Source organism: Phyllobates terribilis, unplaced genomic scaffold (assembly GCF_046119375.1).
Source record: "Phyllobates terribilis strain yellow unplaced genomic scaffold, ASM4611937v1 Scaffold_3__8_contigs__length_932513732, whole genome shotgun sequence".
Classification (NCBI taxonomy): domain Eukaryota; kingdom Metazoa; phylum Chordata; class Amphibia; order Anura; family Dendrobatidae; genus Phyllobates; species Phyllobates terribilis.
In genome coordinates, this window is record NW_027362763.1 from 46,973,795 (window position 1) to 47,117,973 (window position 144,179).

Sequence of the window (144,179 nt, forward strand, 5' to 3'; positions counted from 1 at the left end):
CAATGTAAATTCTGGATGGGATGTTCTCCTCTGGTCCTGTGTATTTTATCCTGACTGCGTTTCTCCTCTGAGGCGGGGGGTTCACTGGTCTGGTGACATTAGAGAACAGTCTCCTGAAGTGATGGTCAGCAGATGGGTCAGTGCCGGAGCTTTCACCAGCCGCAGATGGGTCAGTGCCGGAGCTTTCACCAGCCGCAGGTGGATCAGTGCTGGAGATCTCCACCGCTGCTGGAGGATTAGTGCTGGAGCTCTCCCTAGCTCCATGATTACTGACACCTGACTGTGCTGCAACAACACCCAGATCTACTACTGATGGTTGCACAGTATTGTCTCCATTCACTGACATGGAGGGTTGAGAGTCCATTACCACTGCAGTGTGGTCTCCATCCGCTGACATACATGACATAGAGTCCATTACCACTGATTGCTGCACAGTATTATCTCCAGTCACTGACATGGAGGGTTCAGAGTCCATTACCACTGCAGTGTGGTCTCCATCCGCTGACACACATGACATAGAGTCCATCACCACTGATTGCTGCACAGTATTGTCTCCATTCACTGACATGGATGGTTCAGAGTCCATTATAATATTTGTATTATCTGTTGCAGACAGACATTCACTAGCACCAGTGAGCGGGGTCTCACTCACAGCGCTGAGGGGGGTCTCAATCACAGTATCAGTACAGGGTGCACTTTCTTTCTCACTCTCAGCAGCTGAGCTCACTTCATTGCTGCATACAGAGGTCACTGCAGTTAACCCCTCGTTTGCTGGCACACTTTCCTCTGCAGCACTTTCTGGTGTCTCGGACCCCTCACATTGTGCCCCTGATATCAGCGCTGCACTTCTCACTGGGCTTCCTTGCTCCACAATGCTGTACACAGTTTTATATTTAATGTCCTCATTCCCAATAAAGCGTTTTCTGCTCACAGTCTGGGCTCTGGATTCTTTTTTTTTCTCTTTAGCCCAAGTCTCCTTTCTGGGCACAGAGATTAAACCTTTCTCCAGTTTTTCTTTCCTGATCAGCAGCTCTCGGCTGCCATCATCCAGACACTCGCACTTCATCAGCTTTACCTTACGATCAGTCTCTTTCTTAATTTCTTCTTTTAGTTTGCTGATTTGCAATTCCAGCTTAAATATACTTTGCCTTGTAACTTTAGCATTTAATCCTCCAACATAACAAGCAGGTTTAGAAGACTCACCAGCCACCATCTCCAGCTTTCCATTACCATCAGGTGCATGCTGCAGGCCGGACTCCAGACCAGGGGCTTTCCCTGGATCATCAGCCCAGCTCCCCTCCCCTCCACCTGGGTCAGTAACGATGCCTCCGCCCTGCTGAGAGCTCACAAGCTCACGTCTATCCTCTCCTATGGACAAGAATAGAACTACTATAATACTGCCCCTATGTACAAGACTATAACTACTATAATACTGCTCCTATGTACAAGAATATAAATACTATAATACTGCCTCCTACGTACAAGAATATAACTACTATAATACTGCCCCCTATGTACAAGAATATAACTACTATAATACTGCTCCTATGTACAAGAATATAACTACTATAATACTGCCCCCTATGTACAAGAATATAACTACTATAATACTGCCCCCTATATACAAGAATATAACTACTATAATACTGCCCCCTATATACAAGAATATAACTACTATAATACTGCTCCTATGTACAGGAATATAACTACTATAATACTGCCCCCTATGTACAAGAATATAACTACTATAATACTGCCCCCTATATACAAGAATATAACTACTATAATACTGCCCCCTATATACAAGAATATAACTACTATAATACTGCTCCTATGTACAAGAATATAACTACTATAATACTGCCCCCTATGTACAAGAATATAACTACTATAATACTGCCCCCTATGTACAAGATTATAACTACTATAATACTGCTCCTATGTACAAGAATATAACTACTATAATACTGCTCCCTATATACAAGAATATAACTACTATAATACTGCCCCCTATATACAAGAATATAACTACTATAATACTGCCCCCTATATACAAGAATATAACTACTATAATACTGCTCCTATGTACAGGAATATAACTACTATAATACTGCCCCCTATGTACAAGAATATAACTACTATAATACTGCCCCCTATATACAAGAATATAACTACTATAATACTGCCCCCTATATACAAGAATATAACTACTATAATACTGCTCCTATGTACAAGAATATAACTACTATAATACTGCCCCCTATGTACAAGAATATAACCACTATAATACTGCCCCCTATATACAAGAATATAACTACTATAATACTGCTCCTATGTACAGGAATATAACTACTATAATACTGCTCCCTATGGACAAGAATATAACTACTATAATACTGCTCCTATGTACAAGAATATAACTACTATAATACTGCCCCTATGTACAAGAATATAACTACTATAATACTGCCCCCTATGTATAAGAATATAACTACTATAATACTGCCCCCTATGTATAAGAATATAACTACTATAATACTGCTCCTATGTACAGGAATATAACTACTATAATACTGCTCCCTATGTACAAGAATATAACTACTATAATACTGCTCCTATGTACAAGAATATAACTACTATAATACTGCCTCTATGTACAAGAATATAACTACTATAATACTGCTCCTATGTACAAGAATATAACTACTATAATACTGCCCCTATGTACAAGAATATAACTACTATACTGAGATGTGCTCTGACCTCCTATCTACAGTATGTGGTATAAAATCATAAATTGGCACTGCAGGGCTGACCCCCATCCTTTATACTCACTGTGATAGTGCCCTTGATTGGCTGTCCTAGATCATGTGGTGTTATAGGGCATTATACTGACGCGGCTGACGCCATTAGCTTTTTCTGTGACTGTTCAGCGTTGTGTCAAATGGTGCTGGGAATTCTTTTTTGGCTGACCATAGACTATCAAATCGCAAGCTGTTCAAATTTACAGGGTGTAGCAATTATCCGGAAATTCAGGAAAAAGGCAACACCTCCTGAACGTCATCAAAGTCACTTTATTGCATGAAAACAAAATTAATGGGGTTTTCTGAGAGTTTCTTCAGCCTATCGGCTGCAGCGGTGATGTCCAAACTGAAACACACACACACAAGTGCACACTGAGATCACTGATTGCCTGCAGCGTAGATGTCAAAACTAAAACACACATATGAGCAAACACTGAGCTCAGTAATTGTCTGCAGTGGTCACAGTCACATTATTTGTGACGTCACCGCTGCAGCTTGTCAACAAAGTTTGGAGCAACCGTAGAGAGGTGAAACTGGAACAGCGAAGGGTGAGTAACAATTCTTTATTATTTGATAGGTTGTAGAAACTTATTGTCATGACACTGTTGTTTGATATCCTGAAGCTAAGAGCTCCTTCCCTATCCCTAAAGCTAGGGGCACCCTAGCCATACCTGATCCCTGGAGTACATCTAATAATGAAGACGCCGGGGCCACATAGCTTGATGAGCTCCTAAATCAGCCCTTATCTGTTCCCTCCCCCACCCAAGGAAGTGGGAAGTAGTTGTGTATAAGAATACACAAACCAGACTAACAAGGGAAGACGTACAGGGATAAATACCAATCATACAAATATGCTCTCACAAACAACAGAGTGGAACATCGGGAAGTAAAGGGAAGGAAAAACCAAATAGAAGAGGATGAGGATATGCACACAGATAAATCACCAAGCAACAGTCTTTAGAACAACACGCCAAATGCCTCCTCAAACAACAAACACCTCCAACTCCAGAACCAGGCAGTACAAAACTAACACTGGCAATCCCTGATTGCCAGAGATGAGTATATAAAACAGAGGGGAATGACCAACACTGAACAGCTGAGACCATCAAAGCAGGAAAGCTTAGAAGCTCTTAACTGAACAGATTAGTCCCTAGAGTGCTAGCAGAAACCTGCACCTGTTTAATATAAGGGTGAAGTGCTTCTAATCAGTGCAGGAGTGCGGGAAATCAGACACTGCGGTCTTCTGACCCCTCTCTCTCGCGGTAAACCTGTGACAGTACCCCGCCTTCTGAGAGGGACCTCCGGAACCTCAGGGCCACGTTTATCAGGGTGTGCCTTGTGAAAAGACCGGATCAACCTGACCGCATGGACATCAGATGCTGGTACCCACATTCTCTCTTCAGGACCGTAACCCTTCCAGTGTATCAGATACTGAAGAGACCGATGAACCAAGAGAGAATCAACAATTTTAGCTATCTGAAATTCCAAGTTCCCATCAACAATGACCGGAAATGGAGGTGGTGATGGTTCAGAGGATGCAATGTATTTTTTGAGTAGAGATCGGTGAAACACATTATAAATCCTAAAAGTAGGTGGCAAAGCAAGATGGAATGCTACAGGATTGATGACGGCCACAATCTTATAAAAAATGATGAACCTGGGACCCAGTTTCCAAGAGGGAACCTTCAACTTAATGTTCCTTGAGGACAACCACACCAAATCACCAACACACAGGTCCGGATCAACCAAACGTCTTCGATCAGCCACACTCTTATATTTGGAGCTCATCTTCTTCAAATTATTAAGAACCCCTTGCCACACAGATGTAATAGATGATGAAAAACGTTCCTCTCTAGTTACTTCTGAAGAACGATTCCTATTAAAAGAGCAGAACTAAGGATGAAACCCAAATTCTCCGTGAATTTAGCTAGAGGTAAGTAACCCAATCCTCCTGATTCTCAGACACAAAACACATAAGATAAGACTCAAGATTCTGGTTAACACGTTCAGTTTGCTCATTAGTCTGTGGATGAAAGGCTGAGGAAAGCAACAGATGGATCCCCAAACGAGTGCAAAACGCTTTCCAAAAATTGCAAACAAATTGCACCCCCTTTCAGAAACAATATTGGTAGGAATCCCATGTAATTTCACGATTTCTTGGATGAAAATTTGCGCCAAGGTATTGGAGTTGGGTAAAGCGGATTGCGCAATAAAATGAGACATCTTGCTCAACCTGTCCACCACCACCACCAAAATAACTGTATTACCTGCTGAACTTGGTAAATCAGTAATGAAATCTACTGATAAATGAGTCCAAGGTCTACTGGGAATCGCCAGTGGTTGGATAGACCCAGACGGACAAGTATGAGGGGTCTTAGAACGCACACAGACACTACAGACAGCTACATACTCTCAAACATCCTGATGCACCCCAGACCACAAAAAATGCCAGGTAAGGAGATCTGTGGTGGCTTTACTACCAGGGTGTCCGGCCGAGACCGAATCATGATGTTCACTTATAACTTTAAGACGGACATTCAGAGGTACGAACAGTTTACCCAATGGACAGGCAGCAGGGGCGTCCCCCTGAGCTTAAACAACCTCCTTCTCAAGATCAGAACCTATAGAATCAATAACTACCCCTTTCTGTGATATAGGAACCGGTTCACAATTATCTCCACCCCCAGGAAAACAACGAGATAAGGCACCCGCTTTAATGTCCTTATTCCCCAGCCTATACGTCACAAAAAAGTTGAATCTGGTGAAGAGCAATGACCATCTCGCCTGTCTAGGTGTCAGACACTTAGCAGATTCTAAATATAAAAGATTTTTATGATCAGTGATTACCATGACTGGATGAACTGTCCCCTCCAGAAAATGCCGCCACTCTTTAAAAAAACACTTAATTGCCAACAGTTCCATGTTACCATGTTTGTTAGAAAAAATATGCACACTGACGTCATTTACTAGGAGATGCACCCTGTGACAATACAGTCCCCACCCCTACTTAAGACACGTCAACTTCTACAATAAACGCCTGAGTTACGCCAGGCTGTATGAGAATTGGCACAGATGCAAAACACTTCTTCAAGGACTGGACCATTTTGAAAAGTCTGTCCCTTTCCTGGTAATTTCAGGCAGAGGTGTGGCCACTACCAAAAAGTTTTTGATGAACTTACGGTAGTAGTTGGCAAAACCCAAAAAACTTTGTAACTACTTTAAGTCCTTAGGTCCATCCGAATCCAGTACCACCGGAACTTTTGCCGAATTCATATGAAAACTGGTGGACGATAAGAAATAACCCAGGTCTCCTGAATCGAGAACATATATTTTTTCTGGTAGAACAAATAATTTACTTTCTCTGAGTATCTCTAAGACCTCTCTGACATATACCCGATGTGACTCGAGGTCAGGTGAATAAATCAATATGTCTTCAAGATAGATCAAAACAAATCTACCTGCCAGGTGACTAAAAATGTCATTGAGAAAGTGCTGAAAGACGGCGGGAGCATTAGTCAACCCAAATGGCATCATAAGGTTTTTATAGTGTCCCTCAGGTGTATTGAAGGCTGTCTTCCACTCATCCCTCAGCTTAACGCAAATGAGATTATATGCCCCTCTGAGATCCAGTTTAGAAAACCATTTGGCTCCTACAATCTGATTAAAGAGGTCCGGGATGAGATCACACAAACCAGACCAACAAGGGAAGACATAGAGGGATAAATGAAAATACCAATCACACTCACAGACAACAGAGTGGAACACCGGGAAATAAAAGGAAGGAAAAAGCAAATAGGGGAGGATGAGGATATTCACACAGACAAATCACCAAGCAACAGTCTTTATAACAACACTCCAACTGCCTCCTCAAACAACAAACACATCCAACTCCAGAACCAGGCAGTATAAAACTAACACTGGCAATCCAAGATTGCCAAAGGTGATAGTATATAGCAGAGGGGAATGACCAATGCTGAAAAGCTGAGACTATGAAAGCAAGGAAGCTCCAGAGACTCTCAACTGAACAGAGTAACCCCTGCGCTGCTAGCAGAAACCCCTCTCTGTTGCGATAAACCCGTGACAATTATATTCAGAAAACCCATGTATTGTAAAAATGCAAAATAAATGTGAAAGCGATAATTAAGAAAACATAAACTTTTAGCTCAGAACCTATGTGGATAAAAGAACGCTCGTTACTTATGTATGAAAAGTTCCTCTAACACCATGTGGGAGCCGCAAGTTTCACCGCTGTGTCGGCTTCATCAGGGGAACAAATGCGAAGGTTAGTAACCAGTTTCTACAAAATCCCTCACCCCTGGGAAAAAAATCACAAAATCAAAAGTTTCCAAAAACAAATCCGAAAACTTGTACAATCTGCAGAGCAGAACTACAAGAGATTGCTGAAGATTCACGGTGATGTATTGAGGTGAAACGATCCAGGCCGGATCATCATGGAGACTTTCTTTAGTGAGTAGTAGTCTGTGTTCTTCCAGCTGTACCACACGATGCCATCTGGTCCCATCATCTCACGACCTTTGACGTACTTTCCTCCCTTATACAGGACAATTTTGTACAAAAACAAACATGAAAAAACATATTATGTGTGAATGACTTTACTTCAATTTTCAGTTACGCTCATTTGGCCAACACTTATCCCCCCAGCCCTTTTCCCCAAAACCAACCCCATACACAAAATGCTGAGCTTGGCTGAACTTGCATGTGTGACACCCCAGGGGTCTGGTTGCCACAGTGATAGAGATATTACGTCTGAGAGCAGGTGGGAGGTCCTTTGGTCAGGGATCCTGTGCATGCCACACCTCCTGCCCAGTCTTGGGAGGGGAAGAACTTCCCCTATATAAACCCGGGGCTGAAGCAGGGTTAAGAGTCAAGGAGAGTAGAGACAAGAGACAGTCATAGGAAGAAACAGCTGGAGCTCAGTGGGAGCAATACTACTACGAGTCAGGGGCTGGCAGCTGCAGAGCTCGCCCTGACTGAGAAGCTTTCTTACCGGACCCGGCGTCCGAGGCTGTGGGGACTAACTCTTACCCAGCAGCAGAAGCCGACCGGCAGGGGATTTCAGGTCCTCAGGCCCAGAAACCCGAAGGCATGGTCACACGTGTGGGACCAGCACCGCCATCGTGGAGCGGAAGCCAATAGAAGGCCCCGAGTCACGGGCCATACGGGTGAGCACCACACAGTACACTCAGGGACGTGGGCTACTTATATCCGCTTCTAGCAAGGTAGCCAGAAGAGTACAGTCAGTTTGGGAGGCCTACAACTCCGCCTGGCCAGGGGAGATCCCATCTGCTCAAGGACTGACCAGGCCCCGTTCGCTAGCAAGTACTCCGGGAGGGTCTATCGTTGTTACCAGTAAAGACCCTGAATTACACCGCACCGTCTCTGAGTGGTTCCTGCTACCCCCATCTTCCACGTCGGCTGCCCTGAGGCCATACCCCTCCCGTTGGGGGTTATACTATCACGCTGCACAATTCTACACCGGCCTCAGCGGTCTGCCCTGCAGCGGCAGCTCCATAGCTGCAAATCAACGGGTGGCGTAGTCGACACTCAAATAACATCTATCAAGACTGCCACACACTGAGTCTGACTCCCTGGGCACGGACCGGGTCCCCGCCACTCGGAGACTACAACCCTCATCTGATCCGGTTCCGGGTAAGCCCCGTGCGCGAGACGCTGCGCGACACAGCAGGCCCAGGGGCGCGTCAACTTTGGCGTAGTCGGCAGGATTTCGTGCCCTCAACCACCGGGTACTGCGTGCCTGAAAAGCAAAGACTGTTCAAACTTACCAGTGGTGAGGTTTCCCGCCATCCGGCGCCATCTTCTGCCTTCTTCCCGCCATCCGCGAAGTTTTCCCGCCATCCGACGCCATCTTCGGCCTTCTTCCCGCCATCCGTGGAGTTTTCCCGCCATTGGACGCCATCTTGAGGACGCCGCGCGGGAAGAAGAGGGGCGTGGACTTCGAAAGCGCGCGAGAACTGAAGCCCCGCCTCACGTCCGGACGTTGCGTAAGGTCCTGGAAGGAGCCCAGCAGACGCCGACGTCACCGGAGCGCGACGGAAGGTCCTCAACCCTGACGATCTACTGCGGAGCCGCGGCCTACGGAACAGGATCATCGCAAGGTAGGCCACGGTCCACTAGGGGGGAGGAAGATGTCGGATACGGAGGAGAGCTTCACTGCCTCAACCCCCGCCAGCGCCACCGCTGCTGCAGTTATGCCCTTCACCATGCCCTATATCCCGGGAGCCGCTTGGCTACCCCAGTACTCAGGGGAGTCACATACCCTGCATGACTTTAGAGAAAAGCTGGATAGCCTCTTCCAGGTGTACCCCCTCACAGAAGAGCAAAAAGTGAGCATCCTGGTGGCCCAACTAACCGGGGCAGCCAAAAGGGAAGTAAAATCCTGGCCACCTGGGAGGAAGACTGTCGCAGGGATACTAACCCGGCTGAAGGATACCTTTGATACCCGCACCTCAGCCGAGATTAAGCTTAGATTCTACGGGTGCAAGCAGCGAGCGCATGAGAGTATAAGGGACTATGCACTAAACCTACAAGAGGCCCTGAGGGCCATTAAGCAGACCGACCCTGATGGAGTGGGAAATGAGGACAGGCTGTTGACCGAACAATTTATAGAGGGACTGTATTGTAATGCCCACCGAACTCAGTTGCGGGCGATGGCCTTACAGGATCCCCATCTGGGCTTTGCACAGTTCAAGGACAGAGCCATCCGGGTGCTCCGAGAACCGGCACCGGGTGGCGTTATGACCCACAGGCGCCCAGCTATTACTTACCACCAGGAGGCGGCGCCCTTGTCGGCAGGGCCTGTGGGAGCTGATGCGCAGGCTTTGGACAATGACCCGGCTCCAGACCTACACCATCAGGTCCAAGAGCTAGCTAAGAGCGTTGCTGCGCTAACCCGAACTGTGCAGTCTTTACAGGTTTCCACCCCAGGGAAGATCCAGCTGGCATCCGGACCGGAGGACATCCCGTGGCGTCGACCAAGGAGGACCCCACCGGCCAGAGGAAGACCCAGTGACCAATACAGCGAGGACGGACGACCCATCTGCCGCCGCTGCAATCAACCCGGATATATGGCAAGGTACTGTTCTTTAAACGGGCACAACCTGGGGTAGAGGGCCAACCCCCAGGAAAAAGATCACCAGGCCCATCGAACTGGCGCGACAGATATGTGGGAGGACGTCCAGTCTTGCCTGTGGTACTGGATGGCATCCCTATGAGTGCCCTACTAGACACCGGGTCACAGGTCACCACCATCCCGTACGTGCTCTTTAAGCAGTACTGGAATGACTCGGATATTACCCGCTACCCTGACGACGACTTGAGTATCATCGCCAGCAATGGCCAGCCCGTGCCACAGATCGGATTTAAAGAGGTGACCATCAAAATCGGTAGAGTCGAACTGGCAGCACAGGGACTGATCATTGTAGATATTGACAAACATGAGAGTCACCCAAAAATAACTCTAGGAACTAATGTAATTGAAAATTGTCTTGCAGAGGTGATTTTCCTTTTACAGCAGGTTGCCAAGAACGCCAGCTCCGGCGAGCAGCGGGTGCTCCAGAAAGAGATCCGGGCACTGATGCGACGGCAACAGGTGGAACTCTCCGGCGGTGAGATTGGTAGCGTAAGAATGTGTGACCCTTTTCCTATTGCCATGCCCCCAAAAAGTGAAATGATGATTTGGTGCCGGGCAGCTATTGGTCTGAGAGGTAGGGATTACCAGGCAATGGTAGAACCAGTTTACTCGGACAGTAGGCCCACCATTTTGACAGCACGGGGGGTGGTTGATGTACGCCATGGGAGGGTGCCCGTTCGCATAATAAATATCGGGGAGAGGGAAGTGTATCTGCCCCGGTATGCCACGCTAGCTAAATTATATACCATTAACCAAAATTCTATACAATCTGTGGAACCCTTGCCTCCATCTCACCCGGAGGAAGGTAACGGCTCTAAGAAAAACATGGAGGACTGGTGTCAGCAACTACATCTGGGTACTGACTCCACTCCCGCACACCAGAAACAAGGAGTCTATCGGGTGGTTCAAGAGTACGAGAGAGTGTTCAGTAAACACCCGTTAGACTTCGGGCGAGTCAAGGGGGTAGAACACCACATCCCCACGGGAGACCATCCTCCTATAAAAGAGAGGTATCGACCCGTACCCCCTGCCCACTACCAACACGCCAAGGGGATGCTTAGAGACATGAAGGAGGCTGGGGTGATCAGGGATAGCTGTAGCCCCTGGGCAGCTCCACTGGTCTTAGTCAGAAAAAAAAGACAACACCATGAGGATGTGTGTAGATTACCGGAAAATCAACCGTATCACACACAAGGATGCGTACCCCTTACCAAGGATAGAGGAGTCATTGGCTGCTTTAAGATCTGCTAACTTCTTCTCTACCTTGGATCTCACTAGCGGGTACTGGCAGGTTCCTGTAGCAGAGGCGGACCGGGAGAAGACCGCATTCACCACCCCGATGGGACTTAGCGAGTTCACCTGCATGCCGTTCGGACTCTGCAACGCACCAGGAACCTTCCAACGACTAATGGAGTGTTGTCTGGGCCACAGAAACTTCGAGACGGTCTTGTTGTACCTGGACGATGTCATCGTATATTCCAAGACGTATGAGGACCACCTGAAACACCTGGCGGAAGTGTTCGAAGCTCTGGCGAGTTACGGCCTAAAGGTGAAACCCTCCAAGTGTCACCTCCATTAAACCAAAGGTGCAGTACCTGGGACACGTGGTGAGCGCTGACGGAGTGGCTCCCGACCCTGATAAGATCACCGCAATTAAGGAATGGCCAAGCCCCTCCAGCGTAAAAGAAGTGCGGCAGTTCCTCGGGTTGGTAGGCTACTACCGAAGGTTTATTCCCGGTTTCACCAAAAAGGCAGCACCTATGCAGGACCTCCTGATAGGCCAGTCCCGGAAGGCCAAGAACCAGAAGCCGCCCTTCAAATGGGAGGAGCTGGAAGAAGAGTCCTTCCGCCAGCTGAAGATGGCCCTCACGGGGGACGAAATCCTGGCGTACCCGGATTATAGCCAGCCCTTTATCCTCTACACCGACGCCAGTAACATCGGTCTAGGAGCCGTACTGTCCCAGATCCAGCAGGGGAAGGAACGAGTAATCGCCTACGCCAGCCGAAAACTGCGACCCACCGAAAGGAACCCCGAGAATTACAGCTCATTTAAGCTAGAGTTCCTGGCCGTAGTATGGGCAGTCACCGAGCGCTTTAAGCATTACCTCGCTTCTTCCCGGTTCACCGTGTACACGGATAACAACCCGTTGACACACCTGGACACGGCAAGACTCGGTGCCCTGGAGCAGAGGTGGATGGCCCGTCTGTCCAACTACGAGTTCACAATCAAATACCGGGCCGGACGCTCCAATACCAACGCGGATGCCCTGTCCAGGATGCCCAACCTGCCGGACGAAGGAGAAGATCCGGAGGGACTGGAAGAAGTTGAACTCCCTGCGTTCCACCGTCATGGGACTATCCAGTATTCCCACCGGGTAAGGAGTAAGCAGGCTGCTACGTTGAACCCCTTATCTCACTACAACTGGGCGGAAACGCAAGACAGCGACCCTGCCGTCCGACTGGTGAAGGAGATGCTGACTCGCCCGGAGGCTTGCCTTGAACCAGACGCTCCGGAGGAAGCCAAACAACTATGGGCAGAGAAGAGTCGACTGTTCCTTTACAAGGGGAAGTTGTGCCGCAGAATGGTTAACTCCCGGACGCATGAACTACTCTGGCAAGTAGTGGTGCCACGAAGAGACGCAGCCATGGTGATGGAGGCATACCACGACGGAGCTGGACACTTCGGGTGGAAGAAGCTGGAGTTCCTGCTGCGCGAGCGATTCCACTGGGTAGGCATGAGGGGAACCATTGAGAAGTGGTGCAGAGACTGTGGCCCGTGCAACCTGAGAAGGAAGGACCGTGCCAGCCAGAAGACTCCCCTGCAGTCCATCGTCACCCGGCAACCGTTGGAACTGGTAGCCTTGGATCATGTAAAACTGACCCCAAGCAGAAGTGGCTACGTCTACGCGTTAACCATCGTGGATCATTACTCCCGGTTCTTGGTTGTCGTCCCCGTCAAGGACTTAACGGCTCAAACAGCAGCTAGAGCCTTCCAGCAGCACTTTTGCCGTCCACACGGGTACCCGGACCAAGTGCTGACGGACCAGGGACCTGCCTTTGAAGCGGAGGTCTTCCAGGAATTCTGCAATCTGTATGGCTGCCGGAAGATAAGGACGACACCCTACCATCCGCAAACTAATGGACTTTGTGAGAAAATGAACCAGGTGGTAATGGATCTTTTAAAAACGTTGCCCCTGGAAGAACACAGTCTGTGGCCTGAGAAGTTGCCCGATCTGGTGGACCTATACAACCACATCCCGGTAGGTTCCACCAACTGTACCCCGGCTTACCTAATGAGGGCAAGACCTGGTAAGTTACCTGTTGACCTGGAAATGGGAGTCCTGACACCCGAGGACACTTCACCAGAAACAGACTGGGACACGGAGAGGCAGCAGCAGTACCGGAGAGTACAGGAGAGCGTGGAGCGAAGTCTCTGTCAGGCTAGGGAAAGACAAGAGAAAACTTACAACCAGTATGCTCCCGCTGTTCCGCTGGTACCCGGAGAGCAGGTCTTGAAGAGGAAGAGACGGCTCCACAAGTTGGACGACCAGTGGGAAAAGGACCCGTACACCGTACTGCCCTCAAGCCACGAGAACCCGAAGGTTTGTACCATCAGTAAAGACGGAGGGGAAACCACAGCTATTGTATCCCGGGACCACCTGAAGAAGTGTCCCGAACAACTGAGGAACCCTGAAGAGGAACAAGAAGACCATCGACCCGTAGAGGAAAGGGAAGATATGGTTAGTACTGTGCTCGGGGACTTCCCTCGGTCTTGGACTCAAGTCAATGGTGCAGTTGTGGTACCCGTACTCACCTTCCTCCAACCAGCATCCCAAGCACCTACGGAGCAACAGGTAGAGCTGGAAGAACAGCCGGTCCAGGAGATAGAAGACCCCACACCCGCAGACCAGGAGGATCAACCCTCTGCTTGCAGTGAGCCTGCCATATCCCTAGTGAGCCAAAGAGCCGGTAGACAGCTGCCCAGTTTACCCTTGACAGCTCCTACACCCTGTAGTTCAGGGCTAGGCAGTCAGCTCCGTAGGTCCACTAGGGCCACTAGAGGCCAGTTACCCGCACGGTGGAGGATTTGAAGTGTATAAATTGTTTTATTTATGTTTACCTGTGTATTGTTGCTTGTGTATAATTTTGTGTTTCTAGTTATTTGTAGGAGTCCTTGGTGGATTTACCGGGAATCCTTGTACATAGTTGGAGCGTAACCCAGGACGGACTAAAGACTATTAAGGACTCGGGGTAGGACAAACCCCTACCTGGTTACGTCTCCCTGTTTTGGTGAAATGGACACCTTGCTTTTCTTCAAAGACTGCACCCGGTTGCGGACACGCCGTAACCATCTTATGTGTTTTTCTTATTGTATTGTTATTGTTATACCTTGTTATGTTTTTCTAAAAATATGTTTAGTCCCGGAGTACTAAATTTCACTAGGGGGGAATGTGACACCCCAGGGGTCTGGTTGCCACAGTGATAGAGATATTACGTCTGAGAGCAGGTGGGAGGTCCTTTGGTCAGGGATCCTGTGCATGCCACACCTCCTGCCCAGTCTTGGGAGGGGAAGAACTTCCCCTATATAAACCCGGGGCTGAAGCAGGGTTAAGAGTCAAGGAGAGTAGAGACAAGAGACAGTCATAGGAAGAAACAGCTGGAGCTCAGTGGGAGCAATACTACTACGAGTCAGGGGCTGGCAGCTGCAGAGCTCGCCCTGACTGAGAAGCTTTCTTACCGGACCCGGCGTCCGAGGCTGTGGGGACTAACTCCTACCCAGCAGCAGAAGCCGACCGGCAGGGGATTTCAGGTCCTCAGGCCCAGAAACCCGAAGGCACGGTCACACGTGTGGGACCAGCACCGCCATCGTGGAGCGGAAGCCAATAGAAGGCCCCGAATCACCGGCCATACGGGTGAGCACCACACAGTACACTCAGGGACGTGGGCTACTTATATCCGCTTCTAGCAAGGTAGCCAGAAGAGTACAGTCAGTTTGGGAGGCCTACAACTCCGCCTGGCCAGGGGAGATCCCATCTGCTCAAGGACTGACCAGGCCCCGTTCGCTAGCAAGTACTCTGGGAGGGTCTTTCGTTGTTACCAGTAAAGACCCTGAATTACACCGCACCGTCTCTGAGTGGTTCCTGCTACCCCCATCTTCCACGTCGGCTGCCCTGAGGCCATACCCCTCCCGTTGGGGGTTATACTATCACGCTGCACAATTCTACACCGGCCTCAGCGGTCTGCCCTGCAGCGGCAGCTCCATAGCTGCAAATCAACGGGTGGCGTAGTCGACACTCAAATAACATCTATCAAGACTGCCACACACTGAGTCTGACTCCCTGGGCACGGACCGGGTCCCCGCCACTCGGAGACTACAACCCTCATCTGATCCGGTTCCGGGTAAGCCCCGTGCGCGAGACGCTGCGCGACACAGCAGGCCCAGGGGCGCGTCACATGTATTCTTGATATACAGCTGACAGACACTTCTAGAGGCAGCTTTTTTGCAATGAGAAAAAAAGATTGGGCATGTTGAAATTCAGCATGTTCTACCCTCCTTTTTTCTAACATCAGCCACCAAGAAAATGTTAGACAGTAGTTATAATAAAAACATCTCTCACCCATCCTGTCCTGAATTACACAGACAACCTATCAAGCCACTTACCAGATGGTAAACACCATTGAGGTTGGAGTAGAAGCACTGATAGTACCACCAGCCCCCATGAGAGATGTCCGCACAGAGGTTCCCAGACCCGGGAGAGCTGAAACTTCTTTTATTGTGGTACCAAGCAAACGAGTCCTCGGCTGTCCCACTGAACCCGGCTACGTGGAGTCGGTAATGGTTGGCTTCATTGTCTATGCTGCAAGGAAAGTAAGAAACAGTAATCATGTGCAATATATTGTAATTATATCTATCAGTCTATCTATGTCCTATCTATCTATTATCTATTTATTATCTATTCATCTATGTATCTTATATCTATCTATCTATCTATCTATTTATTATCTATCTATATATTATCTATTATCTACCTATTATCTATTATCTATCTACAGTAGTGGCCAAAAGTATTGGCACCCCTGCAATTCTGTCAGATAATACTCAGTTTCTTCCTGAAAATGATTGTGTTATAGCAGAAGATGGAGTCCCTCAAGTTTAAAGGCCCCATCTATGCTATACAAGTCTGACAGTTATTTTAGGTGAAAACAACAGCTATGAATGTTCCTTCTTGTATCAATAGCGTGTCCTTGGGAGAAGATAAAGTGATTCTCCCTGGCCAGATGTTTCTTCTTGTAGCAATAATGTGTTCTTGCAGAAAGATGAAATGACCTTGCTAACTAGATAAGTCTAATTAAATATTTTAAAGCATACAGAAACTAGCTTTTTTCGCTTGTTCAGCTAAACTGTATAATCGAACCATATATGGCAAATCCGTTTCCTGCCTTTAGGGTGTATATTAGCCCTGTGTTTTGTAATAAAGTTTTTAGAGTATGTTTAGACACAAACATCCTGTCCTGTGTCTTCATTCTCTCCGAGCTCGTAATCCAAAGGATAGAAGACCCAAAATTCAGAGACGACAGCTGGCGCCTCGAACAGGGACCTTGAGTTAATCTACCCAAGGGTGCTCGACCGGTCCGAGACGTGGGACGAGTGAAGCTCTCTGTTGGTGATATATACAGCGCTGAGGTAAGAATAACTGTTATATTCTACCTAATTATATCACTGCATAGAAGAGACTCCCTCACCTCCGAGCGGTCGTCTCCCCAGGTAATTCAACAGATTGTTGTCTGGCTCAGGTCCCTTTGAACCAGTAGAATCCCTCAGATAAATTGACAGTCCTGCCTTCTATCCTTTGGAGAATTTAAGAATGAAAGTATGGATCCGATGATTGTGTTGTGGATGTGTCCCGGGATTGATGTTTTTGGTCTGTTTTTCTGGCTGGCGTATAAGTCCTAGAGAGGCTAGTAGTGGAATGGTTCAGAAACCTTTGTGGCCCATTGTCTAAGTGACCATTGTCTAAGTGACTGAGGAGTCTCTTCTAGGTGAGGAGAACCGAAAAAAATGGGGAACCAAAATGCCAAGAAAGGCATTATAGCCAAAGACTTAGTAGTACGCAGAGAAGGGAAACAGGCACTGATTGGAATTGACAAAATATTGTGTAAAGCGGGAATGAATGAGAATGGAGAGATGAATGGAGAGAAATGGAAATCCTTCTTTAACTGCTATCATGGATGGTTGAAAGATAAGGGTCTGTTAGGGACAGTGGATGTATGGATGAATGCATGCGCTTATTTTGAAGGAAAGATTGAAGAATTAAGAGACGGACGTTACAGACTGACAAAAACCGGAATGACAGATTTTCCTCCCTGTCCGCTCCCGACGTCACCCCCACCCCAGTACCAGAATTCTCAAGAACCTAAATGTTGGGTTTGCCCCAGATGTGGACAGCAGAATCCCTTGACAGTAGACATCTGTGTGGCATGCGGAGGACTGAGACCCCACCCAGCTAGACAATTCCCAATGAGGACGGTAGTTGTGCCAGGAGCACCGGGAGCAGCAGCAGCAGCAGGGGGGGATGCAGTGGTTCCAGGTCAGGAAGCTCGCACAATGTTAATGTATAGACCATGGAGTCCTTCAGAGCAGTTGGCACTGATCTCCCAGCTGCCAGACCCATCCCAGTCCCCTATGGGTTTTGCTAGAATGATCACCACCATACAGGATACGTACCATGCCACTAGAATAGATCTGCAGGGGGTAATTAAGGGAAAATTGGCAGATGAAGCCCGCTATGATAGGTTGATAGATGAGACAAAAAAACAGTATGCCAATAGGACCGGACCCTTAGATGCAGAATCTAATGATGCAGCAGCTGGAGTCCTATTCGCAGCAGCATTGGTAAAAGCATGTCAAGACAGGCAAGCAGAAAAGAAAGTTACACTAGAAGATAGAGTGCAAGGGAAGGAGGAAGATCCTAAGGATTATTTCTATGCACTAAAGAAAACCTGGTCAGAAATGGGGTTCAACCCCGGGAATAAGACTAGTGAGAGGGTATTAGCAAGTGCTTTCATGAATGGACTAAAGAAGGAGATTGCAGAGAAGGTAAAAGCAAGTAGACCAGACTGGAGATCAGTGAAGGCAGAAGATTTAGCTAGAATAGCTCAGGGGGCACAGCATGACATAGCGCAGGCAAAAAGAGCTGCCAGAATACATATAGTAGAGACGACCCCCAGAAAGAACAGAGGCAGAGGACGGACTGAAGGAGGAGGACAGAAACTGTGTTACGGATGTAAAAAGCCAGGACATTTTAGAAAGAACTGTAGGACCAACCCGTATCCAAATGCTCAGAGTACGGGTCCTCCAGCCGACCAAACAACGCCCCCATAGGATGAGGGTAGCTTGCACATGAACCCCCTCATCTCCTTACCCCCAACTCCCAGTTGTATAGTGCAGGTGAACCTACCAGGGGGACATGAAATCAATTTCCAAGTAGATACGGGGGCCGACAATTCAGTAATTACGCGAGGTGATTGGCCATATACTGACACTGATTTTTCACATCATGTCATTGCCACCCCCTTCAATTCCCCGTCTGTCCTGCTCCCTGTCACTAAGAGAATTCCCCTGCAAATTCAAGGAGCTACTGTACATAGCCAGCTCATGGTATCGCCCCAAGGCCAATGTAATCTATTGGGAAATGATGTGTTGTCCCAATTACAAGCACATATTGAGTATCATCCCGATGGCACTGTCACCATGACCCCAGGTTTAAAACCAAGTACCCTTTGCAAAATTATGTCACTAGATATTGCCAGCATAGAAGAGACAAATGAGTTTCCCCCGATATTGGAGCAGGCTGTGCCACATGATTTTTGGGCCTCAGACAAAACAGATGTTGGTAGGTTAAGAGTTCAACCAGTAATGGTGAAATTAAAACCAGGAGCCATCTTGCCTCAACAGAAGCAGTATCCCCTTAGCTCGGCTCAGGAGAATGCCATAGCCCAGCAGGTCCAAAAATTACTACAGAGAGGAGTCCTAGTCAAAACCCAGTCCCCTTGCAACACTCCCCTGTTCCCAGTAAAGAAAAAGAGTGTGCCAGGACAACCAGCCCCATATAGAATGGTCCATGACCTCCGGTTGGTTAACAAAGCCACAGAACTTCTAACACCAGTTGTGCCCAACCCGCATACTCTCCTGTCACAGATACCTTCTAACTCTCTTTGTTTTTCAGTGGTTGATTTGGCAAATGCATTTTTCAGTGTACCATTACATCCTGACTGCCAGTACCTGTTTGCTTTCACATTCCAGGGTAGTCAATATACATGGACAGTGTTGCCACAGGGTGCCCAGAATTCACCCACAATGTACACTGCAAGTCTGCAGGAAATACTGGAGGGATGGTCTGAACCACATATCGTTGTTTTGCAATATGTCGATGACCTGCTCATTTGTGCCCCCTCCAGGAAACAATGTCATAGTGCAACTATATCGCTTATGTTGTTTCTCTATCACGCTGGCTGCAAGGCATCGAAAGATAAGCTTCAGTTTTGTAAATCTTCAGTCACCTTTTTGGGACATTGCATTACACCAGGAGCTCGTCATTTAACAAATGCACGTAAACTAGCAGTACAGGCATTCACCGTCCCCATTAATGTTGCAGCCCTCAGAACTTTTCTTGCACTTGTTTCCTATTGCAGACAGTGGATTCATGCCGTCTCTATTTTGATGCAGCCCCTCTATGACTGTCTTACTCCAACACCTTTTGTACTAACACCAGAGGCAATAGACTGTTTTTATTCTGTCAAGAACCGTATTTTGGCCGCTCCAGCTTTGGGTACCCCTAACTATGAGCTCCCATTTACTCTGTACCTTCATGAACAAGCTGGACATGCAGCAGGAGTTTTAACTCAAACACACGGTGATAATCAGAGACCTGTTGCCTACTTTAGTGGTAGATTAGATGCGGTAGCCAGAGGTGCACCATCCTGTGTACGTGCTCGGCATGCTGTTGGACTATTACTCCATAAATCCACAGACATTGTTCTTGACCACCCGCTCACCGTTCTAACACCTCATGATGTCTACACTATATTGAACCAAGTGCAACCCGCTCACCTCTCAGCAGCACGTCATCTCAGGTTACAATGTGCACTGTTAATGCCTCCCAATGTTTCTTTACAGAGGTGTACTACTCTGAACCCAGCAACTTTGTTACCTCTCTCGGATCTAAAGGAGGAGTCAGGTACTGTGCTTTTTAAGGAAGATCCAAGAGAGGAAGTTCCTCATGACTGTGTACAAATGATGGCACAAGAAACGGCAGGTTTACCTACTGTATTTGAACATGAATTACAAAATGCAGATTTTGAATTTTTTGTAGATGGATCCCATCATCAGGACGATTCAGATACCTTCCATACTGGATATGCAGTTGTCTCCCTCAATGCAGTAATCAAGGCAGAACCAATGCTCCCACACCAGTCGGCTCAAGAAGCTGAACTTAGGGCCCTAACCGAGGCCTGTAAACTAGCGGAAGGTAGTATTGTTAACATTTACACAGATTCTAGGTACGCATTCGGTATACTGCATGATTTTGGTCCAATATGGAAGTCAAGAGGTTTCCTGACGGCAGCAGGACACCCCATTAAGAATGCTGATGCGGTCCAGCAGTTAATTGATGCGCTACAACTACCTAAACAAGTAGCTGTCATAAAGGTAAGAGCACATACCAGACGCACCGACCAGGTAAGCAGAGGAAACGCGATGGCAGATGCAGCAGCAAAAACAGCAGCCTGTAAGCCGCAACAAGGGTCAACAGTACGTCAGTTAAGTGCCCCTAAAAACCCCTTTGTGTCGGAGGACATCTTATCCCAAATGCAGGCTCAGGCTCAAAAGGAGGAGGTTGATAAGTGGTTAAAGGAAGGTGCATGTCTGAATGAAGCAAATGGGGTATGGGGGAAAGGGACACAATGATGCCTTCCAAGGGCACTGTACCCAGCAGCTGCCCAGATACTACATGGGCCGACACACCAATCTAAAACGGGTGTGATGAGTGTGATGCAGAAACATTGGGTGGCACCAGGATTCTCCACCTGTATTGAAAACCTGGTACAAGGGTGCATGATATCTGCTACACATAATCAGGGTAGAGTAGTTAAAACACCACCCAAACACAAACCCCCGGCCCCTCCATCCATTCCAGAGACTGCAAATTGATTATATTCAGCTGCCAAAGTCAGGATCATGGGAATATGTGTTGGTCTGTATTGATTTGTTGTCAGGATGGCCAGAGGCTTTCCAGATTGCCAAAGCCACGGCTGCGGCAACCGCAAAGAAACTGCTTGCGGAGGTGGTCTGCAGGTATGGGGTACCAGAGGTAATTGAGAGTGACAGAGGTACACACTTCACAGGTGAAATAATGAATGAAGTCATGTCACCTCTAGGAATTCAACAAGCATTCCATACCCCATATCACCCACAAAGTAGTGGTAAAGTGGAAAGACTGAATGGGACATTGAAATTAAAAATTCAGAAAGCCATGGCTGAGACAGGAAAACCATGGCCGGACTGTTTACCGCTTGCTCTGTTTTCAGTAAGATACACGCCTAATAGAAAGACTGGACTCTCTCCATATGAGATATTGTTTGGCAACGTACCCAGCCTAGGGTGTTTCTATCCGCAAGCATTAGAAATGAATAACCATGTGCTAAGTTCCTACGTGAGGGCTTTACACAAAAAGATTAAGCAAGTACATGATAATGTCTTCAGTTCTCTTCCAGATCCAGATCAAGACTCTAGCAGCCATACGCTGCAACCTGGAGACTGGGTGGTTATAAAAAGACACGTGAGGAAAAGCCTAGATCCACGGTTTGACGGACCCTTTCAAGTTCTGCTGACCACAAGTACAGCCGTTAAGCTAGAGGGAAAAGAGGCCTGGATCCACGCGTCCCATTGCAAAAAGATACTAGGAGAATCAGCGGACAAAGAATGAAGACATTGTTTATACTTACCTGCATACTTGCGACCACAGGTGCATGGACTAGGTTAGGCACCATGGATGGAGACGACAATAGATTCATTAGACACCATCTTGCTCTAATCGATGGACTAAAGGAGCAAAACCAGACCATTGCTAATTGTTGGATGTGTACACATGCCCCTGTGACGTCCACTAGCATACCCTTTCTCGCTGTCCCGGTCTCATGGGAAGAGATAAACTTTTGAGTGAACTGTTCAGATACTTTGGCCAATAATTCCACACAGAGATTTTCCTTTCTAAATCCCGCAAATTGGTTTAAAGGTATTGGTGGGTGGTTGGCTGGTATAGTACAAGCTATTTTACAGGTTTTGCTAATGTGTCTTGCGGTTTATTTGGTTTTTAATCTTTTTCTAATGTGTATTCAGCGTTGTACTAAAAGAAAACATAGAAATTCGTATTGATAAATGAAGGAACAAAAGGATGGAATATTATAGCAGAAGATGGAGTCCCTCAAGTTTAAAGGCCCCATCTATGCTATATAAGTCTGACAGTTATTTTAGGTGAAAACAACAGCTATGAATGTTCCTTCTTGTATCAATAGCGTGTCCTTGGGAGAAGATAAAGTGATTCTCCCTGGCCAGATGTTTCTTCTTGTAGCAATAATGTGTTCTTGCAGAAAGATGAAATGACCTTGCTAACTAGATAAGTCTAATTAAATATTTTAAAGCATACAGAAACTAGCTTTTTTCGCTTGTTCAGCTAAACTGTATAATCGAACCATATATGGCAAATCCGTTTCCTGCCTTTAGGGTGTATATTAGTCCTGTGTTTTGTAATAAAGTTTTTAGAGTATGTTTAGACACAAACATCATGTCCTGTGTCTTCATTCTCTCCGAGCTCGTAATCCAAAGGATAGAAGACCCAAAATTCAGAGACAACAATTGCAATCACAAATTCTTTGGTCTTATTATCTTCATTTAATTTGTCTTCAATGAAAAAACACAAAAATAATTGTCCTAAAGCCAAATTGGATATAATTCCACACCAAACCTAAAAAAGGGGGTGGACAAAAGTATTGGCACTGTTTGAAAAATCATGTGATGCTTCTCTAATTGGTGTAATTAACAGCACCTGTAACTTACCTGTGGCACCTAACAGGTGTTGGCAATAACTAAATCACACTTGCAGCCTGTTAACATGGTTTAAAGTTGACTCAACCTCTGTCCTGTGTCCTTGTGTGTACCACATTGAGCTTGGAGAAAAGAAAGAAGACCAAAGAACTGTCTGAGGACTTGAGAAACCAAATTGTGAGGAAGCATGAGCAATCTCAAGGCTACAAGTCCATCTCCAAAGACCTGAATGTTCCTGTGTCTTCCGTGCGCAGTGTCATCAAGAAGTGTAAAGCCCATGGCACTGTGGCTAACCTCCCTAGATGTGGACGGAAAAGAAAAATTGACGAGAGATTTCAACGCAAGATTGTGCGGATGGTGGATAAAGAACCTCGACTAACATCCAAACAAGTTCAAGCTGCCCTGCAGTCCGAGGGTACAACAGTGTCAACCCGTACTATCCGTCGGCGTCTGAATGAAAAGGGACTGTATGGTAGGATACCCAGGAAGACCCCACTTCTTACCCCGAGACATAAAAAAGCCAGGCTGGAGTTTGCCAAAACTTACCTGAGAAAGCCTAAAACGTTTTGGAAGAATGTTCTCTGGTCAGATGAGACAAAGGTAGAGCTTTTTGGGAAAAAGCATCAACATAGAGTGTACAGGAAAAAAAAGAGGCATTCAAAGAAAAGAACACGGTCCCTACAGTCAAACATGGCGGAGGTTCCCTGATGTTTTGGGGTAGCTTTGCTGCCTCTGGCACTGGACTGCTTGACCGTGTGCATGGCATTATGAAGTCTGAAGACTACCAACAAATTTTGCAGCATAATGTAGGGCCCAGTGTGAGAAAGCTGGGTCTCCCTCACAGGTCATGGGTCTTCCAGCAGGACAATGACCCAAAACACACTTCCAAAAGCACTATAAAATGGTTTGAGAGAAAGCACTGGAGACTTCTAAGGTGGCCAGCAATGAGTCCAGACCTGAATCCCATAGAACACCTGTGGAGAGATCTCAAAATGGCAGTTTGGAGAAGGCACCCTTCAAATATCAGGGACCTGGAGCAGTTTGCCAAAGAAGAATGGTCTACAATTCCAGCAGAGCATTGTAAGAAACTCATTGATGGTTACCGGAAGCGGTTGTTCGCAGTTATTTTGGCTAAAGGTTGTGCAACCAAGTATTAGGCTGAGGGTGCCAATACTTTTGTCTGGCCAATTTTTGGAATTTTGTGTGAAATGATCAATGATTTGATTTTTGCTTCATTAAATGAAGATAATAAGACCAAAGAATTTGTGATTGCAATCATTTTCAGGAAGAAACTGAGTATTATCTGACAGAATTGCAGGGGTGCCAATACTTTTGGCCACCACTGTATTTATCTATCTATTATCTATATATTATTTATCCATCTCATATCTGTCTATTTTATCTACCAACTTATCTACTATGTCCCGATAATACAAAGAGGATAATTATTTGATTCCTGAAGCTTTGACTTTACTGAAGGCCCGCCAGTGCCCCCTACTGTACAATCACATTCTTACATTCCTCCGCCTCTTACCTGAACTCTCTGTAGTTTGCAGACTTGTGCTCCCGGTCCCAGTCCTCCAGCTCTATCCTCAGTGTATATCCCCCTTTGCTGGTGATTTTATGGATATTTTCATTTCCGAGCCAGAATTCATTGTTCGGGTCACCAAATCCTTCTTTGTATTCTTTCCAGGTGCGGTTGAAACTGATCGACCCGTCTCGACGTCTCTGAATCACTGTCCACCCCCCTCCTTACAGAAAAGAGGAAGAGAATAATGAAGCGGTATATACCTTCTCCTCAGTGGTGATGTATAATATATTTATATTATGGCCGCCCTTCTCATCAGTGGTGATGTAGTAATATACAGTAGATAGTAATATGGCCGCCCTTCTCCTCAGTGGTGATATAGTAATATATATAGTAATATGGCCGCCCTTCTCCTCAGTGTGACATAGTAGTATATATAGTAATATGACCGCCCTTCTAGTCAGTGATGATATAGTAATATATATAGTAATATGGCTGCCCTTCTCCTCAGTGTGATATAGTAATATATATAGTAATATGGCCGCCCTTCTCCTCAGTGTGATATAGTAATATATATAGTAATATGGCCGCCCTTCTCCTCAGTGTGACATAGTAGTATATATAGTAATATGACCGCCCTTTTCCTCAGTGTGATATAGTAATATATATAGTAATATGGCCGCTCTTCTCCTTAGTGTGATATAGTAATATATATAGTAATATGGCCACCCTTCTCCTCAGTGTGATATAGTAATATATATAGTAATATGGCTGCCCTTCTCCTCAGTGTGATATAGTAATATATATAGTAATATGGCCGCTCTTCTCCTTAGTGTGATATAGTAATATATATAGTAATATGGCCACCCTTCTCCTCAGTGTGATATAGTAATATATATAGTAATATGGCCGCCCTTCTCCTCAGTGTGACATAGTAGTATATATAGTAATATGACCGCCCTTTTCCTCAGTGATGATATAATAATATATATAGTAATATAGCCACCCTTCTCCTCAGTGATGATATAGTAATATACATAGTAATATAGCCACCCTTCTCCTCAGTGTGACATAGTAGTATATATAGTAATATGGCCGCCCTTCTTTTCAGTGTGATATAGTAATATATATAGTAATATGGCCTCGCCTTCTCCTCAGTGATGTTATAGTAATATATATAGTAATATGGCCGCCCTTCTCCTCAGCGTGACATCTATAATATAACCGGCCAAGCGTCCCTCTGTCTGAAGCCTCTATAGACTGCGCATGCGCGACGTGCAGTCTGGCTCCAGACAGAAGAACGCTTGTAGCCGTTACATGTAAGAGGAGGTGTATGGCGCTGGAGATCGCGGTATGAGTAGACACTGAACGCATACCACGATCTCTGACGCCATACTTACATACTTACCTGACCAGGAGGAGCATTGCCTTGGCGCCTCTCTTCTGGCTGGAGACCATGGGCGGAGTGAAGCCATCGGAATCGGCGCATGCGCTTAGCAATATCCGGCGCCATTTTACTGAAGACACATTTACAGTGTGTCTTCAGCAAAATGGCGCCACATAGAGCTGTGCTCCAGAGCCGCACTCCTCCCCCGGCCTCCGGCAGAAGAGGACACAGCAGCGCTGGAGCACAGGGAAGAAAGGTGAGTATAAGTTTTTATTTTTTTTGTATGTGTGCAGAGGATACCATGCATACCAGGATTAGGGGGATGAGGGGTACCATGCATACCAGGATTGGGGGATGAGGGGACCATGCATACCAGGATTGGGGGATGAGGGGGCCACGTATACCAGGATTGGGGGATGAGGGGTAACATACATACCAGGATTGGGGGATGAGGGGTACCATACATACCAGGATTGGGGGATGAGGGGGGCCATGCATACCAGGATTGGGGGATGAGGGGACCACTCATACCAGGATTCGGGAATGAGGGGTGCCATGCATAGCTGGATTGGGGATTAGGGGACTATGAATACCAGGATTGGGGGTGAGGGGTACCATGCATACCAGGATTGGGGGATGAGGGGACCATGCATACTAGGATTGGGGGGTGAGGGGACCATGCATACCAGGATTGAGGGATGAGGGGACCATGCATACCAGGAATGGGGGATGAGGGGTACCATGCATACCAGGATTGGGGGGTGAGGGGGCCACACATACCAGGATTGGGGGATGAGGGAGCCACACATACCAGGATTGGGGGATGAGGGAGCCACACATACCAGGATTGGGGGATGAGGGGGCCACACATACCAGGATTGGGGGATGAGGGGTACCATACATACCAGGATTTAGGGATAAGGGGGCCACACATACCAGAATTGGAGGGATGAGGGGACCATGCATACCAGGAATGGGGGATGAGGGGACCATGCATACCAGGATTGGGGGGTGAGGGGACCATGCATACCAGGATTGAGGGATGATGGGACCATGCATACCAGGAATGGGGGATGATGGGACCATGCATACAAGGATTGAGGGATGAGGGGTACCATGCATACCAGGATTGGGGGATGAGTGGACCATGCATACCAGGAATGGGGGATGAGGGGTACCATACATACCAGGATTGGGGGATGAGGGGTACCATGCATACCAGGATTGGGGGATGAGGGGTACCATGCATACCAGGATTGAGGGATGAGGGGTATCATGCATACCAGGATTGGGGGATGAGGAGTGCCATGCATACCAGGATTGGGGATGAGGGGTGCCATGCTTACCAGGATTCGGGGAAGAGGGGTGCCATACATACCAGGATTGAGAGGTGAGGGGTACCATGCATACCAGGATTGAGCGGTGAGGGGTATCATGCATACCAGGATTGAGCGGTGAGGGGTATCATGCATACCAGGATTGGGGGATGAGGGGTACCATGCATACCAGGATTGAGGGATGAGGGGTACCATGCATACCAGGATAGGGATCTGGGGGGCCATGCATACCAGGATTCGGATGAGGGGCCATGCATACCAGGATGATGGAGCGCTGGAGCACAGGGAAGAAAGGTGAGTATAAGTGTTTATTTTTTTTTGTATGCGTGCAGAGGATACCATGCATCCCAGGATTAGGGGGATGAGGGGTACCATGCATACCAGGATTAGGGGATGAGGGGACCATGCATACCAGGATTGGGGGATGAGGGGGGCCATGCATACCAGGATTGGGGGATGAGGGGACCACTCATACCAGGATTCGGGAATGAGGGGTGCCATGCATAGCTGGATTGGGGATTAGGGGACTATGCATACCAGAATAGGGGGTGAGGGGTACCATGCATACCAGGATTGGGGGTGAGGGTACCACACATACCAGGATTGGGTGATGAGGGGACCATGCATACCAGGATTGGGGGGGTGAGGGGACCATGCATACCAGGATTGAGGGATGAGGGGGTGAGGGGACCATGCATACCAGGGTTGAGGGATGAGGGGACCATGCATACCAGGAATGGGGGATGAGGGAGCCATGCATACCAGCATTGGGGGATGAGGGGTACCATGCATACCAGGATTGGGGGGTGAGGGTGCCACACATACCAGGATTGGGGGATGAGGGGGCCACACATATCAGGATTGGGGGATGAGGGGGCCACACATATCAGGATTGAGGGATGAGGGGGCCACACATACCAGGATTGGGGGGTGAGGGGTACCATACATACCAGGATTTAGGGATGAGGGGGCCACACATACCAGAATTGGGGGGATGAGGGGACCATGCATACCAGGAATGGGGGATGAGGGAACCATGCATACCAGGATTGAGGGATGAGGGGACCATGCATACCAGGAATGGGGGATGAGGGGACTATGCATACCAGGATTGAGGGATGAGGGGACCATGCATACCAGGAATGGGGGATGAGGGGACCATGCATACCAGGATTGAGGGATGAGGGGTGCCATGCATACCAGGATTGGGGGATGAGGGGTACCATGCATACCAGGATTGGGGGATGAGGGTACCATGCATACCAGGATTGGGGGATGAGGAGTGCCATGCATACCAGGATTGGGGATGAGGGGTGCCATGCATACCAGGATTGGGGGAAGAGGGGTGCCATACATACCAGGATTGAGAAGTGAGAGAACCATGCATACCAGGATTGAGGGGTATCATGCATACCAGGATTGGGGATGAGAGGTACCATGCATACCAGGATTGGGGAATGAGGGGTACCATGTATACCAGGATAGGGATCTGGGGGGGCCATGCATACCAGGATTCGGATGAGGGGCCATGCATACCTGGATAGGGATGAGGGGTACCATGTATACCAGGATAGGGATGAGGGGAACCATGCATACCAGGATGAGGGGCACCATGCATGCCAGTATTGGGGATGAGAGGTGCCATGCATACCAGGATTGGGGGTGAGGGGTGCCATGCATACAGGATTGGGGGTGAGGGGTGCCATGCATACCAGGATGGGAGGTGAGGGGTGCCATGTATACCAGGATTGGAGGTGAGGGGTGCCATGCGTACCAGGATTAGTGGTGAGAGGTGCCATGCATACCAGGATTGGAGGTGAGGGGTGCCATGCATACCAGGATTGGGGGATGAGGGGGGCCATGCATACCAGGATTGGGGGATGAGGGGACCACTCATACCAGGATTCGGGAATGAGGGGTGCCATGCATAGCTGGATTGGGGATTAGGGGACTATGAATACCAGGATTGGGGGTGAGGGGTACCATGCATACCAGGATTGGGTGATGAGGGGACCATGCATACTAGGATTGGGGGGTGAGAGGACCATGCATACCAGGATTGAGGGATGAGGGGACCATGCATACCAGGAATGGGGGATGAGGGGGCCATGCATACCAGCATTGGGGGATGAGGGGTACCATGCATACCAGGATTGGGGGGTGAGGGGGCCACACATACCAGGATTGGGGGATGAGGGAGCCACACATGCCAGGATTGGGGGATGAGGGGGCCACACATACCAGGAATGGGGGATGAGGGGTACCATACATACCAGGATTTAGGGATAAGGGGGCCACACATACCAGAATTGGAGGGATGAGGGGACCATGCATACCAGGAATGGGGGATGAGGGGACCATGCATACCAGGATTGGGGGGTGAGGGGACCATGCATACCAGGATTGAGGGATGATGGGACCATGCATGCCAGGAATGGGGGATGAGGGGACCATGCATACAAGGATTGAGGGATGAGGGGTACCATGCATACCAGGATTGGGGGATGAGGGGACCATGCATACCAGGAATGGGGGATGAGGGGTACCATACATACCAGGATTGGGGGATGAGGGGTACCATGCATACCAGGATTGGGGGATGAGGGGTACCATGCATACCAGGATTGAGGGATGAGGGGTATCATGCATACCAGGATTGGGGGATGAGGAGTGCCATGTATACCAGGATTGGGGATGAGGGGTGCCATGCTTACCAGGATTCGGGGAAGAGGGGTGCCATACATACCAGGATTGAGAGGTGAGGGGTACCATGCATACCAGGATTGAGCGGTGAGGGGTATCATGCATACCAGGATTGAGGGGTGAGGGGTATCATGCATACTAGGATTAGGGGATGAGGGGTACCATGCATACCAGGATTGGGGGATGAGGGGTACCATGTATATCAGGATTGGGATCTGGGGGGGCCATGCATACCAGGATTCGGATGAGGGGCCATGCATACCTGGATAGGGATGAGGGGTACCATGTATACCAGGATAGGGATGAGGGGAACCATGCATACCAGGATGAGGGAGCCATGCATGCCAGAATGAGGGGCACCATGCATGCCAGTATTGGGGATGAGGGGTGCCATGCATACCAGGATTGGGGGTGAGGGGTGCCATGCATACAGGATTGGGGGTGAGGGGTGCCATGCATACCAGGAAGGGAGGTGAGGGGTGCCATGTATACCAGGAATGGAGGTGAGGGGTGCCATGCGTACCAGGATTAGTGGTGAGAGGTGCCATGCATACCAGGATTGGAGGTGAGGGGTGCCATGCATACCAGGATTGAAGGTGAGGAGTGCCATGCATACCAGGATAGGGATGATGGATGCCATGCATACCAGGATTGGGGGTGAGGGGTGCCATGCATACCAGGATTGGGGGATGAGGGGACCATGCATACCAGGATTGGGGGATGAGGGGGCCACGTATACCAGGATTGGGGGATGAGGGATACCATACATACCAGGATTGGGGGATGAGGGGTACCATACATACCCGGATTGGGGGATGAGGGGGACCATGTATACCAGGATTGGGGGATGAGGGGACCACTCATACCAGGATTGGGTTTGAGGGGTGCAATGCATAGCTGGATTGGGGACTAGGGGACCATGCATACCAGGATTGGGGGTGAGGGGATCATGCATACCAGGATTGAGGGTGAGGGTACCACGCATACCATGATTGGGGGATGAGGGGTACCACGCATACCAGGATTGGGGGATGAGGGGTACCATGCATACCAGGATTGGTGGATGAGGGGTACCATGCATACCAGCATTGGGGGATGAGGGGTACCATGCATACCAGGATTGGGGGATGAGGGGTGCCATGCTTACCAGGATTCGGGGAAGAGGGGTGCCATACATACCAGGATTGAGAGGTGAGGGGTACCATGCATACCAGTATTGAGCGGTGAGGGGTGTCATGCATACCAGGATTGGGGGATGAGGGGTACCATGCATACCAGGATTGAGGGATGAGGGGTACCATGCATACCAGGATAGGGATCTGGGGGGCCATGCATACCAGGATTGGGATGAGGGGCCATGCATACCAGGATGAGGGAGCGCTGGAGCACAGGGAAGAAAGGTGAGTATAAGTGTTTATTTTTTTTTTGTATGTGTGCAGAGGATACCATGCATACCAGGATTAGGGTGATGAGGGGTACCATGCATACGAGGATTGGGGGATGAGGGGACCATGCATACCAGGATTGGGGGATGAGGGGGGCCATGCATACCACGATTCGGGGATGAGGGGACCACTCATACCAGGATTCGGGAATGAGGGGTGCCATGCATAGCTGGATTGGGGATTAGGGGACTATGCATACCAGAATAGGGGGTGAGGGGTACCATGCATAACAGGATTGGGGGTGAGGGTACCACACATACCAGGATTGGGGAATGAGGGGACCATGCATACCAGGATTGGGGGGGTGAGGGGACCATGCATACCAGGATTGAGGGATGAGGGGACCATGCATACCAGGAATGGGGGATGAGGGGGCCATGCATACCAGCATTGGGGGATGAGGGGTACCATGCATACCAGGATTGGGGGGTGAGGGGGCCACACATACCAGGATTGGGGGATGAGGGGGCCACACATACCAGGATTGGGGGATGAGGGGGCCACACATACTAGGATTGGGGGGTGAGGGGTACCATACATACCAGGATTTAGGGATGATGGGGCCACACATACCAGAATTGGGGGGATGAGGGGACCATGCATACCAGGAATGGGGGATGAGGGAACCATGCATACCAGGATTGAGGGATGAGGGGACCATGCATACCAGGAATGGGGGATGAGGGGACTATGCATACCAGGATTGAGGGATGAGGGGACCATGCATACCAGGAATGGGGGATGAGGGGACCATGCATACCAGGATTGAGGGATGAGGGGTGCCATGCATACCAGGATTGGGGGATGAGGGGTACAATGCATACCAGGATTGGGGGATGAGGGGTACCATGCATACCAGGATTGGGGGATGAGGAGTGCCATGCATACCAGGATTGGGGATGAGGGGTGCCATGCATACCAGGATTGGGGGAAGAGGGGTGCCATGCATACCAGGATTGAGAAGTGAGAGAACCATGCATACCAGGATTGAGGGGTGAGGGGTATCATGCATACCAGGATTAGGGGATGAGGGGTACCATGCATACCAGGATTGGGGGATGAGGGGTACCATGTATACCAGGATAGGGATCTGGGGGGGCCATGCATACCAGGATTTGGATGAGGGGCCATGCATACCTGGATAGGGATGAGGGGTACCATGTATACCAGGATAGGGATGAGGGGAACCATGCATACCAGGATGAGGGAGCTATGCATGCCAGAATGAGGGGCACCATGCATGCCAGTATTGGGGATGAGGGGTGCCATGCATACCAGGATTGGGGGTGAGGGGTGCCATGCATACAGGATTGGGGGTGAGGGGTGCCATGCATACCAGGATGGGAGGTGAGGGGTGCCATGTATACCAGGATTGGAGGTGAGGGGTGCCATGCGTACCAGGATTAGTGGTGAGAGGTGCCATGCATACCAGGATTGGAGGTGAGGGGTGCCATGCATACCAGGATTGGGGGATGAGGGGGGCCATGCATACCAGGATTGGGGGATGAGGGGACCACTCATACCAGGATTCGGGAATGAGGGGTGCCATGCACAGCTGGATTGGGGATTAGGGGACTATGAATACCAGGATTGGGGGTGAGGGGTACCATGCATACCAGGATTGGGGGATGAGGGGACCATGCATACTAGGATTGGGGGGTGAGAGGACCATGCATACCAGGATTGAGGGATGAGGGGACCATGCATACCAGGAATGGAGGATGAGGGGGCCATGCATACCAGCATTGGGGGATGAGGGGTACCATGCATACCAGGATTGGGGGGTGAGGGGGCCACACATACCAGGATTGGGGGATGAGGGGGCCACACATACCAGGAATGGGGGATGAGGGGTACCATACATACCAGGATTTAGGGATAAGGGGGCCACACATACCGGAATTGGAGGGATGAGGGGACCATGCATACCAGGAATGGGGGATGAGGGGACCATGCATACCAGGATTGGGGGGTGAGGGGACCATGCATACCAGGATTGAGGGATGATGGGACCATGCATACCAGGAATGGGGGATGAGGGGACCATGCATACAAGGATTGAGGGATGAGGGGTACCATGCATACCAGGATTGGGGGATCAGGGGACCATGCATACCAGGAATGGGGGAAGAGGGGTACCATACATACCAGGATTGGGGGATGAGGGGTACCATGCATACCAGGATTGGGGGATGAGGGGTACCATGCATACCAGGATTGAGGGATGAGGGGTATCATGCATACCAGGATTGGGGGATGAGGAGTGCCATGCATACCAGGATTGAAGGTGAGGAGTGCCATGCATACCAGGATAGGGATGATGGGTACCATGCATACCAGGATTGGGGGTGAGGGGTGCCATGCATACCAGGATTGGGGGATGAGGGGACCATGCATACCAGGATTGGGGGATGAGGGGGCCACGTATACCAGGATTGGGGGATGAGGGATACCATACATACCAGGATTGGGGGATGAGGGGTACCATACATACCCGGATTGGGGGATGAGGGGGACCATGTATACCAGGATTGGGGGATGAGGGGACCACTCATACCAGGATTGGGGTTGAGGGGTGCCATGCATAGCTGGATTGGGGACTAGGGGACCATGCATACCAGGATTGGGGGTGAGGGGATCATGCATACCAGGATTGAGGGTGAGGGTACCACGCATACCAGGATTGGGGGATGAGGGGTATCACGCATACCATGATTGGGGGATGAGGGGTACCACGCATACCAGGATTGGGGGATGAGGGGTACCATGCATACCAGGATTGGTGGATGAGGGGTACCATGCATACCAGCATTGGGGGATGAGGGGTACCATGCATACCAGGATTGGGGGATGAGGGGTACCATGCATACCAGGATTGAGGTATGAGGGGTATCATGCATACCAGGATTGGGGGATGAGGAGTGCCATGCATACCAGGATTGGGGATGAGGGGTGCCATGCTTACCAGGATTCGGGGAAGAGGGGTGCCATACATACCAGGATTGAGAGGTGAGGGGTACCATGCATACCAGGATTGAGCGGTGAGGGGTGTCATGCATACCAGGATTGGGGGATGAGGGGTACCATGCATACCAGGATTGAGGGATGAGGGGTACCATGCATACCAGGATAGGGATCTGGGGGGCCATGCATACCAGGATTCGGATGAGGGGCCATGCATACCAGGATGAGGGAGCGCTGGAGCACAGGGAAGAAAGGTGAGTATAAGTGTTTTTTTTTTTTTGTATGTGTGCAGAGGATACCATGCATACCAGGATTAGGGTGATGAGGGGTACCATGCATACCAGGATTGGGGGATGAGGGGACCATGCATACCAGGATTGGGGGATGAGGGGGGCCATGCATACCAGGATTCAGGGATGAGGGGACCACTCATACCAGGATTCGGGAATGAGGGGTGCCATTCATAGCTGGATTGGGGATTAGGGGACTATGCATACCAGAATAGGGGGTGAGGGGTACCATGCATAACAGGATTGGGGGTGAGGGTACCACACATACCAGGATTGGGGAATGAGGGGACCATGCATACCAGGATTGGGGGGGTGAGGGGACCATGCATACCAGGATTGAGGGATGAGGGGACCATGCATACCAGGAATGGGGGATGAGGGGGCCATGCATATCAGCATTGGGGGATGAGGGGTACCATGCATACCAGGATTAGGGGGTGAGGGGGCCACACATACCAGGATTGGGGGATGAGGGGGCCACACATACCAGGATTGGGGGATGAGGGGGCCACACATACTAGGATTGGGGGGTGAGGGGTACCATACATACCAGGATGTAGGGATGATGGGGCCACACATACCAGAATTGGGGGGATGAGGGGACCATGCATACCAGGAATGGGGGATGAGGGAACCATGCATACCAGGATTGTGGGATGAGGGGACCATGCATACCAGGAATGGGGGATGAGGGGACTATGCATACCAGGATTGAGGGATGAGGGGACCATGCATACCAGGAATGGGGGATGAGGGGACCATGCATACCAGGATTGAGGGATGAGGGGTGCCATGCATACCAGGATTGGGGGATGAGGGGTACCATGCATACCAGGATTGGGGGATGAGGGGTACCATGCATACCAGGATTGGGGGATGAGGAGTGCCATGCATACCAGGATTGGGGATGAGGGGTGCCATGCATACCAGGATTGGGGGAAGAGGGGTGCCATGCATACCAGGATTGAGAAGTGAGAGAACCATGCATACCAGGATTGAGGGGTGAGGGGTATCATGCATACCAGGATTAGGGGATGAGGGGTACCATGCATATCAGGATTGGGGGATGAGGGGTACCATGTATACCAGGATAGGGATCTGGGGGGGCCATGCATACCAGGATTTGGATGAGGGGCCATGCATACCTGGATAGGGATGAGGGGTACCATGTATACCAGGATAGGGATGAGGGGAACCATGCATACCAGGATGAGGGAGCTATGCATGCCAGAATGAGGGGCACCATGCATGCCAGTATTGGGGATGAGGGGTGCCATGCATAACAGGATTGGGGGTGAGGGGTGCCATGCATACAGGATTGGGGGTGAGGGGTGCCATGCATACCAGGATGGGAGGTGAGGGGTGCCATGTATACCAGGATTGGAGGTGAGGGGTGCCATGCGTACCAGGATTAGTGGTGAGAGGTGCCATGCATACCAGGATTGGAGGTGAGGGGTGCCATGCATACCAGGATTGGGGGATGAGGGGGGCCATGCATACCAGGATTGGGGGATGAGGGGACCACTCATACCAGGATTCGGGAATGAGGGGTGCCATGCATAGCTGGATTGGGGATTAGGGGACTATGTATACCAGGATTGGGGGTAAGGGGTACCATGCATACCAGGATTGGGGATGAGGGGACCATGCATACTAGGATTGGGGGGTGAGAGGACCATGCATACCAGGATTGAGGGATGAGGGGACCATGCATACCAGGAATGGGGGATGAGGGGGCCATGCATACCAGCATTGGGGGATGAGGGGTACCATGCATACCAGGATTGGGGGGTGAGGGGGCCACACATACCAGGATTGGGGGATGAGGGAGCCACACATACCAGGATTGGGGGATGAGGGGGCCACACATACCAGGAATGGGGGATGAGGGGTACCATACATACCAGGATTTAGGGATAAGGGGGCCACACATACCGGAATTGGAGGGATGAGGGGACCATGCATACCAGGAATGGGGGATGAGGGGACCATGCATACCAGGATTGGGGGGTGAGGGGACCATGCATACCAGGATTGAGGGATGATGGGACCATGCATACCAGGAATGGGGGATGAGGGGACATGCATACAAGGATTGAGGGATGAGGGGTACCATGCATACCAGGATTGGGGGATGAGGGGACCATGCATACCAGGAATGGGGGATGAGGGGTACCATACATACCAGAATTGGGGGATGAGGGGTACCATGCATACCAGGATTGGGGGATGAGGGGTACCATGCATACCAGGATTGAGGGATGAGGGGTATCATGCATACCAGGATTGGGGGATGAGGAGTGCCATGCATACCAGGATTGAAGGTGAGGAGTGCCATGCATACCAGGATAGGGATGATGGGTGCCATGCATACCAGGATTGGGGGTGAGGGGTGCCATGCATACCAGGATTGGGGGATGAGGGGACCATGCATACCAGGATTGGGGGATGAGGGGGCCACGTATACCAGGATTGGGGGATGAGGGATACCATACATACCAGGATTGGGGGATGAGGGGTACCATACATACCCGGATTGGGGGATGAGGGGGACCATGTATACCAGGATTGGGGGATGAGGGGACCACTCATACCAGGATTGGGGTTGAGGGGTGCCATGCATAGCTGGATTGGGGACTAGGGGACCATGCATACCAGGATTGGGGGTGAGGGGATCATGCATACCAGGATTGAGGGTGAGGGTACCACGCATACCAGGATTGGGGGATGAGGGGTATCACGCATACCATGATTGGGGGATGAGGGGTACCACGCATACCAGGATTGGGGGATGAGGGGTACCATGCATACCAGGATTGGTGGATGAGGGGTACCATGCATACCAGCATTGGGGGATGAGGGGTACCATGCATACCAGGATTGGGGGATGAGGGGTACCATGCATACCAGGATTGAGGGATGAGGGGTATCATGCATACCAGGATTGGGGGATGAGGAGTGCCATGCATACCAGGATTGGGGATGAGGGGTGCCATGCTTACCAGGATTCGGGGAAGAGGGGTGCCATACATACCAGGATTGAGAGGTGAGGGGTACCATGCATACCAGGATTGAGCGGTGAGGGGTGTCATGCATACCAGGATTGGGGGATGAGGGGTACCATGCATACCAGGATTGAGGGATGAGGGGTACCATGCATACCAGGATAGGGATCTGGGGGGCCATGCATACCAGGATTCGGATGAGGGGCCATGCATACCAGGATGAGGGAGCGCTGGAGCACAGGGAAGAAAGGTGAGTATAAGTGTTTATTTTTTTTTGTATGTGTGCAGAGGATACCATGCATACCAGGATTAGGGTGATGAGGGGTACCATGCATACCAGGATTGGGGGATGAGGGGACCATGCATACCAGGATTGGGGGATGAGGGGGGCCATGCATACCAGGATTCGGGGATGAGGGGACCACTCATACCAGGATTCGGGAATGAGGGGTGCCATGCATAGCTGGATTGGGGATTAGGGGACTATGCATACCAGAATAGGGGGTGAGGGGTACCATGCATAACAGGATTGGGGGTGAGGGTACCACACATACCAGGAATGGGGAATGAGGGGACCATGCATACCAGGATTGGGGGGGTGAGGGGACCATGCATACCAGGATTGAGGGATGAGGGGACCATGCATACCAGGAATGGGGGATGAGGGGGCCATGCATACCAGCATTGGGGGATGAGGGGTACCATGCATACCAGGATTGGGGGGTGAGGGGGCCACACATACCAGGATTGGGGGATGAGGGGGCCACACATACCAGGATTGGGGGATGAGGGGGCCACACATACTAGGATTGGGGGATGAGGGGTACCATACATACCCGGATTGGGGGATGAGGGGGACCATGTATACCAGGATTGGGGGATGAGGGGACCACTCATACCAGGATTGGGGTTGAGGGGTGCCATGCATAGCTGGATTGGGGACTAGGGGACCATGCATACCAGGATTGGGGGTGAGGGGATCATGCATACCAGGATTGAGGGTGAGGGTACCACGCATACCAGGATTGGGGGATGAGGGGTATCACGCATACCATGATTGGGGGATGAGGGGTACCACGCATGCCAGGATTGGGGGATGAGGGGTACCATGCATACCAGGATTGGTGGATGAGGGGTACCATGCATACCAGCATTGGGGGATGAGGGGTACCATGCATACCAGGATTGGGGGATGAGGGGTACCATGCATACCAGGATTGAGGGATGAGGGGTATCATGCATACCAGGATTGGGGGATGAGGAGTGCCATGCATACCAGGATTGGGGATGAGGGGTGCCATGCTTACCAGGATTCGGGGAAGAGGGGTGCCATACATACCAGGATTGAGAGGTGAGGGGTACCATGCATACCAGGATTGAGCGGTGAGGGGTGTCATGCATACCAGGATTGGGGGATGAGGGGTACCATGCATACCAGGATTGAGGGATGAGGGGTACCATGCATACCAGGATAGGGATCTGGGGGGCCATGCATACCAGGATTCGGATGAGGGGCCATGCATACCAGGATGAGGGAGCGCTGGAGCACAGGGAAGAAAGGTGAGTATAAGTGTTTATTTTTTTTTTTTGTATGTGTGCAGAGGATACCATGCATACCAGGATTAGGGTGATGAGGGGTACCATGCATATCAGGATTGGGGGATGAGGGGACCATGCATACCAGGATTGGGGGATGAGGGGGCCATGCATACCAGGATTCGGGGATGAGGGGACCACTCATACCAGGATTCGGGAATGAGGGGTGCCATGCATAGCTGGATTGGGGATTAGGGGACTATGCATACCAGAATAGGGGGTGAGGGGTACCATGCATAACAGGATTGGGGGTGAGGGTACCACACATACCAGGATTGGGGAATGAGGGGACCATGCATACCAGGATTGGGGGGGTGAGGGGACCATGCATACCAGGATTGAGGGATGAGGGGACCATGCATACCAGGAATGGGGGATGAGGGGGCCATGCATACCAGCATTGGGGGATGAGGGGTACCATGCATACCAGGATTGGGGGGTGAGGGGGCCACACATACCAGGATTGGGGGATGAGGGGGCCACACATACCAGGATTGGGGATGAGGGGGCCACACATACTAGGATTGGGGGGTGAGGGGTACCATACATACCAGGATTTAGGGATGATGGGGCCACACATACCAGAATTGGGGGGATGAGGGGACCATGCATACCAGGAATGGGGGATGAGGGAACCATGCATACCAGGATTGTGGGATGAGGGGACCATGCATACCAGGAATGGGGGATGAGGGGACTATGCATACCAGGATTGAGGGATGAGGGGACCATGCATACCAGGAATGGGGGATGAAGGGACCATGCATACCAGGATTGAGGGATGAGGGGTGCCATGCATACCAGGATTGGGGGATGAGGGGTACCATGCATACCAGGATTGGGGGATGAGGGGTACCATGCATACCAGGATTGGGGGATGAGGAGTGCCATGCATACCAGGATTGGGGATGAGGGGTGCCATGCATACCAGGATTGGGGGAAGAGGGGTGCCATGCATACCAGGATTGAGAAGTGAGAGAACCATGCATACCAGGATTGAGGGGTGAGGGGTATCATGCATACCAGGATTAGGGGATGAGGGGTACCATGCATATCAGGATTGGGGGATGAGGGGTACCATGTATACCAGGATAGGGATCTGGGGGGGCCATGCATACCAGGATTTGGATGAGGGGCCATGCATACCTGGATAGGGATGAGGGGTACCATGTATACCAGGATAGGGATGAGGGGAACCATGCATACCAGGATGAGGGAGCTATGCATGCCAGAATGAGGGGCACCATGCATGCCAGTATTGGGGATGAGGGGTGCCATGCATACCAGGATTGGGGGTGAGGGGTGCCATGCATACAGGATTGGGGGTGAGGGGTGCCATGCATACCAGGATGGGAGGTGAGGGGTGCCATGTATACCAGGATTGGAGGTGAGGGGTGCCATGCGTACCAGGATTAGTGGTGAGAGGTGCCATGCATACCAGGATTGGAGGTGAGGGGTGCCATGCATACCAGGATTGGGGGATGAGGGGGGCCATGCATACCAGGATTGGGGGATGAGGGGACCACTCATACCAGGATTCGGGAATGAGGGGTGCCATGCATAGCTGGATTGGGGATTAGGGGACTATGAATACCAGGATTGGGGGTGAGGGGTACCATGCATACCAGGATTGGGGGATGAGGGGACCATGCATACTAGGATTGGGGGGTGAGAGGACCATGCATACCAGGATTGAGGGATGAGGGGACCATGCATACCAGGAATGGGGGATGAGGGGGCCATGCATACCAGCATTGGGGGATGAGGGGTACCATGCATACCAGGATTGGGGGGTGAGGGGGCCACACATACCAGGATTGGGGGATGAGGGAGCCACACATACCAGGATTGGGGGATGAGGGGGCCACACATACCAGGAATGGGGGATGAGGGGTACCATACATACCAGGATTTAGGGATAAGGGGGCCACACATACCGGAATTGGAGGGATGAGGGGACCATGCATACCAGGAATGGGGGATGAGGGGACCATGCATACCAGGATTGGGGGGTGAGGGGACCATGCATACCAGGATTGAGGGATGATGGGACCATGCATACCAGGAATGGGGGATGAGGGGACCATGCATACAAGGATTGAGGGATGAGGGGTACCATGCATACCAGGATTGGGGGATGAGGGGACCATGCATACCAGGAATGGGGGATGAGGGGTACCATACATACCAGGATTGGGGGATGAGGGGTACCATGCATACCAGGATTGGGGGATGAGGGGTACCATGCATACCAGGATTGAGGGATGAGGGGTATCATGCATACCAGGATTGGGGGATGAGGAGTGCCATGCATACCAGGATTGAAGGTGAGGAGTGCCATGCATACCAGGATAGGGATGATGGGTGCCATGCATACCAGGATTGGGGGTGAGGGGTGCCATGCATACCAGGATTGGGGGATGAGGGGACCATGCATACCAGGATTGGGGGATGAGGGGGCCACGTATACCAGGATTGGGGGATGAGGGATACCATACATACCAGGATTGGGGGATGAGGGGTACCATACATACCCGGATTGGGGGATGAGGGGGACCATGTATACCAGGATTGGGGGATGAGGGGACCACTCATACCAGTATTGGGGTTAAGGGGTGCCATGCATAGCTGGATTGGGGACTAGGGGACCATGCATACCAGGATTGGGGGTGAGGGGATCATGCATACCAGGATTGAGGGTGAGGGTACCACGCATACCAGGATTGGGGGATGAGGGGTATCACGCATACCATGATTGGGGGATGAGGGGTACCACGCATACCAGGATTGGGGGATGAGGGGTACCATGCATACCAGGATTGGTGGATGAGGGGTACCATGCATACCAGCATTGGGGGATGAGGGGTACCATGCATACCAGGATTGGGGGATGAGGGGTACCATGCATACCAGGATTGAGGGATGAGGGGTATCATGCATACCAGGATTGGGGGATGAGGAGTGCCATGCATACCAGGATTGGGGATGAGGGGTGCCATGCTTACCAGGATTCGGGGAAGAGGGGTGCCATACATACCAGGATTGAGAGGTGAGGGGTACCATGCATACCAGGATTGAGCGGTGAGGGGTGTCATGCATACCAGGATTGGGGGATGAGGGGTACCATGCATACCAGGATTGAGGGATGAGGGGTACCATGCATACCAGGATAGGGATCTGGGGGGCCATGCATACCAGGATTCGGATGAGGGGCCACGCATACCAGGATGAGGGAGCGCTGGAGCACAGGGAAGAAAGGTGAGTATAAGTGTTTATTTTTTTTTGTATGTGTGCAGAGGATACCATGCATACCAGGATTAGGGTGATGAGGGGTACCATGCATACCAGGATTGGGGGATGAGGGGACCATGCATACCAGGATTGGGGGATGAGGGGGGCCATGCATACCAGGATTCGGGGACGAGGGGACCACTCATACCAGGATTCGGGAATGAGGGGTGCCATGCATAGCTGGATTGGGGATTAGGGGACTATGCATACCAGAATAGGGGGTGAGGGGTACCATGCATAACAGGATTGGGAGTGAGGGTACCACACATACCAGGATTGGGGAATGAGGGGACCATGCATACCAGGATTGGGGGGGTGAGGGGACCATGCATACCAGGATTGAGGGATGAGGGGACCATGCATACCAGGAATGGGGGATGAGGGGGCCATGCATACCAGCATTGGGGGATGAGGGGTACCATGCATACCAGGATTGGGGGGTGAGGGGGCCACACATACCAGGATTGGGGGATGAGGGGGCCACACATACCAGGATTGGGGGATGAGGGGGCCACACATACTAGGATTGGGGGGTGAGGGGTACCATACATACCAGGATTTAGGGATGATGGGGCCACACATACCAGAATTGGGGGGATGATGGGACCATGCATACCAGGAATGGGGGATGAGGGAACCATGCATACCAGGATTGTGGGATGAGGGGACCATGCATACCAGGAATGGGGGATGAGGGGACTATGCATACCAGGATTGAGGGATGAGGGGACCATGCATACCAGGAATGGGGGATGAGGGGACCATGCATACCAGGATTGAGGGATGAGGGGTGCCATGCATACCAGGATTGGGGGATGAGGGGTACCATGCATACCAGGATTGGAGGATGAGGGGTACCATGCATACCAGGATTGGGGGATGAGGAGTGCCATGCATACCAGGATTGGGGATGAGGGGTGCCATGCATACCAGGATTGGGGGAAGAGGGGTGCCATGCATACCAGGATTGAGAAGTGAGAGAACCATGCATACCAGGATTGAGGGGTGAGGGGTATCATGCATACCAGGATTAGGGGATGAGGGGTACCATGCATATCAGGATTGGGGGATGAGGGGTACCATGTATACCAGGATAGGGATCTGGGGGGGCCATGCATACCAGGATTTGGATGAGGGGCCATGCATACCTGGATAGGGATGAGGGGTACCATGTATACCAGGATAGGGATGAGGGGAACCATGCATACCAGGATGAGGGAGCTATGCATGCCAGAATGAGGGGCACCATGCATGCCAGTATTGGGGATGAGGGGTGCCATGCATACCAGGATTGGGGGTGAGGGGTGCCATGCATACAGGATTGGGGGTGAGGGGTGCCATGCATACCAGGATGGGAGGTGAGGGGTGCCATGTATACCAGGATTGGAAGTGAGGGGTGCCATGCGTACCAGGATTAGTGGTGAGAGGTGCCATGCATACCAGGATTGGAGGTGAGGGGTGCCATGCATACCAGGATTGAAGGTGAGGATTGCCATGCATACCAGGATAGGGATGATGGGTGCCATGCATACCAGGATTGGGGGTGAGGGGTGTCATGCATACCAGGATTGGGGGATGAGGGGACCATGCATACCAGGATTGGGGGATGAGGGGGCCACGTATACCAGGATTGGGGGATGAGGGATACCATACATACCAGGATTGGGGGATGAGGGGTACCATACATACCCGGATTGGGGGATGAGGGGGGCCATGTATACCAGGATTGGGGGATGAGGGGACCACTCATACCAGGATTGGGGTTGAGGGGTGCCATGCATAGCTCGATTGGGGACTAGGGGACCATGCATACCAGGATTGGGGGTGAGGGGATCATGCATACCAGGATTGAGGGTGAGGGTACCACGCATACCAGGATTGGTGCATGAGGGGTATCACGCATACCATGATTGGGGGATGAGGGGTACCACGCATACCAGGATTGGGGGATGAGGGGTACCATGCATACCAGCATTGGGGGATGAGGGGTACCATGCATACCAGGATTGGGGGGTGAGGGGGCAACACATACCAGGATTGGGGGATGAGGGGGCCACACATGCCAGAATTGGGAGATGAGGGGTACCATACATACCAGGATTTAGGGATGAGGGGGCCACACATACCAGGATTGGGGGGATGAGGGGACCATGCATACCACAAATGGGGGATGAGGGGACCATGCATACCAGGATTGGGGGGGTGAGGGGACCATGCATACCAGGATTGAGGGATGAGGGGACCATGCATACTAGGAATTGTGGATGAGGGGACCATGCATACCAGGATTGGGGGATGAGGGGGGCCATGCATACCAGGATTGGGGGATGAGGGGACCACTCATACCAGGATTCGGGAATGAGGGGTGCCATGCATACCAGGATTGGTGGGATGAGGGGTACCATGCATACCAGCATTGGGGGATGAGGGGTACCATGCATACCAGGATTGGGGGGTGAGGGGGCAACACATACCAGGATTGGGGGATGAGGGGGCCACACATGCCAGGATTGGGAGATGTGGGGTACCATACATACCAGGATTTAGGGATGAGGGGGCCACACATACCAGGATTGGGGGGATGAGGGGACCATGCATACCACGAATGGGGGATGAGGGGACCATGCATACCAGGATTGGGGGGGTGAGGGGACCATGCATACCAGGATTGAGGGATGAGGGGACCATGCATACTAGGAATGGTGGATGAGGGGACCATGCATACCAGGATTGGGGGATGAGGGGGGCCATGCATACCAGGATTGGGGGATGACGGGACCACTCATACCAGGATTCGGGAATGACGGGTGCCATGCATAGCTGGATTGGGGATTAGGGAACTATGCATACCAGAATAGGGGGTGAGGGGTACCATGCATACCAGGATTGGGGGTGAGGGTACCACGCATACCAGGATTGGGGGATGAGGGGACCATGCATACCAGGATTGGGGGGGTGAGGGGACCATGCATACCAGGATTGAGGGATGAGGGGGTGAGGGGACCATGCATACCAGGATTGAGGGATGAGGGGACCATGCATACCAGGAATAAGGGATGAGGGGGCCATGCATACCAGCATTGGGGGATGAGGGGTACCATGCATACCAGGATTGGGGGGTGAGGGGGCCACACATACCAGGATTGGGGGATGAGGGGGCCACACATACCAGGATTGGGGGATGAGGGGGCCACACATATTAGGATTGGGGGGTGAGGGGTACCATACATACCAGGATTTAGGGATGAGGGGGCCACACATACCAGAATTGGGGGGATGAGGGGACCATGCATACCAGGAATGGGGGATGAGGGAACCATGCATACCAGGATTGAGGGATGAGGGGACCATGCATACCAGGAATAGGGGATGAGGGGACTATGCATACCAGGATTGAGGGATGAGGGGACCATGCATACCAGGAATGGGGGATGAGGGGACCATGCATACCAGGATTGAGGGATGAGGTGTGCCATGTATACCAGGATTGGGGGATGAGGGTACCATGTATACCAGGATTGGGGGATGAGGAGTGCCATGCATACCAGGATTGGGGATGAGGGGTGCCATGCATACCAGGATTGGGGGAAGAGGGGTGCCATACATACCAGGATTGAGAAGTGAGAGAACCATGCATACCAGGATTGAGGGGTGAGGGGTATCATGCATACCAGGATTCGGGTATGAGGGGTACCATGCATACCAGGATTGGGGGAGGAGGGGTACCATGTATACCAGGATAGGGATCTGGGGGGGCCATGCATACCAGGATTCGGATGAGGGGCCATGCATACCTGGATAGGGATGAGGGGTACCATGTATACCAGGATAGGGATGAGGGGAACCATGCATACCAGGATGAGGGAGCCATGCATGCCAGAATGAGGGGCACCATGCATGCCAGTATTGGGGATGAGGGGTGCCATGCATACCAGGATTGGGGGTGAGGGGTGCCATGCATACAGGATTGGGGGTGAGGGGTGCCATGCATACCAGGATGGGAGGTGAGGGGTGCCATGTATACCAGGATTGGAGGTGAGGGGTGCCATGCGTACCAGGATTAGTGGTGAGAGGTGCCATGCATACCAGGATTGAAGGTGAGGAGTGCCATGCATACCAGAATAGGGATGATGGGTGCCATGCATACCAGGTTTGGGGGTGAGGGGTGCAAGGCATACCAGGATTGGGGGATGAGGGGACCATGCATACCAGGATTGGGGGATGAGGGGGCCACGTATACCAGGATTGGGGGATGAGGGATACCATACATACCAGGATTGGGGGATGAGGGGTACCATACATACCCGAATTGGGGGATGAGGGGGGCCATGTATACCAGAATTGGGAGATGAGGGGACCACTCATACCAGGATTGGGGTTGAGGGGTGCCATGCATAGCTGGATTGGGGACTAGGGGACCATGCATACCAGGATTGGGGGTGAGGGGTCATGCATGCCAGGATTGAGGGTGAGGGTACCACGCATACCAGGATTGGGGGATGAGGGGTATCACGCATACCATGATTGGGGGATGAGGGGTACCACGCATACCAGGATTGGGGGATGAGGGGTACCATGCATACCAGGATTGGTGGATGAGGGGTACCATGCATACCAGCATTGGGGGATGAGGGGTACCATGCATACCAGGATTGGGGGATGAGGGGTACCATGCATACCAGGATTGAGGGATGAGGGGTATCATGCATACCAGGATTGGGGGATGAGGAGTGCCATGCATACCAGGATTGGGGATGAGGGGTGCCATGCTTACCAGGATTCGGGGAAGAGGGGTGCCATACATACCAGGATTGAGAGGTGAGGGGTACCATGCATACCAGGATTGAGCGGTGAGGGGTATCATGCATACCAGGATTGGGGGATGAGGGGTACCATGCATACCAGGATTGAGGGATCAGGGGTACCATGCATACCAGGATAGGGAGCTGGGGGGCCATGCATACCAGGATTCGGAGGAGGGGCCATGCATACCAGGATGAGGGAGCGCTGGAGCACAGGGAAGAAAGGTGAGTATAAGTATTTATTTTTTTTGTATGCGTGCAGATGATACCATGCATCCCAGGATTAGGGGGATGAGATGTACCATGCATACCAGGATTGGGGGATGAGGGGACCATGCATACCAGGATTGGGGGATGAGGGGGGCCATGCATACCAGGATTGGGGGATGAGGGGACCACTCATACCAGGATTGGGGTTGAGGGGTGCCATGCATAGCTGGATTGGGGACTAGGGGACCATGCATACCAGGATTGGAGGTGAGGGGATCATGCATACCAGGATTGAGGGTGAGGGTACCACGCATACCAGGATTGGGGGATGAGGGGTATCACGCATACCATGATTGGGGGATGAGGGGTACCACGCATACCAGGATTGGGGGATGAGGGGTACCATGCTTACCAGGATTGGTGGATGAGTGGTACCATGCATACCAGCATTGGGGGATGAGGGGTACCATGCATACCAGGATTGGGGGGTGAGGGGGCCACACATACCAGGATTGGGGGATGAGGGGGCCACATATGCCAGGATTGGGATATGAGGGGTACCATACATACCAGGATTTAGGGATGAGGGGACCACACATACCAGGATTGGGGGGATGAGGGGACCATGCATACCACGAATGGGGGATGAGGGGACCATGCATACCAGGATTGGGGGGGTGAGGGGACCATGCATACCAGGATTGAGGGATGAGGGGACCATGCATACTAGGAATGGGGGATGAGGGGACCATGCATACCAGGATTGAGGGATGAGGGGTACCATGCATACCTGGATTGGGGGATGAGGGGGCCACGCATACCAGGATTGGGGGATGAGGAGTACCATGCATACCAGGATTGGGGGATGAGGGGTATCATGCATACCAGGATTGGGGGATGAGGGGTACTATGCATACCAGGATTGGGGGATGAGGGGTACCATGCATACCAGGATTGGGGGATGAGGAGTGCTATGCATACCAGGCTTGGGGATGAGGGGTGCCATGCATACCAGGATTGGGGGAAGAGGGGAGCCATACATACCAGGCTTGAGGGGTGAGGGGTACCATGCATACCAGGATTGACGGGTGAGGGGTATCATGCATACCAGGATTGGGGGATGACGGGTACCATGCATACCTGGATCGGGATGAGGGGTACCGTGCATACCAGGATGAGGGATGAGGGAGCCATGCATACCAGCATGAGGGGCGCCATGCATGCCAGGATTGGGGATGAGGGGTGCCATGCATACCAGGATTGGGGGTGAGGGGTGCCATGCATACAGGATTGGGGGTGAGGGATGCCATGCATACCAGGATTGGAGGTGAGGGGTGCCATGCATACCAGGATAGGGATGAGGGGTGCCATGCATACCAGGATTGTGGGTGAGGGGTGCCAGGCATACCAGGATTGGTGGGTGAGGGGACCATGCATACCAGGATTGGGGGATGAGGGGACCATGCATACCAGGATTGGGGGATGAGGGGGCCACGTATACCAGGATTGGGGGATGAGGGGTACCATACATACCAGGATTGGGGGATGAGGGGTACCTTACATACCAGGACTGGGGGATGAGGGGGGCCATGCATACCCGGATTGGGGGATGAGGGGACCACTCATACCAGGATTCGGGGATGAGGGGTGCCATGCATACCAGGATTAGTGGTGAGAGGTGCCATGCATACCAGGATTGGGGGTGAGGGGTGCCATGCATACCAGGATTGGAGGTGAGGGGTGCCATGCATACCAGGATTGGGGGTGAGGGGTGCCATGTATACCATGATTGGAGGTGAGGGGTGCCATGCATACCAGGATTGAAGGTGAGGGGTGCCATGCATACCAGGATAGGGATGAGGCGTGCCATGGATACCAGGATAGGGATGAGGGGTGCCATGCATACCAGGATGAGGGATGAGGGAGCCATGCATACCAGGATGAGGGGCGCCATGCATGCCAGGATTGGGGATGAGGGGTGCCATGCATGCAAGGATTGAGGATGAGGGGTGCCATGCATACCAGGATTGGGGATGAGGGGTGCCATGCATACCAGGATTGAGGGTGAGGGGTGCCTTGCATACAGGATTGGGGTTGAGGGGTGCCATGCATACCAGGATTGGAGGTGAGGGGTGCCATGTATACCATGATTGGAGGTGAGGGGTGCCATGCATACCAGGATTGAAGGTGAGGGGTGCCATGCATACCAGGATAGGGATGAGGCGTGCCATGGATACCAGGATAGGGATGAGGGGTGCCATGCATACCAGGATTAGTGGTGAGAGGTGCCATGCATACCAGGATTGGGGGTGAGGGGTGCCATGCATACCAGGATTGGAGGTGAGGGGTGCCATGCATACCAGGATAGGGATGAGGGGTGCCATGCATACCAGGATTGGGGGTGAGGGGTGCCATGAATACCAGGATTGGGGGTGAGGAGTGCCATGCGTACCAGGATTGAGGGTGAGGGGTGCCATGCGTACTAGTATTGAGGGTGAGGGGTGCCATGTGTACCAGGATTGAGGGTGAGGGGTGCCATGCGTACCAGGATTGGGGGTGAGGGGTGCCATGCATACCAGGATAGGGATGAGGGCAGCACATAACAGGATGGGGGAACAGGATTGGGAGCACAAATACCAGGATGGGGGCAGCACAAATACCAGGATGGGAGACCATATACCAATAAAAATGCTCGCCACCTGGGCATAGAACGGGCTCAATAGCTAGTAGTAATATATATAGTAATATTGCCACACTTCTCCTCAGTGTGATATAGTAATATATATAATAATATTGCCGCCCTTCTCTTCAGTAACAGCCACAAGCTCCATCCTTGGAGCCTGTCAAGTTCTTCATCTTTTTGGGCAGCACCAACCACAGCCCAAGACACTGATCAGAGAGGCGACTGTTCTCCTACACTGTAAGAAAGTCCATAAGTTCTCATTAGGCTTTAGTTCTGGTGAAGATGGGGCCGGATCATTATTCTCCATCTTTATGACCTTTCCTGTCCCCGAGTAATGGAGACGACGATGCTGCGATGGAACCTTGTCCTGCAAAACAATCCTGGTTTACTGGAGAGACGAAGACTTGTTCCTGCTCCTCTGCTGGAAGAAAGTGTCTTCTAAAATCGGCAGGAAGTTTTGGAGGTGATTTTGAGAAATTTTCAACCCGAAAAGGTCCTACTTGCTCATCTGTAATAAACCCAGCCCATAGCAGTGCCCACCTCTACTCGCTGGCATCTGAGGGAAAGTGGAGGTCTGTGCCCTGTACTGATCCACGGCCCATCCATCTGCTCCATTCAGAGTCGCTCTAATCAGTCCATGAAACCTGTGAACAATCTGTATTAGATATTTTCTGGCCCAGTCTTGACGTTTCCTATCCTGTCTCTTCACTTAGACAGTGTCTTTGTGTCATACTTGTGGATCATAGACCCACTGTGCCACAGACCGGGCAGAGCCTGGAGGGGTGTAACTAAGTGCCCACCTAAGTTTTCACTAGCCACCCTGATAGTGGGGTTAGACTTGGGCCCAGGTGAACGCCAGGTGCTACTCCAGGACAGATCCCGGTATCGCGGCAGCTGACCCCACGGGTGAGGACAGTGGAACGGACTAGGAGTTCAACGCAGGACCGGATACAGAGGATATAGATGTAGCTGCTCATTCATATGGGATGGATACTAGAACTGGTACTGACAGAGTGGGATTCAGGCTGTAGTGGTTTCAAGGTTAGATACCGAGCAGTTTCAGGTTCAGGTTCCGCTGGATCGATTTCTGATTCAGATACTGCCGAAGCGGTTTCAGATTCAGGTACCGCCGGAGTGGTTTCAGGTACCGCACAGACAGGACGGGAACAGGAAAGCAGAACTGGTACTGGAACAGATTAAACTGAACTGGTACAGAGATCTGTAGACTGACTAACTATAATTGTTGCATAGGCACCTCCCAACAGGTGGAGGTGGCGTAAGTACTAAGTGTCTCCCAGTTATAGGCTGGGGGCACAATTGGAATGTGCACACTGTCTCTTTAAAATACAGGAAGTGCATGCGCGCCATAAGCATACTGCCAGTGGACCTGTGAGGCACGTGACGATTCTGATGTACAGGAGCCATGGCAGAAGCAGGAGAGCAGCTTCTTCTCGGGTTCCCACAACCTCTGTTCGGGACCAAACCCCTTCCAATACACAAGAAAATCCACAAGAAAAAAAGTCCTCCTTCTCACCTTTTTCGTGGCCAAAAGGTTCTCAATCTCGAAGACATCTTCAGCGCTAACTGGCGCAGGAGTGGTACCCAGATCCTCAAAGTAGGGACTTAAGACTACAAGCTTGATGACAGATACATTGAAAGAGTTGGGCACGCGTAAAAGCTGGGAGCTTCTATTTGTAAGATACCGTGTTGATCTGCTTCAGAACCTCGAACTGACCAATGAAATGGGGGTCCAACTTGTAAGACTGCATTGTCAGGCAGATAAATTTTGACAAAAGCCACACCTTATCTTCAGGCTGGGAGGTCGGTGGATCCTGACGCCTCTTGTCGGTATAACTTTTCTTAAGTTTGGAAGACCTCTCTAGAATGGCTTTGGTATCCCTCCAGATCCTGGAAAATTCTTCTGTGAGAGCATTGGTTGCAGAATGCCCAAAGCAGTCGACACTGGAAGGGGAATACCAGGCTAGTGACCATAGACGATGAAGAATGATGACTTCGCGGAACACTCGATGACATGATTATTATATGAAATCTCCACCCAAAGTAATAGCTTGACTAAGTCATCGTGATGCACATTTGTGAAATGCCACTGAAAGTTAGACAGGATCTGGTTGACTTGCTCCACCTGACCATTGGAAGGAGGATGATATGCAGAAGAAAAATTCAAGACCACATTCAAAAATTTACAGGTAGCTCTCCAGAAATTGGATGTAATCTGGACACCCCTGTTGAATACAATGTGGAGTGGAAACCCATGAATAAATCTCTTGCCAAGCTCTGCAGCAAATGGGAGACCAGGCAATGGAGTGAAATTTGCCATCTTTGAAAAATGGTCTACCCAGATGACAGAGCAACCGGAGGACAACGTGAGGTCCATAATGAAGTCCATTGCAATGTGCTGCCATGGAGCTGAGGGAACAGGAAGCGGTAGCAGCCACCTGTATGGCAGATGCTTAGGGGTCTTGTTTCGAGCACAGGAGTGACAGGCAGATATATACTCCAGAATATCCTTTCTCATCGTAGGCCACCAATAATGTCGAGAAATGAGTTGAATGTCTTCTTCTGCTCGGCATGACCTGCCAACTTAGATGAGTACCCCCACTGCATCACTCGCTTATTATCAGATTCAGAGACTAAAGTCTTTCCTGGGGGAATCTGAGACAAGTTGACAGGAGCCACTGTGACCTTATGGTCGGTGTATATGATGACAGGATGAACTGCCCCTTCGAGAAGGTAACGCCACTCTCCTAGAGCCATCTTAATTGCTAGTAACTCTCGGTCTGCAATAGAGTAGTTGCGTTCAGGAGCAAAGAAGGTCTTTTCCCCAGTGGAAAACTTCTGCAAGAGAACTGCTCCTGCCCCAGAGGCTGAAGTATCCACTTCTAGGAAGAACTGTTTATTGATTTTAGGCATATGAAGTAGAGGAACAGCAGTGAAAGGCCTTCTTAAGGGTTAGAAAAACGTTCTCAGCCTCTGGAGTCCATACCTTTGGATTGACACCCTTACGAATCAGCACCAAAAAAGAAGCGGTTAGAGAGGAGAAATGAGGAATAATCTGGCAGAAGTAGTTGGAAAATCCCAGGAAGCGCTAAATTGTCTTAACGTCATCAGGACGCGGCCACTTGAGAATGGAAGACACCTCATCCGGATCCATCTTCAGACCCATATTAGAGATGATATACCCTAGGAAGGGCAAGGAGGTCTACTCAAAAACACATTTCTCACACTTAGCGTACAGGCGATTTTCTCGAAGTGTTTGCAAGACTAGATGGACATTTCTCCTATGTGACGGCAGGTCAGGAGAGAAAATTAGGATATTGTCCAGGTACACCACCTCACAGGAGTAAAGGAGATCTCTGAAGACATCGCTCCTGAACTCTTAGAAGTATTAGAATCTATGTTGTTTTACTATCGGCCATCTTGTTGTGGTTTGCTGGCTTCTAGCCTTTTCCTCTGGTGCTGGGTTTCTTGGTCACGTGATCTCTGCACTCTTTATTACCCAGCACCTGGCTCCCATTCCCCACTGGACATCAGTGTTGTTACGCTCGTGCTCTGGCTAAGTTGCCTAGTTTAGTTCTTTGTGCTTTGGACAATTGATATCCTGGGACTTCTTGTTCCAACAGTTTTGTTCCCTTTAATCTTAGTTTCTGCAACTAACTTTTCTGTTAGGAGGTATCCTGTTTTTGCTCCCAGTCCTTAGATCTTTTAGGGACCCCTTTACCCTTCCTACAGGTCTTCATTTGAGTTCAGTGCAGGAGTTTCAGTGGGGCTATTCACAAGGAATAGGGCACCCACCACAGCGTAGGGTTAAGCTGAGTCTCAGTTCAGGGACAGCTTTTCCCTCCTATTCCTTAATTCTAAGATGCAGATCATAACAGTATGTCCAGCCACATTTAAAAAAAAGAAAAAAAAAAGTTTTTTTGTTTTTTCTTTCTTCTCCTCTCCTCTTCCTGGATTTCTTCAGTATGTGTACCATCCAGGAGCTTGCTCAACGCTTGCAAGGGTTGACTCTGGAGGTTGCCGATCTTCAGCAGTACGTGAGTAAATACCCTGCAGAACGCTATGAAGAACCTAAGGTAGGATTACTTGAGTGTTTCTCGGGGAAACGACAGGATTTTTTTTCCATTTAAAAATGCTTGTTTGTTGTATTTTCGGTTCAGACCTAGATCTTCTGGGAGTGAACTACAGCGTGTAGGGATTATTATGTCTCTATTGCGTAAGGAACCTCAAATCTGGGCGTTTTCCTTGTCTCCTGATGATCATTGTTTGAGGTCTGTGGAGGCATCTTTTGATGCCATGGGTTTGCTATATGATGATCCTGATCGGGTTACATCAGCTGAGGCAGAGCTCAGACGTCTCAAACAGGGTTCTCTTGATGCTGAGAGTTATAGCACCCTGTTCAGACGATGGTCTGCAGAGGTCAGGTGGAACGACCCTGCACTCAAGTTTCAGTTTCTGGCAGGCTTGAGTGAAAGGGTTAAAGATTTGCTCATTGCATTCCCTGCACCTGATACTCTGCAAGTTGCCATGCAGTTAGCTATCCGTGTGGATAGAAGGTTGAGGGCTAGACAGAATGAAGAGAAGTTTCCTGTATTGCTGGATTCTGTTACTCACGATATTCCTGCCGACACTGGGGAACCTATGCAGGTCGGGGCAATGTCATCCCGTTCTAAGGAGAGAGACAGGAGGTTCTCTGAGGGACTTTGTTTGTTTTGCGGTAAGGCTGATCATTTTTTAAAGCAATGTGAGGTTCGTTTAAGGAAAGAAAAAAAAAATGGTCAGTAGAAATAACACTCCAGTTCGCATTGCGTTTTTACATTCTGATGGGGTGTTTTTTCCTGGTAATGCCACCTGTCAGGGTCGTTTGATTAAGTTTCAGGTTATGGTGGATTGTGGTTCTGCACTTAATTTGATTGATCAACAATTTCTTGAAAAGTATAAGTTTGATTCTGAACCTTTGTCGTCTCCTTTTCCTGTGGTGGCGATTGATAATACTCCCCTGGAGCATGGGAGCATTCTTTGAAAGGTCACTGGGTTTCCGCTTACTATAAATATGGAACATCAGGAGCAGATTGACTTATTTGTACTTGCTAAGTTGCCTTCCCCGGTCGTCCTGGGGTTGCCCTGGTTAAAAGTGCATAATCCTTTGTTGGACTGGCCGTCTGGTTCCATAAGATCCTGGAGTCAGGGGTGTTATGGTAAGTGTTGTAATGTTCACATTGCGGCTGTTGTGAAGGGGGAGTTACCTGTACCGAGTCAGGATTTTTGGAGGTTTTTTTCAGAGGTGGAGTCGAAAGCTTTACCACCTCATAGAGATTACGATTGCGCTACTGACTTTGTCCCTGATGCTAAGCTCCCTAAGAGTCGATTGTTTAATCTGACAATTCCCGAGAGGGAGGCTTTGAAGGAGTACCTTCAGACTAGTTTAGCTGCAGGTCACATAAGACCCTCTAAGTCTCCTGTGGCGGTTGGGTTCTTTTTTGTCAAAAAGAAGGATAGGGGTCTTAGGCCATGTCTGGATTTTCGGGAGATTAATAAGATCACTGTGCGCAATCCTTACCCGTTACCACTTATTCTGGATTTGTTTAACCAATTGACCGGAGCTAAATGGTTTTCTAAGATTGACCTTCGTGGGGCATATAATTTGCTGCGGGTGAAGGACGGTGATGAATGGAAGACAGCTTTTAACACCCCGGAAGGTCATTTTGAGTGTTTGGCTTTTAGGCTTACTAATGCCCCTGCATTTTTTCAAAATTTCATCAATGACATTCTGAGACCCTTGATCGATAGGAGTGTTATTGTTTATCTGGATGATATTTTGATTTATTCATCGGATCTCATTGGCAGACAGTCCGCGAAGTTCTTCAGATACTGAGGGACAACACACTCTTTGCTAAATTGGAGAAGTGTCAGTTTGCTGTCCAGAAAATTAGTTTTTTGGGTTACTTTGTCTCTTGTGATGGTTTTGAGATGGACCCGGTGAAAGTTCAGGCTGTGCTGGAGTGGCCGAGGCCTGAGGGTTTGAAATCCATACAGAGGTTTTTGGGGTTTGCCAATTATTACAGGAAATTCATAAAGAATTTCTCTGTCATCGCTAAACCCATTACTGATCTCACCAAGAAGGGTGCTAATACAGTCCAATGGTCCACTGAGGCTATTGAAGCTTTTGAGTATCTCAAGGAGAGGTTCAGCTCTGCTCCTGTTCTTATCCAGACGGATGAGACCAAGCCATTTTTGGTTGAGGTGGATGCCTCATCTATAGGCATAGGGGCAGTTCTGTCCCAGGAGTGAAGATGGGGTGCATCCCTGTGCTTTGAGACAGAGCTCAACTATGATGTTGGGAATCGTGAGTTGTTGGCTATTAAACTCGCGTTCGAGCATTGGCAACATTTTTTGGAGGGGGCTCGACATCCTATACAGGTTTTCACTGATCATAAGAATTTGATTTATCTGGATGCAGCTAAACGTTTGAATGCCCGTCAGGCTAGGTGGGCACTGTTTTTTGCCCGGTCCAATTTTTCCGTAACCTTTGTCCCAGGGACAAAGAATGTTAAGGCTGACGCTTTGTCTCGTAGTTTCTCTCCAGCGGTGAATGCTGAGAGGGAGGAGTGTATTTTGCAGAGAGGGGTGGTGGTGGCCGCATTGGATTCTGAGTTGGAGAATAGCATCCTAGGAGCTCAGAGTGCGGCACCAACTAACACTCCATGTGGTAAATGGTTTGTGCCTAGAGCCTTGAGGAGAGCGTTGTTTGTTGAATGTCATGAGTCTCGGTTGGCGGGTCACCCAGGGATTTCGGAAACTAGGAAGTCTATCGGTCGGAGTTTCTGGTGGCCAGGGTGGCAAAGGGAAGTCATCAAGTGGGTGCGTCAGTGTTCTGTGTGCGCTAGTTCGAAGGCCTCTCACGCTCCGGCTGCGGGGTTGCTGTGCCCATTAGAAGTTCCTAGTTCGCCATGGACGCACCTTGCCATGGATTTTATCACCGATCTGCCTTTATCGGAGGGTTTTTCTGTCATCTGGGTTGTTGTGGACCGGTTTAGTAAAATGTGTCTTCTGGTTCCGTTCAACAAGTTACCTTGCGCCAAGACTCTTGCTAAGGCTTTTGTGAAGGAGATTGTCAGGCTCCATGGTGTTCCCCGGACATTGTTTCTGATAGAGGTCCACAGTTTGTGGCTCGTTTTTGTGACAGATTGAAAATTCATTTGTCATTCTCGTCGGGGTATCGTCCAGAGTCCAATGTACAGACGGAAAGGAAGAACCAGGATGTCGAGCAGTTTTTGAGATGTTTTGTGGCAGACAATCAGGAAACGTGGTCAGAATTTCTACCACTTGCGGAGTTTGCCCTTAATAATCATACTTCTTCCTCGGCTGGTTGTTCTCCTTCTTTTTGTTGTATTGGCAGGTATCCATCTTTTGGTCCATTTTCCAAAGTTGGGGCTGCTGTATCGGAGGAGGACAATTTTTCTGGTGATTTGGAGAGGGTTTGGACCAGTGTACGCCTGAACCTTAAAGAGGCTAACAGGAGATCAAAAAGGTATTTTGACAAAAAAAAATGAGTCCTTGTTTGCTGTTGGGATATGGTTTGGTTGTCCTCTAGTAATCTTCGTTTGAAAATTCCTTCTAAAAAACTGGGGCCTAAATTTGTGGGTCCTTTCAAAGTGGTTCAGATTGTCAACTCGGCAGCGGTGAGGTTGGGCATTCCCTCGTCCTGGAGGATTAATTCTGTGTTTCATGTGTCGTTACTTAAGAAGGCGGTCACGCCTGATAAGCAGGTGAAGCCTACTGTTCCTCCTGTTGATGAGGACGGTGAATTTGAGATTTATCGCATTTTGGATTCCAGGTGGCATAGAGGTAGATTACAGTATCTTGTGTCCTGGAGAGGTTTCGGCCCTGAGGATAATTCCTGGGTGAAAGCCGAGGACGTCTCGGCCCCAAGGCTAATTAACGCTTTTCACAGGAGATTTCCTGGTAAGGCTCGGCCTAGAGGATCCGGAGGATCCTCGTAAAAGGGGAGGTACTGTTAGAATCTATGTTGTTTTACTATCGGCCATCTTGTTGTGGTTTGCTGGCTTCTAGTCTTTTCCTCTGGTGCTGTGTTTCTTGGTCACGTGATCTCTGCACTCTTTATTACCCAGCACCTGGCTCCCATTCCCCACTGGACTTCAGTGTTGTTACGCTCGTGCTCTGGCTAAGTTGCCTAGTTTAGTTCTTTGTGCTTTGGACAATTGATATCCTGGGACTTCTTGTTCCAACAGTTTTGTTCCCTTTAATCTTAGTTTCTGCAACTAACTTTTCTGTTAGGAGGTATCCTGTTTTTGCTCCCAGTCCTTAGATCTTTCAGGGACCCCTTTACCCTTCCTACAGGTCTTCATTTGAGTTCAGTGCAGGAGTTTCGGTGGGACTATTCACAAGGAATAGGGCACCCACCACAGCGTAGGGTTAAGCTGAGTCTCAGTTCAGGGATAGCTTTTCCCTCCTATTCCTTAGTTCTAAAGTTGCAGATCATAACAGGAAGACAGCTAGGGCTTGTTGAGTCCAAATAACATAACACAGTATTCGCAGTGACCGTCTCGAGTATTGAAAACTCTATTCCACTCATTTCCATGGAGTATGCGGATCAGATTATAGGTTCCTCTCAGATCCAACTGAGGATATTTGTATTTGATTTAGATCTGGTTGAGACCTCTATAATCGATACACGGTGAAAGAGTACCATCTTTCTTTCTTATGAAAAAGAAGCCAGCTTCAGAGGGAGAAGCAGACTTCCGGATGAATCCCCTAGGGAGATTCTCCTTTACATATTCAGACATGGCTAGGGTCTCCGCTTGCAATAACGGATAGATACGACTTGGAGGTGGTGAGGATCCTGGGAGCAAATCAATGGGACAATCATACGGTTAATGTGGGGGCAACGTCTTCTCTTCTTTTTTGTCGAAGACATCCACGTATGACCAGTAAGCGGCCAACAAACCTGGCAGGTTGGATTTCATAACCAGCGGTTGGACTGGATGCACAGGAATCAAACATTTCTCATGGCAAGATTGTCCCCATCGGAGTACTTCGCCAGATCTCCAGTCTAGGACAGGTTCATGAACAGGTAGCCACGGAAGGCTTAGAAGAAGTGGATGCAACATCCCAGGAAGCACATGGAAGGCAATCTTTTTCGTGTGTATTATTCCTATTCGAAGCTCTACCTCGTCGGTGTCCATATGGATGGCTTCGGATAGGACCCTCACGTCGACTGATGACACCAACAAAGGATTCTGGAGGCGTCGGACAGAAATTTGGTACCGCTCTACAACTTCCTGCTGCATAAAATTTCCAGCTGCACCTGAATCTAGGTAAGCTGTTTCAATGAATTATGAAACCCCATAAGATATAGATACGGTCAGAACCAATGGTGGAGACAAATCGCTGAGGGAGGCCTCTCGTACCGACCCTAAACTTTGGAGTTTCCTGACTTCATGGGACACATATGGATCAGACCTTCCATGCTACTTGTCACGGGGTCCTTCTCCAACATCACACAATCAACAGAGCGAGAGATGAGTGAACAATCACAAGACCTTTATTATATGTAAAACTGAAAGGTTCATAAACAATCCACTACACAGAGGATAAAATATTCCAGAAACATGAATGCTGTTCAGTAACGGGATAAATGCTGCGGGAGATGAGAGTCAAATAATCCAGCAGACAAAGAATAAAATAGTCCATATGCTTCTCCGTATGTATGCCCCCTTTTTCACATGTAAAGCGCCAAGGAAAAAATGGCTCTATAATAATAAATAATAATAATATATTCCTCCAATAGTATATCCAGGGTAATCCAGGTTTCTCCAATTCTCTCAGATGTGCTATCCTTCCCATCATCGTCTTACACAGGATCTAACCACCATGTCTCTCCTGGCTGTGATATTGAAAAGTCCCTCTCCTCATTCACAGGGTAGTTGGGGAAGGTGGCAGGAGCTCAGGTCTCATTGTTTGAGCATTTTATCAATTTCCATTGTTGGTCTTCCATTGCTCTACAAATCAACAGCTAGCCTGGTTCAATATGTAGTTAGCATATTAGCAACCAGCATTACTCACTGACCCTGTGCAAAGATAACAGTATAGTAAACTGTAGGAGCTGATATCAGATGTAAATACCAGCTATTCATCAATTAACAAATATCAACTCTTCCTACAAAATAAGTCAACATTAGAGGGGAAGCACAGAAGGACACAGAGTAGCAAAAGAACACTCTGAAAATCAGTAAAATATAAGTATAGACAAAATGGTACCCACATACCATAACACACTACCGCAATAGCACAGTCACTTGGCAGGACTGTGTTCCTGCCTTTGTTAGGCCAACTTAAGACAGTGGAGCACCATGGGTTCGGGGGTAGTAACCGGCATAGATGGCTGAGTAATAGGCGGCCTTTGAAAAGTGGCCAGATGAAGCAGTTTCTTTTCACGAGCCGACTCTCTAGAAAGTTCCTGAAACCTGAGGTCGATATGGATGGTAAATGACATCAGGTCATTCAATGTGGCAGGAATGTCTTGACCAGCCAGTTCATCTTTAATTCTTCCGGATAATCCCTCTCAGAATGCCGCCACCAGTGCTTCATTATTCCAGCCAAGTTAGGAACTCAGAGTGTGGAACTGGACGGCATATTGGCCTACGGTCAGACTAACCTGACGCAGCTTGAGGAGGGAAGATGCTGCAGAAGTGACACAGCCCAGCTCATTGAAGACCTTGCAGAACACCTCCAGGTGGTCTCAGGGTTACATACCGCTAGAGTGGTTTCAGGTTCAGGCACCACTGGAGCGGTTTCAGGTTCAGGTGCTGCCGGAGCGGTTTCAGGTTCAGGTGCCGCATGAGCGGTTTCGGGTTTAGTTACAACTAGAGTCTTTTCAGGTTCAGGTTCCACACAGACAGGACAGGAACAGGAAAGCAGAACTGGTACTAGAACAGATTAAACTGGACTGGTACAGAGACGTGATCACTAGCTAACAGCTTGCAGAGTGACTAACTACAAATGTTGCTCAAGCACCTCCCAAGAGGTGGAAGTGCCTTAAGTACTAGGTGCCTTCCAGCTATAGGCTGGGGGCACAATAGGAGTGAACGCACTGGAAGTGCACGCGCGCCCTAAACGTTCTGCCAGAGGACCTGTGATGCATAGGAGCCGCAGCAGAAGCAGGATAGCACCCGAGGCGGGGAGTATCACAGCATTTCTGCAAAGACACAAGTGTTACACTCTGAGCACTGAACACCAGGTACTTGTGTGTTTTGCTTAGTGGTGGATGGGCTTTTTCCAAAAAAAGGAAAAAATTCAGTGCCGAGCAGCGAAGCTTCTTATTGACAGTTGTCAGACAGAAAAAGAATATTTTCAACTCTATTCAGAATAAGAACAAAGAAAACAGAACGTCACATGGAGGTAAAATAGTAACTGTGAATCCAATGATCGGTCCTGTAATCTGACATTTATATGGAACTTCTCATATACAGACAGACGATCAGCTCTCAGCAGTTTACCTTGCGTGTCCATGTCACATAACACGTCTGTGGCGCTTCCAGCACTAGAGGGCAGTATGGTATAGACCCCGGAGCTGCTGATCCCGCTGCTATACAGACTGGCGCAATCAGAGTGACATGGCTTCATGTGTTTCATCGCTGCGAAAGGAGCAAAAATACAGAAAATCTCCAAACTACACGAAGTCCGACTGAAGATGAATAGTGATTATTAATTCATCCAATTAATACCATTTCTAATTATTATCTCAAAATATATACATATCGATAGATAGATAGAGATAGATAGATAGATAAATAGATAGATAGATAATAGATAGATGATAGATAGATGATAGATGGATAATAGATAGTATATAGATAGATAATAGATAGATAATACAGTTGTGCTCAAAAGTTTACATACCCCGGCAGAATTTTTCCTTTCTTGGCCTTGTTTCAGAGAAGATGAATGATAACAAAAAAACTTTTTCTCCACTCATGGTTATTGGTTGGGTGAAGCCATTTATTGTCAAACTACTGTGTTTTCTATTTTTAAATCTTGATGACAACCAAAAACATCCAAATGACCCTGATCAAAAGTTCACATACCCTGGTGATTTTGGCCTGATAACATGCACAGAATTTGACACAAATGGATTTGAATGGCTGCTAAAGGTAACATCCTCACCTGTGACCTGTTTGCTTGTAATCAGTGTGTGTGCATAAAAGCTGAGTGAGTTTCTGGGATCCAGACAGACTGTTGCATCTTTCATCCAGCCACTGACGTTTCTGGATTGTGAGCCATGGGGAAAGCAAAAGAATTTTCAAGGATCTATGGGAAAAGGTAGTTGAACTGTATAACACAGGAAAGGTATACAGAAAGATATCCAAGGAATTGATAATGCCAGTCAGCAGCGTTCAAACTGTGATTTACAAATGAAAAATCAGGAGTACTGTAAATCCAAACCATCGTCAGGTAGACCAACAAAAATTTCGGCCGCAACTGCCAGGAAAATTGTTCGGGATGCAAAGAAAAACCCACAAATAACATCAGCTGAATTTCAGGACTCTGAAATCTAGCGGTGTGGCTGTTTCAAGATGCACAATAAGGAGGCACTTGAAGAAAAATGGGCTGCATGGTCGAGTCGCCAGAAGAAAGCCATTACTGCACAAATGCCACAAAGTATCTCTCCTACAATACGCCAAACAGCACAGAGACAAGCCTCAAAACTTCTGGAACAAGGCAATTTGGAGTTATGAGACCAAAATTTAACTTTTTGGCCACAACCATAAACGTTACATTTGGAGAGAGGTCAACAAGGCCTATGATGAAAGGAACACCATTCCTACAGTAAAGCATGGAGGTGGATCGCTGATGTTTTGGGGATGTGTGAGCTACAAAGGCACATGGAACTTGGTAAAAGTTGAAGGAAAGATGAATGCAGCACGTGATCAGAAAATACTGGAGGAAAATTTGCACTCATCAGCCCGGAAGTTGCGCATGGGACGTACTTGGACGTTCCAATATGAAAACGATCCAAAACACAAGGCCAAGTCGACCTGTCATTGGCTACAGCAGAACAAAGTGAAGGTTCTGGAGTGGCCATCTCAGTCTCCTGACCTCAATATCATTGAGCCACTCTGGGGAGATCTCAAGCGCGCAGTTCATGCTAGACAGCCCAGGAATTTACAGGAGCTGGAGGCTTTTTACCAAGAAGAATGGGCAGCTTGACCATCTGAGAAAATAAAGAACCTCATCCACAACTACCACAAAAGACTTCAAGCTGTCATTGATGTTAGAGGGGGCAATACACGGTATTAAGAACTGGGGGATGTGAACTTTTGATCAGGGTCATTTGGATGTTTTTGGTTGTCATTAAGATTTAAAAAGAGAAAACACAGTAGTTTGACAATAAATGGCTTCACCCAACCAATAACCATGAGTGGAGGAAAAGTTTTTTTGTTAGTATTCATATTCTCTGAAACAAGGACAAGAAAGCAAAAATTCTGCCGGGGTATGTAAACTTTTGAGCACAACTGTAGATAGATAATAGATATATGGATAGATAGATAGTAGATAGATAATAGATAGATGATAGATAATAGACAGATAATTAGATAATAGATAGATAATATATAGATAGATGATAGATAATAAATAGATAATAGATAGATGATAGATAGATAATAGATAGATAATAAATAGATAATAGATAGATGATAGATAGATAATATATGGATAGATGATAGATAGTAGATAGATGATAGATAGATAGATAGATATTGGATAATAGAGAGATGATAGATAGATAGATAATAGATAGATGATAGATAGATAATATATGGATAGATGATAGATAGTAGATAGATGATAGATAGATAGATAGATAGATATTGGATAATAGAGAGATGATAGACAGATGGAGGACATTATACCAGGAAGGGGTAGAGATGAGGAAGATTATTACAGGAAGGAGTCAGCACAGGGGACATTATACATACAGTAAGGTCCATATATATTTGGACAGAGACAACATTTTTCTAATTTTGGTTCTAGACATTACCACAATGAATTTTAAACAAAACAATTCAGATGCAGTTGAAGTTCAGACTTTCAGCTTTCATTTGAGGGTATCCACATTAAAATTGGATGAAGGGTTTAGGAGTTTCAGCTCCTTAACATGTGCCACCCTGTTTTTAAAGGGATCAAAAGTAATTGGACAGATTAAATAATTGTAAATAAAATGTTCATTTCTAGTACTTGGTTGAAAACCCTTTGTTGGCAATGACTGCCTGAAGTCTTGACCTCATGGACATCACCAGACGCTGTGTTTCCTCCTTTTTGATGCTCTGCCAGGCCTTCACTGCGGTGGTTTTCAGTTGCTGTTTGTTTGTGGGCCTTTCTGTCTGAAGTTTAGTCTTTAACAAGTGAAATGCATGCTCAGTTGGGTTGAGATCAGGTGACTGACTTGGCCATTCAAGAATATTCCACTTCTTTGCTTTAATAAACTCCTGGGTTGCTTTGGCTTTATGTTTTGGGTCATTGTCCATCTGTAGTATGAAACGACGACCAATCAGTTTGGCTGCATTTGGCTGGATCTGAGCACACAGTATGGCTCTGAATACATCAGAATTCATTCGGCTGCTTCTGTCCTGTGTCACATCATCAATAAACACTAGTGACCCAGTGCCACTGGCAGCCATGCATGCCCAAGCCATCACACTGCCTCCGCCGTGTTTTACAGATGATGTGGTATGCTTGGGATCATGAGCTGTACCACGCCTTCGCCATACTTTTCTCTTTCCATCATTCTGGTAGAGGTTGATCTTGGTTTCATCTGTCCAAAGAATGTTCTTCCAGAACTGTGCTGGCTTTTTTAGATGTTTTTTAGCAAAGTCCAGTCTAGCCTTTTTATTCTTGATGCTTATGAGTGGCTTGCACCGTGCAGTGAACCCTCTGTAGTTACTTTCATGCAGTCTTCTCTTTATGGTAGATTTGGATATTGATACGCCTACCTCCTGGAGAGTGTTGTTCACTTGGTTGGCTGTTGTGAAGGGGTTTCTCTTCACCATGGAGATTATTCTGCGATCATCCACCACTGTTGTCTTCCGTGGGCGCCCAGGTCTTTTTGCATTGATGAGTTCACCAGTGCTTTCTTTCTTTCTCAGGATGTACCAAACTGTAGATTTTGCCTCTCCTAATATTGTAGCAATTTCTCAGATGGGTTTTTTCTGTTTTTGCAGCTTAAGGATGGCTTGTTTCACCTGCATGGAGAGCTCCTTTGACCGCATGTTTACTTCACAGCAAACCTTCCAAATGCAAGCACCACACCTCACATCAACTCCAGGCCTTTTATCTGCTTAATTGAGAATGACATAACGAAGGGATTGCCCACACCTGTCCATGAAATAGCCTTGGAGTCAATTGTCCAATTACTTTTGGTCCCTTTAAAAACAGGGTGGCACATGTTAAGGAGCTGAAACTCCTAAACCCTTCATCCAATGTTAATGTGGATCCCCTCAAATGAAAGCTGAAAGTCTGAACTTCAACTGCATCTGAATTGTTTTGTTTAAAATTCATTGTGGTAATGTCTAGAACCAAAATTAGAAAAATGTTCTCTCTGTCCAAATATATATGGACCTAACTGTACATATATGTCTTTATAGGATCGAGAACACTACAAGGGCCCATACATGTGACCAACATTCAGGTTGGAGCTCAGATCCAAATTTTGCATTGGGGCCCATTGGACTATAGTTACACCACATATAGCGGGGCTCTCTCCTGGCACCATGCTCCATGTCTGCCCCCATTACCTGCTGCATGCGGTGGTCTCTGAGCTCTCAGTGCTGCCGGTAGAGGACACGTTGAGTTCCAGGGGGCTCCATCCAGCATGAGGGACAGGTTACGGACCTGGGCTTGAATGTCATAGATAAAGGTGGCTTGTAGGCGCTGCAGGGTGCTGCTCTCGCTGGCCCATACCTCCAGGCTCTGCACCCTGTGCCCCAGGGAGGAGTTGTAACTTCCAACTTCAGGCTATGGAAACAACAGATGGGTGCACTGACTTAATTTTTAGGTCACTTCTTTCCTTTCTGCTAGGGGGAGCTCAGTGCAGACACCCAACAAGTAACATCAGGTTTATGCGGTGGCAGCCTCCTGCCTCATCTATAGCTATACTTATTACCTGTATATGAGCCTGCTCTGTTACCGGACTCTGCCTGCTGCCCTGCCGCTGACCTCTGTGTACTCTGCCTGCTGCCCTGCCTTGATCCTGACCTCGGTGTACTCTGCGTACTGCCCTGATCCTGATCCTGACCTCTGTGTACTCTGCGTACTGCCCTGCCCCTGACCTCTGTGTACTCTGCCTGCTGCCTGCCCTGATCCTGACCTCGGTGTACTCTGTGTAACGGGTCTGGGAGGCGGAACCTCTGAGCTACTATACAAGGGGGCGGTCCATGTAAGGGAGCGGGTGGCGACCAGGGAAGACGGGCTGGAAGTCTCAGCAGGTGAACGGGACAGTCTCTGAGTGAACGGGGCAGTCTCTGGATGAACGGGCTGGAGGTCACGGCAAGTGACCGGGGCAGTCTCTAGGTATAGGGTTGGTACGACCTGTGGCGGCTGAAGATAGACGTGAGCTCCCAGGTGAGCAGGCGAGAGTCTCTGGATGAACGGGTGGTCACAGCATGTGACGGCGGAGCCTCCAGGAAGACCATCGGACAGGCGACAGATGAGCGCTCCCAGGTGAGCGGGCAGAAGTCTCTGGACAGGCGGGTGGTCACAGCACGTGACGGCAGAGCCTCCAGGTAGGCAAGCAGACTGGTAGCAGATGAGCGCTCCCAGGTGAGCGGGCAGGAGTCACTGGACAGGCAGGTGGTCACAGCACGTGACGGCGGAGCCTCCAGGTAGGCTAGCAGGCAGGTAGCAGATGTGCGCTCCCAGGTGAGCGGGCAAGCTGGTCCATAGACAGACTGACAGAAGTTGGAAGGCAGACCGTCGGACCTCAGGCAAGCAGGCAGGTAGCTGATATGCGCTCCCAGGTGAGCGGGCAAGCTGGTCCTTAGACAGACTGACAGGATTAGTAAGGCAGACCGTCGGACCTCAGACTAGCAGGCAGGTAGCAAGTAATCAGGCAGGAATCTGGCAGGTAACTGGCAGGTAACTGGCAACGGGACCTGAGGGCTGAAGCACAGGTGAGACACAGGTGCAAACAACATTGCTCGGGCACCTCCATTTTGGAGGAGGTGCCTTATATATGGTAAAGTCCTCCGGCCATTGGCCGGGGACTCCTTAGGACGGCGCGCGCGGCCCCTTTAAGAGGGAGGGAGAGCGCGCGCGCGCGCCCTAAGCACAGTGGCCGGGAAGGAGCGCGCGCTGCCAGCAGAGCGGGAGAGGGACGCCGGGCACGGAGCAGAGCGGTGAGGGGAACAGCGTCCCTGCCTAGCAGAGGGCAGGGACGCCGGCACTACAGTACCCCCCCCTTTAGGCCCCCCCTTTTTTAGGCCAGACAGAAATTTAGCAAGGATGAGAGGGGCATGGATGTTCTCCCGTGTCTCCCACGTTCTCTCCTCAGGACCAAACCCCTTCCAATCTACCAGAAAAAAGGTCTTCCCTCTTACCCTTTTGGTAGCAAGAATGTTCTCTACCTCAAACTCGTCCTCAGCAGAAACCAGAGCAGGAGGCGTACCTGTAGACTTGGAAAAAGAGTTAAGCACCACAGGTTTGAGGAGAGATACATGGAAGGAGTTAGGGATCCGTAAGTTGGCCGGGAGTTTCAATTTATAGGCCACCGGGTTGATCTGACTGATGACCTCCAGAGGACCGATGAACCAAGGCCCTAACTTGTAAGAAGGTATCTTGAGTCGAACATATTTAGATGAGAGCCAGACCTTATCTCCTGGACGAAATTGTGGAGGATCCAGGCGTTTTTTGTCAGCGTGTCTTTTCATACGCTCGGATGACAGAAGGAGTGCGGACCGGGTACTCTCCCATATGGAGGAAAATTTGCTAACGAGAGATTCCGCAGAGGTGGAGACAGGAAAAGGAATCCGAGGATGCTGACCGAAAACTACAAAAAACGGGGATTTGGAGGAGGATTCGCTCTCGTGATTATTATAAGAGAACTCGGCCCATGGTAGGAGATCCACCCAGTCAGAATGGTGGGCATTAACGAAGTGCCGGAGGTAACTGGTCAGGTTCTGATTGATCCGCTCCACTTGACCATTGGACTGTGGGTGGTAAGCGGAGGAGAAGTCCAGGGTGACGTCTAGTAGTTTACAAGTGGCTCTCCAGAAACGTGAGGTGAACTGTACCCCACGATCCGACACGATGTGGAGGGGCAGGCCATGAAGACGGAAGATATGGCGGATAAAGTCTTTAGCCAGCTCGGGTGCAGACGGGAGGCCTGGCAGGGGAATAAAGTGAGCCATCTTGGAAAAGCGGTCAGCGACCACCCAAATGACCGTACAACCGACAGAGACGGGGAGATCAGTTATGAAGTCCATAGCAATATGCTGCCAGGGGGCAGCAGGCACAGGAAGCGGAAGGAGGCGTCCGGCTGGCAGATGTCTCGGGACTTTGTTGCGGGCGCAGGACACACAGGCAGAAACAAAGTCTATTACGTCCTTGTGCATGGTAGGCCACCAATAGTGCCGGGCAATAAGCTGGAGGGTCTTTTTCTGACCGGCGTGGCCAGCTAGCTTAGACGAATGGCCCCAGTGTAGGATCTTCTCCCGATCAGGTACTGAAACAAACGTCTTACCGGGAGGGAGACGATTTAGACTCACGGGAGCCACCTGCATTACTCTGGCGGGATCGATGATATGTTTAGGTTCTTCCTCGAGATCGGACACCAGAAAGGATCGGGACAAGGCGTCTGCTTTGACGTTTTTGTCAGCCGGGCGAAAATGAAGAACAAAATCAAAGCGAGCAAAAAACAAGGACCACCGGGCTTGGCGCGGGTTAAGTCTCTGGGCATGCTGGAGGTAAGCCAAGTTCTTGTGGTCAGTGTAAATTATTACCGGATGAAGAGCCCCCTCGAGTAGGTAACGCCACTCCTCCAACGCCAGCTTGATGGCCAATAACTCTCGGTCTCCTATGGAATAGTTGCGCTCAGAAGAGGAGAAGAGTTTGGAGAAGAAGCCACAAGTTACCATTCTCCCGGAAGAAGATTTTTGAGTAAGTACCGCTCCGGCTCCAGAGGAGGAGGCGTCAACTTCCAGGAAGAACTGCTTGTTGCCGTCCGGGCGATGCAGCACCGGGGCGGAAGAGAAGGCCTGTTTTAGGGAAAGAAAGGCCTCCTCTGCTTCGGGCGGCCACTCTTTGGGATTAGTACCGTTACGGGTGAGCGCGGAAATTGGGGCAGTCCGGGAAGAGAAGTGTGGTATGAAGAGGCGGTAGTAGTTGGCGAAGCCCAGGAATCGCTGAATGGCCTTCAACCCCTCCGGTCGGGGCCATTTCTCGATGGCAGACAGTTTCTCAGGATCCATTTGTAGGCCGGTCTGAGAGATAATGTAGCCCAGAAATGGAAGCGAGGTCTGCTCAAAGAGGCACTTCTCAAATTTAGCGTAGAGATGGTTCTGCCTGAGCCTGAGCAGGACCTGACGAACGTCCCTCCGGTGAGTCTGGAGATCCGGAGAGAAGACCAAGATGTCGTCCAGGTACACCACTACGCAGGAGTAGAGAAGGTCCCGGAAGATGTCATTGACCAACTCTTGAAAGACGGCAGGAGCGTTACAGAGGCCAAAGGGCATTACCAGATATTCATAGTGGCCGTCCCGGGTGTTGAATGCCGTCTTCCATTCATCCCCCTGACGGATACGAACCAGGTTGTACGCCCCACGGAGGTCCAGTTTGGTGAAGATTCTAGCCCCCCTCAGACGATCAAATAACTCCGGAATGAGCGGAAGGGGGTACTTATTCTTCACCGTGATCTGGTTAAGGCCTCTATAGTCTATACAGGGACGGAGGGAGCCGTCCTTCTTTTGACGAAAAAGAAGCCTGCTCCCGCCGGGGAGGTAGATTTCCGGATGAATCCCCTGGCCAGATTCTCCTCAATATATTCGGACATCGAGCGGGTCTCAGCAGCGGATAATGGATAAATACACCCACGGGGAGGAGAAGTACCAGGTAACAGGTCGATAGGGCAGTCGTATGGTCTATGAGGGGGTAGTGTCTCTGCTTCCTTTTTATTAAAGACATCAGCATAAGACCAATACGGGATCGGAAGTCCAGGTAGATTAGCTGGGGTAGGAGAAGGACGGACGGGATGAACGGGAACCAGACAGGTCTTATGGCAGCCCTGTCCCCAGCGAAGGACCTCTCCGGTCTGCCAGTCAAGAACGGGTGCATGTCTCTGGAGCCAAGGTAGACCTAGCAAGAGGGCGTGAGAGAGTCCAGGCAGAACATGGAAGGAGATACTTTCAGAATGCAGCATTCCCACCTGCAGAGTAATGGATTCGGTGATGAGTTGGATGGGGCGTGGTAAGAGCCCCCCATCCACGGCAGCAACGGACAAGGGTACAGCCAGAGGTTTGGTGGGGATGCGGTATTTCTCTACCAGGGACTGTGAAATAAGATTCCCGGCTGCTCCAGAGTCAAGTTGGGCTAGTTCGAAATAACGGTTCTCCCCGTAGACGATTGAAACTGACAACAGCAGGGATGGAGAGGATTTATTCTTGTCTAGGTGGACCTCTCTGAGCGAACCTAGACACAGGCGTTTCCCGACCTCTCCGGGCAGGCACGGATCCGGTGCTCCTTACTGCCGCAGTAGAAGCAGGTCCCCTCGGCACGGCGTAAGTCCTGACGGGTCTTGACCATCTTGGTCTGGTCGACCTGCATAGGCTCAGGAGAGTGTACCTGGTAAGAGACAGAAGGAGTGACGGGTTTCTGAAAAGTAGGAGCTAGACGGGGTAATCTCCTCTCACGGGTGACCTCTCTGGCACGCTCCTGGAACCATAGGTCAATCCGGGTGGCAAGAGTTATTAAGTCATCGAGAGTGGTAGGAATGTCCCGGCCGGCAAGCTCATCTTTAATATGGCCGGACAGACCCTCCCAGAAGACGGATACCAGAGCGTCGTTATCCCAGGCCAGCTCCGAGGCAAGGGTACGGAACCGTATGGCATATTGGCCCACGGTGAGACTTTCCTGACGGAGGCGTAGCAGAGATGATGCGGATGAGGTCTTCCGTCCGGGTTCGTCGAAGACTTTCCGGAAAGCCGTGAGAAAAGCAGGCAAGTTGGATACCAGGGGGTCTCCTCTCTCCCATTGAGGATTTAGCCAGGCCAGGGCCTCCCCGGTGAGATGGGACATGATGAATGCAATTTTGGCCCGGTCGGAGTTAAACTGGTGAGATAATAGTGCAAAGTGCAGGGTGCACTGATTTATGAAGCCCCGAGCCTGGGCGGAGTCGCCTCCGAAGCGAGGAGGTGCAGAAAGACGGGGTCCGGGGTAAGGTACCATGGTATTGGTGGGCAGCGGGGCTGCCGGGTTGCGAGTCATGGCACTGGCGGAGGTTGCTGGTGGAGCAGTCAGAGTGTCCAGGCGAGTATTGACATTCCGCAGGTGACCCAGGATGGACTCCTGTTGGGACCTTTGACGGGACAGTTCATGACACAAGTCCGAGAGCGAGGAAGCTTGGGTGCCACCGGGTTACATGGCCCGAGCAAACTGTAACGGGTCTGGGAGGTGGAACCTCAGAGCTACTATACAAGGGGGCGGCCCTTGTAAGGGAGCGGGTGGCGACCAGGAAAGACGGGCTGGAAGTCACAGCAGGAGAACGGGATAGTCTCTGAGTGAACGGGCTGGAGGTCACGGCAAGTGACCGAGGCAGTCTCTGGATGAACGGGCTGGTGGTCACGGCAGGTGAACGGGACAGTCTCTGAGTGAACGGGCTGGAGGTCACGGTAAGTGACCGAGGCAGTCTCTGGATGAACGGGCTGGTGGTCACGGCAAGTGACCGGGACAGTCTCTAGGTAAAGGGTTGGTACGACCTGTGGCGGCTGAAGATAGACGTGAGCTCCCAGGTGAGCAGGCGAGAGTCTCTGGATGAACGGGTGGTCACAGCATGTGACGGCGGAGCCTCCAGGAAGACCAACAGACAGGCGGCAGATGAGCGGTCCCAGGTGAGCGGACAGAAGTCTCTGGACAGGCGGGTGGTCACAGCACGTGACGCCGGAGCCTCCAGGTAGGCTAGCAGACAGGTAGCAGATGAGCACTCCCAGGTGAGCGGGCAGGAGTCACTGGACAGGCAGGTGGTCACAGCACGTGACGGCGGAGCCTCCAGGTAGGCTAGCAGGCAGGTAGCAGATGTGCGCTCCCAGGTGAGCGGGCAAGCTGGTCCATAGACAGACTGACAGGAGTTTGGAAGGCAGACCGTCGGACCTCAGGCAAGCAGGCAGGTAGCTGATGTGCGCTCCCAGGTGAGCGGGCAGGCTGGTCCTTAGACAGACTGACAGGAATGGTAAGGCAGACCGTCGGACCTCAGATTAGCAGGCAGGTAACAAGTAATCAGGCAGGAATCTGGCAGGTAACTGGCAGGTATCTGGCAACGGGACCTGAGGGCTGAAGCACAGGTGAGACACTGGTGCAAACAACAATGCTCGGGCACCTCCAATTTGGAGGAGGTGCCTTATATATGGTGAAGTCCTCCGGCCATTGGCCGGGGACTCCTTAGGACGGCGCGCGCGGCCCCTTTAAGAGGGAGGGAGAGCGCGCGCACCCTAAGCACAGTGGCCGGGAAGGAGCGCGCGCTGCCAGCAGAGCGGGAGAGGGACGCCGGGCACGGAGCAGAGCGGTGAGGGGAACAGCGTCCCTGCCTAGCAGAGGGCAGGGACGCCGGCGCTACACCCACCTGCAGAGTAATGGATTCGGTGATGAGTTGGATGGGGCGTGGTAAGAGCCCCCCATCCACGGCAGCAACAGACAAGGGTACAGCCAGAGGTTTGGTGGGGATGCGGTATTTCTCTACCAGGGACTGTGAGATAAGATTCCCGGCTGCTCCAGAGTCAAGTTGGGCTAGTTCGAAATAACGGTTCTCCCCGTAGACTATTGAAACTGACAACAGCAGGGATGGAGAGGATTTATTCTTGTCTAGGTGGACCTCTCTGAGCGAACCTAGACACAGGCGTTTCCCGACCTCTCCGGGCAGGCACGGATCCGGTGCTCCTTACTGCCGCAGTAGAAGCAGGTCCCCTCGGCACGGCGTAAGTCCTGACGGGTCTTGACCATCTTGGTCTGGTCGACCTGCATAGGCTCAGGAGAGTGTACCTGGTAAGAGACAGAAGGAGTGACGGGTTTCTGAAAAGTAGGAGCTAGACGTGGTAATCTCCTCTCACGGGTGACCTCTCTGGCACGCTCCTGGAACCGTAGGTCAATCCGGGTGGCAAGAGTTATTAAATCATCGAGAGTGGTAGGAATGTCCCGACCGGCAAGCTCATCTTTAATACGGCCGGACAGACCCTCCCAGAAGACGGAAACCAGAGCGTCGTTATCCCAGGCCAGCTCCGAGGCAAGGGTACGGAACCGTATGGCATATTGGCCCACGGTGAGACTTTCCTGACGGAGGCGTAGCAGAGATGATGCGGATGAGGTCTTCCGTCCGGGTTCGTCGAAGACTTTCCGGAAAGCCGTGAGAAAAGCAGGCAAGTTGGATACCAGGGGGTCTCCTCTCTCCCATAGAGGATTTAGCCAGGCCAGGGCCTCCCCGGTGAGATGGGACATGATGAATGCAATTTTGGCCCGGTCGGAGTTAAACTGGTGAGATAATAGTTCAAAGTGCAGGGTGCACTGATTTATGAAGCCCCGAGCCTGGGCGGAGTCGCCTCCGAAGCGAGGAGGTGCAGAAAGCCGGGGTCCGGGGTAAGATACCATGGTATTAGTGGGCAGTGGAGCTGCCGGATTGCGAGACATGGCACTGGCGGAGGTTGCTGGTGGAGCAGTCAGAGTGTCCAGGCGAGTATTGACATTCCGCAGGTGACCCAGAATGGACTCCTGTTGGGACCTTTGACGGGACAGTTCATGACACAGGTCCGAGAGCGAGGGAGCTTGGGTGCCACCGGGTTCCATGGCCCGAGCAAACTGTAACGGGTCTGGGAGGCGGAACCTCTGAGCTACTATACAAGGGGGCGGTCCTTGTAAGGGAGCGGGTGGCGACCAGGGAAGACGGGCTGGAAGTCTCAGCAGGTGAACGGGACAGTCTCTGAGTGAACGGGACAGTCTCTGAGTGAACGGGCTGGAGGTCACGGCAAGTGACCGGGGCAGTCTCTAGGTATAGGGTTGGTACGACCTGTGGCGGCTGAAGATAGACGTGAGCTCCCAGGTGAGCAGGCGAGAGTCTCTGGATGAACGGGTGGTCACAGCATGTGACGGCGGAGCCTCCAGGAAGACCAGCGGACAGGCGACAGATGAGCGCTCCCAGGTGAGCGGGCAGAAGTCTCTGGACAGGCGGGTGGTCACAGCACGTGACGGCAGAGGCTCCGGGTAGGCAAGCAGACTGGTAGCAGATGAGCGCTCCCAGGTGAGCGGGCAGGAGTCACTGGACAGGCAGGTGGTCACAGCACGTGACGGCGGAGCCTCCAGGTAGGCTAGCAGGCAGGTAGCAGATGTGCGCTCCCAGGTGAGCGGGCAAGCTGGTCCATAGACAGACTGACAGGAGTTGGAAGGCAGACCGTCGGACCACAGGCAAGCAGGCAGGTAGCTGATGTGCGCTCCCAGGTGAGCGGGCAGGCTGGTCCTTAGACAGACTGACAGGATTAGTAAGGCAGACCGTCGGACCTCAGGCTAGCAGGCAGGTAGCAAGTAATCAGGCAGGAATCTGGCAGGTAACTGGCAGGTAACTGGCAACGGGACCTGAGGGCTGAAGCACAGGTGAGACACAGGTGCAAACAACATTGCTCGGGCACCTCCATTTTGGAGGAGGTGCCTTATATATGGTAAAGTCCTCCGGCCATTGGCCGGGGACTCCTTAGGACGGCGCGCGCGGCCCCTTTAAGAGGGAGGGAGAGCGCGCGCGCGCGCCCTAAGCACAGTGGCCGGGAAGGAGCGCGCGCTGCCAGCAGAGCGGGAGAGGGACGCCGGGCACGGAGAAGAGCGGTGAGGGGAACAGCGTCCCTGCCTAGCAGAGGGCAGGGACGCCGGCACTACACTCTGCCTTACTGCCCTGCCCCTGATTCTGACCTCTGTGTACTCTTCCTGCTGCCCTGCCCTGATCCTGACCTCGGTGTACTCTGCGTACTGCCTGCCCTGATCCTGACCTCGGTGTACTCTGCCTTACTGCCCTGCCCCTGATTCTGACCTCTGTGTACTCTGCCTGCTGCCTGCCCTGATCCTGACCTCGGTGTACTCTGCCTTACTGCCCTGCCCCTGATTCTGACCTCTGTGTACTCTTCCTGCTGCCCTGCCCTGATCCTGACCTCGGTGTACTCTGCGTACTGCCCTGCCCCTGATCCTGACCTCTGTGTACTCTGCCTGCTGCCTGCCCTGATCCTGATCTCGGTGTACTCTGCCTTACTGCCCTGCCCCTGATTCTGACCTCTGTGTACTCTGCCTGCTGCCCTGCCCTGATCCTGACCTCGGTGTACTCTACGTACTGCCCTGCACCTGATCCTGACCTTGGTGTACTCTGCGTATTGCCCTGCCCCTGATCCTGACCTTGGTGTACTCTGCGTATTGCCCTGCCCCTGATCCTGACCTTGGTGTACTCTGCGTACTGCCCTGCCCCTGATCCTGACCTCTGCGTACTGCCCTGCCCCTGATCCTGACCTCTGCGTACTGCCCTGCCCCTGATCCTGACCTCGGTGTACTCTGCGAACTGCCCTGCCCCTGATCCTGACCTTGGTGTACTCTACGTATTGTCCTGCCCCTGATCCTGACCTTGGTGTACTCTGTTCACTGCCCTGCCCCTGACCTCAGTGTACTCTGCCTTCCTGCCCTGCCTCTGATCCTAACTTCTGCTTACTCTGCCTACTGCCCTGTCCCTGATCCTGACCTCTGTGTACTCCTCATACTGCCCTGCCCCTAATCCTGACCACTCTGTACTATGTGCACTGCCCTGCCCCTGATCCTGACCTCAGTGTACTCCGCCTGCTGCCCTCCCCCTTATCCTGACCTCTGTGTACTCTGCCTGCTCCCAACCCCCTTATCCTGACCTCTGTGTACTCTGTGTACCGCCCTGCCCCTGATCCTGACCTCTGTGCACTCTACGTACTCCCTGCCCCTGATCCTGACCTCTGTGTACTCTGCCTGCTGCCCTCCCCCTTATCCTGACCTCTGTGTACTCTGCCTGCTGCCAACCCCCTTATCCTGCCTCTGTGTACTCTGTGTACCGCCCTGCCCCTGATCCTGACCTCTGTGCACTCTACGTACTCCCTGCCCCTGATCCTGACCTCTGTGTACTCTATGTACTGCCCTGCACCTGATCATGACCTCTGTGCACTCTACGTACTCCCTGCCCATGATCCAGACCTCTGTGCACTCTACGTACTGCCAAGCCCCTTATCCTGACCTCTGTGCACTCTACATACTGCCCTGTCCCTGATTCTGACCTCTGTGCACTTTACGTACTGCCCTGCCCCTGATCCTGACCTCTGTGCACTCTACGTACTCCCTGTCCCTGATCCTGACCTCTGTGTATTCTATGTACTGCCCTGCTCCTGATTCTGACCTCTCTTATGCGTACTGCCCTGCACCTGATCCTGACCTCTGTGCACTCTACGTACTTCCCTGCCCCTGATCCTGACCTCTGTGTACTCTATGTACTGCCCTGCCCCTGATCCTGACCTCTGTGTACTCTATGTACTGCCCTGCCCCTGATCCTTACCTCTGTGTATTCTATGTACTGCCCTGCCCCTGATCCTGACCTCTGTGTACTCTGCGTACTGCCCTGCCCCTGATCCTGACCTATGTGCACTCTACCTACTGCCCTGCCCCTGATCCTGACCTCTGTGTACTCTGCGTACTGCCCTGCCCCTGATCCTGACCTCTGTGTATTCTATGTTCTGCCCTGTCCCTGATTCTGACCTCTGTGTACTCTGCGTACTGCCCTGCCCCTGATCCTGACCTCTGTGCACTCTACGTACTGCCCTGCCCCTGATCCTGACCTCTGTGTACTCTATGTACTGCCCTGCCCCTGATCCTGACCTAAGTGCACTCTACCTACTGCCCTGCCCCTGATCCCGACCTCTGTGTACTCTATGTACTGCCCTGCCCCTGATCCTGACCTCTGTGTATTCTATGTACTGCCATGCCCCTGATCCTGACCTCTGTGTACTCTATGTACTGCCCTGCCCCTGATCCTGACCTCTTTGTATTCTATGTACTGCCCTGCCCCTGATCCTGACCTCTGTGTACTCTATGTACTACCCTGCCCCTGATCCTGACCTCTGTGTATTCTATGTACTGCCTTGCCCCTGACCTCTGTGTATTCTATGTACTGCCCTGCCCCTGATCCTGACCTCTGTGTACTCTATGTACTGCCCTGCCCCTGATCCTGACCTATGTGTATTCTATGTACTGCCCTGCCCCTGATCCTGACCTCTGTGTACTCTATGTACTGCCCTGCCCCTGATCCTGACCTCTGTGTACTCTATGTACAGCCCTGCCCCTGATCCTGACCTCTGTGTACTCTATGTACTGCCCTGCCCCTGATCCTGACCCCTGTGTACTCTATGTACTGCCCTGCCCCTGATCCTGACCTCTGTGTATTCTATGTACTGCCCTGCCCCTGATCCTGACCTCTGTGTACTCTATGTACTGCCCTGCCCCTGATCCTGACCTCTGTGTACTCTATGTACTGCCCTGCCCCTGATCCTGACCTCTGTGTACTCTATGTACTGCCCTGCCCCTGACCTCTGTGTACTCTATGTACTGCCCTGCCCCTGATCCTGACCTCTGTGTACTCTATGTACTGCCCTGCCCCTGTCCTCTTTGTATTCTATGTACTGCCCTGCCCCTGATCCTGACCTCTGTGTATTCTATGTACTGCCCTGCCCCTGATCCTGACCTCTGTGCACCCTATGTACTGCCCTGCCCCTGACCTCTGTGTATTCTATGTACTGCCCTGTCCCTGATCCTGACCTCTGTGTATTCTATGTACTGCCCTGCACCTGATCCTGACCTCTGTGTACTCTATGTACTGCCCTGCCCCTGATCCTGACCTCTGTGTACTCTATGTACTGCCCTGCCCCTGATCCTGACCTCTGTGTAGTCTATGTACTGCCCTGCCCCTGACCTCTGTGTATTCTATGTACTGCCCTGCCCCTGACCTCTGTGCACTCTATGTACTGCCCTGCCCCTGATCCTGACCTCTGTGTACTCTATGTACTGCCCTGCCCCTGATCCTGACCTCTGTGTATTCTATGTACTGCCCTGCCCCTGATCCTGACCTCTGTGTACTCTATGTACTGCCCTGCACCTGATCCTGACCTCTGTGTACTCTATGTACTGCCCTGCCCCTGATCCTGACCTCTGTGTACTCTATGTACTGCCCTGCCCCTGATCCTGACCTCTGTGTAGTCTATGTACTGCCCTGCCCCTGACCTCTGTGTATTCTATGTACTGCCCTGCCCCTGACCTCTGTGCACTCTATGTACTGCCCTGCCCCTGATCCTGACCTCTGTGTACTCTATGTACTGCCCTGCCCCTGATCCTGACCTCTGTGTATTCTATGTACTGCCCTGCCCCTGATCCTGACCTCTGTGTACTCTATGTACTGCCCTGCCCCTGATCCTGACCTCTGTGTATTCTATGTACTGCCCTGCCCCTGATCCTGACCTCTGTGTACTCTATGTACTGCCCTGCCCCTGATCCTGACCTCTGTGTATTCTATGTACTGCCCTGCCCCTGATCCTGACCTCTGTGTATTCTATGTACTGCCCTGCCCCTGATCCTGACCTCTGTGTACTCTATGTACTGCTCTGCCCCTGATCCTGACCTCTGTGTATTCTATGTACTGCCCTGCCCCTGATCCTGACCTCTGTGTACTCTATGTACTGCCCTGCCCCTGATCCTGACCTCTGTGTATTCTATGTACTGCCCTGCCCCTGATCCTGACCTCTGTGTACTCTATGTACTGCCCTGCCCCTGATCCTGACCTCTGTGTATTCTATGTACTGCCCTGCCCCTGATCCTGACCTCTGTGTACTCTATGTACTGCCCTGCCCCTGATCCTGACCTCTGTGTATTCTATGTACTGCCCTGCCCCTGATCCTGACCTCTGTGTACTCTATGTACTGCCCTGCCCCTGATCCTGACCTCTGTGTACTCTATGTACTGCCCTGCCCCTGATCCTGACCTCTGTGTATTCTATGTACTGCCCTGCCCCTGATCCTGACCTCTGTGTACTCTATGTACCGCCCTGCCCCTGATCCTGACCTCTGTGTACTCTATGTACTGCCCTGCCCCTGATCCTGACCTCTGTGTACTCTATGTACTGCCCTGCCTCTGATCCTGACCTCTGTGTACTCTATGTACTGCCCTGCCCCTGATCCTGACCTCTGTGTACTCTATGTACTGCCCTGCCTCTGATCCTGACCTCTGTGTACTCTATGTACTGCCCTGCCCCTGATCCTGACCTCTGTGTACTCTATGTACTGCCCTGCCCCTGATCCTGACCTCTGTGTATTCTATGTACTGCCCTGCCCCTGATCCTGACCTCTGTGTACTCTGCTTTGTACTTTGGGGCCTGGCAGGAAACTATTTTTCTTCTCTGCTGACTCTGACCCTACAGTTAAGGGGATTTAGTAGTCAGATGTTCATGAAGCCGTATCTCAAAACCTCTATCCTGGGCAGAATATTTTTGGTTGTAAAGGTGGCAATATCTAATTACCTTGTCTATGGGGAAGGGGATATGTGCATGGAAGAGCAGGAAGGTTTATTTTGTTTTATTATTTTTTTAAGCCGCCATTTATTGTGCTTTGGGGTCCGATCGTTGTATTTTTTTCAGACTAAACTTAATCTTCTCAAAACAAGTTTGCTCTTCTGCAGTGGAGGACAATCAAGCTCTTTGTTGATGTTGCCCTTGGTTGGACCCCAGCTCTACACAGCAAACCACTGAACCATTGTACTAGTTAGGAACAATCCTGTAAACATTATTTTTATTGCAGTCATGCAGTGCAAAGCTGGAGCCTCCAGGTGTCACTATAGAGTCTAAATCTGTACCTGATGTTCTAACATCCGCAGACGATGTCTATGGTTCCTGAGCTCCTCCTGAAGCTCGGCTATGAGTTCCCGCATCTCTAGAATGTGCTGTTTCCTAACTTCATTCTCATGGAGCCAGTAGGAAACCTCGTCAGTACAACGGAAAATATCCGGGCAGCGGTGTCCATCTTGTTGGGGCAGCGTAGCAATAATCTTACACTTTCCATTCGTCAGGACATGATTGCTGTATTCTTCACAGCCTCTCCGCGCAGAGTCCCCGCGAGATGTCTGATAGGAGTGATAGTCATTCAGAGCCAACGTGCCTGGAATTAGTGGCCATATGAATCCAGACATGAGCAGATGGACCGCCATTTATAAAATGTCTCCAGTCGTCAAAGCCATGGAGGGAGTGTGGAAATTAGGATGGAGCCATGTCCCAGGTAAGGAGGTCCATGAGAAGCTTTTTTGCTTTGGCTCCGGGATCACTGGTCAACATTGGTTATATTCAGTCCCAAAGAGTCACTTCATCATCCTGGAAAGAGAATTATGGGCAAAACTTAGCGTTAAGGTCATAAACACATAGATATCACAGTATGGACGAAGCATAAGGAGGATCGGAGGGACACAAGAAGAGGAAGGAACCGTAATAAGAGTTATTCTTCCTAACCATCTTTTAGAAAAAAAACTTTCTCAATCTGGAAGACTCGGCAGGACTTGGTATACCTTTCATTTCGAAGAGCATCATGCATGCACAACCTCCTGAAGTGGCCGATGTTAGAAAAATGTGCACCTCAAACAGTGATTGTCAGAGGATTTTGGCTCCTAAATCAGACGATCATCAGAGGTTCCTCCTTTACAGAAAAGTATACTCAAATAGGGAAGCCCCCTCAAAGTAAATTTATTGGAGAACTTATTTTTTGGGGCAATTTTTTCTCCTAATTCTCTAAAAACTTCCTTAACTATAGGAGAATTTGTTTTACATGATGGGTGGTCCCTTCTAATAAATTCATATGGAAGACACATATCTGGAAGGGGGGATTCTTTGTGTCAATGATAGCTGATGAGATCATGGACACATTTTGTTCTGTCAGTGCACATGCTCCTCCATCAGTGATCATTTTATGGACATGAGACTAGTGTTGAGCGAGTATGTTCTATTAACCCTTTCGCCGAGTATGCTCGGGCCGAGCTCCGAGTATTTATAGCTGCTCGGTGATATGGTTGAATCGCTCCCGTGTGCATGATTTGCAACTGTTTGACAGCTTTATTGCATGGGAGGAATGTCTATTTCTTACACATTCCTCACATGTAGTAAAACTGTCAAACAGTTGCAAATCATGCACACGGGAGCGATTCAACCATATCACCGAGCAGCTGTAAATACTCGGAGCTCAGCCCGAGCATACTCGGAACAGAACATACTCGCTCCACACTACATGAGACCTGTGCAGTCTGTGAGGAAAGAGGAGAACCTGTAATACCACAAAATCATGTCCTCCAACACATCTGATCAAGTAAAGATACAACCCTTTTAAATTCATGATATTGTGATTCATTGGTTTTCAAGGTAAAAGGACCGGCGGTCATATGACTAGACCTGCAGGTCCCAAAATCACTAGAGGTTGCAGCGTGTGCCGCATAGAGATGATCGAAGCTGCCAAACCTTGAATTAGATAAATTTGCTCAAATTCAGCTGGGAAATTCAATTTACATTGAATTTACGTTTTGCTCTGGGTTCTCTCCTGATCCTAGAGAATAATAAATGTAGTTAAATAAATTGAACACCACTGCCCATACCTCACTGGTCTGCACAGCTCCCTTCTACTCTCCCGGGATTTAGTCATCTCCTGCGCTGACTAGACCTCACAACATTATGATGTAAAGCCTAATTAGTGCTGGGGGTACCAAAGAACTGGAGAAAACTGGATAATTGAGGGTCGGGAAGATGTCAATATTATTTTTTTTTTTACTGCTTTTTGCCCTAAAATGGATCCAGGAAAAATTGTGTCTCCAAACTTTTTTGTGAGATTTGAAGTGACTTTGATTTGCTTCAACTCAATGTGGTCAAGTCTCGTGTCTCACAATCGGTAGAAGGTGGTCTCCTCAGAAGTGTGTCAGTGAGCATCTCAGCTACTTGAGGCTGAAGCCAGTCATGACAGCAAGTAAAGTGCCTAAAGTACACTGTAATGGTTGCAGACCACAGTAGATTCCCCAATAAATGATCTGGAATACAATACTCGGAGAGCTTGCTGTAGGAAACACTTTTAGAGAAATTGCCTGGACCACTGCCTGGCCACTACTTTGTAAGTTGATTACAGTGTAAGAGAAACACCCAGAAAGAAATTGTGACCCTCTTAGAGCTTCCTAGAAGAATAAAGTCTGTTGTTATCACAAAAGCAGCTTCACTCCATGGTTTTCGGATGTCTTTGTGCTGGTCCGATGGCCCCTCCAAAGTCTTTGGACATGGATAAGGCATGCTCGCCAATGAAGGTGGTTCCATTGGTCAGATCCCCTCCAGTCTGGTTGACAGGTCATAAAAAAGCGCTGTTGTGTGGACCACTCCTTACTAGTACGACCCTACTCTTAAAAGCCCCAATGCCTTGAAAAAGCCTATAATCATGACGATATCGCCTCCAACAAAGTCCTATAGCTTCAGGCCCAGGTATTTAGTATTTTTCCGACTTTTCCCAGATTCTAGAGGAAAAATGTATTCTGTTATTCTCCGACAATTACACGAGTCAATTGACCATCTAATGAGTGTCTGAAATAATGGGTCTCTTAAAAAGTATCCAAATTATAATCAGAATCGAGACTGTTAATGAATCGCCTTGAAGTCCATGATGTGACACCACTGAAAATGGCCATAATTGATTTTCCACTAAATTAGGGCACAGTGAGAAGAATGGAGGACCCTTGTAACCAAAGTGACTTTTAAAAAGTATTTTTCCCATTCAATTTTGCGTATATTCAATGGAGAGCATCATTGCGGGTCATTCTGCGGTACAAAAGTCTCGTACACATTAATGTCAATCGGCTTCTAAAAGGAAACTCTTTGAATTTGAAAAGGAAGATAAACTTATGCCCTTTTTTTCTCATTTCAATTAACTTTAAGTGCTCTTTATCTAAGGCTGTTTTTCATGGACATAACAATAGGAAAGTACCATTGACAAGAAGCCATATTTGTCCGACTAGATGGATCTGCCTGGTCATGCACTCTAGATGGCCACTCTATCCATACAAAGGGTCAGTAAAAGTCCTGGAATCAAATCCATTTTCGACAAGATTAGAACGTAAACATGGTCAATGGGCACAAGGCAACAAGTAGAAGTTATATCCTCCATTGATTTCTGGTCTGTACTTTGCCCTTATTGATCGTCAACGTGAATACCATTTGAGACTTGACGTTCTTTAGAAGGTCCATCTGTAGCCATTAGATATTATGGAGGAAAGTGTATGAACGGCCATCAATAAGTCTTAAAGGGAATCTGTCAGTAGTTTTTTTCCAAGTAGTCTGAGAGCAGCATGATATAGGGGAAGAGCAGCTGATTCCAGGGATGTGTCACTTGCTCAGCAGCTTGCTGTAGTTTCAGTACAATGATTGTTTTATCACAGAATAATATCACTACAGGACTAGGTCTCAAGTGCCAGGTAGTCCAGCTAGTTTGTGTAACCCCACCCCCATCACTGATTGGCAGCTTTCTGACAGTGTACACAGGGAGCTGCCAATCAGGAGTGTGGGCGGAGTTATTCACAGCTCAGTATTCTGACCACTGCTACATCTACAGCAGAGAAAACTGGGATTGTACCAAAAATATGTGGCGCCCCTGAGGGTTCGGTCGCCACAGAGGTATTGCATCTCACCCAGAGGTGTGGTATCTCACTCTCAGGTAAGGAAGGAGTACAGCTCGGGACCCAAACACCTGCATCCAACACATACCCGCAGTGGGGGTAGGGCGAGATTGCTCCTCCAGTCCCTGGTCCCTAGCTGAGGGGAGGAGCTATGTAGTGGGTGTGGGTGGAGGAAGTAACTTAGGGGAGCACATGAAGGAAAGTATAAATAGAGAAGCCATCTTGTTTGAGTGGGGAGTAGTGAGAGGTAACAGTCCGAGGAGGAGAAGTGTGGGAGCAGGGGCTCTGTAGGAGCTCTGCTCAGGCGGAGAGCCTAAGAAGAGGCCCAGGACTGAAGGAGAGGGAGAGAGTAGAAGGAAGGGCTCCAGGAACGAGGAAGGGACCCCAGGGGTACGGGCAGTGCTGGAGGCCACCCGTACGTCCGAATCCGTCCGGAGGTGGAGGGGTCAGGCCACACAAAAGGGGACCGGTCCCTCAACTAGCGGGAGACTGTACATCTCAAATAGAAACCGGAGGCTGCAGTATTTCAAGTCCTGCAGCCAACAGTCCATATCAGTCTCACCAAGAAGGTAGCTATAGAGGACCCAGGGGACGGAACAGACATCGCCCGACAAGTCACGCGGGTACCGGATTGGGACACTTGGTATGAGGTGCAGGGAAACGGCCAGAGAGAGAACACACAGAAGGGGGGCCCGCTAAGTACTCCGGAGATACCTGAGGGTGGACTGAACCCCTCCCTGAGTAAGCGCCGCACGACGAGGGAAGTTACACCGGTACCTGTAACTTGGACTGCAACAACCGTGAGTAAAGACCCTGAGGACTGCACCCCACTGGCTCTGTGATTATTATCTGCGCCATCACCCCCGCACTACAACGCCCAGCATCACCTATAACATCTACACTGCCCTGGAGCTAAGCTCTACCTGTGGAGAGCCACACCAGCTTTGCTGCACTAACATCAGCTCCAGAGGATCTGCTCCGCAGAGCGGCTCCCTTTAGCCGCATACCACAGGTGGCGTCACGAACTTTGTACATAAAAACTACAAAATCCCCTTTTTACTGACCGCCCTGGGTCACGGACCGGGTCACCGCCACTGTGACATCTCCCCTAGCAACGACCGGCCCGGCACCGAGTACCCCACGACCCAGGGGGCGCGTCAAATACACCAAGCAGTCCAGTAAGTGATACACCGCTGCTATCAGGGTCTCTGCCCTCTTGGATTCCATGGAAAACTGCTGATATATTCTCTTTAAAGGGATTTCAAACCTTGGATATTTATGGGAAGGTATGTTAGTGGCTAATGATTAGGGTCTGAAATATAGCCACAACAGCTGCTATAGGGCCCAGGCAGGCAAAAAGAACAAAGTAAGCCCGGTCAAAGTCAAAGAGACAGCAATAAAATCGGATCGGTTTACAACGGCAAAAACAGATGATACAGAACAACCCCAAACATAAGGAGGGACCTGCCATTACAAGTTCCAACCTATTCTGTGGAAATGCTGTACATGTCCAATAATGGATGTTTCATTCTAGTGGAAAGTCAAAGGTACTGGATGCATAGGACAAATCTAAGGAATGGTGGGTTATCCGCCGATCCCAGTTTACAGAAGGTCTGGTGGGATAGATATCTGTGGGGTACTCCTAGTATATAAAAAGTCTTATTGGGTGTTCCTGACGCGCCCCCTGGGCCGTGGGGAACCCAGAACCGGGCCTTTTAGGATGAATGCTAGGGGTTGTAGTCCTTGCGTGGCGATGACCCGGTCCCATGGCTCAGGGTGGTCAGACCAGTGGCGGATTTACAGGTATTGTCCGACTACGCCACCCGTGGATTGCGGTCAGAGTGAACCGCCGCTGCAGGGCAGACCGCTGAGGCTGGTGTTGTGGGTGCAGCAGAGTGTAGTATAACTCCCCACGGGAGGAGTGTAGCCTCAGGGCAGTGTATAGGGAGGATGGGGGTGATGGTGCAGGAGTAGCAGTGACGACACAGAGTCAGTGATGCAGTCCAGGGCCTTTACTCACAGTTCTTATACTCCAGACCACTTCTACAGGTACCGGCTGCCCACGTCGCACTGTGCTCACAAGGTGAGGGGCTCGGCCGACTCCCAGGTATCTCTGAAGTGCTTCACAGGACCCCCTTTGTGTGTCCTTCCTCTGGCCTGTCATACCCCACCAGTGACCACGCTTCTGTCCAGCTGCCTCGAGCCTTGGCGGGCAAACGTGCGTTCCGTTTCCCTGAACCCTATGTGGTGCCTTCCTAGCGGGTGTAGCGAGGGGCTGCACCACTTGAAATGTCGCAGCCTCCGCTTCCTAGCTGAGGGTAGTTTCGCGCCTCCACTAGTAAGGGATCCGGTACCTTCTCTTGGCCTGACCCCTCTACGCAGGTAGATACGGGCGTGCATTGGCGACTGGCCAGTCTGCACCCCTGGGATCCCTTCGTTCCTCTGTTCCTGGAGTCTCCTCCGCTCCCCTCTCCTTCCTCTCTTTCTCTTTCTCCAGGCTTAGGCCTCCTGACAGGGCCTGCCTGGGGAGCAGAGCCATGCAGCAGCTCTGCTCCCTGACGTCTCCTCTCACAGAACTCACTCCCTAAGATGGCCCCACCTTTTATATCTCTCTCTTGTGCATCCAGGAACTGCTTCCTCTCTGCCCCTGCACTACTGGGTTCCCCCTTCCTGGGTGTTCCCTCCCTCCCACTCCAGCCAGGGACAGAGACTGTCGTGCTCATGTCAGGAGCATATCGGTCGCCCTGTCCCCCGGAAATGTGGTGTAGTGCATGCAGCTGTCGGGGTCCTGATCCACACTCCATCCTTACCTGGAAGTGAGGTATCGCACCTCTGAGTGAGATGCAATACCTCTGTAGCAACCGATCCCTCGGGGTGCTACATTCCCCCCTGGTAAATCACAGCACGTCCGCGGGCTGGAATAAAGTAAAAAGCATTTTGGTTTAAAGACATGCAAATTTTCGAATGTATCAACATATAATATTATCAACACAGTAACTCATCCCTTTATGGGAGGCAATTTTCAGCAATCAAATATAAAACTCTCTTTTCAAAAAAAAATATAAAACTGCAAACACCATCAGCAGCAACTCAATCGGCGAAGTCTCTTTAACTGGTCACAGTCTCTGCGGTGACCGGGTGTCCATATCACCCTTCAAGGTGCAAGCTGTTGAGGTAAACCAATAGAGGGCACTTTAAGAAGTGCAACTATATACAGGGGTTGGCTGCTCCCAGTCCTCAGCCAGGTTGGAAAGGGGAATGGCTGCTCTCAGTCCTCAGCCAGGTTGGAAAGGGGAATGGCTGCTCTCAGACCTCAGCCAAGTTGGAAAGGGGAATGGCTGCTCTCAGTCCTCAGCCAGGTAACTTAAGGGCAACCCCAAACGGGTAACAGTCCTAACCGGGGCAAAAACTTTAAACTTTTCATACCCTGACGGGTAACTATTTACAGTTCTGCTGTGCTCTTTACTAGCGGCGTCCCCCTTGTGATTCCTGCTGGTACTCTTCATCTTCAGACCCGTCCGGGTCGTCATAGTAGCAGGCTGGAGTGTGCTTCACGTTAAAGACGCTCAGGATATGCGACTCCCCCGAGCACTGGGGCAAACAGGCCGCTCCCGGGGTGCAAGGCACGGCATACGGCACCACTGCGGCAGCGGCCGCGCTGGTGGTGGCAGTTCCCTCCGCTTCCGACATCTTCCTCCCCCCTGGTTAACCGTGGCCTACCTTCCGATGTTCCTCTTCCGTAGGCCGCGGCTCCGCAGGCGATCGTCGGGGTCGAGGACCTTGCGTCTCGTCCTTGTGACGTCAGCGTCCGCTCGGCTCCTTTCAGGACCTTGCGCAGCGTCTGTGCGTAGGGCGGGGCTTCAGCTCTCGCGCGCTTTCGGCAGTTACGCCCCTCTTCTTCCCGCACGGCGTCCAGAAGATGGTGCCCGATGGCGGGAAAATGGCCGCAGATGGCAGGAAACGGCTGTGGATGGCGGGAAACTTCGCCAAGGTAAGTACACAGTCTTTTTCCAGGCATGCAGTACCCGTTGGCGGCAGGTTGGTCATGATCCTGCCGACTACGCCAAAGCTGACGCGCCCCCTGGGCCGTGGGGAACCTGGAACCGGGCCTTTTAGGATGAATGCTAGGGGTTGTAGTCCTTGCGTAGCGATGACCCGGTCCCGTGGCTCAGGGTGGTCAGACCAGTGGCGGATTTACTGGTATTGTCCGACTACGCCACCCGTGGATTACGGTCAGGGCGAACCGCCTCTGCAGGGCAGACCACTGAGGCTGGTGGTGTGGGTGCAGCAGAGTGTGGTATAACTCTCCACGGGAGGAGTATAGTCTCAGGGCAGTGTGTAGGGAGGATGGGGGTGATGGTGCAGGAGTAGCAGTGACGACACAGAGTCAGTGATGCAGTCCAGGGCCTTTACTCACAGTTCTTATACTCCAGACCACTTCTACAGGTACCGGCTGCCCACGTCGCACTGTGCTCACCATGTGAGGGGCTCGGCCGACTCCCAGGTATCTCTGAAGTGCTTCACAGGATCCCCTTTGTGTGTCCTTCCTCTGGCCTGTCATACCCCACCAGTGACCACGCTTCTGTCCAGCTGCCTCGGGCCTAGGCGGGCAAACGTGCGTTCCGTTTCCCTGGACCCTATGTGGTGCCTTCCTAGCGGGTGTAGAGAGGGGCTGCACCACTTGAAATGTCGCAGCCTCCGGTTCCTAGCTGAGGGTAGTTTCGTGCCTCCACTAGTAAGGGATCCGGTACCCTCTCTTGGCCTGACCCCTCTACGCAGGTAGATACGGGCGTGCAGTGGCGACTGGCCGCTCTGCACCCCTGGGATCCCTTCGTTCCTCTGTTCCTGGAGCCTCCTCCGCTAACCTCTCCTTCCTCTCTTTCTCTTTCTCCAGGCTTAGGCCTCCTGACAGGGCCTGCCTGGGGAGCAGAGCCATGCAGCAGCTCTGCTCCCTGACTTCTCTCACAGAACTCACTCCCTAAGATGGCCCGCACCTTTTATATCTCTCTCTTGTGCATCCAGGAACTGCTTCCTCTCTGCCCCTGCACTATTTGGTTCCCCCTTCCTGGGTGTTCCCTCCCTCCCACTCTAGCCAGGGACAGGGACTGTCGTGCTCATCTCAGGATTATATCGGTCGCCCTGTCCCCCGGAAATGTGGTGTAGTGCATGCAGCTGTCGGGGTCCTGATCCACACTCCATCCTTACCTGGAAGTGAGGTATCGCACCTCTGAGTGAGATGCAATACCTCTGTAGCAACCGAGCCCTCAGGGTGCTACATTTCCAATATACAGCAGTGTTTTGTGGGCTGCTCTTGGTATCTGGAAGGTTTTGTGGAGTGTTCCGTATAAACATCGGGTCTTGGGAGATTTTCCCAGTATACTGGGTTGTCCCCATAGTGTCCTTGTGCAGTGTTCCCATAATGCTTGAGGTTTTGTAGGGTGTTTCAGTTATATAATAGATTTCTTGAGATGTTCCTGGTACACGGTAGGTCTCATGAGGTAGACGGCTAGTCTTATGGGGTGTTCCCAGTAAACGACAGGCTTTGTGCTGTGTTCCCAGTATACTTCAGGTCTTGTGGAGTAATCCAGTTATATGGTAGATCTTGTGGGGTGTTCCCAGTATACTGGGATGTTCCATTTATACTTGTGAGGTGTTCCCATTATACTTGAGTTCTTGGGTGTTCCTGGTATACCACAGGTTTTGAGGAGTGTTCCTGATATACGGCGGGTCTTGTGGGGTGTTCCTGATATACGGAAGATCTTGTGGGGTGTTCCCGGTATACGGCGGGTCTTGTGGGGTGTTCCTGGCATACCACAGGTCTTGTGGGGTGCTCCTGGTATACGGCATGTCTTGTGGGGTGTTCCTGGTATACCACAGGTCTTGTGGGGTGTTCCTGGTATACGGCAGGTCTTATGAGGTGTTCATGGTATACGGCAGAACTTGTGGGATGTTCCTGGTATACGGCAGGTCTTGTGGGGTGTTCCCGGTATACGGCGGGTCATGTGGGGTGTTCCTGGTATGCCACAGGTCTTGTGGGGTGTTCCTGGTATACGGTAGGTCTTGTGAGGTGTTCCTGGTATACGGCAGAACTTGTGGGATGTTCCTGGTATACGGCAGGTCTTGTGAGATGTTCCCAGTATACGACAGGTTTTGTGAGATGATCCCAGTATACGGCAGGTCTTGTGAGATGTTCCCAGTATATGGCAGGTCTTGTGAGGTGTTCCTGGTATACGGCAGAACTTGTAGGATGTTCCCGGTATACGGCAGGTCTTGTGAGATGTTCCCAGTATATGGCAGGTCTTGTGAGATGTTCCCAGTATACGACAGGTTTTGTGAGATGATCCCAGTATACGGCAGGTCTTGTGGGATGTTCCCGGTATACGGCAGGTCTTGTGAGATGTTCCCAGTATACGGCAGGTCTTGTGAGATGTTCCCAGTACACGGCAGGTCTTGTGGGATGTTCCCGGTATACGGCAGGTCTTGTGAGATGTTCCCAGTATATAGCAGGTCTTGTGAGATGTTCCCAGTATACGGCAGGTCTTGTGGGGTGTTCTCAACAGACAGCAGGTTGTGGGATGTTCCTGGTATACGGCAGGTCTTGTGGGCTGTTCCCAGTATACGGCAGGTCTTGTGAGATGTTGCCAGTATATTGGGGTGTTCCCATTATAGTTGTGTGGTGTTCCCGTAATGCTTGAGGTTTTATGGGGTGTTTCAGCTATACAGTAGGACCTATGAGATGTTCCTGGTACACGGCGGGTCTTGTGGGTGTTCCTTGCTTGCTGGAGGTCTTGTGAGGTGTTACCAATATATCACAGGGCTTGTGGGGTGTTTTTAGTATACGGCAGGTCTTGTGGGATGTTTCCGGTATACGGCAGGTTTTGTGGTGTGTTCCCGATATACGCCAGGTCTTGTGGGGTGTTCCTGGCATACGGCAGATCTTGTGAGATATTCCTAGTATAGGCAGATCTTGTGAGATATTCCTAGTATACGGCAGGTCTTATGAGATGTTCATGGTATACAGCAGGTCTTGTGGGGTGTTCCCGATATACGGAAGGTCTTTTTGGGTTTCCTGGTATATGGCAGGTCTTTTGGGATGTTCCTGGTATACGGCAGATCTTGTGAGATATTCCTAGTATACAGCAGGTCTTGTGAGATGGTCCAGGTTGCTGCAAGTTTTGAGGGATGTTCCCGGTATGGAGTGGTTAGTACCTACCTAAAGCGGTTCTGAGTGCCCAAGGCTCATTAGTGTGTGGGGAGTGAAGGAGTCTGGTCTAATGGAACAGAATGAACCCTAAAATATTTCTAAATGTACTGCTGTCTATGATACAAAGTTGTCAGAACATGCAGAGCATTGTGGCTTGCTTTGTATGGGACTGCACTGCTGAAGACTGGTCAGAGTGCTGACGCTTGCTCTCATCAGTCACTGAAAGTACTAACAATGGTCATATGAGCATCAGAGCTGGACCAAGGGGCAATGGAGGAAAGCGGTCTGGTCTGATAAATCACGTTTTCCATCATGTGGACGGCCAGGGGCTTGTGTGTCACTAAGAAAGAGATGGCACCAGGATGCAGTGTGGGCAGATTTCTTGGTGTCTGGACTCTGCAGAGCCCACAAAGATTAAACAACAGATTAGTTGGGAAGATTAACCTTCAAGGTCAATGTTGTTCTTTCCGTCTCTCTAAATAACATGTGAATGCACTGATAAGCCTGAGAGTCGGACATCCCATATATATATATGATGATTATATGGGATTTATCACGTTTACTTATACTCCTTCACGTGCGGCTACAGCTGACCAGAAATGGTCAATTTGGGTTTCTGCAGTTTTACTGATAACCCAACGCCCATGAGATCTGCTGTACAGCGCCTCGATACAACTTAATCAGGTTATTCAATTTTTGCCTCTAGGGATACAGGGTGCCACTGGTATCAGGCTGCCGCTCTTGTCTGCCATCCACAAAATCTGGTGCAAATGAGCATCTTAAATATTTGAATGTTTTAATATGTCTTAAAGATTTTGGCCCCGATTCATGAAAGCTTTTACACCAGTATTCTAACGTAGAAAGCTTTGAAAAGTCACAAAACTTTGGCACAACTCGAGGTTGCTCTAAAATTTTGTGACTTTTGGTGTTCTCCATTTTTCACAGCTTCAACAAAGTGGGCAAAGCTGGGGCATCATGAGGGCAAGGCGACAACAGCTCATCAAATTTATGACAAGCAGCGGCATTTGCTACACCACAAATCTATGTATACATGTGTTACACGCATGCCTTTAGGTTCAGATAGGGTTTCATGAATTCTTTGGAATCCTGGGGGAACCATTACTCAGGGCGACCATAGGCTGCAGCTTCTCTCAGGCACACAATAGATTCAGTTGCTGACCAGACACATCTGACAAGAGCCTTTTTCAACAGTTTAACCGCGGAATTTAATCTGAAGCATGGCCAGTGCAATTCAGGGATATTACAGCAACAATATTTATTACAGTACAGTCCGAGTTTCTTGAAAAACCGGCTCCAGTAACAATACAGTAGTTTCTTCACAAGGCACAGTATTACAGTCTCTTCAGTAGCATAATTCAGCATAGATTAGATCTCTTAGCAGCACACTTCTATGATTCTTTCTCTCTGGCCAGAGTTACAGGCAAGGCTTCACCTTCACTCAAAGTCCTGTTACACATCCAGCACACTGCACACACCGGCTCTTAGGATGCAGATCACCACAATCTCTTTCCTCTCCTCACAACTGCTTGTTTTTTGCTGACTCACCCACCAGCAAGTTTACCATGGAGTCCCTTTTTTAGAGGCAACAGAGACCTCTTTTGGCCAGAGGCTGATACCGCAGCAATGTCCACACATCTCCCTCTCACACATACACAACCACAGACTTTTCCTTCACAAGGACACAACAGTACACAGCATTCTTTATCCTGCATGTAGATGGAGGGGGGAGGGGTTTGATGAGGGAGATGATCCCTGTGACACAATTCCTTCCAGTCCTTATCTTCCTGCCCAATAATGCTTTGCACTGTTAATTCAGGGAGTTTATCTGACCTGTGTTTAGTTTCTCTCCTGGTCTGAATCCTGTTCAGTTGCCTTGTGTCAGATACAGATAACACACCACCTCTCTCTTCGGCTTCAGCCAGACTACAATAACAAGTTCCCCACAATCCCCTTGGGGCTCTGCTAAAACACTCCCTGTCTCCTGTGACAGTGTTAACCCTCTAGTTGCTGGATGCTTCTGAAGCACAACTCTTCCTGTCTCCTGTGCTTGTGTTATTTCTAATAGTTGCTGAATGCTTTTGAAGCAACAGCACTACTTCTGCATGTCACACTCTTCCCTCCTTTTTGAATGTGGTCCTCGACATTCGTCTTAATTGGTCAATCTGACCAATCCTGAGGCAATGGAGAAAGCTTAGTAACTATATATATATAAATTTGTCATTGTCAAATTGGTATAACATTTATAAACATTCATAACAACCTATTCTTACGACCTTTTTCTTGTAGGACTCCTGTAAGAACTAAGCAATTAACACAATTAAAACAATCAGCATCTCTTCCGCTGGAGCTTTTCGTACGTCTTCAACCAGCGTAGTTTGGATGTTGCCCAAAGGTGCCAGGATTGATGTGTTGGGACGTTTATCTTTCAGACACCTGCACTTCCTGGTCATGTACCTCTCAATATCTCTCTGCATGTATGGCCAGTAGAAACGTTCACAGATCAAGTTGGTTGTCCTGTCCACTCCCTGGTGTCCCATGCTTTCATGGAGTTCTTTGAAGACCAACCTACGGAGTACTCTGGGTAGTACCAACTGCTTTTTTGTCCTTCTTTACAATGTAGGATACTGTCTTCACTGAGGTAGAGCTTTGTCCATTCTTTAAATAAAACAGATACTGCTGGTGACTCATTATCTCTCTCCCGTTTACTTGGAAACCGATTTTGGTCCACATAAAGTAGTATTCTACCAATTATCTAATCTTCCCGTTGTGCTCTACGGATTTTTTCTTTTGGTAGTTGTTGAATGGCCAGGGGGTGATCTTGTTCTCTCGCTTTTATGGTGGTTTCCACCGTCAACAGACACCACAATGATGTGTCTTCCTCTTGATAAGCTTGCACTGCTTGGGTAGTGCTCTCAATTGCTTCCAGACAGACTTTCTCCGAGCATTCTTGCATGAACTCCTCAGGCTCTAGTGGCATTCTCGACAATCCGTCAACATCCGCATTGCATTTTCCTGGCATGTACTTGATGCTGAAATTGAAGTCAGCTAGTTCAGCGACCCATCTCTGAACCATTGCATTCAGTTTGGCTGTAGTGAGGACATAGGTTAAAGGTTTGTTGTCAGTGTATACCTCAAATTCTTTGCTGTAGTAGAGATAATCTCTAAATCGTTCACAGATAGCCCATTTGAATGCCAGGAATTCCAATTTTCCGGAATGTAGATGGTAATTCTTCTCGGCATCTGTCAACGTTCTAGAACCGTAACCAAAGACTCTCAATTTTTCATCTTGATGCTGACACAGGGCCGCTCCTTGTCCAACTTGAGAAGCGTCACAATGAAGAACAAATGGTAAGTTGAAATCAGGATATCCCAAGATGGGTGGTTTTACCAGGTAGTCTATTAGTTCTTCCAATACCTCCTGGTGGTCTGCTGTCCAGTGAATGGGCTGTTGGGACAAACTGCGTTGTTTCTTTTAAGCCTGGTCCTACTCGTGCTCCTCTTTTTCTCCATGGGTGTTGTTGACTCTGTCGTCGTCCCTAAGAGGAGGTATAGCGGGGCGGCAATCCTGGAGAAGTTCCGAACATAAGTACAGTAGTAGGAGAGGAATCCTAAGATCTGCCTCAACTCCCCGACAGTAGAGGGCCGCTTGACTTTTAAGGCCAGTACCGGAGCAATTTCTGCTGGGTCCATGGTATATCCTTCTCCGGACATAATTTTTCCTAGGAATCGGACTTGCCTTTTGAATAGTTCACACTTCTTTGGGGTCAACTTAACTCTGTGTTGTTGACACCGCTGTAATGCGGTCCTCATGTGTTCAACATGCTCCTGGAAGGTTTTGCTGTGTACCACATTGTCATCCAAGTACCGCTGGCAGATATCGTCCCTCAATCCTTCCAAACTGGTCTCCATGCTCCTCTGAAATTCTTCTGGAGCTGAACTGAGCCCAAACGGTATGTGGATCCACTCATATAATCCCCACAGTGTGATGAATGCTGTCAAGGGTCTACTGGACTCTTCAACAAACCCTTGATGGTATACTTTACCCTGATCGAGGACAGAGAACCAGGTGCTTCCTGATAGGCTATCCAGCATATCTTGAATCTTTGGTATTGGGTGCCGATCATGTACTTACTTTCAGTTTAGTTCCCGGTAATCACAGCAGAGTCTCAACGTACCATCCTTCTTCCCAACACAAACATTAGGAGAAAAATAAGACGACTTTGAATTTTTGACCCAACCTCTGTTGATTAGATCTTGTAAATACTCTTTCACTTCACGGTGTAATGATTTCGGCACACACATGTAACTTCTGGTTACTGGGGTCTTGTCTTTCAAATAAATTTTCAATTGCAACGACGGGATACAGCCTATATCAGAGTCATCTTTAGAGAATGCATGACACTCTTCTCTCACCATCTGTTTTGCTATCGCTATATCTTCAGCACACAAGTGTTCCAGGGGTACTGGGGGATCCCAGGACCCTGAGGTGGGTCGTGTAATTTCCTCCCCTGGGCAACTCCTGTTCCTTGGGGGGAGACAAAATTCACGGTAGACCCCTGGGCGGGTCTCACACTGGCTGGATATACCGTTTTAATGGTTTCAATGCGACCTAACACAGTATTTATATCCAGTCTAATTTCGTGTTTCGTAGTATTCATCACCGGTACTGTCACTCGAGCAAATCCACCATTAGGAATCGTAAGCACAGTCTCACCTTGAACTAAGCCTTCTGGAAGTTCTGAGGAGTATTTTGGTACGAACAGTCTTTTCTGGACTTTTCTTCGCGGTTCTACCCGGACTCCACACCTCACCCCCACCATTTGATTTGCAGGGATGATGGTTGGGCGCCAGCCTACCTTGACTTCTTTTAGGTCCATTGTATTCTGTGCTTTCTTTACTCTATGATTCATATTTTCCGCCACGGCGTTGGGTATGGAAAGTGATGTGGCAATTGCATCCACCACCAAAGCCCCTGACTTGTGTTTCGTGATAACCTCACTGATTACATTATAGCCCAGGATAGGATCATCTGCCACGTTCTGATCACTAGTCACGAGAAAATGTACTAAAAGCTCAATGGTGTTGCTGTTCTTTGTGGCCCTCAGCTGGAAAGTCACTTCCACCCAGCCTATGAAAGGGATTTCGGTCTGGTTGACATCTTTGCAGTGGAGTTCCACTGGTTCTAAGAGTTCTTTTAGCGACCAAAGGCAGGTATGTGGTAGGTAGCGCCTTCTAAATTCTTCATTTAAAAGGCTAGGTTCAGATAGGGCGAGACAGGTTTCATGAATTCTTTGGAATCCTGGGGGGAATCGTTACTCAGGGCGACCATAGGCTGCAGCTTCTCTCTGGCACACGATAGATTCAATTGCTGACCAGACACATCTGACAAGAGTCTTTTTCAACAGTTTAACAGTGGAATTTAATCTGAAGCACGGCCAGTGCAATTTAGGGATATTACAGCAACAATCTTCATTACAGTACAGTCTGAGCTTCTTGAGCAACTGGCTCCAGTAACAATACAGTAATTTCTTCACAAGGCACAGTTTTACAGTCTCTACAGTAGCATAATTCAGCATAGATTAGATCTCTTAGCAGCACACTTCTATGCATATGTAGACCGTGTACCGAGGAGGTCTCTCTCAGAATACAGCGGGCCGAGGACAAAGGATAGTGGCAGACAATTTGTTGGGGTAACACCTTTTTACTAAGAACAGGAACTGGGCTGTCCCGGCAATGCAAGAAAGGAACATAAATAAACTTCACAAACCTAGCTCAAGACAGCCAGGACCCCTGCCCTGCACAACCAACAGGACCAGAATGTACTAACAGAAGAACTATAATTTTCCTACCCAGTGGTTCTGCCTAGTGCAGTAATCGCATGTTACCCATAGCAATGATGCAATCAGGTGGGTGCACAAGCCGGTCCATGCAGTGGTGCAGCGCAACAGTTAACAAACTTAACAACTTTCTATGTTTACAATACTGTTATCCTAACTATACACAATCTCACCACTGAGAGGAGTCTCTAGCTAAGGTTCACCCAAACCTGCCTACAACCAATGTCTTTAATTGAGAACCTGTGTTTGGCGCCGAACTCTTCCTGCAATTTGCATGCATGCATCCACCGGGGTCCCTGTGGTGGTGCCTAAGCTCAGGACTTACCGGCCGTTAACTGTTCTCTGAAGAAGCTGTGTTATCATCTAATCGGGCACTTAGCTGGGAGACTGAGGAGAGGGTCCTGACCTCGTCACAGGAGCGCAGTTTTCAGTCTTCCAGACAAGCAAAGGGCCCTTCACGTCACTCAGATGCCTTGGGGGAATCCAACTCTGCATCCAACCATAGTCATCCCCCCAAGGTGATTCTTTCTCTCTGGCCAGAGACACAGGCAAGGCTTCACCTTTACTCAAAGTCCTGTTACACTTCCAGCACACTGCAAACACCGGCTCTTAGGATGCAGCTCACCACAATCTCTTTCCTCTCCTCACACCTGCTTGTTTTTTGCTGACTCACCCACCAGCAAGTTTACCATGGAGTTCCTTTTTTTATAGGCAACAGAGACCTCTTGTGACTGGAGGCTGATACCACAGCAATGTCCACACATCTCCCTCTCACACATACACAACCACAGGCTTTTCCTTGCAAGGACACAATAGTACACAGCATTCTTTATACTGCATTGAGATGGAGGGGGGAGGGTTTGATGAGGGAGATGATTCTTATGACACAATTCCTTCCAGTCCTTATCTTCCTTCCTGATAATGCTTTGCACTGTTAGTTCAGGGAGTTTATCTGACCTGTGTTTAGTTTCTCTCCTGGTCTGAATCCTGTTCAGTTGCCTTCTGTCAGATCCAGAAAACACACAACCTTTCTCTTTGGCTTCAGCTAGACTACAATAACAAGTTCCCCACAATCCCCCTGGTGCTCTGGTAAAACACTCCCTGTCTCCTGTGACAGTATTAACCCCTCTAGTTGCTGGATGCTTCTGAAGCACAAAACTTCCTGTCTCCTGTGCTTGTGTTACTTCTAATAGTTGCTGGATGCTTTTGAAGCAACAGCACTACTTCTGTATGTCACACTCTGCAACAGCACTACTTCTGCATGTCACACTCTGCAACAGCACTACATCTGCATGTCACACATGCACCAGCCCCTCCAGTGATGTATACATGCCCCATGTCTCCTGCAATGTATATATGTCCCCAGTACCTCCAGTGATGTATATATGCCCACAGCGTCTCCTGTGATGTATATATGTCTCCAGCCCCTCCTGTGATGTATATTCTGCCTGCCCCTCCTGTGATGTATTTATGCCCCCAATGTCTCCTGTGATGTATATATGCCCCCAGCATCTCCTGTGATGTATATATACCCCCAGACTCTCCTGTGATGTGTATATGCCCCCAGACCCTCCTGTGATGTGTATATGCCCCCAGACACTCCTGTTATGTATATATGCCCCCAGACCCTCCTGTCATGTATATATGCCCCCAGACACACCTGTGATGTAATGTACTGCTGTGAGTTTTCAAAATTCATAGCCAAAAACTGCCTGCGCTCCAGACAGACACAAATCTGGACTTTCAGTTGTGAATAGTTTCATCATTACCACCTAACATCACAGCTGCACCAAAGAGAAGCAGCTCCAGTCGTCACATTAGCGGTGAGTTAACTAATTGTTTAACCAAAAAAACAGGGTGAATTTCAAGTTGAAAAATATGTGCAGCTCCCAAATGATGGAATAAATATCCAAATGGCCCCTGGCAAATAAAAAGTTCCCACCCCTGCAATGGAGAAACAAAGACCCTCCCCCACTTCCTGTAGAGAAACAAAGACCTGCCCCCACTTCCTGTAAAGAAACAAAGACCCACCCCACTTCCTGTAAAGAAACAAAGACCCGCCCCACTTCTTGTAGCAAAGACCTGCCCCCACTTCCTGTAGAGAAACAAAGACCTGCCCCCACTTCCTGTAGAGAAACAAAGATCTGCCCCCACTTCCTGTAAAGAAACAAAGACCCGCCCCACTTCTTGTAGCAAAGACCTGCCCCCACTTCCTGTAGAGAAACAAAGACCTGCCCCCACTTCCTGTAGAGAAGCAAAGACCCGCCCCATGTCCTATAGAGAAACAAAGACCCTCCCCCACTTCCTGTAGAGAAGCAAAGACCCGCCCCATTTCCTTTAGAGAAACAAAGACTGACCCCACTTCCTGTAGAGAAACAAAGACCCTCCCCCACTTCCTATAGAGAAACAAAGACCCGCCCCCATTTCCTTTAGAGAAACAAAGACTGACCCCACTTCCTGTAGAGAAACAAAGACCCGCCCCCACTTCCTGTAGAGAAACAAGACCCACCCCAGTACCTGTAATATGTCTCAGCATCTCTGCTATTACAGACAGCTTATACTGCTCCCATGCTGCCACAACTAACTTGCACCTGCTTCTCTAAGAGCTGGACCTTAATTGGCTGCTGTGATTATGTGATGTCACCTGGAAATCATGATGTCACCTTCAAGAAATGTGATGAATCCAGAAAGCCCTAAGTTCCAGGATGTTCAAATATATATTACAATATTATATGACGTGTACATTTTGCCATTGTGCACATTGATACAGACTCAAATATAGAAATAAATTAATTAAAATTCATTAGGTAAATTAATATATACAAAAGTAAAAGTTTCAGAAAAAGTTTTGTGTTATACATTAATTAGGATTTTTTTTTTTTATTATTCAGGCATAATGATAACCCTAATATTTAAGGATGTTTTCTAATATTCATCTACTATCAATATAGTTTATTTTATGTGGGATTATTCTAATGATGGAGCAGAAAATGACAGGGAATTCTGACTTTCAATAATCACCCCCAAAAAATGTAAACCCCTTTTAATGTTTAAAAAAAGTCAATTTTTAAAACTAGTTAAAAAAATACATATTCGTTATTAATACAACTATACTGATCCAAAGAATAAAGTTAACTTTGGACTACTTTTCAGACAACGTAAACAAAAAAAAACTAAAACTCACCCTGCTATGCTAAAATCAGACTGACATGGCGCTCCAGAATGCAGTGACACAAAAAATACATTTTCCAGTTAAAAAAAATATATTTTTATTCTGCTAAAAAGCTTTTACATAATAGAAAATGCAATTATCTAGTATTGTCACATTAGTAACAATCTGTAAAGTAAAATGTTATTCTTACTACAAATTAAACATTATAAAAAATAAAACAAAGGAAAAAAAATTGTAAAATTGTTATATTTTGCATTCTTCCCTTTACGCTCCCAATAAATTAGATGCAAATCAAAAATTAAAAGTAAATTACACAAGTCTTAGAATGTGTCCGTTTACTTTTTAACTACTAGTTTACTACATAGAAACATGATATATTTGTAAGCGTATGTGCACATTACTGCACCATTTCTGCATCTTATACATGCATTTTTATTATTGATTTTTTTCTCCATTCATTAGTATGGGTGAAATCTGCAGCAAAAAAGGCTGAAAGAATTGGGATTTAAATCTGCAAGGAAAAAATAAGCAACGTGTGCATGAGACTTCAGGACTCTCATTCATTTTGCTGGCATCAGCAAACCCTTCTACGCAGAAATAAACGAGACAAAAACGCGGAAAATCTGCAACATGTGCACAGTCTCTAGGACTAGTAAAAACTTCTCTTCCTATTAAAATCATACAGACTTTGTTTGCTAGACTAGTTTTTCACTTTTATTTTCTACAGTACCATTCAATATAATTTCATTCTCTGTAGTTTTACTGTTTTAATTTTATGAAATCTGAATGCCTTTTTTTTTTGCAAAATAAGAATAAGTAAAAAAAAAATACACAGTAATAAACAAAATTAAATTCATACATTTACTGTTATTTTTACTATGAAATAAAATCATGAATTCATTTTGGTTGGTGCCATAGATTTTAAAGTAGAAGGTTGAGTCATCAATAGCAAAAATTAAATTGAATCTGACATACTTTGCACAATATACAACTATTACATTGTGATATATTAGTTTTAGCAATATTTAATCGATTATGAATCCAACCTTCTGTCGTCCATCCTGGGGTCAATGATGAATTCTTAGGGACATCTCTCCAGTAAGATGGTGTCCTCTCTGAATGAGAAGAGGGCTTCTTGTCCTCCGCGTCCCCGGTGATCACCATACGAAAGCAGACTTATGGAATAAGGGAGCGTAATCCTCTTGTGATATTCCCAATTAGCTTATCCGTGTATCATCCCTCGTCAGGAGAGCAGACACTCCATCTAATCCAGATAAACACAAGAAGCAAATAATCTCCTTTCCGATTTATATAATACCTGGGGATAGACAGTTGACTTTGTGAAGTTTCGCATTTTCAGAATTTTTACCTAAAATTTAAGCTGACTCAACAAAAATCTATAGAAAAGCAAAGTCCTTACATCCCGCAACAAGGTAAAATCAGGGTCAGACTGGGCTGTCTGGGGTCCACAGGGGAAATTGACTCTAGGGGCCCACCTACAGAAATATGTAAATATCTATAAGGCGTTATCCCCGTTATAGTGGAGCATTGACTGGCGGCTCCTGCACATCTGCTGTGCACCACCATAACTGGGATGTAGAATTACGGTAGTTTGCATTAAAGGGCTTCTTTGGTTAAAACAAGTTATCACCGATCCATGGGATCCACAGGATCGGTGATCACTTATTGATCGTTTAGGTCCGACCATTGGAAACCGCACCTAATAGAAGAATGGGGAAGTTTTATCCCTGACAGGACACTTATACCCATTTTAAAATTGAGCTGCAGGTGGGACGTCTGACCACAGCTCCATTCATTCTCTTGGGGGCTTCCAGAAAAGAAACAAGAACAGCCACTGAGGGAATGAATGGATCAGTGGTCGAGTCGCACATGAGGTCTAGTCTAATGGGGAGAAAAGCTCCACATTCTGCCGATTGGGTCCCAGCAACCAAACCCCCACCAATCAATAAGTTATCACTGATCCTGTGGAAAGGTGATTACTTGTTTTCATCGGAGAACCTCTGCAAGCGTATTTTGTTCCAAGTATTTAATCTCTAATGGAAATAAAGAATCTTTTCCTAATTAATGTCAGAGATGACAAATGACCGCCATATACAACACAATCCACTATACCAAGACCAATAATACTACATACAAGGGAGAAATACTGCCACACCATGACCAGGCCACATATTACCACCACATAGTGACCTAAGAATACCACATACAAGGGAGAACTAGTGCCACACCATGACCAGATTACATATTGCGAGCATATAGCAACCAAATAATACCACATACAAGCGACAAATCTCGCTACGTGGTGACCAGATCACATATTACCACCACATAGTGACTGAATAATACCACATACAAGGAACAAATACCGCCACACCATCACTAGATCACATACTACCACCACACAGTGACCAAATAATACCACATACAAGGAACAAACACCGCCACACCAACACCAGATCCCATATTACCTCCACATAGTGACCGAATAACACCACATACAAGGAACAAATACCTCCACACCATGACCAGATCACATATTACCACCACATAATGACCAAATACTACAATATTGATCATGAATACAAACCACAATACTAACACTGTTATTACCACCAGTGACATTATACATAAAAGAGCTCTGTATATAGTGTCAGCATACAGGTAATACAGGGATCACCAGTGACATTATACACAGGAGCTCTGTACATAGTATACAGTGTATTGTTATGTTCTGCTACCAGAGCTAAGGAAAGAGAGGAGATCTGTCCCTACGATAGAACTCAGCTGAATCCCTACGATGTAACAGGGAACCTGATCCTGCGATCAGACCTGCTAAAGTCCTAAGCTAGTCTGTACGGAGACCTATAGATGTGGGGAAGGAATCCCTACAAGTACTAAGGACTGGGAGGAAAATGGGACACCTCCTAACAGAAATAGTAGCAGACAGACGAACAAACAAAATATATAGAACATAGAGGTCCGTAGACCAAGCAAACTAACAGAGTTAGATACAGAGCACAGGCTAGCTAGAAAGTAGTCATACAATGAAGTCCAGCAAAGCCAGAAGGGTGGAGCAGGATTAAATAGGCCAACAAGGTCATGTGACCAGCAAAGGAAAAAACCTAAGAGCAAGGTTCTAACAGTACCCCCCTTCTAAGAGGATCCTCCGGATCCCCTAGGACCAGGCTTATCAGGAAAACTCCTGTGAAACGCTCTGATAAGTCTGGACGCGGAAACATCATCTGACCTCACCCAAGAGTTATCCTCGGGTCCGAAACCTTTCCAGGCCACAAGATACTGCAAACTACCTCTATACCGTCTAGAGTTAAGGATGCGAGAAATTTCATATTCCCCGTCCTCCACCACCGGAGGAACAGAGGCAGAGGCGTCACCATCCGACACAACAGCTTTTTTTAACAGAGAGACATGAAATACCGGATTAATTCTCCAGGAGGTAGGAACCTCCAACCTAACAGCAGATTGGTTGACAACCTGAAGCACCTTAAAGGGCCCTACAAACTTGGGACCCAATTTCTTAGAAGGAATCCTCAACCGCAGATTCCTAGAGGACAACCAGACCATGTCACCAACAGCGAACAAAACCTCCTGTCGTTTCCTATCAAAGTAGTCTTTAGATTTTCTGTTGGCCTCCTGAAGATTACCACGCACATCCGTCCAAACTCTCTCCAAATCACCGTAAAAATTCTCCTCCTCAGGCACGGCAGATCCCAACTTGGAGAACGACCCAAACGACGGATGTCTCCCAGAACAACAAAAAAAAGGCGAACAACCAGCAGAAGAAGATGTATGATTGTTCAGAGCAAATTCAGCAAGTGGCAGAAACTCAGACCACCCCTCTTGATTGTCTGCCACAAAACAACGCAAGAACTGCTCAACATCCTGGTTTTTCCTTTCTGTCTGGCCATTAGATTCAGGATGATATCCGGACGAGAACGACAAATGAACTCCCAACCTGTCACAAAAGGCACGCCAAAAGCGAGCCATGAACTGAGGACCCCTATCAGAAACAATGTCAGTAGGAACGCCATGAAGTCTGACAATTTCCTTGACAAAGGCCTTAGCGAGAGTTTTAGCGCAGGGCAGTTTGACGAAGGGAACCAAGTGACACATCTTGCTAAAACGGTCCACGACCACCCAGATGACAGTAAAACCCTCAGAGGGGGGAAGGTCAGTTATAAAGTCCATAGCCAAATGTGTCCAAGGAGCACTGGGAACCTCCAAAGGACAAAGCAACCCCGCAGCAGGAGTATGTGAGGACTTAGATCTAGCACATATAGTACATTGACGCACCCACTTAATGACTTCCTTCTGCCATCCAGGCCACCAAAAACTGCGACCCACCAGTCTCTTGGTCTCAGAGATTCCGGGATGACCTGCCAACCGAGATTCGTGACACTCAACAAACAAATCTCTCCTAAAGGTCCCAGGCACAAACAACCTTCCATGAGGAGTGTTAGATGGGGCATTCTCCTGTGCTTTAAGAATCTCATCTTCCAAAACGGAGTCCAAAGCAGCTATCACAACACCTTCTTGTAAAATGTTCTCCTCTTTCTCAGCACCGACTATGGGAGAAAAACTGCGAGACAAGGCATCCGCCTTAACATTCTTAGTACCAGGGATGTAAGTAACGGAGAAATTAAACCGCGAGAAAAACAGTGCCCACCTAGCCTGACGGGCATTCAGGCGCTTGGCAGCATCAAGATATATCAGATTTTTATGATCCGTAAGAACCTGAACGGGAAATTCCGCACCTTCCAAGAAGTGGCGCCAGTGTTCAAATGCGAGTTTAATAACCAATAATTCCCGATTACCAATATCGTAATTCAGTTCAGTCTCCGAAAATTTTTTTGAAAAAAAGGCACAGGGATGTAATCCATCCCCGTTATCCTGAGACAATACTGCGCCAACCCCCACAGAGGAAGCATCAACCTCAACCAAAAACGGCTTAGTCACATCAGGCTGCATAAGGATGGGAGCAGAGGTGAACCTCTCCTTGAGATACACAAAAGCTTCAATGGCCTCAGAAGACCACTGAACCGCATCAGCACCTTTCCTGGTGAGATCGGTCAGAGGTTTGACAATACTAGAAAATTTTTTTATGAATTTTCTGTAATAATTGGCGAAACCCAAAAACCTCTGTATCGATTTCAAACCAATAGGCCTAGGCCATTCCTGTACAGCTTGAACTTTAACCGGGTCCATCTCAAAACCTTCGCTGGAGATAATGTAACCCAAAAAACTAATTCTCTGTACAGCGAACTCACATTTCTCCAGCTTAGCAAAAAGCGAATTGTCCATTAATAACTGTAATACCTCACGCACGCTCCGCCAATGAGACTCCAGATCCGGCGAATAAATCAAAATGTCATCCAAATACACAACCACATTTTTGCCGATCAAAGGTCTAAGGATGTCATTAATAAGATTCTGAAAAAATGCTGGAGCATTGGTGAGACCAAAAGGCATAACCAGATTCTCAAAATGACCCACAGGAGTGTTAAAAGCAGTCTTCCATTCATCACCCTCCTTCACTCGTAACAGATTGTATGCCCCCTTAAGGTCAATTTTAGAGAACCACTTGGCCCCCATTAACTGGTTAAACAGATCAGGAATCAATGGCAGTGGGTAAGGATTGCGTACAGTAATTTTGTTAATCTCACGAAAATCCAGACAAGGACGTAAACCGCCGTCCTTTTTTTTTACAAAAAAAAATCCAACCGCCACAGGAGACTTAGAGGGCCTAATGTGACCGGCGGCCAAACTTGTCTGTATGTATTCCTCCAAAGCCTTCCTCTCAGGAATAGTAAGGTTAAATAAACGACTTTTAGGAAGAGTCGCTCCAGGGACAAATTCAATAGAACAATCATAGTCTCTATGGGGAGGCAAAACCTGCGATTCCTTCTCAGAAAAAACTCTCCAAAAATCCTGAATAGGAACAGGCAATTCCCCCCTATCCAAAGCTGCAATACGCCCGTTACAACACTTGTCATAACATTTATGGCTCCAGGATTTAATTTCACTGGTAGACCAATCCAGTACAGGATTGTGAAATTTTAACCAGGGCAATCCCAATATTACTGGAGAAGGCAAGTTATTCAAAACTACCAAATCCAATTTCTCATGGTGAACACCATTAATAGTGAGAGGAAATTCACTGACCTTGAGAGTAATATTCTTCAAAGGGGAGCCATCCACAGAAACCACAGCAATGGGGGATGATAAAGGTTCGGGTTTTAAATTGAGTCTTTCCAAGAATCCCCCATCAATTACATTCAGAGTAGACCCACAATCAACAAACACCCGAAATTCCATTAATTTTTCCTGAGCAATCGTGGAAGCAGCTAAAAATACACCCTTGGAATTTAAACAGGCAATACGGGCATGACTGACCATTTTTTTTTCTTTCTTCATACGAAGCTCACAGCCTTTAATCAAATGACCAGATTTTCCGCAATAGAAACACAAGCCTTCAAAAATCGACGGTCTTTTTCTTGAGAGCGAGGTGCCACCGATCCAATCTCCATCGGTTCACCACTGTTAGTACACACATTCTCATAACCAGAAACTGACATAGCAGAGGATTTGCTCTCATTAACCCTTGCACGCAGTCTCCTATCCACCCGTATAGCTAATTGCATAGCCTGTTGCAAATCTTCAGGTGTAGGATAAGCAATTAGCAGGTCTTTAACCCTTTCATTGAGCCCAGCAAGAAATAGACTTTTCAGAGCAGAATCGTTCCACCCTGTTTGAGTAGACCATCGACGGAAATGAGTACAATATTTTTCCACATTACCTGATCCCTGTTTCAAACGTCTCAACTCAGTCTCAGCTGATGCGACACGGTCAGGATCATCATATAATAGTCCCAAAGCAGAAAAAAAACTATCCACTGATCTGAAGCATGTATCACTAGGTTGCAAAGAAAAGGCCCACTCCTGAGGCTCTTTGCCCAAAAGTGACATTATGAACCCTATGCGCTGGGATTCATCCCCAGAGGACTTGGGTCTCAAACGAAAATACAATAAGCAAGCATTTTTAAATGAAAAAAATTCTCGGTGTTCACCAAAAAATAAATCCGGCAAACATACCTTAGGCTCCAAGAAATGTGCTCCAGGACAGTTACTCACGTGCTGACGGAGCTCGGCCACCTCCAGAGAGAGTCCCTGCAGGCGATGAGCCAAATCCTGAACCGACACCATGATGGAACAGAAAAATCTTTCCTTAGAGAATTTGCAGGCTGGACTTACTGTTATGTTCTGCTACCAGAGCTAAGGAAAGAGAGGAGATCTGTCCCTACGATAGAACTCAGCTGAATCCCTACGATGTAACAGGGAACCTGATCCTGCGATCAGACCTGCTAAAGTCCTAAGCTAGTCTGTACGGAGACCTATAGATGTGGGGAAGGAATCCCTACAAGTACTAAGGACTGGGAGGAAAATGGGACACCTCCTAACAGAAATAGTAGCAGACAAACGAACAAACAAAATATATAGAACATAGAGGTCCGTAGACCAAGCAAACTAACAGAGTTAGATACAGAGCACAGGCTAGCTAGAAAGTAGTTATACAATGAAGTCCAGCAAAGCCAGAAGGGCGGAGCAGGATTAAATAGGCCAACAAGGTCATGTGACCAGCAAAGGAAAAAACCTAAGAGCAAGGTTCTAACATGTATAGTGTCAATGTACAGGTAATACAAGGATCACCAGTGACATTATACACAGGAGCTCTGTATATAGTGTCAGTGTACAGGTAATACAGTGATCACCAGTGATATTATACACAGGAGCTCTGTATATAGTGTACAGGTAATACATTGATCACCAGTGACATTATACACAGGAGCTCTGTATATAGTGTACAGGTAATATAGTGATCACCGGTGACATTATACACAGGAGCTCTGTATATAGTGTACAGGTAATACAGTGATCACCAGTGACATTATAGGTAGGAGCTCTGTATATAGTGTCAGTGAAGGGGTAATACAGTGATCACCAGTGACATTATACACAGGAGCTCTGTATATAGTGTATAGTGTACAGGTAATACAGTGATCACCAGTGACATTATACACAGGAGCTCTGTATATAATGTATAGGTTATACAGTGGTCACCAGTGACATACACAGGACCTCTGTATATAGTGTACAGGTTATACAGTGGTCACCAGTGACATACACAGGACCTCTGTATATAGTGTACAGGTAATACAGTGATCACCAGTGGCATTATACACAGGAGCTCTGTATATAGTGTACAGGTAATACAGTGATCACCAGTGACATTATGCACAGAAGCTCTTTATATAGTGTCAGTGTACAGGTAATACAGTGATCACCAGTGACATTATACACAGGAGCTCTGTATATAATGTATAGGTTATACAGTGGTCACCAGTGACATACACAGGACCTCTGTAAATAGTGTACAGGTTATACAGTGGTCACCAGTGACATACACAGGACCTCTGTATATAGTGTACAGGTAATACAGTGATCACCAGTGGCATTATACACAGGAGCTCTGTACATAGTATACAGTGTATAGTGTCAGTGTACAGGTAATACAGGGATCACCAGTGACATTATACACAGGAGCTTTGTATATAGTGTATAGGTAATACAGTGATCACCAGTGGCATTATACACAGGAGCTCTGTACATAGTATACAGTGTATAGTGTCAGTGTACAGGTAATACAAGGATCACCAGTGACATTATACACAGGAGCTCTGTATATAGTGTATAGGTAATACAGTGATCACCAGTGACATTATACACAGGAACTCTGTATATAATGTACAGGTAATACAGTGATCAACAGTGACATTATACCCAGGAGCTCTGTATATAGTGTACAGGTAATACAGTGATCACCAGTGACATTATATACAGGAGCTCTGTATATAATGTACAGGTAATACAGTGATCACCAGTGGCATTATACACAGGAGCTCTGTACATAGTATACAGTGTATAGTGTCAGTGTACAGGTAATACAAGGATCACCAGTGACATTATACGCAGGAGCTCTGTATATAGTGTATAGGTAATACAGTGATCACCAGTGACATTATACCCAGGAGCTCTGTATATAGTGTACAGGTAATACAGTGATCACCAGTGACATTATATACAGGAGCTCTGTATATAATATACAGGTAATACAGTGATCACCAGTGGCATTATACACAGGAGCTCTGTACATAGTATACAGTGTATAGTGTCAGTGTACAGGTAATACAAGGATCACCAGTGACATTATACACAGGAGCTCTGTATATAGTGTATAGGTAATACAGTGATCACCAGTGACATTATACACAGGAGCTCTGTATATAATGTACAGGTAATACAGTGATCACCAGTGGCATTATACACAGGAGCTCTGTACATAGTATACAGTGTATAGTGTCAGTGTACAGGTAATACAAGGATCACCAGTGACATTATACACAGGAGCTCTGTATATAGTGTATAGGTAATACAGTGATCACCAGTGACATTATACACAGGAGCTCTGTATATAGTGTATAGGTAATACAGTGATCACCAGTGACATTATACACAGGAGCTCTGTATATAATGTACAGGTAATACAGTGATCAACAGTGACATTATACACAGGAGCTCTGTATATAGTGTCCAGGTAATACAGTGGTCACCAGTGACATTATACACAGGACCTCTGTGTGGCATCCCGGTACCCGTTCTACTGCTGCTAAATGAGACAGTTGTAGTGTGGTAGTACATTTATTCCATTTTGTGTACTGAGTTAGGGGATATAATACATTGCATTGTAAATTGTACTTTCCTGCCATCTGCTGGCCAATGTGTGTATATGAAGTAATGATTATTCTCCTCACAACAAGTGGTGGCCATAGCAACGGCTGGTAGGAGCCTCCCAGCTCAGGGCTCTTACTCTGACTGAACGCTGGTACAGAGCAGTTTTGGGGGCGGTTCCTGCTGCCTCAGGAAGATTGAGGACAGAAATTATTCTCTCAGTGAAGTGTTTTCAATGCCAGTCTACGCTGAGGGGACATTTTTCCTCACATAATCTCCTTCACAAAAAGAGTGAAGTGTCTTCTAGTCAGGAGCGAGAAAGCTGTACATGGACTCTCCTGCTCTCTGGTTATCCTGATCGCTTCTAGCCAGGACCAGATCCACGTGGCTGGATGTACAGCTGAACGCTTCAATGGGATGGGGTGGAGATGCTCGATGACACTGCTCTACTACAGCTCGTGCTTTGCATTCAGATGTCTTGTCATGCAGGCGGTGCTCAGGTTAAGAACATTTATGCTTCGCTTCAGTCTTTGACAGCACAGCGGGCTAACCACCCGTGTCTTGTGAGGGAGCTCCTCTGAGCTAGCTTTAGTGTGCTCAGGGGCCGGCTGCAGTGCGCAGTAGCAGCTGACGTACTGACTAGGGGTCGGTCGCGATGCGCAATAGCAGCTGACATACTGGCTAGGGGCTGGCCGCTGTGCGTAGTAGCAGCCAACGTAATGGCTAGGGGCCAGCCGTGGTGCGCAGTAGCAACTGATGTAGTGGCTAGGGGCCGGATGAAGTAAGCAGTAGCAGCTGACGTACTGGCTAGCAGCCGGTCGTAATGCGCAATAGCAGCCAATGTAATGGTTAGGAGCCAGCCGCGGTGCGCAGTAGCAGCCGACATAGTGGCTAGGGACCAGGTGCAGTGCACAGTAGTAGCCAATGTACTGGCTAGGGGCTGGACGAAGTACACAGTAGCAGCCAACATAATGGCTAGGGGCCAGATGCAGTGCACAGTTACAGCCGATGTAACGGCTAGGGGCCAGCCGCGGTGCGCAGTAGCAGCTGCCCGACTAATCCACTTCTCTCCTCGCTACTCCGCTTCTCCCCTCTGCAAATCCCTTCATTGTCTCCCAATTCCACAACATATCCACTGCAAGCTACTAACACAGACCTACAAAGCTGGCCATAATCTGTCTCCCTCATACATTTCTGAGCTAATCTCCCGATATCTTTCCACCACATAATCTCTGGTCCTCAGTCTCAAGACCTCCTTCTCTTCTCCACACTTGTATGTTCCTCATCCACTTACCTGCAAGAGTTCTGCTGAGTATCCCCCCCATCCTGTAGAATTCTGTGGACAACACGTCCGATTATCTCCTACATTCGGAAATTTCAAGCAGAACTTGAAAACCCATCTCTTCAGAGCAGCTTACAGCTTGCAAATAACCCCGCTGCCACCTCACCACCACTGGAGCAGCTGCAGCCGCCAAACCTACTGTCTCCTTCCCCATTATCCTGTAGATTGTAAGGCAACAAGGGCAGGTTAAACAACATGTATGCAAGTACCTTTATGACAATGAAGTGATTAACCAGAGCCAGCATGGGTAACAAATAATAAGTCATGTCAGACGAACTAAAATTCCTTCTATGACAGAATCACTGACTGGGTGGATCAGGAAAATGGAAACACAGTAGATATACACTGTTCAAAAAAATAAAGGGAACACTCAAATAACACATCCTAGATCTGAATGAATGAAATATTCTCATTGAATATTTTGTTCTGTACAAAGTTGAATGTGCTGACAACAAAATCACACAAAAATCATCAAGGGAAATCACATTTATTAACCAATGGAGGCCTGGATTTGGAGTCACCCCCAAAATTAAAGTGGAAAAACACACTACAGGCTGATCCAACAGGCTGAGAGGAACACAGCTCAGAGTTGAGCAGAGAGCGTGCTGACGCTCAGAGAGCAGTGAAGAGGCAGCGAGCTGGCTGCAGTGTGTAACGGGTCTGGGAGGCGGAACCTCTGAGCTACTATACAAGGGGGCGGTCCTTGTAAGGGAGCGGGTGGCGACCAGGCAGGCAGTCACAGCAGGTGACCGGGATAGTCTCTGGGTGAACGGGCAGATGGTCACGGCAAGTGACCGGGACAGTCTCTGGAAGAACGGGCAGGAGATCACGGCAAGTGACTGGGGCAGTCTCTGGGTGCACGGGCAGATGATCACGGCAAGTGACCGGGACAGTCTCTGGAAGAACGGGCAGATGATCACGGCAAGTGACCGGGACAGTCTCTGGAAGAACGGGCAGATGGTCACGGCAAGTGACCGGGGCAGTCTCTGGGTAAAGGGTTGGTACGACCTGTGGCGGCTGATGGTAGACTTGAGCTCCCAGGTGAGCAGGCGAGAGTCTCTGGATAAACGGGTGGTCACAGCATGTGACGGCGGAGCCTCCAGGAAGACCAACAGACAGGCGGCAGATGAGCGCTCCCAGATGAGCGGGCGAGAGTCTCTGGATAAGTGGGTGGTCACAGCACGTGACGGCAGAGCCTCCAGGTAGGCTAACGGACAGGCAGCAGATGAGCGCTCCCAGGTGAGCGGACAGGAGTCACTGGACAGGCAGGTGGTCACAGCACGTGACGGCGGAGCCTCCAGGTAGGCTAGCAGGCAGGTAGCAGATGTGCGCTCCCAGGTGAGCGGGCAAGCTGGTCCATAGACAGACTGACAGGAGTTGGAAGGCAGACCGTCGGACCTCAGGCAAGCAGGCAGGTAACTGAAGTGCGCTCCCAGGTGAGCGGGCAAGCAGGTCCTTAGACAGACTGACAGGAGTTGTAAGGCAGACCGTCGGACCTCAGGCTAGCAGGCAGGTAGCGGAATATCAGGCAGGAAAAGACAGCAGGCTGGCAGGAATCTGGCAGGTATCTGGCAGGTAACTGGCAACGGGACCTGAGGGCTGAAGCAGAGTAGTGAACAGTGCAACAACATTGCTCGGGCACCTCCATTTTGGAGGAGGTGCCTTTTATATGGGAGGTCCTCCGGCAATTGGCCGGGGACACCTTAGGACGGCGCGCGCGGCCCCTTTAAGAGGGAGGGAGAGCGCGCGCGCCCTAAGCACAGTGGCCGGGAAGGAGCGCGCGCTGCCAGCAGAGCGGGAGGAGGACGCCGGGCACGGAGCAGAGAGGTGAGGGGAACAGCGTCCCTGCCTAGCAGAGGGCAGGGACGCCGGCGCTACAGTACCCCCCCCTTTAGGCCCCCCCTTTTTTAGGCCAGACAGAAAATTAGCTAGCATAAGAGGGGCATGGATGTTCTCCCGGGGCTCCCACATTCTCTCCTCAGGACCAAACCCCTTCCAATCTACTAGAAAAAAGGTCTTTCCTCTTACCCTTTTGGTGGCAAGAATGTTCTCTACCTCAAACTCGTCCTCAGCAGAAACCGGAGCAGGAGGCGTACCTGTAGACTTGGAAAAAGAGTTAAGTACCACAGGTTTGAGGAGAGATACATGGAAGGAGTTAGGGATCCGTAAGTTGGCCGGGAGTTTCAATTTATAGGCCACCGGGTTGATCTGACTGATGACCTCCAGAGGACCGATGAACCGAGGCCCTAACTTGTAAGAAGGTATCTTGAGTCGGACATATTTAGATGAGAGCCAGACTTTATCTCCAGGACGAAATTGTGGAGGATCCAGGCGTTTTTTGTCAGCGTGTCTTTTCATCCGTTCGGACGACTGAAGGAGTGCGGATCGGGTACTCTCCCAAATGGAGGAAAATTTGCTAACGAGAGATTCCGCAGCCGGGTTGTCCACAGAGGTGGAGACAGGAAAAGGAATCCGAGGATGCTGACCGAAGACTACAAAAAACGGGGATTTGGAGGAGGATTCGCTCTCATGATTGTTATAGGAGAACTCGGCCCAAGGTAGGAGATCCACCCAGTCAGAATGATGGGCATTAACGAAGTGCCGGAGGTAACTGGTCAGGTTCTGATTGATCCGCTCCACTTGACCATTGGACTGTGGGTGGTAAGCGGAAGAGAAGTCCAGGGTGACGTCTAGCAGTTTACAAGTGGCTCTCCAGAAACGTGAGGTGAACTGTACCCCACGATCCGACACGATGTGGAGGGGCAGGCCATGAAGACGGAAGATGTGGCGGATAAAGTCTTTAGCCAGCTCGGGTGCAGACGGGAGGCCAGGCAGGGGAATAAAGTGAGCCATCTTGGAAAAGCGGTCAGCGACCACCCAAATGACCGTACAACCGGCAGAGACGGGGAGATCAGTTATGAAGTCCATAGCAATATGCTGCCAGGGGGCAGCAGGCACAGGAAGCGGAAGAAGGCGACCGGCTGGCAGGTGTCTCGGGACTTTGTTGCGGGCGCAGGACACACAGGCAGAAACAAAGTCTATTACGTCCTTGTGCAGGGTAGGCCACCAGTAGTGCCGGGCAATAAGCTGGAGGGTCTTTTTCTGACTGGCGTGGCCAGCTAGTTTAGACGAGTGACCCCAGTGTAGGATCTTCTCCCGATCAGGTACTGATACGAACGTCTTACCGGGAGGGAGACGATTTAGACTCACGGGAGCCACCTGCATTACTCTGGCGGGATCGATGATATGTTTAGGTTCTTCCTCGAGATCGGACACCAGAAAGGATCGGGACAAGGCATCTGCTTTGACGTTTTTGTCAGCCGGGCGAAAATGAAGAACAAAATCAAAGCGAGCAAAAAACAAGGACCACCGGGCTTGGCGCGGGTTAAGTCTCTGGGCATGCTGGAGGTAAGCCAAGTTCTTGTGGTCAGTGTAAATTATTACCGGGTGAAGAGCCCCCTCGAGTAGGTAACGCCACTCCTCCAATGCCAGTTTGATGGCCAATAACTCTCGGTCTCCTATGGAATAGTTGCGCTCAGAAGAGGAGAAGAGTTTGGAGAAGAAGCCACAAGTTACCATTCTCCCGGAAGATGATTTTTGAGTAAGTACCGCTCCGGCTCCAGAGGAGGAGGCGTCAACTTCCAGGAAGAACTGCTTGTTGCCGTCCGGGCGATGCAGCACCGGGGCGGAAGAGAAGGCCTGTTTTAGGGAAAGAAAGGCCTCCTCTGCTTCGGGCGGCCACTCTTTGGGATTAGTACCCTTACGGGTGAGCGCGGAAATTGGGGCAGTCCGGGAAGAGAAGTGTAGTATGAAGAGGCGGTAGTAGTTGGCGAAGCCCAGGAAACGCTGAATGGCCTTCAACCCCTCCGGTCGAGGCCATTTCTCGATGGCAGACAGTTTCTCTGGATCCATTCGTAGGCCGGTCTGAGAAATAATGTAGCCCAAAAACGGAAGCGAGGTCTGCTCAAAGAGGCACTTCTCGTATTTAGCGAAGAGGTGATTCTGCCTGAGCCTGAGCAGGACCTGACGAACGTCCCTCCGGTGAGTCTGGAGATCCGGAGAGAAGACCAAGATGTCGTCCAGGTACACCACTACGCAGGAGTAGAGAAGGTCCCGGAAGATGTCATTGACCAACTCTTGAAAGACGGCAGGAGCGTTACAGAGACCAAAGGGCATTACCAGATATTCATAGTGGCCGTCCCGGGTGTTGAATGCCGTCTTCCATTCATCCCCCTGACGGATACGAACCAGGTTGTACGCCCCACGGAGGTCCAGTTTGGTGAAGATTCTAGCCCCCCTCAGGCGATCAAATAACTCCGGAATGAGCGGAAGGGGGTACTTATTCTTCACCGTGATCTGGTTAAGGCCTCTATAGTCTATACAGGGATGGAGAGAGCCGTCCTTCTTTTTGACGAAAAAGAAGCCTGCTCCCGCCGGAGAGGTAGATTTCCGGATGAATCCCCTGGCCAGATTCTCCTCAATATATTCGGACATCGACCAGGTCTCAGCAGCGGATAAAGGATAAATACGCCCACGGGGAGGAGTAGTACCAGGTAACAGGTCGATAGGGCAGTCGTATGGTCTATGAGGAGGTAGTGTCTCTGCTTCCTTTTTATTAAAGACATCAGCATAAGACCAATAAGGAATCAGAAGTCCAGGTAGATTAGCTGGGGTAGGAGAAGGAGGGACGGGATGGACGGGAACCAGACAGGTCTTATGGCAGTCCTGTCCCCAGCGAAGGACTTCTCCGGTCTGCCAGTCAAGCACGGGTGCATGTCTCTGGAGCCAAGGTAGGCCTAGCAAGAGGGCGTGAGAGAGTCCAGGCAGAACATGAAAGGAGATGCTCTCAGAATGCAGCATTCCCACTTGCAGAGTTACGGATTCGGTGATGAGTTGGATGGGACGTGGTAAGAGGCCCCCATCCACAGCAGCGACAGATATTGGTACAGCCAGAGGTTTGGTGGGAATGCGGTATTTTTCTACCAGGGACTGTGAGATAAGATTCCCGGCCGCTCCAGAGTCAAGTTGGGCTAGTTCGAAATAACGATTCTCCCCGCAGATAATTGAGACTGACAGTAGCAGAGATGGAGAGGATTTATTCTTGTCTAGGTTGACCTCTCTGAGCGAACCTAGACACAGGCGTTTCCCGACCTCTCCGGGCAGGTACGGATCCGGTGCTCCTTACTGCCACAGTAGAAGCAGCTCCCTTCGGCACGGCGTAAGTCCTGACGGGTTTTGACCATCTTGGTCTGGTCGACTTGCATAGGCTCAGGAGAGTGTACCTGGGGAGAGACGGATGGAGTGACGGGTTTCTGAAAAGTAGGAGCTAGACGTGGAAACCTCCTCTCACGGGTGACCTCTTTGGCACGCTCCTGGAACCGTAGGTCAATCCGGGTGGCAAGAGTTATTAGGTCATCGAGAGTGGTAGGAATGTCCCGACCGGCAAGTTCATCTTTAATACGGCCGGACAGACCCTCCCAGAAGACGGATACCAGAGCGTCGTTATCCCAGGCCAGCTCCGAGGCAAGGGTACGGAACCGTATGGCATATTGGCCCACGGTGAGACTTCCCTGACGGAGGCGTAGCAGAGATGATGCGGATGAGGTCTTCCGTCCGGGTTCGTCGAAGACTTTCCGGAAAGCCGTGAGAAAGGCAGGCAAGTCGGACACCAGGGGGTCTCCTCTCTCCCATAGAGGATTTAGCCAGGCCAGGGCCTCCCCGGTGAGATGGGACATGATGAATGCAATTTTGGCCCGGTCGGAGTTAAACTGGTGGGACAATAGTTCAAAGTGCAGGGTGCACTGACTTATGAAGCCCCGAGCCTGGGCGGAGTCGCCTCCGAAGCGAGGAGGTGCAGAAAGCCGGGGTCCGGGGTAGGATACCATGGTATTAGTGGGCAGCGGGGCTGCCGGATTGCGAGACATGGCACTGGCGGAGGTTGCTGGTGGAGCAGTCAGAGTGTCCAGGCGAGTATTGACATTCCGCAGGTGACCCAGGATGGACTCCTGTTGGGACCTTTGACGGGACAGTTCATGACACAGGTCCGAGAGCGAGGGAGCTTGGGTGCCACCGGGTTCCATGGCCCGAGCAAACTGTAACGGGTCTGGGAGGCGGAACCTCTGAGCTACTATACAAGGGGGCGGTCCTTGTAAGGGAGCGGGTGGCGACCAGGCAGGCAGTCACAGCAGGTGACCGGGACAGTCTCTGGGTGAACGGGCAGATGGTCACGGCAAGTGACCGGGACAGTCTCTGGAAGAACGGGCAGGAGATCACGGCAAGTGACTGGGGCAGTCTCTGGGTGCACGGGCAGATGATCACGGCAAGTGACCGGGACAGTCTCTGGAAGAACGGGCAGATGATCACGGCAAGTGACCGGGACAGTCTCTGGAAGAACGGGCAGATGGTCACGGCAAGTGACCGGGGCAGTCTCTGGGTAAAGGGTTGGTACGACCTGTGGCGGCTGATGGTAGACTTGAGCTCCCAGGTGAGCAGGCGAGAGTCTCTGGATAAACGGGTGGTCACAGCATGTGACGGCGGAGCCTCCAGGAAGACCAACAGACAGGCGGCAGATGAGCGCTCCCAGATGAGCGGGCGAGAGTCTCTGGATAAGCGGGTGGTCACAGCACGTGACGGCAGAGCCTCCAGGTAGGCTAACGGACAGGCAGCAGATGAGCGCTCCCAGGTGAGCGGACAGGAGTCACTGGACAGGCAGGTGGTCACAGCACGTGACGGCGGAGCCTCCAGGTAGGCTAGCAGGCAGGTAGCAGATGTGCGCTCCCAGGTGAGCGGGCAAGCTGGTCCATAGACAGACTGACAGGAGTTGGAAGGCAGACCGTCGGACCTCAGGCAAGCAGGCAGGTAGCTGAAGTGCGCTCCCAGGTGAGCGGGCAAGCAGGTCCTTAGACAGACTGACAGGAGTTGTAAGGCAGACCGTCGGACCTCAGGCTAGCAGGCAGATAGCGGAATATCAGGCAGGAAAAGACAGCAGGCTGGCAGGAATCTGGCAGGTATCTGGCAGGTAACTGGCAACGGGACCTGAGGGCTGAAGCAGAGTAGTGAACAGTGCAACAACATTGCTCGGGCACCTCCATTTTGGAGGAGGTGCCTTTTATATGGGAGGTCCTCTGGCAATTGGCCGGGGACACCTTAGGACGGCGCGCGCGGCCCCTTTAAGAGGGAGGGAGAGCGCGCGCGCCCTAAGCACAGTGGCCGGGAAGGAGCGCGCGCTGCCAGCAGAGCGGGAGGAGGACGCCGGGCACGGAGCAGAGAGGTGAGGGGAACAGCGTCCCTGCCTAGCAGAGGGCAGGGACGCCGGCGCTACACAGTGATTAGGCAAGCCAAGGCCTACAGCACGTGTGAAGGCCTAGTGAGGGCCTTGAGTGGGCCGAAGGCGAGAGGAGAAGGAAGAAGTAGTGAGGGGACAGAGGAGCATACCAGGCTCACCCCAATATATATACCGGACACCGGGTCCACGCCTACAGGGACATTTATACTCAGTAGGAACCACCGGAACCCCTGGAGGACTACAGGTCCCAGGTTCACCAAACGCTGATTACAGTACCAGGGCCAGGAGTCACGGAGGTCCCAGAGTCCAGGGAGAGTGATCTCCAAAGAGAAGGCCCTACCACCAGGTCAGCAGGTGCAAAGAGAGACAGCAACCAAGCTCGGCCTAGCTCCAGGCAGGTCAGAAGCTAGAGAAGAAAGCAACGAATCAGGAGGCCCTATACCCGCTCACTGGGGAGAGTCCAGAAGTGCGTCCTTCACCTGGAGTACCCTGGACCGTGCCTGCAGCATCACCAGTAAAGGTACTGAAGCTTACCCCCGTGTGAGTGTCCGTGTTTCCTCCGGGACCGTCCTGCCGTCACTCCCCTGCACCACCATCCATTACACCCCACGCTGCCCTAGAGCTAGCTCTACCTGTGGAGAACCACACCATCCCTGCTGCCGTAACACCAGCTCCAGAGGACTGCTCCGCAGTGCCGGCACCCCTTTGCCGCATTCCACAGGTGGCGTCACGAACTGTCCAAATCCCCGATATCTATCCCCCTTTTACTGACCGCCCTGGGTCATGGACCGGGCCAGCTACCGTGATATTCCCCCAGCAACCAGAGGCCCGGCTGCTGAGTACCCCATGGCCCAGGGGGCGCGTCATGCCTTGGCGTCACGAACAGGATTACGTGCCCGTTGCCACCGGGTACTGTGCGCCTTTATTGAACTGAACTGTCTGTTAAACTGCGGTGAGGATCGCCGCCATAATAGCGCTGCAGTGTGGGAAGAAGAGCGGCGTAACCGCGGGAACCTGGGAGGCGTAATTGCTAAAGTGCACGAAGCCTAAGACACGCCCCGCCCCTGACGTCGAACCAGGAAGCGTCAGGTCCTGGAAGGAGCCCAGAGGACGCTCGGACATCAGACGCAAGCGACGCAAGGTCCTGGAAGAAGACCGTCGCCCGCGGAGCTGCGGCCTACCTGGCAAAGAAAGTGAAGAAGGTAGGCTCCGGTTCACTAGGTGGGCGCTACAATGGCCGACGACCAGCAAGCTGCCGGAGCAGCGGTTAACGCTCCTGATGCCCAACTTGCGCCCGGCGCTGCACAGGCCGTAGCGGCCGCTCCATCGACAGGGGTTGTGACCTCGTTACTACCTATGGCCCTGCCGTATATCCCGGGAGCAAAGTGGCTCCCCCAGTATAAAGGCAAACCGGACACCCTGTCCGGATTCAAGAGAAGAATATGCGGTGTGCTAGATATGTATTCTTTGACTGGCAAACAGAGAGCTGCTGTCGTGTTGGGCCAATTGACTGGTGCCGCAGAGCGGGAAGTTGAAACCTGGCCAGCCGCAGACCAGGAATCAGTGTCCATCATCTTTAAGAGATTGCAGACTGTGTTAGAAAACCGCACTGAGACAGATCTCCGGATGAGGTTCTACCACTGTGTCCAGAAAACGGAGGACAGTATCCGGGACTATGCCTGGCGCTTACAGGAAGCCCTGCGGGCCCTGAAACAGGTTAGTCCAGCCAGCATACAAGATGAAAATAAAATGCTGACGGAACAGTTCATCCGGGGTTTAAGGTCCCAGGAGGAGAGCAGAACTGTACGGTGGTGGGCCTTAGATCATCCAGATGCCTTTGACACCCTTAAGGACATGGCTATAAAGGGTCTGCAGCCCCTGGAAACAACAGATACTGCTGTCCAACGTTACCAGGGAGGGGCCACCCCAGTGCTTGCAGCACCCACTGCTCCTTCACTAATGGCCGAAACAAAGATGCAAACAGTGCCCCCTAGTGAGCTGGACAGCCTACGCTCTGAAGTGTGTCAGCTAAGTAAAACCCTGGCCACTGTCCTGAGCACCCTGCAGCTACAGGAGGAGCCTGAGCCGGAAGGAAGGATACTACTCACCGACAGCACTGAGGATGTCCCCTGGATGAGAAGAAGAAGGAGGACAACACCACCCCGTAGGAGGACAACGCCGCCCCAGAGGAGGACAACGCCACCCCTTGGGAGGACCAACAACCAATGTCACCCTCCAGGAGAATTCATCTGCTACCGTTGCCAGAAGGCAGGCCACACAGTGCGGAACTGTCCTTTAAACGAGCAAACCCTGGGGCCGAGGGCCGACACCCATGAGTAAATCAAGCAGGCCCATCAAACTGGTTCCATCGGTTCGTGGGAGGAAGACCTTTCCTGTCCATTGTGCTGGACAGCATCGCGACACCAGCCCTGCTGGACACTGGATCTCAGGCAACCATCATGCCAGATGTCCTCTACAAAAGGTTCTGGTCCATAGGTGAACTTCACCCGCCAGCTCCAAACCTCTCCGTGTATGCCTCCAATGGCCTTCCCTTAACCAAGTCAGGAAAAAGGATGGAAGCATGAGAATGTGTGTAGATTACAGACAGGTAAATCGCATAACACACAAAGATGCATACCCTTTGCCCCGTATAGAGGAATCCCTGGCTGCATTAAAGTCTGCAAATTACTTCTCCACCCTTGACCTCACTAGTGGGTACTGGCAAGTAGCTGTTGCTGAGGAGGATCGGGAGAAGACGGCCTTTACTACCCCGATGGGACTCTGCGAGTTCAACAGTATGCCGTTCGGACTCTGCAACACCCCCAGAACGTTCCAGAGATTGATGGAGTGCTGCCTGGGACACCGCAACTTCGAGACTGTGCTGCTATACCTGGATGACGTGATAGTGTACTCCAAAACGTACGAGGACCATTTGAAGCACCTGGCAGAGGTATTTGAGTCGCTGTCCCGGTATGGGATGAAGCTGAAGCCCTCCAAGTGCCACCTGCTCAAGCGAAGGGTACAGTACCTGGGGCACATCGTCAGTCCAGAAGGAGTAGCACCGGACCCAGAGAAGGTCACTGCCATCCAGAAATGGCCGGAGCCGAAGAGCCTCAAGGAGGTATGTCAGTTTCTGGGACTAGTCGGGTATTACCAGAGGTTTGTGAAGGACTATACGAAGAAAGCGGCGCCTTTGCAAGATCTCCTGGTAGGACAGTCTGGGAGAGGCAGAAACCCCCCGTTCCAGTGGGGTAAGGAGCAAGCTGAATCCTTTGAGATGATGAAGGAGATCCTGATCGGCGAAGAGATCCTAGCCTATCCTGACTACAGCCAGCCATTCCTGCTGTACACTGATGCCAGCAACAAGGGATTAGAAGCTGTGTTAAGTCAGAAGCAGAATGGCCGAGAGAAGGTGATCGCCTATGCAAGCAGGAAGCTCCGCCTGACCGAGAGGAACCCGGAGAACTATAGCAGCTTCAAGTTGGAGTTCCTGGCCCTGGTCTGGGCCATCACCGAGCGGTTCAAGCACTACCTAGCCTTCAGTAAGTTCACTGCCTACACTGATAATAACCCCTTGACTCATCTGGAAACAGCCAAGTTAGGAGCCATGGAACAACGATGGATGGCTCGGCTGTCAAACTACCAGTTCACCATTAAGTACTGGGCAGGCCGCAAGAATGCCAACGCCGATGCCCTGTCCAGGATGCCTCACCAGTCGGACACTGAAGAAGAAGTGGATGACCTGGAGGAGATTGAGCTACCTCCCTTCCACCGTAATGGAATGGTCCACGAGCAACGAGCCTCCAGGAGGCCTCACGGTAAGAAATTAAACCCTTTGCCTCACCACAGCTGGAAGGAGACCCAGGACAGCGACCCGGTTGCCAGCCGTATCAAAGAACTGATAATCCAGGAAGGCTCCTCCCTGGAGAAGGACGCGTCTCCACAAGCCAAGCAACTGTGGAATGAGAGAAGTCGGCTGTTCATCTATAGGGAGAAGCTGTGCCGAAGGTACGTCAACCCGAGGACCCATGAGATGGTATGGCAGATCGTAGTGCCTAGGGCGGACATCCAGATGGTGTTGGAGGCCTACCACGATCAAGCGGGGCACTTTGGCTGGAAGAAGCTAAAAACCCTGCTGAAAGGTCGGTTTTATTGGGTTGGAATGCGCAGTTCCAAAGAGAGATGGTGCCGGGATTGTGGACCCTGTAGCCTCGGAAGAAAAGACTACAGCAGCCAGAAGGCACCCCTGCAACCCATCAAGACAACCCGACCCTTGAAGAGCGTGGCCCTGGATCATGTCAAGCTGTCACCCAGCAGGTCAGGATATTCCTATGCCCTGACTATGGTGGATCACTACTCCCGGTTCCTGGTGGTCGCCCCCGTCAAGGATCTGACGGCAGAAACTGCGGAGAAGACATTTCAGGCATACTTCTGCAGGCCCCATGGATACCCGGAGCAGGTGCTGACAGATCAAGGCTCTGCCTTCGAAGCCAAATTGTTCAAGGAGTTTTGCCATCTGTATGGGTGTAAGAAGATCCGGACTACACCGTACCACCCCCAAACCATAAGGTTATGTGAAAAGATGAATAACATCATCATCGACCTGTTGAAGACCTTACCGCTAGAAGAAAGAAACCAGTGGCCAGACAAGTTACCTGACCTGGTAGATCTGTACAACCACATACCTGTGAGTTCTACCAATTGTACTCCAGCATATCTCATGCGAGCAAGACCCGGAAAGTTGCCCATGGACCTGGAGCTTGGTGTAGTAGAACCCGAAGCAGATATGTCCACTGAAGGCTGGGACACGACGCAACAAGCACAGTACAGGAGAGTACAAGCCTGTGTCGAAGACAGTCTGAATAGGGTAAGAGACAAGCAGGAAGCACAGTACAACAAGAGTGCACCAGCAGAACCCTTCACACCAGGAGAAGTGGTGTTAAAGGGAAAGAGAAGAAACCACAAACTTGATGACCAGTGGGAGAGGGAACCCTACACTGTGTTAAATTCAAGATTTGATAACAGGAAGACCTGTTTAATTACCAAGGATGGAGGAAGAACGACTGCAACGATATCTAGAGACCATCTGAAGTTGTGTCCAGGACCGCTAAAGCCCCAGGAAGAAGTGCCTCTCATCGTACCAGAGGAGCCTAAAGAAGCAGTAATACATACTGAATTAGGAGATTTCCCGGCAGATTGGCCCCAACTAGGAGGAGCAGTGATAATACCTGTGATCCACTTCTACAAACAGCCAGAAGACCCTCCACAGCAAGTAGAACCTGTAGGTGCCCCAGAAGAGCCTGCTCAGGAAGAATCCCCGGAAGAAGGATCCCCGGTTGGAGCAGAGCAAGAAGGCCCAGCCAATGGTACACTTGCCAGTCCCGTAGAGAGGTTAAGGCAGCCTTGCAGTCGCTCCACACCTAGAACTGACAGAATGGGAGGTAGCACAAACACCAGTACCACACGCATCCCAGTACTACGTAGGTCAACACGTAGCACGCAAGGTCAGATCCCTGTCAGATACAGAGAGTAGGAAGAGAAACTCTGATAGTATAAATAGTTGCCCCTTGGGGTATGTTATTCTTGTGTAATTTTCTTGTATGTATTGACGTATTTTTGCCTTACAATGGACAATTTAGGTGACATGAACACTTTTCTTGTTGCATTTAATTACCCGTAAGGGTATATATAAAGGACTCGGTGGCTGAGGACTGTGTGCAGCCCAAAAACTGTTTATTTGTCCATAATTGCACTCCCTGGAGTGCCTTTTAGGTAACCACTGAACAAAAACCTGCTTGGCGTGGCGGAAGACGTGGTCCAACTCCGGATCACCTATGCCCTGCAGCCACGCCCAGGGCCTACGTGGAGGGTTTACGGACAGGTCCCTCAAGCTCCTTTGTACTTTGCAGTGAAATGGACACCCTGTTAGGGGACTCACTGACAATTTCTCAAAAACTTTAACTATTGTACATATATTGATTATTTATTATGTTTTTGTTATCTGTAACGTTTAATAAAAGTGCCTCCCATAAAGGGAAGAATTGTTATTGTTAACCTGTTTTGAAAAAAATGCTTCAGTCCAAGAGTACTGAGTTTTACTAGGGGGGAATGTGGCGCCTTGCTGTGCACTCGTGCCACAGAACCCAGAAGGGTGCATGGATGGACTTCTCCACAAGAGGCCCTCACACATTCACAAACCTCCACCCTACCACCTCAGACCAGCAGAGGGAGCCCTGATAGGGATATATAAAGGGAGGGTGGAGCCAGGCAGCTCAGTTGAGTGTTTAGTCTGAAGTGAGAGCAGACAGTCCAGTGTTCAGAGAGGAACACAGCTCAGAGTTGAGCAGAGAGCGTGCTGACACTCAGAGAGCAGTGAAGAGGCAGCGAGCTGGCTGCAGTGATTAGGCGAGCCAAGGCCTACAGCACGTGTGAAGGCCTAGTGAGGGCCTTGAGTGGGCCGAAGGCGAGAGGAGAAGGAAGAAGTAGTGAGAGGACAGAGGAGCATACCAGGCTCACCCCAATATATATACCGGACACCGGGTCCACGCCTACAGGGACATTTATACTCAGTAGGAACCACCGGAACCCCTGGAGGACTACAGGTCCCAGGTTCACCAAACGCTGATTACAGTACCAGGGCCAGGAGTCACGGAGGTCCCAGAGTCCAGGGAGAGTGATCTCCAAAGAGAAGGCCCTACCACCAGGTCAGCAGGTGCAAAGAGAGACAGCAACCAAGCTCGGCCTAGTTCCAGGCAGGTCAGAAGCTAGAGAAGAAAGCAACGAATCAGGAGGCCCTATACCCGCTCACTGGGGAGAGTCCAGAAGTGCGTCCTTCACCTGGAGTACCCTGGACCGTGCCTGCAGCATCACCAGTAAAGGTACTGAAGCTTACCCGCGTGTGAGTTTCCGTCTTTCCTCCGGGACCATCCTGCCGTCACTCCCCTGCACCACCATCCATTACACCCCACGCTGCCCTGGAGCTAGCTCTACCTGTGGAGAGCTACACCATCCCTGCTGCCGTAACACCATCTCCAGAGGACTGCTCCGCAGCGGCAGCACCCCTTTGCCGCATTCCACAGGTGGCGTCACGAACTGTCCAAATCCCCGATATCTATCCCCCTTTTACTGACCGCCCTGGGTCATGGACCGGGCCAGCTACCGTAATATCCCCCCAGCAACCAGAGACCCGGCTGCTGAGTACCCCACGGCCCAGGGGGCGCGTCACCAGTATGACCTCTCTACAACGCCTGGGCATGCTTCTGATGAGGTTGCAGATGGTCTCCTGTGGGATCTCCTCCCAGACCTGAACTAAAGCATCTGCCAACTCCTGGACAGTCTGTGGTGCAACGTGACGTTGGTGGATGGAGCGAGACATGATGTCCCAGATGTGCTCAATCGGATTCAGGTCTGGGGAACGGGCGGGCCAGTCCATAGCTTCAATGCCTTCATCTTGCAGGAACTGCTGACACACTCCAGCCACATGAGGTCTGCATTGTCCTACATTAGGAGGAACCCAGGGCCAACCGCACCAGCATATGGTCTCACAAGGGGTCTGAGGATCTCACCTCGGTACCTAATGGTAGTCGGGCTACCTCTGGCGAGCACATGGAGGGCTGTACGGCCCTCCAAAGAAATTCCACCCCACACCATTACTGACCCACTGCCAAACCGGTCATGCTGAAGGATACTGCAGGCAGCAGATCGCTCTCCATGGCGTCTCCAGACTCTGTCACGTCTGTCACATGTGCTCAGTGTGAACCTGCTTTCATCTGTGAAGAGCACAGGGCGCCGGTGGCGAATTTGCCAATCCTGGTGTTCTGTGGCAAATGCAAAGAGTCCTGCACGGTGTTGGGCTGTGAGCACAACCCCCATCTGTGGACGTCGGTCCCTCATACCACCCTCATAGAGTCGGTTTCTAACCATTTGTGCAGACACATGCACATTTGTGGCCTGCTGGAGGTCATTTTGCTGGGCTCTGGCAGTGCTCCTCCTGTTCCTCCTTGCACAAAGGTGGAGGTAGTGGTCCTGCTGCTGGGTTGTTGCCCTCCTACGGCCCCCTCCACATCTCCTGGTGTACCGGCCTGTCTCCTGGTAGCTCCTCCAGCCTCTGGACACTACGCTGACAGACACAGCAAACCTTCTTGCCACAGCTCGCATTGATGTGCCATCCTGGATGAGCTGCACTACCTGAGCAACTTCTGTGGGTTGTAGAGTCCGTCCCATGCTGCCACAAGTGTGAAAGCACAACCAACATTCAAAAGTGACCAAAACATCAGCCAGAAAGCATTGGTACTGAGATGTGGTCTGTGGTCCCCACCTGCAGAACCACTCCTTTATTGAGGGTGTCTTGATAATTGCCAATAATTTCCATCTATTTCTATTACATTTGCACAGCAGCATGTGAAATTGATTGTCAATCAGTGTTGCTTCCTAAGTGGACAGTTTGATTTCACAGAAGTTTGATTTACTTGGAGTTATATTCTGTTGTTTAAGTGTTCCCTTTATTTTTTTTGAGCAGTGTAGTATATCTTGACTTCAGCAAAGAATTTGACAAAGTTTTTCATACCATTCTTATTGAAAAAATGACCAACTATGGAATGGACAAGGCAACTGTTAGGTGGATTCATAACTGGCTTAGTGATCGGACTCAAAGAGTGGTCGTAAATGGCTTCACATCCAGTTGGATGAATGTCTCAAGTGGGGTACCACAAGGCTCTGTCCTGGGCCCTGTGTTGTTCAACATCTTTATCAATGATTTAGATGAAGGAATTGAGGGTAAACTGATTAAATTTGCTGATGACACAAAGCTAGGAGGGATAGCTAATACTAGAGAAGAGAGAGAGGATTCAAAAAGACCTAAATAAACTGGAGCAGTGGGCAGCAACTAACAGAATGTTTTTTAACAGGGAGAAATGCAAAGTCCTACATCTGGGCAATAAAAATGAAAAAGTATATACAGAATGGGAGGAATAGAGCTAAGAAACAGCACGTGTGAAAAAGACTTAGGTATACTAATAGATCATAGACTGAACATGAGTCAACAGTGTGATGCAGCAGCAAAAAAGGCAAATACAATTCTAGGATGTATTATGAGAAGCATACAGTCTAGATCACGTGAAGTCATTATCGGTCTTTACTCCTCTTTGGTCAGACCTCATCTGGATACTGCGTCCAGTTCTGGGCACCACATCTTAAAAAAGACATAGACAAACTGGAGCAAGTTCAGAGAAGAGCGACCAGAATGGTGACTGGTCTGCAAACCATGTCCTATGAGGAACAGTTAGAGGATCTGGGAACGTTTAGCTTGCAAAAAAGAAGACTGAGAGGAGACTTAATAGCTGTCTACAAATATCTGAAGGGCTGTCACACTGTAGAGCGATGGAAACACGAGAAGCAATGGAATAAAACTGAAAGGGAGAAGATACAGATTAGATATTAGAAAAAATCTTTTTGACAGTGAGGGTGATCAACGAGTGGAACAGGCGGCCACGAGAGGTGGTGAGGTCTCCTTCAATGGAAGTCTTCAAGCAGAGGCTGGACAGACATCCTGCATTGAGCAGGGGGTTGGCCACGACGACCCTGGAGGTCCCTTCCAACTCTAAGATTCTATGTTTCTATGTAGGATCCTCTCCCCTCTGTACCTGTCTGTCACTATTAGTTTGTTCAGTGTAATTTCTATTTGTGTTTTCTATGTAATCCTTAAGTACAGCAGCATGGAATCAATGGAGCTTTAAACATAAATAATAATAATAATCCCAACATGATCTTCCACTTAGTTTTCTTCCCTGACCTCCTTGCCAGTCTGCACACAGCAGAAAGCCGCAGCAGTTGGCACCTGTGTTTCACCAGCATTAGAGATGTGCTGCGGTGGTCCGCTGACCGTGTGCATTACCCTCCCACGTACTCATCCTCAAACAGAACAAGTGTTTGGGCATCAGTGCATTCAACCTCTTCCACTTGTGGGGCAGGACCAGGTGGATGGCCCACAGAACCACATCCAGCGGAGTCATCAAAAAGCAGAAGAGACTGCTGCATGACGTGGGGCTCAGACTGCTTGGCTAATTTGCAAGGGGGTAAGGTGGAAAACAGATACCCATGGGCCACAGGTGCAAAATGTGCACTTTCAGCAGGGGACTGGGTGGAAGACAATGCGAAGGAACTGGAGGCACTCTCAGCCATCCAATCTAAAACCGCCTCTACTCGATCTGGCCTCACCATTCGTCCAATGGTACTGGGGCCTATGAAATTATACAGAATGTCCTATCGCCTGTGTGCACCAGAGGAAGGTGTTTTTTTTTTATTTTGGGTGCATAGCAGGCACAGATGAACCATGGCCTCCCTCTGCAGCAGCTACACCACCACAACCTGCAGCAAAATGGCCACATCCCCTATTTGATGCTCCCCTCATTCTTCGCACCCCAAAAAAGTGGAGAGCATTACACGGCCTGCGGTGTGCCCCTACAGAGCCTGTTTTCAGAATACCCCCCAAAAAATAAAGAAACCACACGAAAACAGTGTTGGCTACTTCCTCCTCCTCCTCCGCTTCTTCCACCTACACAGCCACCTCCACCTCCTCCTCCACTTGGACCTGCACCTCCTGGCTCAAGATTATTATTTTTTCTTTTTTTATTTAGTTATTTTAAGTCATTTTCCTATCCACATTTGTTTGCAGGGCAATTGTCCTATTCTCACCCCCATTTTTCTTCCTTTTGCAGCCGCCCTAGCTCTGGCTTTGCCCATTTTACAGCCATTTTATAGCACCGAAGTTCGGGTCCCCTTTGACTTCTGTTGAGTGCCGGATCCAGTTCGGATACCGAACTTTGAACTACAGTTTGGCCAAACCCAAACATCCACGGGTCCGCTCATCCCTAGTCATAATACCATCCCTACGTACAACATTACTAGCCAGAAATATTTAATAATGGGTCTTTGGTTTCTGTGTGACAAACAGAAGTTTTTTTCTAGAATAGTAAGGATGATATATTCTGCCCTCATACTTAAGGAGTTGGGGAGTGCTTCAAAGGTGATTGTAGGTTGTCCTGCTGCCAAGACCCTCAGTTATCAGATGCACTGCGAAAAAACCAGCAGCTAACGTGCAATTTCACTACAGCACCCCCACAGGAGAAATTAAAAACTGCACATTTTCCCTACAATTAGAACTTTCTTGTAGGGTATTTTATAAGGGGTTTCTAAGTAAAATATCTCATTAAATCCCACTGTGACTGATAATATCATGGGGTCATATATAGATCAGGACCAGTCATGATGTTGTTGAGTTCATATAATTGGCAGATGTAGGACCAAGAAGGTGACAATAGCAATAGAATAGTAATTAGCACCTAATTAGTGATTAATGTGCCTCTTACCTACGTGAAGTGGACTTGCTGTTATGTTGCGACTCTTCAAGCTTTTTGATGAACAAGTCGATATCTCAGATTGCTGATGTGTTAGGAATCCCTCCATGAACAATATGAAACGAAGACACAGTGGAGGGACCTGAACACTGAAAACAAATTTTTCCCGACTGTTGTAGACACTGACAGGTTTGCCCTTTGTCCGTGAGTGTTAATTATGTAGGCTGGAAGTCTGCAATATGTGAAAAAAAAAAAGAGGTTCGAAAGTCAAAACAAAGAATAAGAATTGCAACATTGTAAGGGATCCGTTCTCAGATTTTAATCTATGATCCCAGCGCCTGGCAGATTAAAGTCTACATCTGTCCCCGTAACCATTGTCAACTTCTGTAACCCAATGCCGATGAGATGGAAAACCAAGAAGCTTAGAAATGAAGTGTTCCTTCTTTTCCTTCTACCCAAAAGGAGCAAAAAGTTCCAAAAATTGTTTCAATTTGCGTGAAAGTTTCATAACTTCATTGTCCATCCACAACTCAAGGACCACGTCCAGCGCACAACCTGTCTGATATCATGAACGTGAACTTGGTGCCGATCCTCCTAATGATCTACCAGACACTAACTCAGAATGATGATGTCTTGCCAACATCAGAGCCCCCTGGAAGTAACCAATGGTGGATCTATATAAATAAGAGAAAGCAGAGATTAAATAGAATTACAGCATGCAAAGTTAAACAATCTAGGGCTACACAGTGACTTTGGCCACTTCAGCTGTCGAGCGACCAAGACTCACTTAGTTCTGCTGCTACACCGCAGCACAAAACAAATTAATTGGGTTCACGTTGCGACTACAGAGGTACAAGTTACTGCAACGAGCAAGTCAAAAAAAATCCAACGAGTTTGGACTGCACTTTCTTGTCGCAGTCGCAATATCCTTGGGGTCATAATGCAACACAAGTTACTTGTATTGCGCTTTGATGTAGCATTTGCACCGATCCAACCTTAGTCACTTGAGAGTTGTCGCGGCCAAAGTCTCCTTGTAGCCTTATGCTCTCCTCAGCCCTCCTCGTGTAAGTTCCGCTGCTTCCTCCAATCGCTCATCTTAGTCTTTCTAGTTTTGAGTCTTCCGGCAGTGACCAAGGTCCATGTAGTCATGTGGGGCTCGACGCACGGCATCGATGCCAATGACGTGCGTCGCGTCCTACGTGACCACGTCAGCAATGTCAATGACGTAGGTTTTGTCCCACAAGAACCCCTGTGAGTTATTCAACAGTGACACGAGAAGACGTACAAGTAGGATGAAAGGTGAAGAAATCCAAAGAGGAGCCTTTTGGAGGACAGGTGTGTGGAGGTCCGAGGAGAAGTGAGAATAAGATTCAATTTGCACCAAATTTATTTGAATCTGCCCAAATCAAATTTCCAATATAATATAGTAACAATTATTTCCATATTTATTCCTTTTTATTTCCTATGTTGTGAGGTTTCAATGTATACAAGCCCCGGTCTGGTGAATATACGGAGATGTCGGAATGCTCTTCTCCTGGGAAGACAACGTTACATCTCAGACCATTGTCAGCGCTAATCTTTCCTTATAAGAGCACATTATATACTAACATGAAGCAAGAAGCCGTAGACTTCTCCTTCTCCTTCTGACTCACTCTATTGTCAGATACATGCACTTAGCATCCCTTTAAGTGGCGGCTCTTTGGCCATAAATGAAAATCAATTTGTCATCTTGAAAAGTAAAAAAAAAGGAGAATCCTTGAGGAACATTTTGTATTAAAAGCTTTGATGGCTCCAAAATGGCCATTGTGCCTCGTGTCTTTGTTTTCCGGGTACTGTCACAGCCATGTTTTCGTTCTTTTGGGGGTGTAGAGGATATTTAATAGAGTTTTGGTGGATGGAACATTGATCTATGATTAGAATATGACACCATAACAGAGATCATTATTCAATCAAATTCATTGTTAAAAAAACATTCTAAATGACATCTGATGCCAAAATCAATGGCACATAACAAATTCCTAACATTTTCTGACCCTAATGAGCAGGTGGTAAATTAAAATCCTGAGCATGATTGTAAATGGAATATTCAGTATTGAGTCCCTGGTGGTCAGGGGGGACAGCAAGCAGAACGAGCTTGATGGTAAATCAAGCATTTGGTCTTCCTAGTGGTCAAGTGCTCACTCATCGCTCTAAGCTTGGTGGTAAATCGAGTATTTGGCACTAAGTCTGTCAACTTCATAAGATTACTGGTAAAATTAAAAATTTTGGTAATCAATGGTACAGTCAACGGGAGCTTAGTGGTCAATTGAAAATTCAAGACTGATGCCCTGGTGGTCAGTAGTACAATTATCGTAATGATCTTCATGGTCAATCAAACATTTAGTATTGGATCCCTGATGGTTAGTGATACAGTCACATCATGAGCTTGCTGGTAAACCAAACATTAGGCACCAGGAACCTGTTGGTAGGTGGTATACACAACATGATTAGCTTGGTGGTAATTTGAGATCCCTGGTGGTCAGTGGTGCAGTCAACACCCTGTAGCTGGTGGATGCAATATCGGATCTCTAGTGGTCAGTGGTGAAGTCAACACCCAGAAGCCAGTGGATGCAGTACAGGATCCCTGATGGTCAGTGGTGCAGTCAACACCCAGAAGCCAGTGGATTTAAGACCGGATCCTTGGTGGTTAGTGGTGCAGTCAAAACCCTGAAGCTGGTGGATGCAATACTGGATCCCTGGTGGTCAGTGATGCAGTCAACACTCTGAAGTTGGTGGATGCAGTACAGGATCCCTGGTGTTCAGTGGTGCAGCCAACACCCTGAATCCGGTGGATACAGTACCAGATCCCTGGTGGTCAGTGGTGCAGTCAACACCCTGAATCTGGTGGATGCAGAACCAGATCCTTGGTGGTCAGAGGTGCAGTCAACACCCTGAAGCCGGTGGATGCAGTACCAGATCCCTGGTGGTCAGTGGTGCAGTCAAAACCCTGAAGCTGGTGAATGCAGTACCAGATCCTTGGTGGTCAGAGGTGCAGTCAACACCCTGAAGCTGGTGGATAAAGTATCAGATCCCTGGTGGTCAGTGGTGCAGTCAACACCCTGAAGCTGGTGGATGAAGTATGAGATCCCTGCTGGACAGTGGTGCAGTCAACACCCTGAAGCCGGTAAATGCAGTACCAGATCCCTGGTGGTCAGTGGTGCAGTCAACACCCTGAAGCTGGTGGATGCAGTAACAGATCCCTGGTGGTCAGTGGTGCAGTCAACACCCTGAAGCTGGTGGATGCAGTACCAGATCCCTGGTGGTCAGTGGTGCAGTCAACACCCTGAAGCTGGTGGATGCAGTAACAGATCCCTGGTGGTCAGTGGTGCAGTCAACACCCTGAAGCTGGTGGATGCAGTACCAGATCCTTGGTGGTCAGAGGTGCAGTCAACACCCTGAAGCCGGTGGATGCAGTAAAATTAAAAATTTGGGTAATCAATGGTACAGTCAACGGGAGCTTAGTGGTCAATTGAAAATTCAAGACTGATGCCCTGGTGGTCAGTAGTACAGTTATCGTAATGACCTTCAAGGTCAATCAAACATTTAGTATTGGATCCCTGATGGTTAGTGGTACAGTCACATCATGAGCTTGCTGGTAAACAAAACATTAGGCACCAGGAACCTGTTGGTAGGTGGTATACTCAACATGATTAGCTTGGTGGTAATTTGAGATCCCTGGTGTTCAGTGGTGCAGTCAACACCCTGTAGCTGATGGATGCAATATCGGATCTCTAGTGGTCAGTGGTGCAGTCGACACCCAGAAGCCAGTGGATTTAAGACCGGATCCCTGGTGATTAGTGGTGCAGTCAAAACCCTGAAGCTGGTGGATGCAGTACTGGATCTCTGGTGGTCAGTGGTGCAGTCAACACCCTGTAGCTGGTGAATGCAGTACCAGATCCCTGGTGGTCAGTGGTGCAGTCAACACCCTGAAGACGGTGAATGCAGTACCAGATCCCTGGTGGTCAGTGGTGCAGTCAACACCCTGAAGACGGTGAATGCAGTACCAGATCCCTGGTGGTCAGTGGTGCAGTCAACACCCTGTAGCTGGTGAATGCAGTACCAGATCCCTGGTGGTCAGTGGTGCAGTCAACACCCTGAAGCTGGTGAATGCAGTACCAGATCCCTGGTGGTCAGTGGTGCAGTCAACACCCTGAAGCCGGTGGATGCAGTATCGGATCCATGGTGGTCAGTGGTGCAGTCAACACCCTGAAGCCGGTGGATGCAGTACCAGATCACTGGTGGTCAGTGGTGCAGTCAACACCCTGAAGCCGGTGGATGCAGTACCGGATCCATGGTGGTCAGTGGTGCAGTCAACACCCTGAAGCCGGTGAATGCAGTACCAGAACCCTGGTGGTCAGTGGTGCAGTCAAAACCCTGAAGCCGGTGAATGCAGTACCAGATCCCTGGTGGTCAGTGGTGCAGTCAACACCCTGAAGCCGGTGGATGCAGTACCGGATCCATGGTGGTCAGTGGTGCAGTCAACACCCTGAAGCCGGTGGATGCAGTACCAGATCCCTGCTGGTCAGTGGTGCAGTCGACACCCTGAAGCCGGTGAATGCAGTACCGGATCCCTGGAGGTCAGTGGTGCAGTCAACACCCTGAAGCTGGAGGATGCAGTATGAGATCCCTGGTGGTCAGTGGTGCAGTCAACACCATGAAGTCGGTGGATGCAGTACCAGATCCCTGGTGGTCAGTGGTGCAGTCAACACCCTGAAGCTGGTGGATGCAGTATGAGATCCCTGGTGGTCAATGGTGCAGTCAACACCCTGAAGCTGGTGGATGAAGTATCAGATTACTGGTGGTCAGTGGTGCAGTCAACACCCTGAAGCTGGTGGATGCAGAACCAGATCCCTGGTGGTCAGTGGTACAGTCAAAACCCTGAAGCTGGTGAATGCAGTACCAGATCCTTGGTGGTCAGAGGTGCAGTCAACACCCTGAAGCTGGTGGATGAAGTATCAGATCCCTGCTGGTCAGTGGTGCAGTCAACACCCTGAAGCCGGTAAATGCAGTACCAGATCCCTGGTGGTCAGTGGTGCAGTCAACACCCTGAAGCTGGTGGATGCAGTAACAGATCCCTGGTGGTCAGTGGTGCAGTCAACACCCTGAAGCCGGTGGATGCAGTACCAGATCCCTGGTGGTCAGTGGTGCAGTCAAAACCCTGAAGCCGGTGAATGCAGTACCAGATCCCTGGTGGTCAGTGGTGCAGTCAACACCCTGAAGCCGGTGGATGCAGTATCGGATCCATGGTGGTCAGTGGTGCAGTCAACACCCTGAAGCCGGTGGATGCAGTACCAGATCCCTGCTGGTCAGTGGTGCAGTCGACACCCTGAAGCCGGTGAATGCAGTACCGGATCCCTGGAGGTCAGTGGTGCAGTCAACACCCTGAAGCTGGAGGATGCAGTATGAGATCCCTGGTGGTCAGTGGTGCAGTCAACACCATGAAGTCGGTGGATGCAGTACCGGATCCCTTGTGGTCAGAGGTGCAGTCAACACCCTGAAGCTGGTGGATGCAGTATGAGATCCCTGGTGGTCAATGGTGCAGTCAACACCCTGAAGCTGGTGGATGAAGTATCAGATCCCTGGTGGTCAGTGGTGCAGTCAACACCCTGAAGCTGGTGGATGCAGAACCAGATCCCTGGTGGTCAGTGGTACAGTCAAAACCCTGAAGCTGGTGAATGCAGTACCAGATCCTTGGTGGTCAGTGGTGCAGTCAACACCCTGAAGCTGGTGGATGAAGTATCAGATCCCTGCTGGTCAGTGGTGCAGTCAACACCCTGAAGCCGGTAAATGCAGTACCAGATCCCTGGTGGTCAGTGGTGCAGTCAACACCCTGAAGCTGGTGGATGCAGTACCAGATCCCTGGTGGTCAGTGGTGCAGTCAACACCCTGAAGCCGGTGAATGCAGTACCAGATCCCTTGTGGTCAGAGGTGCAGTCAACACCCTGAAGCTGGTGGATGAAGTATCAGATCCCTGCTGGTCAGTGGTGCAGTCACCACCCTGAAGCTGGTGGATGCAGTACCAGATCCCTGGTGGTCAGTGGTGCAGTCAAAACCCTGAAGCCGGTGAATGCAGTACCAGATCCTTGGTGGTCAGAGGTGCAGTCACCACCCTGAAGCTGGTGGATGCAGTAAAATTAAAAATTTGGGTAATCAATGGTACAGTCAACGGGAGCTTAGTGGTCAATTGAAAATTCAAGACTGATGCCCTGGTGGTCAGTAGTACAGTTATCGTAATGATCTTCATGGTCAATCAAGCATTTAGTATTGGATCCCTGATGGTTAGTGGTACAGTCACATCATGAGCTTGCTGGTAAACCAAACATTAGGCACCAGGAACCTGTTGGTAGGTGGTATACTCAACATGATTAGCTTGGTGGTAATTTGAGATCCCTGGTGGTCAGTGGTGCAGTCAACACCCTGTAGCTGATGGATGCAATATCGGATCTCTAGTGGTCAGTGGTGCAGTCAACACCCTGTAGCTGATGGATGCAATATCGGATCTCTAGTGGTCAGTGGTGCAGTCGACACCCAGAAGCCAGTGGATTTAAGACCGGATCCCTGGTGATTAGTGGTGCAGTCAAAACCCTGAAGCTGGTGGATGCAGTACTGGATCTCTGGTGGTCAGTGGTGCAGTCAACACCCTGAAGACGGTGAATGCAGTACCAGATCCCTGGTGGTCAGTGGTGCAGTCAACACCCTGTAGCTGGTGAATGCAGTACCAGATCCCTGGTGGTCAGTGGTGCAGTCAACACCCTGAAGCCGGTGAATGCAGTACCAGATTACTGGTGGTCAGTGGTGCAGTCAACACCCTGAAGCCGGTGGATGCAGTACCGGATCCATGGTGGTCAGTGGTGCAGTCAACACTCTGAAGCCGGTGGATGCAGTACCAGATCACTGGTGGTCAGTGGTGCAGTCAACACCCTGAAGCCGGTGGATGCAGTACCGGATCCATGGTGGTCAGTGGTGCAGTCAACACCCTGAAGCCGGTGAATGCAGTACCGGATCCCTGGTGGTCAGTGGTGCAGTCAACACCCTGAAGCCGGTGGATGCAGTACCGGATCCATGGTGGTCAGTGGTGCAGTCAACACCCTGAAGCCGGTGAATGCAGTACCGGATCCCTGGAGGTCAGTGGTGCAGTCAACACCCTGAAGCCGGTGGATGCAGTACCAGATCCCTGCTGGTCAGTGGTGCAGTCGACACCCTGAAGCTGGTGAATGCAGTATGAGATCCCTGGTGGTCAGTGGTGCAGTCAACACCCTGAAGCTGGTGGATGCAGTATGAGATCCCTGGTGGTCAGTGGTGCAGTCAACACCCTGAAGCCGGTGGATGCAGTACCAGATCCCTGGTGGTCAGTGGTGCAGTCAACACCCTGAAGCTGGTGGATGAAGTATCAGATCCCTGGTGGTCAGTGGTGCAGTCAACACCATGAAGCTGGTGGATGCAGTATCAGATCCCTGGTGGTCAGTGGTGCAGTCAACACCCTGAAGCTGGTGGATGAAGTATCAGATCCCTGGTGGTCAGTGGTGCAGTCAACACCCTGAAGCTGGTGGATGAAGTATCAGATCCCTGGTGGTCAGAGGTGCAGTCAATACCCTGAAGCCGGTGAATGCAGTACCAGATCCCTGGTGGTCAGAGATGCAGTCAACACCCTGAAGCCGGTGGATGAAGTATCAGATCCCTGGTGGTCAGTGGTGCAGTCAACACCCTGAAGCTGGTGGATGAAGTATCAGATCCCTCTTGGTCAGTGGTGCAGTCAACACCCTGAAGCTGGTGGATGCAGTACCGGATCCCTGGTGGTCAGTGGTGCAGTCAAAACCCTGAAGCCGGTGAATGCAGTACCAGATCCTTGGTGGTCAGAGTGCAGTCAACACCCTGAAGCTGGTGGATGCAGTATTAGATCCCTGGTGGTCAGTGGTGCAGTCAACACCCTGAAGCTGGTGGATGAAGTATCAGATCCCTGGTGGTCAGTGGTGCAGTCAACACCCTGAAGCTGGTGGATGAAGTATCAGATCCCTGGTGGTCAGAGGTGCAGTCAATACCCTGAAGCCGGTGAATGCAGTACCAGATCCCTGGTGGTCAGAGATGCAGTCAACACCCTGAAGCCGGTGGATGAAGTGTCAGATCCCTGGTGGTCAGTGGTGCAGTCAACACCCTGAAGCTGGTGGATGAAGTATCAGATCCCTGGTGGTCAGTGGTGCAGTCAACACCCTGAAGCTGGTGGATGAAGTATCAGATCCCTCTTGGTCAGTGGTGCAGTCAACACCCTGAAGCTGGTGGATGCAGTATCAGATCACTGGTGGTCAGTGGTGCAGTCAACACCCTGAAGCTGGTGGATGCAGTATTAGATCCCTGGTGGTCAGTGGTGCAGTCAACACCCTGAAGCTGGTGGATGAAGTATCAGATCCCTGGTGGTCAGTGGTGCAGTCAACACCCTGAAGCTGGTGGATGAAGTATCAGATCCCTCTTGGTCAGTGGTGCAGTCAACACCCTGAAGCCGGTGAATGCAGTACCAGATCCCTGGTGGTCAGAGATGCAGTCAACACCCTGAAGCCGGTGGATGAAGTATCAGATCTCTGGTGGTCAGTGGTGCAGTCAACACCCTGAAGCGGGTGGATGCAGTATCAGATCCCTGGTGGTCAGTGGTGCAGTCAACACCCTGAAGCGGGTGGATGCAGTATCAGATCACTGGTGGTCAGTGGTGCAGTCAACACCCTGAAGCTGGTGGATGCAGTATCAGATCACTGGTGGTCAGTGGTGCAGTCAACACCCTGAAGCTGGTGGATGCAGTATCAGATCACTGGTGGTCAGTGGTGCAGTCAACACCCTGAAGCGGGTGGATGCAGTATCAGATCCCTGGTGGTCAGTGGTGCAGTCAACACCCTGAAGCTGGTGGATGAAGTATCAGATCCCTGGTGGTCAGTGGTGCAGTCAACACCCTGAAGCGGGTGGATGCAGTATCAGATCCCTGGTGGTCAGTGGTGCAGTCAACACCCTGAAGCTGGTGGATGCAGTATCAGATCCCTGGTGGTCAGAGGTGCAGCCAAGTTCCTGACCACGTAAACAATGGTCACTGGATCCTGGATGGTCTTTTGTACAGTCAGTACTGAACTTGGTGGTAAGTTGACCATTCGGCAGCGGTCGGCTTCAGTGAAGTCGTGCGCTCGTGGCTCCGGGTGCTTCTTTAATCAAACACCCAGGACATGTCTATGGCACAAATTAGGTCTAAGCTTAACAGCTCACAGGTCTGCCCCAAAGTCTGTGCTGTACCACATCCACCCGTAAAACAAACTCATCTAGGGTTTAGGGTTTAGTACTTAAGCCCAATTCTGTTCTCACTTTCCAAATAAGAACATTCACAGAATTTACTGCTGAAATGTTGCGTGTCACATTATCGCTTTAGAGGCACAGCGTATGGTGTAAACTGCTGAATACATGTGTATGATATCAGCCTGGCATTCCATTTCTCTGATACATTGTTCAAAATCCTCTGCATGGCCATTGACTTAAGTAGTGAAATTCTTATTGCTCGCAGTAGCTACTGTATGTAATTTACTACATATTGTCTCTAAAATTTCTCCCAAACTTCAATACATTGTTATTACCTGTAGCCACCACTAGGGGGGAGTTTAGGAGCTTGCTGCATACTGTTAACACATTGAATTCAATGATAACACTGTATGCAGTAAACTCCCTCTAGTGGTGGCTGCAGGTACTCATTAATTTATCATGTCTCTACGGGGAGGGAGGGGGGGCAATTGGGGCTCTGTATCTGAAAACATAGAGTTTAGACCCCCAATAATAGTATTTAATTAATAATCAGCACAGAATAATGTTAACTATTCTTTTAATTTTGGTGAAATTAAAAATTTTTAATCAGAAAACCCATTGAATTAACACCTATCCTGGGATTATAAAATCCATAGCTGGGATTAAAGATTGGTTCAACCTGATTGGAAAACAGACCGTTGTGGTGCTCACATGTCATCTGCCATTTGCCATCTAATTCCCACTCAAAAGACGTTAATACCTGTAATTCTGCGCTAACCTGAGTTACGGACATTCAATCAAGTGCGGCAGGAAAAAATGTGCCGTGTAACATAGGAGAGGCTAATCCCCGCAATGTGGGGAGGTATCACATGCATAGAGGCTGCTAATTCTTTGTTGCGTCTATTCTATGCAACTTTATACCTTGTCTGATTCCCTCCAGGACTGCGAGGAAACGTCATTTGTTAATGAATTCACCTCCCTATTCTATAGTCAGAGGTATAAAAAGAGCAGGTCTGGTGGCAGCTCAGCCACAACGAGCACCAAGTACCCAGAGGTCGTACAAAGACGCGGACACAGCGACAGGTAAGAAGCCAAGCATCTGCCGAGAGATGTCTGATCCCAGGGCTCCCTGCCTGCACCCAGGGCTTCACATTATCTTACTTTTACAATTACACCTCCTTTTTTTTTCCACCAAAGTAGAAAAAAAAAAAAATCTTATTAATTCTTATAAATCCTTATCTATTATTAGATTCATTTATTTGTTATTATTTTGTATTGTGTTTTTCGTCTTGACCAATTTTTTTTGTGCGTCAAAAAATAACTTTTACATTTTCTTTGACTTAGTTACATTTGTTTCACAAATCTGTTACTTAAGGTTACGAAAGAAACTGTCACTATTTTATTTTTTTTTTTCTTTTTTGAATTACAGAGTTTTATAACAAGTATTGAATTTTTTTTCCTAATGTTTGTTATATTATATACATATTAGCAGGTTACAATCTTTGTCGATACATAGTTTAATATTTCCCATCTTTGTCGATACATAGTTTAATATTTCCCATCTTTGTCGATACATAGTTTAATATTTCCCATCTTTGTCGATACATAGTTTAATATTTCCCATCTTTGTCGATACATAGTTTAATATTTCCCATCTTTGTAGATACATAGTTTTATAGTTAGTAATGTGAAAAGAAAAGAAAAAAAAAAAAGAAGTGTGTCCATCATCAGGTTCGGCCAGGAAATGGGAGAGGAAGAGGAAGAAGGGAAGTGATAGGAGTAAACTTTACAACTTTATTATGTTTTTTTACTTTTTTTGTTTATAAATGTTTTGTTCAAAAATTCCACCTGCAAAACTTTATTTTATTTCTAAGATTTATTGAAGCTTAAAGCTGTACATGGAAGAGTAGAAAAAAATGAGTTCCATTATTATTTGATTATTTTGCATTCTATTATTTTATTACGAGTGATAAATTTATTTTTTATACAGTATTATATTATTTTTTTTCCATAATGCATTAAAGGAGTAAAGATTAATTATCACCTATCAACTTATAGATCGGAGGGGGTCCTACTTCTGGGTCCCGCACCAATCAGCAGAACAGAGCACTTATATCCTTATATTAATTATCACCTATCAACTTATAGATCGGAGGGGGTCCTACTTCTGGGTCCCGCACCAATCGGCCGAACAGGGCACTTATATCCTTATATTAATTATCACCTATCAACTTATAGATCGGAGGGGGTCCTACTGCTGAGTCACGCACCGATCGGCAGAACAGGGCACTTATATCCTTGCTACAATGTAGCGGCTGTGCGCATGCTCGACTGCTGCTCCATTCTACTGGGCTTTCGGAAAAAGATGAGTGCAGCACTCGTCCTCCCTGTAGATAATGAATGGAGCAGCGGTCGAGCATGCGCACAGCCGCTACATTGTATCAAGGATATAAGTGCCCTGTTCTGCTAATCGGTGAGGGTCCCAGCAGTCGGACCCCCTTCGATCTATAAGTTAATAGGTCATAATTAATATAAGGATATAGGTGACTTGTTCTGCCAATCGGTGAGGGTCCCAGCAGTCGGACCACCTCTGATCTAAAAGTTGATAGGTGATAATTAATATAAGGATATAGGTGACCTGTTCTGCAAATGAGTGAGGGTCCCAGCAGTCGGACCACCTCCGATCTAAAAGTTAATAGGTGATAATTAATATAAGGATGTAAGTGACCTGTTCTGCCGATCGGTGCGGGACCCAATGATCAGACCCCCTCTGATCTACAAGATTTCATCTATCCTGCGGATATCTGATAATTAATTATAACAGGACAACCCCTTTACACAACAGATATAAGTTTTAAATGTCTATAAAAGAAAAAAAAAGTCTTAAAAAATATACTGGAAAGAATTTTAAGGTTATTTTTCAGATTTTTAATGCTTCCTATTCTCACCTCATAAATTAAAAATTGTTTTTACTTTTTTTTCCTCTATACTGAATATAGAACAAATGTGACATTTAGCATTTTGGAAAAGTATGTCACATAGATGCAAAGAGAAATAAAGAAAAAATAAATCTAAATAAAAGGTAATAATAGAAACGAATAAAGTAGTAGTAATAATAAAACATTCCACAGAAGAGCTTCCTACTAAAAAAGATTAAAAAAAATACTACTACTAATAATAATAATAATAAAAAAAATATATATATATATGAATATATATATATATATATACAAGTTTATATACAAATAAATATATATATATATTATATACAAATATATATTTTTTTATATCTTTATTTTTGATTTATTTATATATGCATACAAATTTATATACAAATATATATTTTTTATTTTCTTACAAAATATTTATATATGTGTATATATATATATTTTACATATACACATATATATATTTTATATATATACATATTTTACATATATACTGTACATATATAAATATTTATATTTATACATGTGTATATACTTTACATTTAACAATGAATAAAAATAATCAATTAATAAAATAACCAATAAGAGACTAAAATACTACAAATTCTAATAATAATAATTTGTAATTGCAATATTTATTAACAAATATTTTTGTAAATAAATCATTGAATTTTAATTAATAGCATCATTGTCATAATAACCATTTTTATTATTTTATTTTATTGTTTAAAAAAAAAAAATCTAAAAATTCTTTCCTCCCTATTGAATGTTTAACATTTCTATTAACGTAAAAAAAAAATATATATATAAAAAAAATGTCAATAACCTTGAAGCGGGTGACAGCCAATAATGAAGAGTGTGGGAGGAAATAAACACTAATGGTCCATTAAGTATAAGCCCATCTCCCGCTCTGCGCATTATTCCATACAATTCATAAACGAAGGATGGAAAGAATTAGAGACATGAAATAAGAATCTTGCCGGGAGATATCGATACAATAGTGGGATCAGAAGGTCCTCGCTCTTCAGCCATATATACACCTGTCAATGCCATCTGGGTCGGCGCAGCCTTTTTACCACTTTTATTCAGTTGTGAGCTTGTTATAAAACTTTTTGAAAGTGCGTAAAATGTTTCCTGTGAAGCTCGATGGCAAAATGTTTTGCCACAATTTTTCTATCTCCTTTGATTTTTTAATTGTAATCCTTTGACTTCTAATTAATGCCATAAAAGAGGTCTCATAACAAAATTAGAATGGCAGACCACTACTTAAACAATATCCAGTACTTAATCAATCTCTGGCCGTTCTCGGCACATCCTAAGAATAAGCCATCAATATCTATTGAATTTTCAAATATGCCAAATTTGGTGAATTTTATTTTAAAAAATCGATTTGCAGGGAATACTTTTTCTGTGAATCGGAGGCAGTCCAATCTTACTGAAAACATGTGTGTAATAGTCTGAAGTCCCCTAGGACTATATTGAATAGTTTCCAAGCAAATGGTAACACAAACACAGCCTCAATCTAAGCGGCCCCCAAATATGTGGATGTGGCTAAACAGATTGTCGGTGTTT

At 49.3% G+C, this 144,179-nt stretch overlaps 2 protein-coding genes across 2 annotated transcripts in view; one reads left to right on the plus strand and one right to left on the minus strand.

The window, feature by feature from the left end:
* Positions 1–7,212: 7,212 nt before the first annotated feature.
* LOC141258432 (angiopoietin-2-like) lies at positions 7,213–80,837 on the minus strand. Its single transcript, XM_073673432.1, has 6 exons — positions 80,487–80,837; positions 66,152–66,371; positions 61,856–61,993; positions 24,612–24,828; positions 15,638–15,833; positions 7,213–7,356 (listed from the first exon to the last, which is right to left on the minus strand). Exons 1-6 carry the CDS (start codon positions 80,835–80,837, stop codon positions 7,213–7,215), a joined length of 1,266 nt encoding a protein of 421 aa, XP_073529533.1.
* A 59,749-nt stretch (positions 80,838–140,586) lies between these two features.
* Positions 140,587–144,179, plus strand: part of POMC (proopiomelanocortin) — an 8,016-nt gene continuing 4,423 nt past the window's right edge. The window contains exon 1 of the mRNA XM_073672922.1: positions 140,587–140,742. The gene's annotated coding sequence lies outside the window, so the exon portion shown is untranslated. The remainder of the gene's footprint in view (positions 140,743–144,179) is intronic.

Bases quoted from the DNA above. Each gene is read 5' to 3' on its own strand.
- LOC141258432 (XM_073673432.1), bottom strand. From the start codon at position 80,837: ATGGCGGTCCATCTGCTCATGTCTGGATTCATATGGCCACTAATTCCA. The intron at 66,372-80,486 runs GTACAGATTTAG...TTGTTTCCATAG, and splicing joins TGCGGATGTTAGAACATCAG to CCTGAAGTTGGAAGTTACAA. The intron at 61,994-66,151 runs GTAATGGGGGCA...CTCCTTTCGCAG, and splicing joins GAGACCACCGCATGCAGCAG to CGATGAAACACATGAAGCCA.